The sequence below is a fragment of the Melanaphis sacchari genome, unplaced genomic scaffold, assembly GCF_002803265.2.
Source record: "Melanaphis sacchari strain LSU unplaced genomic scaffold, SCAv2.0 Contig0_pilon_pilon, whole genome shotgun sequence".
NCBI lineage: Eukaryota > Metazoa > Arthropoda > Insecta > Hemiptera > Aphididae > Melanaphis > Melanaphis sacchari.
Window position 1 is genome coordinate 18,470,892 of NW_020270366.1, and position 144,179 is coordinate 18,615,070.

Genomic DNA, 144,179 nt, shown 5'->3' on the forward strand with positions numbered 1-144,179 from the left:
TCAAACAGTACATAATTATTAAGAAACCCTATTCATAATATTATATATATTAATGATATAAAGAAGAATCTAAAAATAATATTTATTACAAATGTAGATTATTTTGTGAAATAAATAAAATTATATTATGCTTTATATTTTCATATCTTTAAGTCATGTTATTTATTTTATTACGAGCCATACATTTGTCATAATACTAGTATACAAATTCAAAAATATTAAATTTTAAATTTTTTAGCCAAAAAAAAAAAAATTAAAGTAACATTTCAAAACTTATACTTTTTAATCATGTGATAATCACTAATCATTATAAAATAAATAAATCGTATAATTACCAAATTATGAACAAATGTTGTATAATACACAAAGAAAATGGTATAATAAAATCATGATTATCATTAGAAATCTAAATTTTCAAATAATGTTACCAAAGAATATGGAATTAATGTTTAAAACGATAGTATTCAAGACATTAACATTTCAGTTAATTGTTGTGAGTTAGATTGAGGTAGGTTAGGTAAAAAAAAAAAATTAAATAATTTTGCTTAAAATGTATTTTTAATAAATATACAATACGTTAATAAAACTGATGTGTACACAATATATGTAGGTAACATAATATTTTAGTATAATGCACCAATAGGTATAATGATATTACGATACGCAGAAAACGATATTTTAGTGCTTGCCGCTTGTGTTATGCTCATGTTCATTATTCTTCAACTAATATTGCGTGACGATTGAATTTTGAATATTGATTATAAATATAATAATTTATTATTTTTTAAATACATTTTACCGTCAATACGATCATAATTTTTATATTAATATATAACTTAATATTATTTGATAAGATTATTCTTACAAACTACAGTCATTGTTATTATTTCCAAGCGATAAATTCAAATTAAAATATTATATAATAATTAAAAACATTTTTATATGAGAAAATGCAACTTATTTTATCATTATTTAATACAAGTGTAATGATATAATGTCTAAATTAAATGAAAACAATCAAATTTTTACGAATGTTTTTTCAAATTTATAAAAAAACAAAACAAATTCAATCTTGGATGTTTAAAATAATAATAAATGTGAAAACGATTTCGATTTATTATCTATCGTTTGAAATAATATAATTGAAAAAATTAATAATTAATGGTTAATAGGTAGGTACATCGTATATCGTTTTATATTTAATATGATTTGGCAAAACCTTAGCGTGATTTCTTTGATTAAAATTAACACTACAATTTATGGAAATAAAATAGTATCATTTGGAGTAACAATATTTTAAACATTTTTTAAATATATTTTATTTTTTTTATTTTAAATAATGACATTAAATCTAATGTAACAATGTACATTTTAGAGACAGTAAGTAATAATTAAACTTTTTACAATAAATGTAGAAAAAAAATAATAATTATCTAAATACATAGCTCAATGATATATAGCGTTTATATATTTTTACATATACTATGATAGATTAAGGTATAACATAAAAAGGGTAAATTTCGTAATAACCATTCAAAAAGGCGATTTTTTTGTGTATATAATTGACAGCATTATCTTATTTTAATAACAAACAATTACCTAGCAAATTTAAGAGATTAAAACAATCGTATTATTTAATGTAATACAAGTAATTTGAAATATCAGTTGATTTAAAAAAAAATTTTCTAATTACTCAATAAGTTTCAATTCAATTACAATATTGTCATTTTGATTGTGACCGTGTATCAAATAGTAATAAATAACTGAAATTATTGAATATTGAAATATTCAATTGTGATTTTCAAAAATAATTCTTCATAAATTATTATTTGTCATTTAGGATGATTTATCTGATAAAATATTATTTAACACGAAATAAATGCATTTTTGTTTTGGAACGATGTAGTAAGTAGCAAGAACAACGTCTGACCAATTTATATGATATATTTAAACTGTAATTTAACGGTTACATCGTTCTTAAATACAAAGAACATTTTCTTTATAATATACTCATATAGTCGTGTGTGTTGTTTACAACGTTATTTCACTTGACTTGACGTTGAAAAATGAAATATGTTTTTAATTGACACGGAGACAATTTTAGAAGCGCTGATCTCATTAAGTTTATAATCTCATTCATTAGGAATTGAAAACTTTGCCTAGTTAGTTTAAGAATATTATTTACAAAATATTATTAATAACAAAAAAACAAATAAATAAATAAACAAAAAGACCGCACCCGTCAACATAATAACTATTATCCATTTACGTGATGGTGACACACGTATGGACGATCGGTTTGAAAACGCTTTAACGATAAATAATATTATCATTTGAATATTGGTATTTAAAATTAATTAAAAAAATAATCTGCTGTAATTCAAACTTTACGTAATACCAATCAGGAAATCGATTCAGCTGATCCAAAATTATCCGTATAAACTATACACACAAACAACCAAATTATGTGATTCCATACACAATGTTAGAACAGTACACTGTTCACGTCCATAGCGGGTCACCACAACGCATTATAACAGTTAAATAATCTTCAAAAGAACGATTCCAAAGGTAACCGCGTGCCCATTTGCATGAATAATTTTAAACAATTTAATATTTATATATTCGTAAAATATATGACTAATAATGTATACTAGGTACTAACTATTTATACATTGAATTGTATATATTATACACAATTGCACGCATACACATGCCGTCGAAATGTTGTTTGAGGACCTGAAACATATATAATTATTATTAAAGCTAGCATTTTAAGAAAGTGTATTTTAATAAATGCCATAGTAAATATTATTCGCTGGTAGTTTTAAATTGTTTCTAAATTCCAATTCGCAAACATAGTAATTAAAAGAGCAATAGCTGCATTTTAGTAAGTACCTAATTTCCTTTAATTTTTTTTTAGTGTTTTAAGTTAAGGCAGTTAACCTCTCTTAATGAAAACAACAATAATAATATAATAATAATAATAATAATAATAAGCTCGTGTATCTATAAAGTTATCGTCATCGGTTTATTTTACAGGTAAACAAAAATGAACCCTTTTTGAACGTATGCATACCGCACCGCCTCGGCTGTTGCCAAGTATCAATAATACATCACGAGTCGTCGTACTCAAAAATGTTTGTACTTAATTATAAATCAAATTACTTCCCTCCCTTAACGTACTCCCTCGAAAAAAGCGAGGTCAGAGTGGAATGCGGCTGTATGTGTTTCATTTATTAAGTATACATTACCTTTGCGCTCAAGTGTACTGTGTCGTCTTTAGATTCAATCATAGGTTCGAGGCTTTTTTGGGAAAATCTATATGCTCATGTTAGAAAAATATGTATATTAATGGTAAAACGTCTCACGGATGCTACAAAGTCGAATATTCCGCACGTATTTTTAAATTTGATCGTCAATAGGTTCGATTGCACATGGAATAATATACACAACGACGTATCCAGGATTATGGATTGGTGAAGTAGAGAGAAGAGGGAAGCACAGCTTAAAAATAATAAACTATAAAAATTACTATTCATCTTTTTATTTTACTTACTGCATTATAGTTATAGATTAATTATCATCAGTCACCAAATATTGTGATATAAATATAAAAAAAGAATTAAGAATTTAAAAGCTTTGTATGCATTTTTAAATTTGATTATACAATATAGACAGTGGAAGGGCACGGCCATTTATTCTTTTTCCCTATCGATACATCAACGAATATACTTATTAACATATTGGATCGCGACATGTAGGTGGCTATAATATATAATATAGATTCGGTAGTTTTACGCACGTCTGAGTTCACGTGTTATTTAGTAAACAAAAGTACGTATATCATATCAGTGTAGTCCGACGGAAGCTGTAGCGTAAATAACATTTGTACGACTGGCTACTACAGCCGTCATTGTCATGGTTTCCGACCTTTAATAATACGTTGTTTTTTTTTTATATAACATGAAAAATATAGTTTCACCAACTTACAACACTAGTTTACAATATTCCTGCAGATAATTTATCGTGGTTTAGGCTGTTGAAATTCATCTGAATTACAAATCACAAGTTTTGAATTAATTACCGTTTTAATGATTATTTTACCGATTTCTGTTTAAAAAATATATTATTGTTAAAAAAAATTCATTGAATAAATCATTCGAGTGCTAATGAATTCATGAAATAAATTTGTATGTTAATACTTTTGTAGTATTATGATAAAAGTTTGACGAGACACTACGTTATTTTTTTGCCATAGTTACGGTAAAAAATATATAAGACCTTAAATTATTATTTTATGGTACTTTAAGTGAACATACGGACTTTTTCGGGCTAGATGTATAAGGAAGCTTGTAATAATAATATTAAAAAAAAAAAAGTTCACGGAAGACGATGGAGAATTGTGGAAGCGATGACAGTTCAGAGCTCAGAGTATGTATATGGGTTGGCAGTTTAATTGTATGATTTCAGCGTCGGTTGCGATCTTTATAATGTATATGTAGGGCTATAGAACCGAACGAGATAGAGGCTGCCTTAATTTCAAGTCAGAAGTTATGGTTATTTTATTTTTCTTCTTCCCGTCGGCGTTTATCCCGTGTGCTGTTTGTGAAATGCCGGACAAGCTCGACGAGAAGAGAAAAAAAGTATATACACACAAAACGACAACTAACATTGTGGCTGAGTAGTAGAAATGTACAGACCTGTCTCGTAAATTACGCTTGGAACGTAGCGGCGACGGCGATGGCAACGGCAGCGGTAGTTGCTGCAACGACGACGATGCTAATAAATTCTTTTCCGCATCCCGCAGTCACGGGCTCAGATTTGGCTGCCACGCTCACTGAAAACAAAACAATTAATGTAACGTGTCGTTCCAAAAGCGCAAGTACATCATACACACACACATACACAAAACACACAGGTATATATTATTATATATGTTCACCTCGGTATAGATTTATATATAGATTTATATGTGGCAGTATTGTGGTTACTATGACGACAAATCGTATCCTATAATGCACACACGACGAACACGAGCACTATTCGCAATCGAAGACGACGACGGGATAAGCTGTTATTATATTTCCCGTGTAGTAAAGTTGTTGTATTATACGGGATGTATGTTTTTTGTCACCTCTTGTTCAGTGTTTTTTTCTGGAGCGATATTATAATGTGCTACTATAGCCATAGTGAACTACGAGTACGCGTAAATATAAGATTCCGCGCCATACATATATTTTAAACGTTATTCCCTACTGCGGACGTCAGTTAAAAAGATAAAAAATAAATAGAAACAGACAAAATGGTGACGAACGGCAAAAACCAATCGACTAAAAACTCATTGAGTATTGTAACTTGAAATTCGTACCGATGGATAATATTTTATCCTATTGTGTAACATTCCCTCACGATTTTTTCGTCCGTATTTGGTATAACGATCTATGGTCGTAACATGCACGGTACGCGAATATCATGAATATAATAACAATATCTCGTACGGGATTACGATTCGTAAATTCGTAATGTTTTGCTTAATATACCAGTGCTCGTCAACCGTTTGAGGGGTGAGGCAGATATTTTCAAAATGTATGGAAAAAAATGCTGTTAAAATATAAAAATGAGTTTCGAGTTAACTTTCAAAATAATTAAATTAATATTTAATTCTAATCTTTAACAACGTATAAATAATTAACCATGAATAAAACATGTATTATTTATATTAAATGTTAAAATAAAGTCAACTATAAAAAATAAAATGAATACTTATTAAATAAATCTCATTTACTATATTAAATTAAAATAAATATCATTTTTTATATTATGTTTTATAAATTAGATCTACCCTATTGTCTTTGAGTAATGCAAACTACACGACGTTATGACAACCTTTCTTTTCCTATTTCTATTAGTGGAAGTTATGTCGCTTCGACAAATGACTAATGGAGAATGTTAACATACTCAGAGGCCCATATTGTTCAGCCTCATTTCATAATGAAATTCCGAATTCCCTCTCTACCATGATATGTTTTATCATATATATGGTCGTCCAGCTCGTCTGAGGCTAAATATTACTAGCCTCTTGGCACTCTTCGGCTTTCATCTAGATTTTTTTATTGTTTCACGAAAATATGATTTTTGATAATAGTTATGAAGTAGGTATTATTATTATCTACCATAGTAGTATGATAATTAATATTATACACGAAAAAATAAATTTGTTTTGTCATTAAAATAATATAAAATAACAAAAAACTTTAGTATTTTAAAATGTTTATTATATTATTGAATATAATATTCTCAAAGTTAACTATAATTATAGTATATACTATATTTTCTATTTAATATTAGATGAGGCTGAGTTTCATTTGTCTCCCTTGATGAGCCGCCACTGTTAAATATACTGATAGTTAAATTCACTTAAAATATATTTAATTTTGGTTACGTGTTCTAGAATGATTTTGTCCACGCGTTATTCTCTGTTATTTTAAGTATAATTTTAAATTTTACACTTGTTAGTCATATTTAATATTATTTAAATTATTTTAGAATACATTATAGATACGTCAAAATAAACCCGTCTGTTATTGTTACATCGTACTATGTATGTACGTCTTATACTATTTGGCTATATTATTAATACTGTGATAGATAAAAAGCGATATTGTATACGGCGTGGGAAAACAGTCAATGTCATTAAAGTATTTACAATACTATATTCATGTTCTCGTTTTGTCAGGTACAACTAAAACGACTTAATGTCTGTATTTACGGACTGTGGAAAAATTAATTAATGGATTTTCAATGTAAAAGGCTATAGATTTCCCGGTCAAATAATAAAAATACATATTTATAATATAAATAGTGATATTTACTATAAACGTATAATTTTCGATTACACACACCACACACTACGTTTGCTATGTTCAAATTATACGTTTATTATAATATATAATATGTCAATCATACATCACGCAAATACGTTATTACGTTCGTCAATGCTTATTTGCATTATAGGTATCGGTATTGATATTATGCGTAGGTGTTTTAAAATTATTATGTGAATCATTTTACTGGAATTTTATATTTCATTCATCTGAGTCTTATTTTATCACTTCATATTATTATTCTTTCTATACGTGTAATTTGTTTAAGCGTTTTTTTAATGTTGCAAACGTGAAATTTTTCATACATTATTCAACTTTATTGTTGAAATTAAATAATATAAGTTTGATATGATTTATATCTAAGAAATATAATTTAATAATATTTTAAATTTCCAATATAATTTCAAGTCATGTATGAAATTTTTTTTTAAATATTTATGTATATATTTTTTTAAAGATAACGAACTCACAAATTCGGAGTTCTATGGTTGAACAATTCATTTTGTCATTAACATTATAGTATCTATTTTTTTTTTTTTAATTTAAATAATTTTTAATTTTTGTTAACATTACATAATGATAAAGTAGTTTTGCACTAAGAATAAAAATATAAATATAACATTATTTATACGTATGTTTAGTAGGTAACAAGTATTTAAAATTTAGTTAAAATTTCATGTTTCCATAATTAATTTAAATTCTTCAGCTTTAGTCAAATAATTATTATTTTATGAAATAATAGTCAATTACTTAATTTTATATCTAATAAGACAGGGAATTATGGTACTCTAAGGTTTTTATTTATGTTGTTTAGTCTTATTTAGTCACATTGGTTTAAAAGGTTAAAGACACATATATAATTCTTATTAAATATTAATGCTATAAAAAATCAATATTTAAATAAAAATTATAACCAAACATCTTATTAGATATTGTTATAAAGAATTACATATTATATTGATTTTAATTTGTTTCATTATAAATAATTACAAACTAAACTTGTGGCTTGGTGTGGCACGTTGGCTGCTACCATTCGCGGAATGTGACTGAGAGTAAGTAACGGCCACGGCTACTAGCTCCCGGATGGGTGACCAACTGGGATTATAGTGGTTAAAAACCTTGCCACATATACACGTGTTTTCTATTAACCGTAACAATAAAAAAAAAAAAAAAACAACCTACTGTACCAACTTTACCTCTACCACAGTTCATTACTCCTACAACAGCTAATGGTCCTAGTCGCCAAAGTTTAAGTTCAATAAAAAAAAAAAAAAAAAAAACTTAACTTCACAGTTTATCAAAAAATAGTAATGTAACTTTTTAAAAATAATAAAACAGAAATATCCAAGTAAAATCAGCATAAATATAAAAGATTAAACAGATCCAGAAATTATCATTGTTTATTTTATAGTATTGGATTAAGAACTTAAAAGTAAATCAAGCAAATGAACAAAAAAATATTTTTATTTAATGAAAAATAGAAACTAATTAATTTAAAATAATTAAGTTTGATACAAGATTAATCAATGATATTTTATCCTTTATTAGGATTACAGGATTTGATTATTTTATAAAATTTAAAGTTGAACATATTATATAATATAAAGGTATATTTTTAATGACAATTCAAAAATAAAGAATTATAGTTAAATAATTTAAATTAAATTAAAAATATTAATTAGCAGAAATAAAGACCCTTTATAAATTAAATTAATTATCAAAAATTAGTTTTTTCTTGTCAAGTTTTGATAATACTAAAAGAAAAAAAAACAGTTTTAAAACTTTGCATTGTATGCTTTTAAAATAAATCCAATTATATTTTCAATTGCTTGCTATTTCATCGTTATAACTATATTGTGTTATATCTGATATCATGTTTTAAATAAACCTTGTTAGACCAATCGATGTTTATTTATTACTGTCTAAGAGGAATGTAAAACGTATTGGTTTTTCAATAAAGTGTTTTAGAAAATGTTTATTTATTTTTGGAACAGTAAAATAAGCTCAAAAAGTTTCATACAGTTTCTATCGAGATTGAATATTGAACACAGATGGTACTTTAAAAGGTAATTTTTCGATTTTTCGAGTAGTTTTCGTAAAAAAAAAAAAAAAAACATTGATGAAATATAAGCAAGCACCTGTTTTAACAAATGTTTGCCATTTTTAGTTATACCAAGCTTTACTCAAAATCGCTTCTCGGATGCAATGATTTATCATTGCTTTTAAATATAAAGACACTCGCTATCGCTATTATGGCCCATCCAAATTTATTACCATCAGTATTCAGTACTTTTTTATTCAGTAATGGTAGGTAAACATTTTTTGTAAATGACATAAAAATATATCCATTGTTCGATCGACACGTATAATTGGATGATTTTATATTATATTTAAATATGTTGTTATTTGATGTATTATTCTTTATTTTTCCACATAATTTCGTAAAAATTGTGAAATATTTGACACAAAATGTTTTCGATGAAAAATATTAACTAATAAAGTTTTGTTCATTTGTGTTATATATTATTATGATTTGAAAATAATTTTATGTCTTATTTCTTTTCTATAAATTTATAACAAATTTTTTAAAAACTCTTCTTTTTCTGTCAGTTATTTATTGTATAAATTATAAATATTGTCTTAATGTATAAAACATAATTTCTTTATTTCCATTATATTTTGTCGAACTTAAAAATAATTGTTTTATAAATATCACAGTGTAGTGTATAGGAAAACTTGATAATACTCGTATACGTTAACCGTGAACACTGTTAATATTACACGATAATTTAAATATGTAGTTCGTGATTCACTGAGCGTTAACCTATATTTTTCTTTAATGGGTTTATTTAAATTTTGATTTTTAAAACTTTTAAATATACTTGAAGATCATATTTTAAAATACTTAGATATTATATAGATATATCAAAAAAGTGATAGTAACTTATTTATTTCAAAAAATAATCACCATATATATTGTAGACAGTTGTTAAATGGTTTTTTAAAAATTATATGTATGTAGATCGTAATTAGAAAGAGTAGTTTTTAAGGTAACTTAAAGTACTAAGAGTTAATATATATATATAATAATGATAATAGTCTTGAGAAATATGGGGAATATGATTATTTAAAAATTATGGTTATCAATATTAATTTATTAACATATTTTTAGAGTTAGTAAAGAATTATCCGAAATAGATGAAATATCTCATCTAATTTATATTTTTATGAAATCATTTTTAATGGCTTTTATAGTTTCTTAGTATGTATGAAGTTATAATTTAGAAACTACTTGAATGAATTTTGATTTATATACAAACAATATTTTAAAGAAATTCTTTATTTGATAAATTTATAGCAAAATATTTGTTTCTCATATCTCATTTTAAAATTAAGTTTACACCACTATGAAACATTTTTTAAATGGTATAAAAAAAAAAAAATAAGTGAAAATTTGGTTCATAAGTAAGCTTATAAATTTCAAAAATCGAAATTCTAATAACGATTTAAAGAAAATAATTGAGTTGAGCAGTTCTATTAAATAATCTGTATATACTCATTTAAAATATATACTTAGTAAATAAAGTACATAAAATACTACCTAAGTAAATATTGAATTATTAACTATTATGATAAGTGCACTCCTTTTATCCGTTATCTATAGCATTTATCATCCGCATATATGGTTCACTACATCTATCCATTTTTTATATATACAAAACACAACTATATATTTTGTTTTTGTATACAAAGGACAATCTGCAGAACAATATTCGTCATGAAACTACTACCATCAAGTAATATTTTCTTTTTTAAATAATAAAATTGTATTTTTAGCTTTTTATTAGTACATCCACAATTTTCGAAATCCAGACATTGTTGGTCTAAACTTTTTCTAAATTATTACCACATTTCTATGTTATTCAATGTGACCGTGTATTTTTTCCAATTAACTATATTTTCCAGCCAAATTACTATGTATGAAAACGTTTTATACTATTTAAGCGGATATTATAATGTACGATAATTATTTGGTAAAATTAGGTACCTACCTCATTTATTATCTTTAACTGATATTGAAAAAACGAGTATGTTTGTACTTCATTAAACAGGAAAAGAATGAAAATAATAAAAATGAACAAATCAAGTTTACCTTAATTCAAAATGTATTATAGTATAATATATAAAAGGACAAAAATATATTTTTTGACATTTCATTTTCGTTAGCAGTCTATTACGTTTTTTGTATTTATATGGGTTATTCAGTATTTCACTTATACTCTGATGACCTGCTGTGTACATTAATAAATGATTTATTTCATTCTCCTGAGCATGAACTTGCGCAACTAAACGACCCAAAATCAAAACAATACCGAAGTACCTAACCTCTCCCCCTCTTATTTAACCATGGTTTTCTGATTATAATTTATTTATGATAACAGCCCGAGTCCACAAGTTAGGGTCGGGATCTATACAATGTGTTTAATAAAAAATGAAGGAGACAAAGATAATATTCTAGTTAATATAAATAACAAAAGAGTCAAAACAGTGGTGTTTCTATGTATAATAATAATGATAATAATAATAATTGTTATTTTTATTATTCTTATCCTTGTGTTAATTGTTTTAAATAGCAAAAAATATGGTTTATATATTCTTAATAGCAAGTTAAACGGTATAATGTGTTCTTAATTAATATTTTTAAATTTAAATTATTTAACTTTAATTTCTAACACAACGTAAGTATATTAATTATTTATATAAATTATAATTTATGGCGTATAGCAGAATTTTTATAAATCGTATACATGAATATATGTTTATTATATTATAATCGGTATCCAGTGAATTGGTCGCGAACAATTGATCGCCGGTGAATTGGTCGCCGGTGAATTAATCGCGGGCGAATTGATCGCGAATACAATTGGTCGCCAAGATAATTGATCGCCAAACGAACTTTTTTTAGTTTTTTAAGTATTTTATTATCCTAGGTATATTACCGAATTTTATGTTTATTATTTTAGAATATTTAAGTATTCTTATTATTTTATTTTTAAATAACGTACAGTTAAATGCTAATTTTAATTAAAAAAAAATAATAAATATATTATGTATATAGTGGATAATAATAATAACAATTTAATCACGGCCATGTTGATATCACCTTAACACTAATACAAGTTAATTTGACAATTATATAATAATAAAATTAGGTGACTTCACGGTATTGATAATTTAACAATGAGAAGACGTTGGCTTTTGACGAACAATTTGAGATTATGCCGCCGTGATTAGAAACGACAGAAATAAACTAATAATGCCCATGTGGGTATATAATATCAATAATAAATACTTTATAACAATATAATAATACGAACTCGATAATGAAAATTTAAAATAAAATACTTAAAAAACTAAAAAAGTTCGTTTGGCGATCAATTATCTTGGCGACCAATTGTATTCGCGATCAATTCACCGGCGATCAATTCGCCCGCGATCAATTCACCGGCGATCAATTGTTCGCGACCAATTCACCGCGAACCATTATAATCAATATAATATAAATAAATAAATCAACAAAAATAATATAATAACATGAGAAATTAAGTTCTATATTTTTATAAAATATTTGGAAATTCAATAAAAACCTAACTTAACTAAAATAATGTTCAACAAAACCACTTGGCAAAAATTAAGTATAACGTAAAATAATGAATTATCAAAACGGCTAAAATTTATAATCATATTTATAATATTATATGAAAATAGAAATAAATTACAAATTGCAATTAAAAATAAATTAATTAAAAACTATATTCTCTAATTTTGAACTTTATTTTAAAATAAAATATGGCAATGTCTAATAAGGCTTTAAAAATGATCAGTTAGTCGGTTCTTCATTAAAAAAATGATTATAGAAAAAATTTAATTTTGAACATTGAAATCATATTTTCCTAGAATTGGTTTATTGACTAATGAATATCTTTTTTTATGAATTCATAATTTTTATTGTTAAATGAGTTTTATGAATTTTTTTTCTTCTTTTAAAATTTTCAAACATTGTTAATTTTAATATACTAGGTTGAGTACTCCGAAAAAACAACAGCTGGAAGAATGGTTAAAACTTTCTTTTTAGACAAAATACACGGAATATTGTATTTGAGAAATATTCAATGATTTATTTCGATATTTATTTAATACAGTTAATGGATTTTTTCAAAGAAAATTATTTTTGGAATATAATATATATACATTAGAAATTCGACAGTCAAAATTCTCAATAAGTTGAAAGAAAATAAATCTTCTTTATTTACTTTATAATATACGCTTAATAAATATAATACATATATCATACAATATTGTATTACGTTATGCCATATGGTACTTTACTATAATAGTTCATAAAATATTTTGTATTTGACATGGATTTTTTTTTTTTTTTTTTACTGATTTTAATGTATTGTGATTATAATATTATACTGCTCTAACTGTTGATTTTATTTTCTGTTTCAAAGCAACTATCGAAATTTATGCCATTTTATAAGTACTTACTGGAAACTTCGATGAATCTTTTAATACATTTTATTCAAATTACGTAAGTGATTAAATTTAAATATTTTATGCAGAAATAATATTTTTAATAACTGTAGTTGTGACAAGTAACGATTATGTCATATGTATTAAAAATCACTAAGTATACATACAAATAGGCTAATTGCGGTTGGTGTGTCATGGGAAGAATTGAGTAGAGGTTTAATATTTAACAGTTGCAATGAAACGTAAATATCGAAGGTATTACTAGAGAACTACGGTTCGTAATTAATCACGTTCAATGATGATGATAATCAGCCGGTTGTTATAGTTATTACGAAACCTTTAACAAGGCTAGTGTAAATTTTAATGTCATCATCTGTGAGTATATACGAGTGGGTGATGGAGGTTGAGATGTGTAGGGTTAAGGTCAGTTTGAATCTCAAGCAGGTTCTATGGGGAGCATGCATCTTCTTACACCCCCTAAAATTATTGCTGGTTTATGGAATGGATCGCTATCATCAAGTCTAACTTCGCAAGAAGCGGTATAAAGTTTATGTAAAATATGTCTATGAAATTTCACGGATTCCATGTTTTAGTTTCACTGTTTCACATTCAATTATTTAAATACATATAAAATATAATAAACACTATATTATATAATATATAATATAAACCTATACGATCGAAGTCAATAAGTCAGACATAATTAGTTTATTTTTGTTTTTTTTTTCACTTTTTCTTTTTACTTATAGTAATTAATAACAAAAATATATTATATTTTCATGCTCTAATTACCTATAACCGAGGATGACCTATAATCGGCGTAATCATGGAAATCAGCTTTATGATTTAGGAACCCGGGTATGGTGGATAGACATGTCAATTGAACCTCGGCACCAAGTTTATCCGACACCGGAAATGTGAGCCTCATAGCGGAGGCGGAGTCCAACAATGCCTTAACTATTGGTTTCATGTAGGTATCCGGTGGCTGAAAAATCATTGAATTATTGAATTATTATGAATGTAAAAATTAGAATAAAAAATGCTCTACCGTATAATAAATACAGAAATTCGTTTTTTAAGTGTACAAATAATTTATTAAATATATATGTATGTATTATTATATTTGTGAGAAATTCCTGTAATCAAAAATCACTAATAAGTTATCAGAAGATAGCTAAAAGCTTAATTTGATATATATTGCTTACATATTATAACTATTAATTTATTTTTTAAATTTATAAAATGTATACATAAATCAATTTTTTTAACTAGAGTTCATATTTTTAAGTTACTGTGAGAAACGACGCTTGTTATGAATATAATTGAAGCCAATAAGTGATATATTTATTTTTTAGTATGTACAAATTAGCATTTTATTACTGTATCTTTTATACATTTAATAAATTTTTAGGCACCACACATTAAAACACTTATGCATATTATGAATTTTACTGTACGAAATAAATAGATTAATTTTAGTATATTATTTATTTAAACTATAAATCCATTCATATTCATAACATAATACGTAAATTAAATATTTTCGAAAAAAATTAAATCAACCTACCATAATTTTTAGTTTTTTTTTTTATTACTGTTTATTCAATGATATACAATCTCTTATTTTAGAAACAATAAGAATAATATATAATGATAAATTATTTTTAAAATCACTCAGTGGTAATACGGCCTTTGCTGGTCGTTTTTATTTATTTTATTTTTTAATCTATATTTCTCTTTATAATAATTAAACATTAAGAAGGTCTCGACACCAATTATTTTTGAGTCTTCTAGAGGGATCCTAAAAGTAAAATCGAAAAAAATTAATACAATAAAATATACTTAATGATATAGGCTGACAGATATTATATATTCTCTACTCAGAATCGTTTCACGTATTTAATGATATTTTATTGAATATAACCCACTCATTGCAACGATATAATCCACTCATCTATTTTTTTTTAGTTCTGATTTTAAGTTTTTAAAGTTTCTTACCACATGAGTTTTTTTTTTATTAAACCGTTTTTTAGAAATGTATATGTAATTCACAATTTATCAAGTTTATTGAATTTTTCGAGTTTATCATAATGCATTGAAAATAAATCATGAAATACTATTCACGAATAACTTAAATATTGATGCATATTTATGAGTAATAATTTAAAAATAAATTCAAACTAGTTTTGTTGTTACATCTTAATTTTTTTTTATAATTATTTTTTATAAATATGCATCAATAGTTAGGTTTTTCTAAATATAATACCTTAAATATAATTTAAGTTCATAGATTAATGTAAGTGTAAATATAAAACAAGTGGTATAGATTCAGTAAGTAATGATAGTTTAAATTAAAATAAATAGTAGAACTACGATAAATGTAAAAAATTTATGGAACAGAGTAATGGTTTCTAAAATAGGTGCAAAGAAATTCATAAAAATCGTATAAGAAATTAGCTTATCTATATATTCTGTGAAAATATGCTTGATTTTATCTGGTGTAGTGCACAAGTAAAAACTCAAAGAGAGGTTGATCTTGTCCAGCTATCATGTGCCCAATTCTAAATCTGTTTATTGTTATTTGCAATCTACGTAAGAACGATTTTTTGTGTTCCCGAGGAAGGGTGATTGGTTTTATTTTTCTAAGTTTGTTGTAATGAAGTAGATCCTATTCTTTCTAGTATAATTGTAGTAAGTTTAGGTTTATTAGGCATTTTATGTCTGGATATAATATTACGTAATATATTATAGTACCATAGCAATGCAAGTTTTTTGGTAATAAATCACCACTAATATTAATTTCCAGTTATCTAGACAAATCCTATGTCCATTTTAGTTTTGATCAGCTTATACCATTATTTTTGTTTTATTTGATTGTTTTTTGTGGGATTGTCTAAGTTTTTGAGAGTACTGAGTGTATTTGTGTGTATGATAATGTATTGTTTCTCTGCAAAAGTAGTGAATTCTGTGGTTTTTAAATAGTGCTGTTACAGTTTAATATTATATTATTTGATTTACTCAAAACCATAGTAAATTAGTAAATAAAATCATGGTAAGAAAACATTTAGCTTGTAAAAACTATATTATTGTTCTAAAAAAAAAATAATAATAATAATAGTATTTTTTTTTTTGTTAATATTATTAGTTTATTATAATCTCTATACAGTTTTTTAAACAATAAAAAAATAATATGTTTTTTTTCCCATCACACTTGATATATGTGTTAAAATCGTTATTATTTTAGGTATTTCTTGTATTTTCTTCATAAAAAAAAACTTCTGTTTTATTTAAAACTGTTAGTTCATATTTTATTGTTATACTACAAAAACTTAAATTAAAAATTGAAAAGATTATAATATTATGTGTTATTTTTATTATGTTATAAAGATAATATTACTTTTTTTTTAACGGCTTATGGTATTCATATATTTGTTTATTTAGGTATCCGACTTAAATTATTTTTCCAAGTATTTATGCATTTAACTGGTATAGTAAATGCATAGTATAAAATTCCAATATGTTAGAGTTAAAATTACAGCTGGGTTATGAATAAAAACTTATTTATTCTGAATTTGTGGAAAATCTGGGTACCTGAGGTAGTTTATTTTGATGGTCTTGTGACCCTGCGGACATTAAATATATGAAGATGTGGAGCTAAAAGCCCACGAAAACGTATCATTTCAATGAATCATGCCAAACTCTGAGCACGCTTACTTGCTACATAATTTACCGTTATTGCTATCTCACGTGTTTTAGTGCTTCTAAAGGCACTAAAAAAATATCCATAAGCTTGTTATTCACTAAATAAAAAATTTAAAAAATAGTATTTTACTAAGTCATTAATATAACTATTACAACTAGTTATTATTTATTGTAATTCAAGTATTTTCAATAAAAATTGTGAATTGTACAATTATGTTTTTATCTTTAAAAGTAAAGTTTTTCGTTTCCGTGTCCCGTTTTAAAAGCTTAAATGCTAAAATGCGTATACCCTTTTAGGAATTATTGGAGTATCTATTGTCATTTTTTGAATAAACATTTTATTGAAGCCATCTTTATTTCAAATTTATATTAACATTTTCCTTATTCCATAAAATAATGTCTAAAAGAAAAAGAAATTTCTATTTAAATTTTTATGAATTTCAAACACTTATTATGTAATTTATATATTAATAATAATGTGATATATTGTTCTTTTCGAGATATAAATATAAATATAATAATGTATGGTTTTCTGATTTTTTTTTTTGTTTCCTAACCCCAATAGTTGACTTTTTATTTGTATTTTATTGTATTGATTAAATGACCTTTAACAATCTATGTTCTTAAAAGTAAAAACTAATATTTGTTTTTAAAGGTCAAATGAGCTTTATGTTTATTTTTTGTGCGCAAATATACATTATAATACATTATAAGAACTTGAATTTTTAGTTAAAAACAATTTTAAATCATTATTTACAAATAAAAAAAAAATAGACGATTGGATACTGTTTTGCTGTTAATTATTATTATAATTTGAGTGGGTCACTGTTATGGGCATATTAAATTGGAGTTCAATGATATTATATCTATTATTGTATAGGTACAAAAACAATTCTGAGTGGAACCAGTTTGACAACTTATTATAATATTAGGTTTAAGAATTTATTTTCATGGTATATATTTTTGAAATAGCTATTATAGTAGTTCATTTTAATTCTAATATTGCGATAGATTGATTCAATTTTTTGCAAAAATATTGCATTTTTTAAATTGTATTATTAGTATTTAGTTATTATAAAAATATCTATTCGTACCATATTATATTAACTTATGTAACTAAATATTTATTAAAATATTTCTGTAAATACCTTGAAACAGTAAAAATAGATTTATCATAGTATAAATAGAGAATAATATTTTAAAATAAATAAAATATATTATCGCGTTTACTAAAACTAATAATAATAATATGTTAAAGTGGCGTGGTGTGGCGCGGTGGTTGGCCACAGTCGTTAGTGTATTCTGAGGTCAAACATCGGCCGGCGTCGCTAACTATAAGATGAGTGACCACCTGAGTTCTTAGTGACAAATCCATAACGCACACACATACACACATATGTTCCAACCGTACAAATCAAACTTTTCAAACAAACCTTAAAAAAAAACCTTACTGTTCCTATCCACAGCTTATGGCCGTAGTTGCGGGCTTAAATAAGATCAAAAAATAAAAATAAAATGATACATTATAGTTTTAAGTTTCCACCGAATATTTTTATTTGTTTAGTTATTTTTGTAATTTTCGTAATTTTGAGAAATTTTAAAAAACATTAAATTTCTTATATACATAAAAAAAAATATTGTACTTATACATTTTATTTTAATAACTTATTGCAAATTTATGTAAAAAAAAAAATGAATGTGAGATATATGTAGTATTACATTTTTAATTATATGAAAAATTTTTTATTAGAAATCAAAAATCAAAAATTTCTTATACCTAAAAATAACTTAAGAAAAGTCAAAATACTATTAAAATTATGCGATGTATAGAAGGTAATAATATAAAATTCAGCAAAATTTTAAAGTATTGAAGTTCATTTGTTTTAAAATTACCACAACAACAAAAATTGATTGAAAAGAAATAGTTATTATACGGGCAAATTTCCAATGTCATTAAAATTTAAACCTTAAACGCTTATAAAAAATTAGTTTTACTATCTAATAGAAATATATTTTTTTTAATATTGGTTGCAAAACATGTAAAGAACCTTATGTTCAATTTTAAAATGTGAAATATATACAATACATTTCTTATGAATATAAAATTATAAAATAATTTGTAATTTATAAGACTTTTTTAAAATTCTAAATTAAAATAATAATAAAAAATATTGTAATTACTAATTTTCGATATTTTTTAATTGAAAAATGAATCATTTATAAGAAAACATGAATCAAATTTGTTAGCATTTTTATTTTTTAATATATTTTTAACCAGCACTTACTACACACAAAAAAAAAAAAAAAAACGCTTATCACTGTAAAATCAATATATTCACCAGTCCACTCAGAATATAAAATGAAAAAAAAAAAATAATACACTTCGAATAATTTTTAAAATATCGGTGAGCTATTAAATACTATTTGTGCATACTAGTGTAATTAGTTAGAACTAAAAGTATTTTACTAGTATAACAAACACAAGTATTATATTTTAAAAACCCATTTTGTGGTAATCTTAACAATTGTATTATTATATCATACTTGTGTTTATTTTTTTAATACAATTAAATTAATAATAAACATTTTTTTATTATTATTTTTTAAATAATAAAACCAACTGTTTTTAAGTTTTATTTATAACAATAATTTCTTAGAAACTGATATATATATATATATATATATATATATAGTGGAAATTAAATCGAAAATTAATTGCGTACTAATGATAATCATTGTAATCTTAAATCACAATTTTTCATTTAGACAAATAAAAGTTGTTCTGATGCCTAGTGTTGTTTGATACACAAGTACTAAATCGTTCTACGAATCGAGGACTATTTATTAGTCGTTTTACAGTCTACAAATAAAGTGTCAACTGATTGATTTTGAACTTGCCGAATAAAACCAAGAACACTAAACGATATATAGATTATATATCCAATATGAGAATGAAAGATAAAAAATAAAACATAATGTGCACGTGGTATGGAATGTGTTTTTCTTGATTGACGCAGTATACTAATAATCTATTAAGGCAATTTTAATCATAAACTTATTTTTCACGCGTCCAACAAATAGTTTAAAATATTTACACATAATATTATAATACATTATTATTTTTTTTCAGAAGTTTGAAAATTTAAATAATTTTATTATAATAATCAAGTATTCGTATGACACGATGACACTGATGTATCAGATTTGCCTATATTGAATGCCGTGTAACTACATTTTTTTTCTTTTCAAGCATAATAATTCTTATTGTTTATTTACATATCTAGTAATCAATGTACAAAGAAATATTATCAAACAGAGTATGATTAGTGTAATTCATGAACAAAGTGCTTATAAATTGTCATGTTTTATAAACAAATTATGGAATGTACAGATATTTATCTAAAATTAACTAGTTTGCTAATAATTACTATAAATATTTTGTTACAAATTACCCTTCGTCCGTTGACCAACCATGTAATTTCAGGAACAGGCTTTGAAGGTCCTGATGTACATGTGGCGTCTAAAATATCACCCACGTTGAACATATCTTTGAAAATTTCAATAGTTGGATCAGTGTTTTGAATTTCTGAAAATAAAAATAATGTGTTTTTTTTAAAACTTAGTAATTCATTAATTTATTTTACAAAAAGTTTGCTTACTTATGACTGTAAGGTCGTGAGATTCTGATGTTTTACTATATATCGGAGATTCTGTAGTTACTGTGCAAGCATATTGGCCAGACGCATCATGTTGTACGTCCATGAGGGCTAACTCTGAAGGTTTAGTTTGGCCCCACTAAAAACATATACATAAATAACAGTGCATCAAATTTAAATAAAACTTTGGTATTTATCATATGTTTTATGTAAGTCATTAAAAAACTTGTATAAAATAAACATGTACAAGTTGCATTTTATTGTATATTATAAGTTAGTGAATATATTATGTTATTAATGGAATAATAATAATCGTTAAATATGTTTTTATAGTTGACCATATTTAAATAATAATATTTAGTTTTTATAATAACAAATAACAATATAATATTGGATAATTTTTACATAAAATAAAAGTTATTAATTTAATATTTGTAACTTTACAAATAGGCAGTAAATGTGTTTATGAATAATTGTAGAAATTGAAATATTTTAAATTAAATTATGATTCATTTACAAATAAATACTATGATATTAATTTTGTACCATGTTTCATTAACTTTAGAGTATAAAAATAAACTATTAAGTGTGACTTTTATCGTAATTCAGATTTTAAATCATATCTTATTAATAGTTATAAAATACATTTTTTGAACTTCTCTTTTATTTGTACGTAAGAACTAATATTTTTTTTCTCAGAATATTAAAAAAAAAAAATGTGCCGTTTTATATTATTATGTAAATCAATTTATTTTATTATGTTTTGTTTATTAATTATCATACATTAAAATATATATATATATATTTCTAGAATATTTTTAAATTAATGAACATACATTTTATGAGAATATTATTGTTTATGAGTTACAGTTTTTTTCAAGATTTAATACTTCTTATATTTCAACTCTTTTATTTATAGACTTATTTAAATATATTTTTAAAGAAAGTTGAGATATGATCAACCTTTTGAAATTTTCATAAGATGAGTGAAAAAAAAACAAAACTTGGTTTTAGTGAAATTCTAAAGATAATTAAACAATTTAAAATATACTCAGTGATACTAAGTCAAATTTTTTGTTGTCATAAATAAAATACTTATAGATTTCGTTGTATAAATTATTATCATAAATCATATTTTATGAATATTCACACAATTAGATTAGGTTAGGTTAGGTTAGGTTACACATGAACAGCGTTGCTGCTGTATGCTGTACTTAAACACATAAGCGTGTACCAATACTTCGACGATAGGTTAAATAGAATTATTTTTATTACATTGTGCATAGTTTATCGTAAGACCCGTTTGATGTAAAATAAAAAAAAAATATTTCTATGATTGGTTAGACTAATTATAATATATTCAATATTCATGTTAAAATATATACAATTCAATAATACGTTAGAGTAATTCGTTTGTTACGTATTATTATTTGATTCTTTGTCTGTACTTAAAAGTTTTTTTCTCTTATTTCAACAAAGTAAATCGTTTTGCTGTACAAAATTATAAACGGTCGAAATGTTCAGCTTCGGAAACTTTTGCACAAGGATGTGATCCATTTATTTAAATAATATAACATGTATAAGACTCCACAAAACACAATTGCATGCTGTAAACTACAGCAGCATAAATCGTTGTTCACAATAGATTCTATATAGCTGGTACATGAATAAAATTACTAACGACACGTAAAGAGCGATGCGTGTAAATTACATTATCTTATCTTTTTATTATTATAAATATCGTTCCACTAGAGATTGACATCATATAATAGCTAATTATTACGTGTAGGTGTGGTGGATTTAATACACGTGCTTTTTTCAATAGATCTCAAAAGTGTTCCATCGCTCTTCTATACCCATTTAGTAACATATTATAATATTAAAATATACCAATATCTGTTAAATAAAATTCAAAATCCATAGTATTAATGTTTAAAATGTTTTTTTGTTTTTTTTTTACGTTAATCGGAGATAAAATTTAAAATTTTATATGAACAATTTTATAATACTGATATAAACTAATTATTATTTAAAGTATCTTCATATTTTAACTTAATAAATATTATATTAAAATTTAAAAGTATTGAATATCATTTTTTTTTTTTTATGATTTTTCCAATAAATTGAAGTTATTACATTTTTACTTAAAAATTATACATACGTATATAAATTATAATATAAGTATCAAACACAATATTATAATATTATTTATAAAAATGCAAGTTAGCAAGATTTTTTTTTACAAAGACGGTAATAAAAATAAAAAAAATAGGAAAGTGGAAACGGTTCTATTGTAAATTAGGTGTCAAGTGTGCACTTTTATGGATGGGATAAATTTGAATTCAATGAATATCATCGAAACAAAAAAAAATTCTGAGTGGGGACGGTCTGTAAACCTATATCACAAATCATATTTCGCGATATAGATATTTTTTGTACACCAACGTAGCTATTAAAATCATTTAGTTTTTACATTACAGTAGATAAATATATTTTTTTTTAAAAATATTGCATTTATTATATTATTAGTATTTAATTTTCATAATAAAAATCTTTACCATATTATAAAAACTTATATAGCGCAGGAATAAATAAAATCTTTTTGTTAATACCTTAAAATAGTAAAAATAGATTCATAGTATGATAAAGATAATAATATCTCAAAATATACAAACATTTCAATGCATTCAATTTCATAATATAATACACCTAATAGTTTTAAATATCCACGGATGTTTCTAAATTATAATAAAACAATTTACACTATTATTTATCGTTTAAATACAAATTTTCATCTAAATTTGAACTTAAAATGTCTTTAAACATAATTGTCTTTGTATATTTTTAAATTCTGAGGCTTGAATATAAAATATTTATGAAGAATTTTATGATACTAGATAGGAAAATAATAGACTTGTAAATTTTTAACTAGAAAATAAATTGCAATTTTTACAAATTTCCTCAAATTTCTAACTTAAAACAGTTATTAAAAAACATTTTGATTATAGATTTTTGATATTTATTTTCATATATTGAGAAATTAACAAAGTAATATGAGAAATAATTGTACGTTGTCTTTAAAAATAAGTACCAGAAATGTATAAGTTTTATCTCTCTGAAGTACAAAAAGATTCAATTTTATATCCAAAACTACTCTCATTTTTAAAACTCGAGCATTTTATACATAAATTATCGTTTTAAGAACATTATTATAGAGTTAATACATTCATCGTTTCGTTCAGAATCTAAAATGATTTAATTCGTATACTTTTATAATACATGTTGTGTTAGTTATTATTCATAATATTTACTTAACTGAATAACAAATTAATTCTATTTAATCTATGTTATTAAATTTGAAATGATTTATTAAAAATTAGAGATACTTAAATATATCTCTTAACTTCAGCTGAACGTGTATTTCAATATTAAAAACCAGAAAAATATTTTGATGCTATATTAAAATTAATAAATGATTTATAGTCTTTTATACATTTTAATAAAACAATACTTTCGGTTTGTATTAATTAATATTGGAGTATTGTACTTGTATTAGTATTGTACTGTACTTGTAATTGTATTTTATATAATGAAAATTATCAATCAAAAATCGAGACCTATAATTATATAAGTACGTTTTTATTTTGTATTGTCTGAATTCGATTAATTTAAATTAGTAAATGTAATTTCTTTAGTATCTATATCGTTTGAAATTATTACTATAAAATTAATTTATCACTAACTTACACAAAAGGTTACAAAAGATTTAGTAGTATGCGTGAAGATTGAAATTCTTAAGTCTTTATTGGATGATTAAGTTTCATTGTTTGTTTTTTAATTTGTTATTAAAATATTTTAATAAGGTATATGTGATATAATACTATTTCGTATTGCTTTTATAAAAAATGTAAATATGTCGTATTATTCCTGATATTTTCGATTTATATTGTATAATACCATATAAGTACACCTACATACCAACTAATGTATTTTACTTTTAGTTATACATATATGTTAAAATAAGTCGAAAAGTGTCTGTAGGTATAAAACTATACAATTAAGTATTTATTTTTAATTATTAAAACCAATTAAATCTAATCATATAGTATTTAATGTCCTATTATTATTCGAGCGTATCTTATAATATTGTTTGATGCTGATGTCCATAATGATGCTTCTTGATTGAGAGTATCACTGGATCAGTCAATGTTCTAGTCAATCGCGTTATTTAGACAACGATAACGCCTAATCATCTATCAAAATGTTGATCCGTATCATTAGCATAAAGTAATATGGCGATACGGGATTATTACAACCATATTTTTTAATTGTATTTATTGTAAATTTTACTATTTTTGTTGTAATTAATACTCGTACCACGTCATGTATCTGACTGTGAATCATTTTATATACATCGCGCCTCTCCTCACACGCTTAACTCACCGTGGCATCAATGACGCCTCGCGCGACGTCTTAGTCTGTTTCTCGAGTTTTATGCATCCGTCTCGCAACATCGACCTCCTTAACACGCAAACGTTTGCGCACCGTTCCTATTCGACTCTCAAACCGACTTCCATACGCACGTCCGCGGTGTACATTATTGTTACGCGCCCGACCACGCGCGTTTATTGACCCCACGACTCTTTTAATATATTTTAATACTTTTTCTATGTACGAATAATTTGTATTTTTCGTAATTATTACACGATATTACGTATCATTATAAAACGCCGACTTGTTATTTATTTTTGAACCTGAAAATGTTTACAATTCGACGAGTCAGATTTTATGTTGGTCAAATTATCAATACCGACATTTGTTAACTCACAGTACTATTACTCTACAATAACTAACCGGCACGGACGTGCCTTTGTGTTATCATACATTTGCGACATTTTCAACGTCAGTACTAACAAATAATTGTATTGTTTTAAGTTGATCATTGATAATTATCTGATTTTTTATATATTCAATAAAACAGTCTACCATCATATTATTTCTTACTTTTATATAAGCTATTAACACCATAGTTTTATAAAAATAAATATTTCGGTTTCCAAAAGTGTGTTACTATTTTTTCCAAAAATGTATTTTCTTCTTTTCACGTAGATTATATCATTATTTTTTTCCGTGGTATCATGAGCAAAATTTTTAAAAGCTCTGTCTCAAAATTAATTAAATACATTCATTTAAAACAATGTTTTGTGTTTGTATACATTAAAATAATTATTGTATAATAATATAAGTTTAATTTTTTGTATATATTAAATTAAATAGTAACCATTATAACACTTTCCTAAAGATTGGAAAAAAAAAAAAAACTTTAGTTAAAAAATGAAGATAAAGTCCAATAAAGAAGAGTCAAGTCGATATAAATTTATAACATATTTGCATTCAACTACAGTCTACACAATCATTTGATTAGTTACCAATTAATAATCGCTTATAAAATATAACATTAATACATTTTTTTTAAACGTTATAATAAATAATTACAAACAGTTACTTTTATTATACATAATAGTTACATTAATTTACATAAATACGATACATTTTTAATGGTAATTGGAATTTACCTTCTTATTGTGTTCCTGAGTTATAACAAATACCTAAATGGCTTTATTTAACTATTTTTGAGATACTACTTCTTAAAACGTGAAATCGTAGGCGAAACATTTTCAAATATGTTTCGATGAAAAAACAAAATTACTTTATCTTATTTGGTCTAAAAGAGAACATGGGAAAAAAAGAGGAAGATAATTTTTGAGTGAAAAAAGTTATATCCTATATAAGAATTAAATTTCACCGTTAAGTATATTATCTATATTAACTTTTATTAACTTTTTATTAACTTTTTTTAACTTTCATCTATTTTAATTACGTAGAATTTACCATCACATTCTCAAAACAAATTGTTATTTTAGATTTTATTTATGTTTACAATTAATTTAGTTAGCAGTTGTTTAAAATAAATATCATGATCATGTTCATCTTAAATTGTAATGACATCGTTGATCACATACATAAGGTTTGCCGATACTTAGAGCAATATCATATTGTATTTCACAGTCAAATTATCACTAATTACTATATTTACTAGAGTAACCTGAAGTAATTATATAACTACGAACCCTTATATTATTTGATTATAGCTTATATTACATAATTTAAACCTACTGAATTGATTTATGATTTTATTCATATTACAGCAATAATTTGCTCATTTAAATTTCTATTTTTCATTTCACAAAATGATTTCAAACCGACTTACAGGCAATTACCAATCATAAAAACCAAATCGATGTCACAAAAATGTATACATAAAAGTAATCAGAAATTGCATTTTAGTTGTTTTATCAATTACTAGAGTATAGTAATACTGAGTAAAATATAATTCAATTATTCAATTTATAGTTTTTTTTTTTTTTTTTAATTTGAAGTTAACTAAAGCTTAATGCCCATATTTATTTTATAATATTATGTATTGATACAAACTTATTTAATGAGATCCATCACTTTTGGCTATAACTATAATTAAAAGCTGATAATTTTTTATAAATTTGTATAAATGTATAATATAAAGTATAAAATAAGTAATAAAAATGATCAATGAATATTTCAGTATACAAGGTAATTAATTTCAATTTTTGAACTAATTATTTCAAAAAGTTTTTATTTTTTTGAAATTATTTTTTATTTTACTTTTTACATCATTTTAAGTTATTGAAAAACTACATTTTTGCGAAAATAATTGCATCTCTTATAATTTTTAATAATACTATTTTTTATTTTTATATAATATATTTCTGAATGAAAACGTGTATTTTTAATTTCACTACATTAATTGATTCTCTTGTGTATAGTATGTGTTCTTCATATTTTTTCCTTTTCCAAATTTAATATTATAGTTTATACCTGCTTTTAATACTAGTAATATTGTGGTAACATATATTTTATTGTTATTTAACACTTTAATTTCAAATTATTATAATGATGAATTCTCATCCTTGAAAATACTTTAAAAAAAAAGAAGTTTTTCATAGTGAAATACAACAGAAAGATTTATGATATTCGAAACTCATCATAAGCCTCTGATTATCGATGTAAACTAAAAATGATATCCTTTCAAACTGTTTTTTTTTTTTTTTATAGATATTGCAAATACATTTATCGATAGTTACACATATGCGCGTTGTTTTGACACGCTGGAATTTAATAATAAAATTATATTATAGTAAAGTGGATTTACACACGGAAATAAAACGGAGTTGACGTTTGATTGACGGTACGCCTTGGGTGCTAGGTGTGTTGTTCATGGTTATCTATGAATATTTTTTTTTGTTTCCCTGTAATTACTGTATGGTTTAATAGTCAAAGTTAAAATTTAATAATTTCTTGTACAATATAACTCGACTTAAGTTTTATAGATATTTAACAGTATTATTATGTAAATAGTAATTTTACTGCCATAGTTACGTCGTTTAATTATATACATATATATACAAAACGTATATATTGAGTTCTTCAGTAATTATAAAATACATTTGTCAGATTAAGTCTCGTATTATCGTTTATAATTACACTAAAGGGAGGGTATTTATTTTAAAATCATAGAGTGTAATTATTTGTTACAGCATTTACGCAGAGTAAAAAATTGTAGCATACTTTTAAGATAATCAACCAAATAATGAATTCCTTACGATTTCATATGTAATCAAATAATAATGGATAAAGAGTTTTTCAATAGAAAAAATAGAAAATAAACCATATAATTAAATTGAAAAATAAAAACTTTTTATAATCGTTTATTACCAAGTCTAATTGCCATTTGATTAGCCAAAAGTGAATTTATTTATATAAATATATAGCACTGTGATTCGTATAATACCAGTGTGGCTTAATTCCTAAAAATACGTAATATTAAATAAAGTACCATTCCAAAATAGTATCGAATTTGATAAATTAAATCACTATTACCTTAGATAATGCACTATTATTTATCGTTGATACGAGTGAAATAAGATACTTGGTCTGATGATATTTATTCTAAGCTCTTGTAAATACATTCATAAATAAATACGTGAATGGACACGGTTAGAACCATCAGTCATATATTTCTGATATAGTAAACAATACACCATACGCGTCACTATTTAAGTATAATCCTAATATATATAATATAAAATATATTTATATTGTACAGTATATGGCAAGGTATTAAACACACACACACACACATATGTATATATATATAGAGACCACGATATCCTTCGCAATTATTTGAGGCAAATCTATAGCCTTTTTGGACCCAAACATACCATATTCTGATGTCGATTGATTCCAATGTGTTTTCTGAGGGAGAAGAGGTGGTGTTGATAACAATAGAAAATACAGATGGTTAAATACACCAGCGATCGTTCACAAACAATGATGGTGAAACTAAACCAAAGCGAAACGACAACACGCATGCTGATGTACGATGTCGTATATTAATCCCGTTCTAGTGTTATTATTATTATTCTCCTCCACTTATAGTAGAATGTAGGTGTGATAGGGAAGAGGAGCGTGAATCGGAAGGGAAAATACATGGTTATATTGATATGAAGTACTTCAACTATAGACCATATGAATTTTACATCAGTTTTGGAGAATCTAGATTATTATAAATTTTAAGTATAATATGTGTGCGTGGGTGGCGTAAACATATCAAAAATAAACTATTTAAAAATGTACAATTCACTGTAAGAAAAAAAATTGAGAATTATATACCACTATTATTATGTAAAGAAGGAAAAAATTAATACAATTAAATTTATCTTAATTTTAATTAAATTTGTAGAAAGATCTAATAACGTTTTATTCTCCATTTTTAGAGGTACTTATCTTTCAAATAATATCTACTCCTAGCATAATTTACACCAGTTTTTTTCCTCTAGATATCCTTACATATCACATGAATTCAAAAAGTACTGAAACAATATAGTTACATCTCGTCTTAAATACTAGATTATTTTCGATTAGTTTCAGCATAATAATAATTTACTACTTATAAGCTATTCTATTACTAAGAAGTTCCCCAACCAAGTCTCTTCATTCTTTCACCTATAAAATATCGAAATTACTAAAATTATAGCATATTCTACACGAGATCTACTCGTAGTGGGCTTTGGTCATCTTGAGAAAATTAGATGTTAGTACGAGGCTTCAGAGACAGCAAACTCTGGCCAGCCAGCAAAATATCTAGTTACGTAAATCAACTCTCGCAGATAAGAATGGGATTGTCCTGTTAAATATCTAACCTTTTAAAATTTACTGACAATAATTGATGCTATATGTATGATTTTTAGTACGAAAATATCTCATGACTAAGGGTAATACTCATACTGTTCTCATCACAGTTACGATAACACAAAGAAAAATGAATGTATAAAATAGTAATACTAATAAACTAAAATAGATATACGAATAACTTACATCAAGTTTTGCTCCGGGTATTGTGTGATTGATATATGGTGGTACACGTCCTCTGATATACTGGAACAATTTGTCACCGCTTTTGGTCCACTGGACCTTATAAAGTTGATTTTCGACCACCGTGTGGTTACATCTGAGCACCACTGTCTCACCCAGTTTGGCGTACCTTGGTACGATGGCTGATAGTTCGAACAGGTCATTACAATCTGAAGATAAAATGTCAAAAATATTTTGTGTCAGTGACCACATTTAAGCATATATTATTATTATGGTACATATTTATATGTAGGTACATAAGTTGTGTGCATGTGTGAACTTGCGCTAGGCACTCCATTTCTGCTCACAGTGCTTCTTTGACGGAAGTTGTGAATTTTAACTTATCCTACAGTTCACGCTATGAATTTATAAACACGACGATGTGTATATATATTTACATTACAGAATTTAGCCTTTCAGCACAAAGACGGCGAAGCTACAAGACTGTGTACCTACAACACACTATAAATAATTTACGTATAAACTAGTTTTTAAATCTTTTTTATTTATTAAAAAAGAAGTGTACCTAATACATTTTAGATGAATATTCAGTTAATAATTATAACTGGTCAATAATACCAAAATTGTTGTTTTCTCTCTTCAAAGTAAAGGAATTTTACGAATTCTTATAAAAAAAAATAATATATATATGTGTATATATTTAACAGTGGTGTGGTATTATACGTAGTTGTGGCGGCCATAAAACTTTTGATATATATTGTACGAACTTCACAATCAGCTTTAACTATAATAATAAAAAGTAATCTGCTGATTATGTTTATTTAGTTTTTATCTATGGGTATATATTATTTTATTTTATTTTTATTTAATCGTCAATAAGATAATGGGTCCTACTGAATATGTATATATACAACGAAGTTTTGTAAATAAAAATAATTTAAAATTGTATATTTGATTATTTCAATACAAATTGGTTATAAGATAATTACAATATATTATTCAAAACGTTTTTTATTATTTATACTTTTCTTTGATGTTGAACTTAAAATGTACCCAACATTTATAAAACTATCAAAGTTATAATATTAGGATAATTTTAATTCTCAGTACCTTACTTTAAAGTTCAGAATTAAATAAATACATATATTTATTAAATTTTGAGTGAAAAGATAAATTGATTTTTTAACAATTAATCAAATATAATATGTTAGCTGTTTAGATATTAATAGTCATTCAAGTATAGTATTCTAGTATAACTATAATAGTAATAAGTACTATAATAGTATAGTATAGTATAACTTGAAATACAAATAGACATATTTCTCTGATACCAACTATTTTTTTGTTGTATATGTTTTGCTACCTTTTAAATGATTTGTGAAATTTTGATTTACACAATCTTAATCATTTAAGAATATTTGCTTAAACGTAAAATCACAATACTAGAATAGTATTCCATTACGCATTCATATTTAACGTTTAAATCAAAATTTGATATAGTCGCATAAGTTTTTTTTTTTTTTTTTTATCAAATAAAGATATATTTAAAATCTGTGTAAAACAATAAGTTAATTTGATAATTTTTTTTTTGTACAAGGTTTGGAAAGGGTGTCCATCGACACTACTTAAAGCTTTGTTGCATAAGTTATAATATAATCTTCATTTGACATCCAATAATAATATTAAAAAAAATATAAACATTTATGTTAACAGTATTATAAATTATAATCTAACAACGAACTAACATCTAACGTATTAATAGTTTATTATTGTATTGAACACGTAAACTAAAGAATAAATGGGAAAAGACATTATTTGGTCGAAAGAAAGATGATATAATAAAAAAGATATATAACATTTAGTATTAAGATAAAAATTTGATATCTAATATAGGTACATATAAAATTTAGTATCTCAATATATCACAAGTTTATTTAATAATTATGACGTTTTTGATTAACTATACAAGTACCTATAATATAAATTGTATTTATGTAATAATGTAGAGAAAGAGTCGATTATTTTACTTAATGTATTAAATACAAATCATGATTATTTCTTAAATATCATAGTTAGTTAAATATTAAATACACTTAAAATACAAGTTTCAAGTCAAAGAAAATCATAAATATTAAAACATGTTTTGTGATACCTAGTTAAACTAGTTAAAATTTTTAACATTATTAAAATTATAGTTATTTTTTAGATAAATATTATCCAATATCATATTATTTTATATAATTATATTTTATTTTAAAGTAGTTCAGAACTATTTAAATTATGAATATTTATAAATAAGAACATTTAATAAATCATTTTGTAATTTTTCAAGTGTTTCAAAATTGAAATTGAAAAAAGATTTCCTTAAAAAATAAAAATGAAACTTTGTAAAATGATACACAATTTAAGTACCTTATAAATATTAATTTTTATTGAATTAAAAACTCTAAACATAAATAAACGAATGCAATATCTACATGTTTTATATTAAATAGCTGTAAGTTTGTTATTGATGTATAAGAAACATATATGAAATAAGTATTTTTACAGCTTATTCATGTATTTATTACATATATTAAGAACTATTTTATATAATAATAGAATTATTAACATAGAAGAGCAGTCAATAATCTTATAATGCAGTTAGTATAAATTACATGTCAGAAATCAGCATATTAATATCAATGTTGGATTACGTACCATATTTATTATTACCTTAAATTCAATTCAATTTTAATAAAATAGCACACAATAAATTATAATATATATGGTTACACATTCATAAACGGTAAAAGATTCATTACCTAATTATTACAATTTGTCTACATCGTAAAATGTAATTAATTATTTCACCATTGGATTAAGTTCGTTATTAAGTTCGTCTTATTCCCTTGGGTTAGTAAAGTGTCAGTAAAAAAGAAACTGTGCCACAATAATTGTTATTAATATTCATTGAACAGTATCATACTTTTGAAATCATAGCAATTAAACTCGTTCTTCAAGTCGTATAAATTATTATAATTGAATTATTTTTAAATGTAAAATTAATTTTAATAATAAAATAATACACTCAATAGATATTTAATAGATTTTTAATTTTAGTAAAGTCTTCATCCAATATTTTTAATGTTGATTAATTTTAAATATGGTTTTAATTTTATTTAAAAATAAAGTAGTATTTAAAATCATTAACGGTTTTTTAATGTATTATTATATCATAAATTATTGTATTGACCTCCATAGTTAGTAAAAAAATACAATTTGTACAACTCTTTATAATATTTTAATATTTCTATGTCAATAATACACGAAATAATATTATTTTACTGTTCAAATTCCTTGTTGAGTAAATAAATATGTTTTGGACATTTTATGATTTAAAATTTAACTTTATAGTGTTAAACACGTGAGAATAGTATAGGTTTTATACCACCATTAATTAAAAGTAAACAAAATAAATTATATTATATTTATTATTAAAGTTTGTTAAAAGTGAGTATAGGTTGTTTGGTTGTTTAGATATATTTAAAATTATTCACAAAAAGTAGGAAGCTTTTCAAATATAAGATTCAAGTAAAAATATAATATTTAAAAAAGTATCTAAGTATTTCTCAAAATTGAGGTTAGGTTAGGTAAATTACTTAAGTTTAATTTATAAATATTATTTATTTATATAATTATAATTATATGATTTTATGAAAAATTATGATTTATGAATTATATATATTGTTAAATTATCAAAAAAAGACCATATTCAAATATTATTATTTTAAAACTGAATTAGAATTTTTCACTAATTAAAATTACATTTTAAATTAGAAATAACGTTTATAATATATATATACACACATAATATACAACGATTATATTTTCCGGTTATAAAATAAACAATACCTAATAATATAATAACTTATTATTAATAAGGTAAAATAAATCTAAAAAACAAAAATGAGCTTAAACGATAACTGTAGTCTTAAATTTGACTTATGTCCATATTCCAGATTTATTAGAAATGTTAATATTTGTGATGAATTATGTTTTGATAGTTTAAATTAATTACATAGTTTTATCGGCTTGCTCAAGTTATTTCGGCATTGTTGTATAAATAAATGTTTAAACAAAAGGAAGCATACAACAAATTATATTTAATTAAAATTTTAGTTCGAGGTCTAATAGTAAACATTAAGATAATAATAGACTTGACTACAAAGGGTACAGATATTTTGTATAAACATATGAACTGTACTGTAGAATTATAAAGCTGTTATGATTTAAGATGTATTTCTTGAACTAATTTTACGAATAAAGTAAAATGAATTATAAAAACATTAAAACATATTATGTACTAATGTGTTCAAGTTTGGTTATAAAAAGTAGGTATCCCTCTATTAGGCACATAATTGTTAGGTGTCAAGTAGGTTACTGTAATGTATGTTCTATATGTAATTAATTTTAATTCAATGATATATAACTATAAATTATATACAAACACAATTCTGAGTGTAGACGGTCTGTTAGTCTATTTCATAATATGTTTTTTTATATAACTTTTAAAATGATTTATTTTACTATTACTAGGAAGGTAGATTTAATATTTCCTGAAATTATAGTATTTGTTGTATTATTAATACTTAATTAGCATAATAATAAAAATGTTTTATATATTATGATATTGTTATTAAATTTTATGTTGATTTAGCTTTGTTGTACAAAACTGTGAATGGATTCATAAATATCTTAAAGTCAATATAAATATTTAAAAATGTCATAAAGTATTATAATAATATTCATAGTATACGTAAAAGTCTTAAGTTCCACGAATAAGTGTTTTTGGATTATGACTAAATAATTAATACCATCATACAACTATAAAATTTGCAATTTTGACCAAAAATATTTATTTTTATACATTACTTAGAATTTTGTAGTTACAGTATCAACCGCGTATAAAGAACTATGTAAACAATTTTAAATTTTAGCTATAAAAATTTAAAAATTTATTAACGTTATACTACAAAACACTACAAGTATTTGTGAGAATTTTCACGGTTTTAACGAATTTTGTAAAACATTAAATTCCAAATACATATAAAAAAAATTTGACAAAATTGTTTTTTTAATATTTTTTTCAGATATAAGATCAAGTTATGTGGGATATTTTATTTCATTTTCAAACTTTTTGATCAAGCAAATACATTTTTATCAACATTCAAAAAAAAAAAATTTCAATTTAAAATTTTAAAAATAGTTTTGTTAAAATACTCTGAAAATTGTATTATATGTAGAAAATACTTATATAAATAATTTGTGATAACTTCAAGCACCTACCTAAACTTATACACTTATTTTTTTTTTTTAAATAATCGTATTTCCGTTCTAAATTTATAATGTATTGTGTAAATAAATATTTATGATATTTGTAAGCAATTAATAAATTACTATCACCATTAATATATATAATAAATATTTTAATAGTTATAAGAAAATTGGTTTCCATATTTATTGTATTACTTGAATAATCAAATTCAGAAGTTATATTTAAGCTAATTTAAATGTATTATTGGTTAACTTAAAAAAAGTATTGATATTTGGAGTTGTATGTAGATGAAAAATATTTATATTTTTATAGACATTTATTAATTTACAATAAAGAAAAAATAATTTAAACAAACAAAAATATTGTGTTATTAAACTTAGTGTAAATATAAAAATTGAAATTAAAATAAATTATTTTTATCATGTATATATATATTATATTTCCGGATTTATAATTTAATTTGAATAAAAATAAAAATGTAATATTATAATATAGTTATGCAAATGTATACAAAAAGGGTTCAAATATATAGGTAATTTTTTATAAATATTGTGATCATGGAACTTTTTGTTTGATTTATTGTTGTTATGACAACTGATATTAATTCTTTAATAAATAATTTAAGGTAATATTTTATTTAGATAAAAATAAGTTTTGTCAGTAATATAATATATAAATATAACCAAATATAACAAATAAACTAATTTGGATTTCTTAATGTAAGCCTAGGTACCTAACATAATAACACGGTATATTTACTTCTAGTGTATTAAAACAAATAGTATTTTTCACCTTTTTTTTCCCTTTTAAAAATCAGAACGAGTGCGAACTGTTTTGTACAATACTGCTATCCGATTCCGTATCGTTTAATCACCACCAAAACAATCAATTCTAACTATACATATTTGAAGGACTCTAATCACCCCGGATATTTGGCCTTTGGCACACAAATCTAGACATACATTTGCCGCGCCTGCCTGACACGCTCTAAATCCTCCTTATGCCCGAGTATCGTCTCCAACATTCTGCCTAACGCCAGTCTTTGATTCTTCACCATCATCTCGATACGTCGCCTCCTGAATGAATCATCTGGGAAGAGTTCCTCTTCCAGCCCAGAATGATATCCGGTACATCATTGGATTGTAGTGGCCAGCCAATGTATTGCTTCATCTCCCAACTACCTTCCGCCCAGAACTAAAAATCGAATAAAGAGTGCTCCAAAGTGTCCTCCGACTCTTCACAGTGTATACAGTGGGGGTCAGTTGTCCTCCTCCTCTTCCACATTTAGTGCTGGTAGTATCCATAATCCATTAATGCTTGGGCCATGTGAAATGTCATTGATCCGAGTTGAAGGCATTCCTCACGTTTATGGCAACTACTGCGCATAAATGCCTCTTCCGTATCGGATCCCTGGCTGCTCTCTCCGCTTGCTCAATGACGCACTTCAACACGTAGCTGGTCGATTTTTCCTGGCAAAAACCAAACTGGTGATTACTGAGGCTATTTTTGGCATCCAGATGGGCAATGGGCGTTCAATCTGCACAATAAAAGTCTCTTGAAAAGCTTGCCGACACCATCCAGAAGCGAAAGAGGCCTTTAGCTTGAATGCTTAGCCTGTGGTTTAGCATTCCCCTTGTATAAATTAATTAGCCCCGTTATCTTTCACCTGGCTGGGAAAATGCCCATCGCAAGGAAATTGTTGAACAAATCCAGTAGTATGGCTAGACTCACCTTAACCAGCTTGGTATTTTTTCATCTAAGATGCTCAATTAGTAAATGTTTAGAACACATCACATTAAAAATATTGATATTAATAAATCACGAAACAAACTATTAGGTAATAAAAAATATATTATATTTTCTTGATATGAGCATATTAATAATAATTGTTGTTTTGAAATCTATAGCTATTAAAATTAATTGTAGTTTTTATACACATTTTATAGCTCTCGATATTATATACACTCAATAAGTATCCATTAAAATAATTATTAATTACTCAAATATATTAAAGTTTATAGTGTAGACAATTTAATATTTATGAATACAGTACTGATTAAATTTAAATTTATTTTTCAATAAAATAATATAAAACATAAATATTAAATATATTATACATTATATTATGCTAATATCCAAAAGTAGTGGATTAGTTTAGCTTTCATTTGATTATATGCATGGATTATATGAAATTATTTGATATTGAGTAAAATTTAGTAAAACTAGTTTCATAACTCTAATCATTTGTTCAACAAAACTCAATGAAACCAATTTCTTAGAAATTGGTATTATTAAAAATTTAGGTTTCCAATTTTTTTTTTTTTTTGATCAGTCTGTTGTAAACTTAATGATTTGTTATTAGTTTTATGTTATCAAAACAACTGTTAAAAAGTGTTTTGTATGTGTAAACCAATATTTTCCATTAAAAACAAAAAAGAAGAACATGAATACTTACTGTGAAAATATTTAGATTATTTTATATACATACACATAGGTATGTGAAATTACGTTATTCTCTAGAGGCGAAACACTACTTTTCTGTATATACAAATTTAATTTTGATGCTGTAGATATTTTATATGTACTTTTCTCGACACCTTAAGAGCTCGTGCCTGCCAATTGTTGTAATGGTTTTTTTTCCTAGGCCATTTATTCATAAATCACTATTGCATGTACCTAAAGTATGTTGTATTTTTTAAAATATATAAAATACTTCTCATGAATATTTAATGCAAACATATTTTTGTTAACTGTCACTGTATAATATCCGTTCTGTACATCAACTGATTCTATATGACCATTTGCTTTAGACGGAAGTAAGAATAGCGCAGATGTTTCATTTTATAACAGATAAACAAACGAAACTTAAACATAGTGATCAAATATAAAAGTAGTGTATCATTACTCAGTTTTTTAATACTCAGTCATACTACCCTTATAATTAATTTAATATTTATATACATATACTGAATAATATGACCCTGTTTAATTATACTTTGTGTCTTTTTAAAACTACTATTATCGAGTACCAACTTATTACTGAATGAAGACGATGAAATTTATTCATTTGAAAAATTTTTATTAATGTTAACATATAATTAACCTATAAATATAACTGTGCCTGTTATTAATGATACAATTGTAAAAATTCTGCAAAAAGAAAAATGTTTTTAAATAAGCTGCCAGTAAAAAAAGTAATTATGTTTTATAAAACTCTAAAGTTATAGTAATTTCTTTGATTTAGTAATTGGTGTAAATTTTCAAATACACTAGTAATACATTTTTTTTTAATTTTTTTTTTTTGTAATTCATGTATTAACATGATATATTAAAAACATCTTAATATATAATCAAATAATCCAAGTACCTATCTGTAAAATGCATTTTATAGAAGTTTTCGTAGAGAAATAAATTAATATTTCAGATTAGTTCTATAAATCTAAAACATGGTAATATTTCTAAATTTTATTTTTTTAAAATTTTTTTAACTTAAATAATACATGCTTAAATATATTTTTATTTAACTTTAATAATACATACTTAAACATATTTTTTTTACTTTAATGATATATACTTTACAAAATACTAAAAGCTATCATCATCAAATATTAGTACTTCAATTCGATTAAATAATTAAATAATAACTATTCGTTTTGGACTTCAAGAAAGTATGATACCTTAGAGGGTATCGGGATCCCCATGTTGATAATATATAGAGGTTTTTATCGTAAAAGGACAAACTGAAACGCAAAGTAGAAGTAATCCCACCAGGAATTTTAAAATCTACATGATGTTTCTACTTCACTTAGTCCCTAACGTATATATGCGTTTGAATTTTGTTTGCCATTTGCCAGATCGACAATGTGTGGACCTTTGTGTTCACTCTTAGTCTTTATTATTGTATTTGTATTGAGAATGTAAATGACAAGAAAAAAAGAATAGAAAGCTTGTGCTCAAAATTATAATATCTAATCTATAGTATTTTCTTCAAAATTATTTTTAAGAGACTAAACAAATCATTTTTTGAGACAAACTGTTTTTTTTTTTTTTGTTATTGTTTAAAATAGATGAAATTTGAACATGAGTTTTAGCAACTTTCAAGGATAAATTTTCAGCACGTTTTCAATAGTTGTTTCAAAATAAACGCGTGGGCATATCATATTAAAACAGTAAACAACACGAACACGTTGTTAGCCAATATTGAAATATACTATATCATTTAATCTTATAAAAATAGAAGCTGATTTTTTTAACAAAATACATATTTATATTGATCGCAAAATTTAAATGCATTGTTTTTTTTTTAAATTGCTTTTCATTTAATCAATCCTTTACGAATTAGTTTAAATTATCTACTTATTAGTACATAGGATAATAATTAATCAAAATTTTAAATATTTAATTGATTTGTATTATATTAAATCTTTAATGGACGTAAAAACTGATAATATTATTTATTTTAGTTGTACAACTGTTAATCAATAAAAGTGTATAAACTAGTATAGGTCTATTACTTTAGTATTATTATATATTTTAAACAATATGCACATTATTCATGTATTATTTATGATTTATAGTTAATATACCTATGTTATGTAATTTTTGTTTTGTATAGAAATTTAATTTTCTATAATAAACTATTACTAGGCAGTGAAACATATATTCGTAATTAGCTATTTTTACTACACGAAAATATATTTACAATATAATTAAATATTATTTATTTGAACATTAATATTTTTAATTTTAATATACTACATTGATTTCTCAAATTAAATACTTTATTAATAGCTATAAAATATTATACATGACAATACACTTTCTTATAAAGTGAAATAAGTACTATAATTTCCAATTGGTCGTTGCCAATTTAAAAGAGTCTTTCTGAGTAAGGAGATAACTGTTAATTAGCAGTTAACCTTTAAAAGTTCTCTTAAGTTTAAATTATCAACAAGAAACAGTTAAATAATCATATGATACTATAAAAAGTAGGTATTTATAAGAATAATTTAATATGCTACTACAGCGTTAGCATTTACGCACGAATAGCTGTATGTTTAAATGTTTAATAATTTAAAATTCATCTTAGTAAGGTTGTGCTACTTCATTTTCTTAATACCTTTTAAGTGTAGTTTATTCAATATCTGAAATTACATATTTAAAATTCTAGTAAAATAAAACTATTTATTTAACTTTTAACTTGTGTTGAAACAATATTTTTTATCTCAATATATATTATACATGCTTAGAAAGTTATAGCAAAATTTGAATTTAAGTATAACATCAATGGTTTTAAAAAAATATATAAATTGTTATAATTTGAATTGTTTATTCTGGTAAATAATGATAAAAAAATTTAAATTAGGAAATGCATTGGATTCAGTATTGTGATATTAGCTTATAGCTGACGGTTATTATAATTTATAATCTTATCCAAACGTAGTTTTTCTTTTGTTGTTTAAGTTTTTTTAAATCAAAAAGTTAAACGTGATCAGAGTTTATTTCGAACTTTTTAGTGAATAGATTTCAGTATTATCAATTATTTATAATACAATTCTCAAAAAAAAATATATTTTTTTTCATAATTGATTAGCATAATATTAAAAACAAATTTAATGCTTGTCTTTATTTTATTTAACATTTTGTAAATACAAATAAAAAAAAAAAAAAAAGATCTAAGTTTAAATATGTGATTAATTAGTAGTATAATTAATAGTATTTAACTAAATATAGCACCGTGTTACACTATTACTAAGCAACAATTATAATAAATAATAATCAATAAAAAACGATTTTACTACCAACTCATATATAATACTATGATTGTAACTAACTGATTATCAGTTGTACATATTATAGAAATTTTTATTTAAGATAATTATCTAAAACTATTTATAGAAAGTGATTGATCTAAACTTTTGCTTACTTATACTTAGCATAGTTTAATGATTATTAAATTAAAATTTCAATCATAAAATTATAAACAAATGTTATATTTTAAATTGGTGCACTTAAAGTCTAATGAAATGTGAAATATTAAATTTTCTTAATAACACTTAAAAATGCTTAAATAGACTCTGAACCAATAAAAAATATTTATTTTTTGATATTTCGTTATATCAATCATGTGAAGAGGAAAAATTTTATTTTAAAATTCAAAATGCAGTATTTAATTTTTTTTTTTCCAATTGGATTTTATTTCATAGAATTAATTTAAGTCTTAAGTTACAAAAACATTATAGAAGTGTTGTTTATGATAATGAAACTTTTGTTAAGAATTTTTAGTTTGAACTGTAAGTAGTTATAGCTTAATGCTTTTTAATACAACACAATAATAATAACATATTTTTCAAGTATATCTAATGTGAAAGTTTTAAACCATTCATGTGATGAAAACTTTAAGCAAAACTTTAAATATCTCCACTGGGCCCGGTAAAAACAACTTAAATCTGTTGTGCGATGTCAATGATGAAGATTTACAATACTTTTTTGGTTTTGGAAATAAGGAATACGTATGAAATAACTATTTTGTTATGATATGCGTAAAGTTTTTTTTAAAGATAAGATTTTATTTCAGAATCATTATAAGTTAATATTATGATTCAATCACCTTTTAGTATTTTGTTATATATATTTTTAAATTGATCATGTTTTGATAACAACATATTTATGTATTACAATTATTGTAATTTATTATTTAGCTCAACAATTAAAAAAAAAAAAATTAAATATTACAAATATTTTTTTTATATTAAAATTAAATTTTTTTTTAAATATGAATTACTATAAAAACCCGTACTTAAATAATAAATTTTATTATTTATGATTTAAATGTATATTGTGTTAAATATTATTTCAATTGTGTATTTTTTTTAAAGTATTCATGATAAACATGTGGAAATGAATGTTATTTTAGTATAATTATGCAAGTCATAACTAAATCTTTGATTGCAATATACGTACTTATATTATTTAATTTAGATTTTAAAATTGACATGGTTCGTTAATAAGTTAAATAAAACAATAAAAGACATAACGTCTTATTTCAGGTACCCTATATGTTGTTATTAATTTGATGAAAAATGCTTTGATTTTATGTGACGTAATATCTAAATTATTAGTTTTTAAAACAAAGACCAATTAAATAATTATTTATTGAATTTCAACTTATTAACTTAGTTTTTTATGCATTCGTATACATTATTCAAGGACAATGATCAGTATTGGGCTGGTTTGATTATTGTATCTGTTATAATCTAAAAACATTAATTTAATTTATTTATATATTATGTGACGATCTTCTTTACATATCAATGTTGTAATATTCTATTTAGTGTAGTATATGGACATATTTTATACTCGATAAACTTAAGTGTTAAATATTAAAAAAATCTTATTACGTTATGAAAGATATAAACAATAAAAAGTTATATATATATTTTTTTAAATTTATATAGGAATAGTTACAAAATTCATGAAGTAACAAGAATACATTTTGTATTTAAGGTACATTTATTAAGACAAGTACTAGAATAGTACAATTTCTGATGCAGTGGCGTAAGAATTATTGATATTTAAATTATTTCTTCATGTATTTTTAAATAAAAACATAACCATTTATATTCAATACGAACAATATTTAATATACGTATGACTTTAATAGTAGTGATATAATAATAATCACTTGCAAAATAAAAATAGTTTTAAAATACATTTGTATATTATTTAATAACGTTTCACTTGGTTTGAATGGCAATGCTATAAAATTAAAGACAGTGATACAAATAGCTACCATTAAAATAATATATTTAATTAAAGTAGTTTATAAATATTATTATTATAATTTTTGATTTTATTTATTATAATATTAATCGATACAATCGAGATAGACGTATTTTTTTATAAATTTTAAACATATATCCTTAACTTAAGTTAATTTAATGATGTTCTGTCTTTGAATTATACAAATTTAATTAATATTGTAATTTAATAGAAAAAAAAACATTTATTTTTTTTTAAATTTTTTTACTGAAAAATATTCAATTGAAGGTTAAATATTTTTACAACGCACATTAGAAATGCTTGCTTTCCGTAATATTGTCTGCAACAATCGATAATTCACCAAAGGTAACATCTACAGTTGGAGGGGAATTATATCTGATAACAGGTAGGTATATAATAGATAGGTAGACAAGGTATTATTTCGTAGCAAAAGTGGTACCATCTCTACCTGTTGTCATTTAATATGCAGTTCGGAAAGCGCTCTATCGATCACTATATGGCCCGCCAACTATAATACGATGTGATAACACAAGCGCACGAATTTTCCCATTTCCCTCCGACTTATGGTGGCCTAAATAAATAATGTATTTTACATTTGTTTCCCTTCATCCCCCACTTCAAAAGTCTACAGTGTGCTTAATAATCGCATACGTAATATGTGTATATAATATTATATAGACACGTGTAATGTATACATACGTATATACTATTTATATAGATACATTAAGTTATGGGTATTATCGATTTTGCATGTGACATCAAAATCGTCTGAACAACGTGGAAAATAAAATTACATATGTAATTTAAAATTACTAATCTATAAATGCTGGCTATATAGCATTTATCAAGTTATTATTTAGATATTATTATTATTGCAAGTTGTTGCTCTGTGTAATGGACTAGGTACTGTAAATTATGTGTATACCTAGGTACTAATAATACGAAGCTATTGAAGTAGGTACATTTTATGATCATGTAGTATAAATATGATACATATAACTACTTTTTACTACATTTTTACAACGATTAAACATATTATTATATGACTTGTAATAAATAAATAATAGTACTTGGGATTGAATAAAAGTAAACTAAAAACCATATTTATTTATAAATAATAATCATGGTTTTCTTTTATGCAATGATAATATTATAATACCAATTTGTGTTTATTGCATTTTCGTTTAATTCTGTATTTTATACATGACCTGATTTATAAATGTTGTACTTAATAAATGCTATTACATTAGTTTATTATTTATTATATAAATAATTGCAAATGTTCAATAATCTATCAAAACATAGTTTTTTATTCATGATACTTAATGCAATATTTTTACATTTTTAATATTTTTATTATAATGTTTTCTTACATTTTAAGCTTAAATTAATCGTTAATGTAATGTTTGAATTTATAATGTGAGCACCAACTCTATTTTTTTCTTATCTATATATTTTATTTTGATATACTATGTCTGAAATTATTGACCTAAGACAATGATGATATTAGTAATTAATATTATATTGTTGATAATGAAATTACTCACAAGTCGTTTATTTATATGTATTCTAATGAAAAAATAACCATTTAAATATATTCGAATTATCATCTAAAATTCTAAATGTTTGTTTATGCATAATGGGAAAATATGTTTTTTATTTAAGTATAAAGTAAATGTCTACGTAGATATACAAGTAAAAGAAATAAACAGTAGTTTGATAAAATTCTGTTAAATGTATATAAAACCGAGCAGATTGAAATTGCTTTACCTTACTACACACTATTTTTTTTTTTAAAGTTAAATAATAATTTTAATAAAGTACATAAGATATAAACAAATTTAAAAGAATAATGTTGTGTTTATAAATAAATATAATGTGTATTATTTATTAAATATACTATACTGAACAATGAACATAAAATAATATGATCTTATAATTGATAAATATCATTTTCATCAAATTATTTAACTATAAAATAATTTTTTGGAAAAAGCAAATACATTTTGACCGTGAATTAATGCGTTACAATAAAATACGATCAAGTTAAGAAAATTATCAATATTAAAACATAAATAATTTATTTACACAAATTAAAAATGTATACCTTATAGTAAATATATATATTTTTTTTTTTTTTTTAATGGAGTAATACTACTCTAAATGTATTTCACAAATTATTTTAAGAGAATTATATGTGATATGTTAAAAACTTACAAAAAATAATAAATTTTCCTTAATTTTTAAACCGTTTATTTTTTAAATAATAACGATGTACATTATTACTAAAATGTATATAGGTACTGTTTATTTTTATTATTATTATTTTTGATAATAAATTTTTTGACAGCTTTACAATAGACTATAAATGTTGAAAAATAGTTTTTTCAAGCAAATTGACAGTAATGACTGAACTTTATTTGTTCAACTAAATATTTTTTTTTTTAATTAATTTTTTTGTTTTAGCACATATCTTACATTTTAATACATTTTATTATCATATTATTACTTAATTAAATCTGATTGAGCTCAAAATATAAAAAAATAATAATTATAATATCATTATGATTTTAATTTTATTTTATTGCTGTGTAAATGTATGCATATACATTCATAGTGCTCGTATTTACTAGAATTTTTATTTTAACACATGTCCTTTGCTTATAATATTTTTAAACTAGTATTACAATAGTTAAGTTTAACTTTTATTCAGTTAGTTTAGTATAATAATACTACACTACTATATCACAGTAAAAGTATTACTTAAAAAAATCAATTTTTATTATATATATATATTTTATTATATATATATATATTTAAGTATGATGTTAATACTGTAATTTCTAAGCATGTTATATCTATCAATCACTCATGACTTGTAATGTGAGTATTGATAATTTATTTAATAATAAGACACATAATATTCAACGCTTAACATCATACTTTTTTATATTTTATTCCTTATATGTAATTTGAATATATTATTATATACTTTAGTTATTAATGGTTTTAGAAGTAAAGAAGTAAGTCATTTATTTATTATTTATGATTATGGTATATTTTATAGATATTATTGATTTTAAATTTATATTAAATACGTTATGTATGGAATACCAGAATTTTAATATTTTGTGTCCATCTGTCACTACTTGCATTGTCCTGGTTACTAACAACATTTTTAAATTTGTTTTTTTTTTTTTTTTGTTAGATATAATATTTTAGAAACTAAATCCTATAAATTAAAAGGTAAATAAATGTATATTCATATATATTGAATGTGATGATTTTAGATTTTGAGCGAAACGATGAATTTACTAATTTTGCAAAGTTGTGTAATTTTTTCATTATTTTATTTTTAGTCGTTTCCTTTTGGAACAGTAAAATTGTTTTAATTTTCAACTTTAGGGAAAGTTTTTGGTAAAAATTAGATCTAGAGTGAAGAAAAAAAATAGATTATATTTAATTACGAATTAAGTTTCCATGTTTATATTTGTTTCTTGTCTATTAAAAATGCTTATACACTCAATTCAAAATTTTTCACGATATATATTTAAGATAAATATATTTATATACTTGTATATTATATTAACATAGAAAACTAAAGAGTAAAATTTAACAAATGTCTTATATGGATTGCACATGTACACAAACAAAAACCACACTAAATAACAGAAAATATTTGCTCCATGATCGATTATCTCAAATCTTCTAACTTATTTACCATACAAAACTAACTAAAATATAAGCAGGTTTCTTTTCCAATAGTTGATATAAATGTGTGACATTCAGATAAAAAATTAATTCAAAAAGTTCACATGAAAAAAATATCAAAAATTCCATTAAAAAACTTTTGATTAATTATTAAGGTCCATTTTTATATGTCATGACACAGTATATATTTCAATCTGCACGTATAAACAGTAGAATTCACCATTATTAGACTATATCATCACACGCACAATTCTTAAATTACCAATAACCACTTGTAAAGGTAAAAAGGTAAATCCTTTTTATACCTGATCGTAGAGACTAAGCCGTAAATTTTTACTCATACATTTTAAATTTGATACAACACATACGATTAATTTGTCACTATTGGATGGTTATCTTTTAAGTATATGTAATTGTATTTAAAATATTTTTATATACTTGTTAATTGTTATGAATTATTAAACTGAAAAATGTATTTTAATTAAAAGTATTTCATTGTGGTAAGCACACTATTATCAAAACTTTCACATGCGAATTATTATTTATGAATCCACTTTAGTCACTTATGAATTTGAAATCATTTCTAACATTTCCTTTCATTTTAGAAATCAATACACACAGAAGTTTCCTTAACTCGTAAAGCTCGTTTTACCACAATTCTAGGGCAAAACTTGGAGCCATATATTATTCAAAGATCGACAACCGTGTGTTTATATGAGCACAAACTTTTTTGCCTCTTTTCTTATACCATCTATAAAAAGGGACAAGTTTCTTGCGACGTCGTTTATACTTAGGAAATGTGGGAGAAAAAGCTCTCTACCTATTCGCTAAATCAACAAGATTGTTCTCCTTTACCATAAACCTTCTTAACCATTCTCAAAAAATATTTTGGTCTAAAAACATAGGATATTCTGATCACGTCGAGGGATTTATTGAATTCAATACATTTATATATTGATAGGTAATGTTAAAATGCTGATGCACATAAAAAAGATCTGAGGTTATGTGAAGTAGCTATTAATATAGTACGACAAGGAATGACCTATATTTTTTCTATTTTAAACTATTTGCATGGATATTATATCTTTATTAGTATTGTTTATGTTGTTATAAATAAATATACCTACTGAAAATTATTTACTATATTATTATTTTTTCTGTAGATATATACTAATTAAATTGTCTATTATTTTCAATATTTTATTTTTTTTTTCAATATTTTAACACCTTAACTATTTGCATATTTGCAAAACTATTTAATATTTTTTTTTTAATCATGTTTACTTTTATACTATTATTAAAAACAATCATAAATGTGTTATAGGAAATATATAAGAACTCTTTAATATTCAACAGTTAATTATGATGAATAATTTGTTGTTATATCAAAATTAAATTCATACAAAAATATTTTATCTCACTTGTATTCATTTCGTATATGGTCTTGAATCAAGCCATACTTACTGTTTTTACTTCGAAAATTCCTTTCGAATTCTCTCGAGAAATAAAAGTTTTGTTGAACAAATTTAACAAATTATCAATAACAGAATCGAGTACAAGGAAACTGTGACGTCATAACGCTTACGCACGTGTCGAGAAATGTTTAAGGAGATAGGGAAAAATAAGTTTTCCACTGAAGTTTAGGTACTGTAATCAAATAATCTAGTCAAAGGAAATGCCAAGCAAGAACGAAATTATTATTTTCTCATCTACTTTAAACTATACAATTAATTTACAACGCTTGTGACTTCATTTACTTTAAAACTTCTATTTTTATTTTTACCCCGAAATGCATCAATGTAATTTACAAAATTTTATAATTCATAAATCACCCATTATTATTCCTTACACAAATTTATCACTATAAAATCAACAATATTTCATCAGTAAATACTGAATATTTATTCACTCATCTCTTCGACCATTAAACCAACGATAGTTTACTTGTTATTGTGTTTTGTACTATATATTTTTAAAATTTAGTTACGCATTATATCAACTTTGAGGAATTATCTTCAAACATTCTTTTGAAATGATTAAAAGTCTTTTTTATCGCATTAAAAATATTTATTTCTATTATAATTTAAAAGAATTAACAAATCTATAACGTTTTAGGTAGCTAGATTTATTTCAAATATAATTTTAAGGGTACTTATTTTAAGTTAGCCATACATTTATTCATTAATAAAATAAAAACGGAATGTATGTGAATATACATATAAATATTTATTTATTATTTATAAATAATTATGTTTTAAATGTTTTGATAGCACACAATAATTTTATTTTTAAATATTCTTAGGTCATTAATATTAAAAAAAACATCTATATTTTTTTATAAATGCTATTAATATTTTATGTAGTGTGAATGAAAGTTCACTTAAGTCTCCGAATTTTGTACAAAAAAAAAAAAAAATTATCAAATTTACTAATTGTTTAAAAAAAAAATGCTATTAAAAATAAATTAGTTCTAAATATTATTTGCTTGATGTTCATATTATAATGCGATATCTATAAAATTAATGGTTTGTTGCTAAGGGAAACGCTGTAATTCTGCGTCTTTGTAGATTTAAACCTATTATAATTTAATGAGTATAGAACGTCTAAATTATTGTATCCCCGAGGGTTTCATAAAAACCCAAAAAGACACATATGAAATGACAGTTTAACCGAAAACATTAATTGAGAGAATTAAAATGTAATGACCTATTCCAATGAAAAATAAAAAAACTTTGTTTTTATCTGTTTGTTCATATGAATACTTAATTCCAATTATTAATAAAAACACATACCTAACATATATTATGTTTAAATGTTTGATGAATATTAATTATACACAATGTTTCAACACTAAATTAATGTAAACATAGAAGTTGTGGTTTATCTATTCCGTTTAAAATTTTATAAATGTTTAGCAACATTAATTGCAGAACATTCGTTTAAAAATTCCGAAATTAACTAATTTTAGTTTAAAACCAACGATTTTATTAACGGCTCTAAGAAATCATAAATCATTGATCATATTGTTAAATGGAATTTCTGATGTGAAGTTGCACATTGGAATATTATTGTGTGTAAATTTCGGAATAATGGTAGATATCGAAGTTTCATAATTAATGATAATTTTCGGTACCCAATAACTACAATATGTACCTGAAAAACTGCAATAACGTATAATTGCTTACAACTATATCTACATAGTACAGGTTCACATATTATACTAAAACATTAAATTATTATTATTATTATTATTATCATCAAGTAGTTTCCATTATTATCGGGTGACCGAGCCTGCTCAAGATTTTTCGTTAGTGTGAAAACTATATTATACCGAGTATTATTTTTGAATTTTCCTGATGGCTGACGCACGATGGTGCGGATAGATGCAACGTCGAGCTAAGAACTTTGCGCGAGAAAGTCTCGTATTGTTTTATCAGGTGTACATGAGTTTCATCGTGTACTTATTAAAGCGTTCGTTCGCTACATAGTGTATCCTTAATTTAAATCCGCCTTCGCTTGTTGCCACCAGGTCGACCGCACCCCGCCATTCATATGATCATATCAAACCGACCGCCGTCGCGTTCAACCCGAAACCCTCCAGCACACTGTCGTACCAGTATCTACCACTATTACAAACTCTCGGGAGTATTGCATAACAGTAATAACAGTAAGAATAACAGTCATAATAACCGTGTAGAATAGAGACAAGCGAAACAATATGAGCAAACGAGATTTTACAATATGAATGAAAGGTATCGTGGTAAGGTGTATGGAGCTGATGCAACCTTATACCGTGCATATTGAACGACTTAATGCACAACATACACTCACGCATTAACAAGCTCATTTATACGGTACTGGCGCAAACATCACGGATGTGCATTCCCTAATTTAGGATACATCGTGCGGCAGGGGTGGATGAATAAAACAACACGCGAAGTGCGCTGATTACGTTTCGGCGACTATGACGGGTTCTCGCTATAGTAAAATAATTGTACATTCAACATGTAAAATGTGGCGCGCGAATTCAGAGCACATTTAATTCGCAACAAGTGAATATTTTAACTGTAACTTGAAAAATAAAAAATAATAAAACAAATTATATTTTATTAATAAGAGTATGAAATAATATAATATAATAGATTATTACATGCAACCATTGTATTATAAAGCTTATTTAATCACTTTTATTACTTAAACACTAAATATTTTCATTTTTGAATGCCATAAATATTATAATATTTGATGCCATCGAGCTGAATTTTGTTTGTGATCAACAACAAAAAAGCTTATTTCATAAACACAATAAAAATATACTATTATATTCATATAAGTACATAAAAAAGTACCATATATTGATTTATTTTTAAACATTATGCCAATATTAATTAACATTATTTATAATCTTGTTTATATAGTTTACATATAATGCATATGTTTAAAAAAATTAAATATGACTAGAACACAAATTAAATAAACCGATGAGTTAATATAATTAACGATGTATAATTTATAAATCTATTTTAGAATAAAACATATGTAGTTATTTAAATAATAATAATGTATTATTATGTTTTCTACCAATAATAAGATTATATCATGTATCTGTAGTCTGTACACACAATGTTGATAAAAAATAAACATAACTGAAATAAAGTTAAAACATCAACTGAACATAATAATATAGTAATTATTAGTGATGAATGATTCTTAATCAATAACGATCAATGATATGGCTTATTATAATATGTCTATTGAGATTATCGTAAAAGGTGTAAAAGTATTGTTGAATAACAGCCATAAATCATTTCATGCAAACAATTGGATATTTTTAAGTACAATTATGACATAAATATAAAATTAACCCAAATACTTAAATTTGGAATTTTTAATACATTATTAACTAAATAAAAACTAATCATTATTTTTATTACTTCTATTATTTTTATAAATAAAAATAAAGAGTATACTATATTTTTTTTTAAATTATATTATTTATGATTGCATTTAATTTAGTTATTAGTTAGTATAGTTATACACTTGTAATGCATTAGATGTGTATTACGTAATATTATATTTTGGAGTTATAATGTGTTACTTATTATGTTTTTAATCCTTAATCTGTCCTCACTTATTATTTTATTTGTATTATGAGTACTTATAATAAATAATTTTATAAAATTATAAAATAAATGATCATTTTATGTCCAATTCACATATTTTCGAAATAATTCATAATACAGCGTACGAAAAAAAAACGTTAATGTTCTTCGAGGTGACTCAAAGGGCAAAATGCCATATATCGATTCAGTACCAACGTAGGTGCTGTTTCTGACTGTTCTTTACAATAGGAAGTTTTTTATTACCATCTCAAATTTCAAACTACAGCTAGAGTATAATATTTCAAAAAATAATCATAGGTATATAAATGTAAATAAGATAATTTAAAACAATAACTTTATTAAAAAAGACAATTTAATAAATCATATAAAAAAATGTCTGGTACAATGTTTTCATTCACTACCTTCAAATTAATAATTTGCTCGTATATATTTTATTAGACTGCTCTTTATCAAATGATCTTTAGTTAAGTATCTAATCTAAATCACAATTTTTAAATTATTTGAGTGATGTAATGTCAACATAAGCTATTAGCATTTCATTTTAATAAGATGAAACACTGTAATACAAAATGCATACTATGTATTGTATATAAGTGGGCCGTTTAAAAAACAAACGCAAGTATTCAATCTGAAATATATAAAATACTATAATTGTTAAAAAAATAACAGTTATTTGAGGAATTTTAACAATCCTAAAAATAGAATATATTCTGATTTCTTGATTGTCAGAATAAAGACCAGTTGTCATCAAATACATCGATATGTATTATATATAAAATATAATATACTATGTCCCTTCCGAAGTAGGATGACCAGCCGGCATTATATGAAAATATACTATAAAGTAATTGAGGAAACACCTAAATATGATCCTATTTCATTTAATTGTTTATAATTGTATAAACATTTTTTTTATCACGCTTGGTTTATTTTTGATAAAGCATTTAAACGAAAAAAAATTACCTAAAAGGTTAAATAACGGTTTTGTATATAAATAAAATATGTGCAGTATATAAGACCAGAGACGTCCAAAAAAAAAAAAAAAACGTATAGAGGTGGTTATATATACTTTCATATGAAGCCAAAGTTTATCTGAGACACATTGTTCAATTAACATAATATAAATATACAAAAAAGTGTGGGTGACCGCCATACTAGACAAACGCTCATCGGGATGAATGTCTTGATTAGATAGTTACTTTATCTTGAAAATATAAATTAAAAATTAAGCTGGTACTATAGGCTGTTTCATGCATAATTAAATTTTTATCAAATAACACGTTAAGATTTCATGGAATTGAAATATACGAATCTCAATTTCATGCAAATTAAGTGAGGCTGATGTTTACATATGGAAACCAAATTCAATGAAACGATGTACATGATTATTTATCATAACAAAACTGAATACATCCCGTATTGTCAGTGTAATAATATTATGCCATAGTTTTATTTTATTTATATTATTTTCGAATTCTCTAATAAAAGCACGTCGGCTATTATAGAACATTGGGGAAAAAGATTTTATTGCGTTTTATTGACTGATATTTACACAAATGCAATAAGTAGTTTAATAATAATATTGACTTTTTAATAAAAAAAATGTAAATCAACAGGGTACGTCAACATTCGTTACAATTTAATACAAAATATTAAATTAAATTGTTTGAATCGCATTTCTAAAGGTATAAGCTATAAATAGTGCGTCTATAATATAATGTAGACAACTAAACAACTAAGTTGTATTACTTATATTAAACAATCATATTTTTTTTTTTGAATAAATAACCACAATTCATTTTTCTATTCGATACCACATGCTTAAATATGTTTATCGAGTGTGAATACTTGAAAATTCCTTAAGTGCTCATTTATTTAGTATTTTAAAAAGTAAATTTAAAAAACACACAAATACACACATATTTATACTATTGAAAAATTAATACAGACAAGTACTTAAACTGAAGTGAAACATGAAACTATGTTTTTGTGAAATATCTTCTTTTTAATTGTGTTATTGTAAAACTAGCTGAAATGAGTGGTAATGTTTCTGTAGTGCTTTCAACATACTCTGCATTCGGTTGTATCGTTTATTGATATGTATTTATCACATCTCTTATTTTATTTTACATATCTTAACACATACTAGATTAAAGTCTAAACATTCAAAATTAAAGTCTTAACTAAAGTTTATTTGATTGATATACACCAATAAAAAGAAAAATATTGTATTGAATTTAACAAAAAGAATAAACTGTTAGATAATATTAAATATATCAAAATCAAAACACGTATACAAATGTAAGATAAATGTGTTTTTAAAGTGTATACATTTTCATGTTACTGTCTATGTAATATGTATAGGTATAAATCATATTCGTATCTACTATAGAATTTAAAATTTATAATAGTTTAAACTCAAATTTGTGGTTTTTTTTTTTATGATTGTGGTTTGAGTTTCAAGAGTTCAAAAATAAAAAATTCTAATGGAAATGGACAAAAGTATATAAAAATAAAAAAATAGTTAAAAATCAATATTATAATTACCCATAATTATCATGAAGCGTATATTTGAATCTTTATATGTGTAACAATGTAACATACACATATATAAAATATATTATTTTATTACACATTGAAATATTGCATAGCCAAAAATGAATATAAATCATCTGTACATTTACAAGAATTATTTTTCTTATATTTTACAGTTTTGATATTTTTATCATATCCTATGGAATAAAAATATTATATGCATAATGATATTTTAAATAATTATAAAATTTAATTAGAAACTATTAAAAAGTATAATTATTTGTTTCCGTAAAAAAAAAAATTTTCATAAATGATGAAATATAATTTATTTTTAATGACACATAATTTCATAGCTATATTATAACTTTGAAATGTAAAATTAAAACAAAAAATTAAACAAAAAACATGTACATTATATTCCTAAAAATATTTATATAAAGACATATTAATATTTCTGTTTTATTTAAATATGAGGATAAATTGTTTAAATTTCAGTTATTTCAAAAGTGTTTTTTAAATATTATTAATTACTAAATTCACCAAGTACTAATACAAATTTGGTTTATTTTTTTACCGATTTGATAAAATTGTATGACTATTTTTTTTAAGTAAAAAAAACTTCATTCAATATTTGATAATTATTGGGATAGTTACATATTATGATACATAAAACATACCAAATAATATTATAATGGTATCTATGAGCATTATTAGTAGAGAGTAAGATGAGTATATAAATAATATATTAAATCTTCAAAACTTTAATTAACCAGAGTAACAATGGTATTGGTATAGCAGTTTACTTGAAAAAAGATAGGACACAGAAATGAAAGTAAATAGGTACATAATTTTCAGAATAAAAATAATAATGATGAAATAAAATATTATCGTATATAAATATTATTGGTGATTCGTTAAATATTTAACTTATGTATAAGTAACAAAATAAATAATAGTCAACATTTACTATTTACCAACTTAAATATTAATATATCGCATAATAATATTGATTGATATATATTATATAAAAAAAATAATGGTCTTAAATTTTTCTGCATATTTAAAATTGTTAAAACAATATAGAATTTTAAGATTTTTGGAAAAAATAGATGAAATTTCATATTTTTTTTTTTTTTTTTTTTTGTTAATCTAAAAATAAAACAAAATATAATAAATCATTTTACATATTTATTAATAAATGAAAATAATTAACTTACAACTTTTTGTCATGATTCATTCATTTTATATTTTTGTTTTATTTTCAGTAAAATTAAGACCTTATAGAGTAAAGTTAACTATATAATATTATTTTCTAGAAATATGGAAAAAAACTTACAACTTAAAAAAACAAATATTTTCACATTTTTGACATTTAAAAAGATAAAGAATATCAGAAAATAATGACATTTGAATGTTTTATTTTCTATTATTTTTTTTTATACATAAATATATTTTTAAATCAATATGATTGTTTGTAAAAAAGTTTCTGAGTAAATAAATATGTTCTAACGTAATATAATGCCGTTTTTAAATGAAATAACGAAAAAAAAAAATTATTTTCAATATAAATTAAAAAAATTTAAAATTAGAGAACTTCATAATTTATTTAAATATAATTAATATTTAAAGTATACTTACGTATAAAGCTATCACATTAATATTTATTTTTATTTTTTTAAATATTGATAATATTTATTATTATGTGAAATTTTTTAATTTTCACTGTTCAATGATTTATTTTATATTTAACTGGTAAAATATTAATTTAATTTAATTAACTATAAGGAAATCATACTACTAAATCAACAATTATGTTAACTTTAAAAGTACTTTTAAATAACTATAAAATAATCTTATTTAAGGTTATTAATATAATATTTTATGTTTCTATAGTGTTTATTAATATACTGCATTGAAGTAAAGTTTTTAAATTATAATTACATTTATTCATGGAAAATATTATATTTACTGTAGTTACTAATACAACCAAATATGTAATAGCTAAATAACTATTTAAATAAACTAAAGTATTTTATATATTGAGTGAAGCGATGGATGAATTGGATTTATAACAATGTGTTTGTTTTTGCGTGTATTTATTGTAACCTCTGGATCAGTAAAAATTCTTTAATCATCAACTTAGTAATTTCTAGTAACAAGTAAGAATATGGCTGTTAATAATGAGGAATTCTGACTTAATAATAACGTAACTTCATCATTTTTATTGTTATTTAGCTTGTATAAATATTTAAATACATTGAATTTAATAATTTCTATTAAAATATGGTGATTCCTAGATTTCTTTTATATTTAAATACAACTATAAGTTTTAAATTACAATATTAAATTGTATTTATTTATGTGGTTAATATTAGTTAATCAATTAATTTTTAGGATTGTTTTCAACCGTTATTTTAAATAATAAGAAATATTTATTTAAGTTAATCAATATTATTAAATAATTAATATTGTTCATATTTCTAAACATAAAAAAAATATACCAAGTGTGTTTTCTGAATTCCATGTATTTTAATATTTCTAAATGGTTTTACAAACTTTTTATTAGTGATAATTATTTATTTTATTTATTTTTTTACCTATTTGTATTCAAATATGATTAGAAGTATTTATTAATTAATTCTAAGTAATTCGTTAAAATAAATGTTACTATTGTTTCTGAAATAGTAACTACCTATATAGATTATAGAAACTCTCAATGATACATCGACTCTAAAATAAATTTAAAATAACACTACATTGAAAAAAAAATCAATCAATACCGTTTATGTTCGATGTCTTAGTAAAAATTATGTTAAATTGACAAATACAAGTTGTTAAACAAGATAAACATATTTACCATAGCATTTTTTTGCCTAAAATAAATATACTCTGGCTATATTTTTAGTTAAGAGTAATCACTAAATTTAATAGAATATTCTAAGTGTCATAGAACTTTTCAATATTAATTGTAAATAGAAAAACATAATTATTGCTTTAAAATTTGATGTTTTTTTTGATATTTATAAGGTTATTTTGAAAAAATAAAATAATAGAATTAGATTTTTCTATATTGTTATGTATAAATTTAGATTCATTGCTAGTATTATCGCCTAAGAGGATTTTAACCTGATTTTGTATTAAATGTATTTATATATTTGTTACATGTGTGTGTCTTCTTAAAGCACCCCTCTGTTTTAAGTCTGTATTTCTGTTTTGAAGATTGTATTACTCTAAAACTGTTTAAGTCAAGTGTATTTATTTTTTAATATTTGTTTGATTCACGTAATCGTAAAATAATTTCAAACAAATAGGATTTATATGATATTCTTTTCATAAATATACCTACATACCTATTATATATTTATAGTGAACTAGAACTAAATTATTTCTATCAACAAAACACAAAATAACATAGTAAATGTTATTCACGTCCAACATTGTAAGTTATTAAATCTAAATTTCTTCGTTTCTTTATATTTTCACGAGTTAAAAACTAATATCCAACGTTACGTACTTATACATTATCAACAATTTGTAACGTTCCAAGTCGCATAAACTTTAGAGTTTAGACGCGTATGGCTTAATGTTTTGGTATACAAGTAACAGAGGTTTAGAACACATTATAATGAGCCATAAAGTTAACCTAGTTGGTGTGCACTGAAACCCAGCCCGTCATAAAGACGCCGTGTTACTTTAGCAATATTTTGTAAAGGTATAAAATAATCAACTACCTCAATTCAATTATACGATTTTTCCATTAAAGGTTTTGCTTTAAACAAAACAAAAAAAATGTTAATCAATAAAAAAAATAAACAAAATAAAATATAAACTAATTTAACATGACACGAGAGTATAATGAAAGTAACTGGTGTTCGTTCTAATGGTTTGCGATATTTTTAAAATGATTGATTATTAAAATAATTTCCACTTAAAATGTGAGTTATAAATATGTATATATATATATATATATATATATATATATGTATACATTGTATGTACGGCTTTAAATATATTTTATGTATAGTATTCTTACATATATGGAAAACACCACATTATTAAATAAACATATATTTACGATTATAATAATATTAACCATGAATATTGCAACTAAACAAAAAAGAATAGTTGATGTTATTAAATGTTTAGTTTTTTTGATACAATTTTTAGTATAATTGTTTTCAATTTCAATTTAATTGTTTTATTTAAATCAACGTAATTTACTTTGTACTTAAATCACATTTTTTTGTAAATTTTCTCAAAATATACAATTTTTAATTTAAGTCTGTAACTATGTATTTATACGAATCAATAAGTTAGATTTAAACTGTCTGTTTCATGTTCCTAAGCTATGAAAAATCTTTGTTTATAAAAGTTAATTAGGTTTATAATTTTATATTTCAAATAGCAAAGGTAGTTTAACATGATATATAATACAATACACATTTTTGTATTTTTTTGAGGTGTTAGTTTGTTTTTAAAATCTACACATGCGATCACTATGTTCAAGTTCAACCCTATTAATATTTGTTTTTTCTTTAAAATAACGATACGTCAATTTTAACATCAGTTCTTCTATTTTGTCCATCTTTTTTTTTAATTTTTCCTACTTTATAAATTATCTAATTAAACATGACAGACCAGCTTAAAATATACGAAGTGAACTCATCAAAGATTGATTAGTTCAAAATTATGTATTTGAACAATTTTAATTTTGAACCTATCATTTAAGTGAGTATAAATAGGAAAGCCATGAATAAAAAAAAAAATATATACATATTTGAAAATCTCATTAAAATTATGAATTTTGCTCTTGCAAAATTTTTAAGTAGATTATAATATGCTGTATACTCAATATTATTTTTTTATTTTTTATTAGAATGGTTGACTGATATTGAACTGATGGTAATAAATCCCACTTTTGTAATACATAATTTTATAATGAGAAAAACAGTTTATAGTTATCATACGAGTATATATACAAATTAATATAATATAAAACTATTTTAATGTAACATCAGAAATAATGATATGAGCCATGTTATCATGAAACGCTACGTAATATACAGAATCTCATCAGCTATATTATAGTATATTAATATATTATGTAATACGATTAATTATATAATATAAATGTAATAATGTAATAAACTTAATTAATTTTTTTTTATGTACAACAAATATTAGGTACTTATGTTACTAATACATTAAAAATAATTCTACAGCAGTGCAGATACATTCAATGAACACAAAAACGGATACCCTATTCATATATTTGCAATCCATAAACATAAGTATGTTTGCATCAACAAATTTTATCTTGTCTTTTACTATTATTGCTTACCAAAAATATAAGTTAACTATAGATATTTATAAAATAAAAGTGGTGCGTTACGATCTAAAGTGAACGACGTGTCGTATCAGTATATTATAAAAAATGTGCACTATATTTCACTAGTAAAATTAAAACTTAGTCTTTATTACAGTGATATTATATTAAAATAAAAGTCTGAAAGACCTAATGACAACATTCGGATTTTTTATGAAGTGTGGTTTGTATAAAATTGGTATGTTGCATTATTTTTATGAATATTTTTATCAAACACCATTTTAAAATTTATTACTATTTATTTATTATTTATAATTTATTTTAAATAAATAAATCAAAAAAATTAAAAAAATTAAATAAAATATTTTATAGGTAATGCAAAAACGATTGTTCGTGACCTAACTCGTATAAACTCTAAATGAATTAAGTATACGACTAGTTATTTTGATAAGAAAAACATCTACAATAATTATTTGCGTGCACAGATATTCAAGTAAAATGTACGTATATTATAGTTAATATGGGTTATGGGTTATGTGAGAAAATAAATAAAATAAACCTTAAAATACTTGTAAGTAGATATGTATAAGACGAATTCGAGTATACGAGTATAAATTCTTTTACTTTTTTTTCAATCATTAAATTAAACAGTGGTAAGAAATGCTTGTTTTTTCAACTATTATATTTATCAACTATTCTAATGTTTGATTTTTTTTCGTCTTCCGTTTAAATCTGAAAAATTCCATATAAACATTTTTGCTAGTGATCAAATAAACAGTTTTAAATGACGTTATTTCAAGGTCCGGAAATTTATGTTGATAGATGATAACAAAAAAATCAATGTTCTCGGCACTACTGTGGTATCTACAGTCATATATTATTATATATATTATCTATGTGACTACATTTTACTAGCGAAAGAGTAAAGTAGGAAAAGGATGACTGACGTGTTTCCGTGTCGAAGAACATGTGTTCAAAACAAAACGCACCGATAGCCATTGACATCGCTGAGTTACACGTACCAACATAATAATTTAAGACACGCGATTCCGGTGCAGTTAATAGTGTTTTTGATACTATTCTATCTCGATTTTGTTACCACCGCTCGTTTCAGTCAGCTTTATTAAAAGACAATGCTAGACGTAGTGATGATTAAAATAGTTTACAGTGACCAAAAGTGAACACAGACAAACTTATACTGGGACACGGTCATATGTTTTTGAACAACATTAGTACGAACAAACTTAAAACTTGCCAACAAAAATTTATTGACGAGTCAACAGTTTAATCTAAATTCATTACCACTCAGCTGCATAAAATATTAACCATACTTCACAAAATTTTTAAAATACATTCTAAAATTTTTTCTTAAGTTCATAATTAATACTCGCTACAAGACATCAAACAGTGTACAATATACACAAACAATCGGTTTTAACAATATCTTGACTATTTTTTAGTTTTCGTTCCGTTTTCAATTGATTTTTTTTAACAATAAATAAATAAGCAACACATATTTTAATGCACTTGCTTTCTAAATTATATTAGTAATAATGTATTTTATACATTTTTACCATACTCATAATCTCGTATCATAAAATATCGTAAATATTTTTCGTTAAGCGTTTTAGTTTTCTATAATATTTGAATGTATAAACAAATGGTCGTTTTATTTTTGTAATTCACTGTTAGAAATAATTTTACTTAATACACCCATGTATTCTTTTTTGTGAAATATATTATATATTATAAGTCTTAAAGAAAAATTATACATTCTACAGTCGAAATTCATTAAAAAGGTTTTTCGAACTGACTCGTTAAAAGATGCACCTATTGGTTAACCTTAACCACGTTCTGTTTCTTTCGTTTTCATCAAACTTTCATGAAATAGTTCTGAATTAACTTTCAAGTTTAGTTTAGATGTGTTGATCAGTTTTCACGTACCAAAAAATACTCCAAAAGTATTGATTTACCTTATTGGTTAGTATTTTGTTTAAAATTATGTATATGTATATTATGTGTTTATATATATTCATTTTATTTTACTTTAATTTTACTGAATTATATTTATGAATTTTAATAACTGTAAACAATAAATAACCGAAACTAATTATATTCAATACATTTAAATTAGGATATTTACTAGTTTTTTAAGTTATTTTAGTTCACTTTACCGTATTTCTTTGTAATAATAGTGATTTCGAATATACCTCAGTGTAAATAGTAAATACTTTATAAGATAAAAAAAAAATCGATAAACTTACAGATTTAATTTTTTTCTTATACAAAATAATCTATTATTTTAAGTTAGTTTTAATTACTAAAAAAAATGTATTATTTCAGAAAATATTTTAATTTTACGTTAAAATACTTGAATTAGAGTACTAAAAATGTGTGTACAAGTTAAATAAGTTTAGCCAGCAGTATTGGCCATATCCCTTAGTTTCTATTACTTCACGGCTTTATTTTGTACATATGATATAAACAACCATAAGATGCAACTATTACAACTGATATAATACGAAAAATCATTAAGTATTTCACAAATCTAATGAAATAATTTATTTTATTTTTACTCCCAAAACTTTTAAATATGCCAATTTATAATATAATCAACACTATTCCATGATTTTTTTTTTTTTTTTTTATTGCACGCTTTTCAACAAAAGGTCATGTGAGTCGCCGTTACCTTCTTTGTGTTTATTAGTACTTTAAGAGTTAACTTATTTCTATAAAAGTATTATCGATTTAGAAAGATAACCTCAAAAATATGTTTATTTCATATAGTCTTGAAAAGAATAAACGTACAATTATTATGTTAATTATTCTATGTTTGTTTTGTATTATAATAATAATTGTAATAATACAAATTTCAATATTATTTTATGAACCCTTTTTTATTATTTGTTATTATTATTTATTACTATCATTAAATTTCGAAAACAATTTATTTATTACTTCCAATTGTTTTCTATAAAATTGTACTTTATAACGTATAAGTACGAAACTACATCAGATTATCAGACATTTAAAATTTCAACAAACATAACGCTACAATAAACGTTGAGCTTGTTTATAGACAATATGTGTAAATAGTATAAAAATATGGTTTCAGAATTTTTACATACGATAAATTATTTATAAAGAATGTGAGTAACAATATTTTAGTAGGTACATATTGGTAATTCCATAGTATGTTGGGTTTCAGCGAAAGGATGACAACAAAATAAGCTGCTTTATTATTGACTACTTATAAAACAAGGTAATGTAATACTCTCAGCATGTAATATGTATTATGATATAACTTAATATTTTTATTTCATGGTTTTTCACTATAATTTTTCAATTTAAATATGTCTAATGGAATTGTAAAATGTTGAAACTTAAAATATATTGAAATATTATTATACTGACTTCTAAAAGAGAATGGTAAAATAAAAATGACAATCAAAAAATATTTGTTAGGTAGGTATATATAACAATCATGATTATAAAATGTTTAATATTGATTTAATAGTGTTTTTCAACAATTTAGTTTAAATCTGAGACCATTATAAAGTGTAATTCTATTCCCACCGAGATACCATAATATTCAATTTGTTTTTTCAATGCATGATACGATATTAAGTACCTAATTAGACATTAAAGAGAGTGTAATTTACTTTTTACAGAATTTTTTAATCCATTTGATATCAAATAAATAATAATAATAATAATTTTAAAAAAACCTTTCATTTTCGTATTTATATCGGCGAATAAAATAAAAATAATAAATAAAAAAAATATCGATCACAAAGGAATTCTCAATGAGACGTGAACATCCAAAACGTAATCACTTATAGATTGAGCAATCTATAGGTAGTCTCAAGAATTTGTCTCCTACTTCCTGATACTTTGTACAGCGGAGCTTCAGTTAACTCTTATATAGGTAGAAATGCACGTTACAACAATAATAATATTATACGACTTCGGTAAATTGGTTTTGATCAATGCGATTAAAACAAACTGTAGCGCGTAACGAATTTTCTACCGACCATAAATCGGTCGAATGGAATCCCGACGTTCGCGCGGAAACCGGGAATATACACCCGCGCACCGGTCTCGCGAGGTTCAACTATTTTTAAAGTGCTTCGATCACCGCGTGCGTCGTACGCCCCAGGCGCACCGCTGCCGCGTAAACGTTTATATGATCTTGTGGGGTGCGTGTGGGTCTGAAGAGAGTTGGACGATGTAAAAGTTTGTTGTGCATTCCAGGTGCGGTATACGTTTAACTCAGATAGAACAAAACAATTCTCTCCGGTCGGTGTAATAAATTTTGTGGGGCTCCTATAGGGCGACGTGTTAATTTTTTTTAATAACGACCGCAAAACAATTCCAAAATAAGATCCCAGCTATAGTGACTGGTGCACCAGTACTTTTCGTATTATACAATTGTGTATTGTATAACGCAACCATGATGTACTCATAACGGGTTTTCCGAGAAAACTTTTGGCCTCTCTATCACGTTGTTTATTTTTTTCTCACGTGTAATTGATTGACGTTCATGTTTTCCAGTGTAAAAATAATCTTTGAACAGCACTAACAGTTAATAATACCAAATTATTTTATATTTTAGTTCACGGCTTATAAGTTCTTTTATATACATATAAATATATATATTTGATTATATAAATGGTTTTTTTTCTTTTTTTTAAGCAATTGTAACTAAAATACATATCTAAGCTACGCCAATTGTAGAACCAATTGCGTAAATTTTCAATAATGCATTAATTCGTTTAGCGTTTACTAGCTAAAATATACATAATTTGTGTTATATATAAAACTTATTGTATAGCCATCATAAACAGACAAACATAAACATTTATTTATAACACTAGTTTATTCATAGTTTAAAATGTCTTTATTTACGAATCTAGGTATACACGTAAAATATATTTAACGATTTAATAATGCAAAATATGATGCTTTGACGTCCTAAACTGCTTTTTTATCATGGCAGAGTGTAAAAGAACCAGCAAAGAACGAAGAAAAGGGAAAAAAGAGAGAGAAATTGGTGAGGAAGAAAGAAAAAGAGTGAGGGAGAAAGCAATACCTTGCCGTTTACACGCGAAGAAATGACCGCGCGAGCCCGATCTTAGAAAAATAAAATTTATGGTTAACCGAAAAGTCGATGCGAACGTGTTAATTGCTCGAATAAATCATGGTTAATCTGCTTTCCACGTATAAATACTACACAAACTCAACACTAAGGCCATGAATGATTAACGATCTACTCACTGTTGCTACAGAAGCTGTAGCGCACGTATTTATAGTGCCCATGTGACGGTTGTATCATAATTATTAGTCGTGGTTATGTATTTATATAAAATAATAATAAAGGTTATTTTTTTTTTATCCTGAGCCACTCATTAGTTTAAAAAAATTTAATATTTTCAGTAATATTGATTTTATTTAAATTACAGTGGAAATAAAACAATATTTTTTTAATATTACTTCTTGATACAATTTTGTAAGTTATTTTAATTTTATTAAATAATAATATACATTTTTACTTACATACTCTGAAGCAGAATATTTTCATAGAAATCGAAATTTAAACGTTCGAAAGTTTAAAAGTTAAAATTGCTTAAAGTTAAAATGGCCCGTAAATTTTTGGTTCAATCTTAAAACGCCAACGAGTATTTTAATCAATTTACAGTTATACGTAGACACGTGTGTTGTAGTAATCTGCGAATCTACTACTATTGAACTTGGTCCCGACAATAAAAATTAATATTGTAATTGAACTTATTATAAATCGATTCAACTGAAATTTTAATCGAATAACGATGACGTGTGGCTATACACACGCACGTAAAATAATGAATATGTGTTCGACGAACTGAAATACCGAAATATTATACCCCTTCTCCTTCAAAACACACATACAGACACACACATAGGCAATCCATCGTATATTAAAAATAGTCAGATTACTTGGATTAATATATACCCACGTATTAACATAGTAGGTATATAAAATTATTATTATGACGTTAATGCAGAATGAATAATGTTCCACAAAATTCGTTTTAAATATTATCCTGCACGTTTTAATATTGTATACAGTATATATATATATATTACCTTTATATTACCGCGATCCGAGTAAAACAATACTAAAAACATAATCTATTATTTATTTTTTTTGTAAGAATACTGTTTTAATATAAAACTATAAAAAGAATTCATTTAATTTTTCAATGAAAAAAATTGCATGGAAAACAATTACACGTACAATAACTATGATTCAATTATTGGTTAATGAATAATTAGTAACATACTCGATATATTTATGATTCTATAAATCTATAATATATCTATAATACGTCTGATCTATTGTCTATTTAAGATAGAAAATATATATAAATATACTTTATAGTAATATGTATTTGTATATTCACATCACATTTAGCAGAGAAATTGAATTAGTTTAAGCCAGTATATTCTCCTCAAGTCCATTTTTATTCCATGTAACACAAAAAAATAATGATTTCCAAAAACCATAATGTATTTTCATACTACTTTTTAGTAGAGAGATTAAAAAAGTTTAAGCAGAAATATACTGCTCAAATCAATTTTTTTCCATTTAACATAAAAATATAGATTTTTATGAAAATTTTCATAAATTTAACGATAATATGATAAAATTTAATAACTAATTAATTATAGTTAACATGTCATTATGTATATTGGTTACATTGTAAATGAAAAATTTATAATAAAGAAGTTTAAAAAAATTAATGAACTGGATAGGTTTATTACTAACTAAACTGTACAAGATTAGGTGATCAATTTTAAAATTTGAAAACTTCAAATTAGAATTTATAGTATAACTTACTAATATACATAATGACATATTAATAATATTTTGTTAGTTATAAAATTTGATCGTGAAATGTAAGTAGATTTTCATGAAAATCACTGTTTTCGTGTTGCACGGAAAAAAATTGGCTTGAGCAGGATATTCCTGCTTAAACTTTTTTAATCTCCCTGCTGAAAAGTGCTGAAACACACAAAATATACATAATATTACTCTTTATAATGATTAGGACAGTGAATATTACAAATATTACTTAGGTGCTTTATATTTTGTAAATTTTATATACAAAACAAAACAGCTTTGTGAAACTATAATCATAATACTAAGACATTATAATTCCAATCTAATTATTTATTTATTAAATTTATTGAAAACTTATAAACTTAAGCCACATCATAAAAAATTCAAGAATTATAAAATATTTTAGATTAAATATATTATGCATTTAAAAATGTGTCTCTAGTAGTAGTTTTATTAATATCTCTACTTCAAAGTTTTTGCGATTTATTATTATGTCGTGTAAACCACATATTATAGTGGCGCGCGCTTTATAGCATTTAGATAGGCATATCACCCATTAAAACCTGTACTACTAACAATATTTTCTTTAACAACCAAATAAAATACAACCAACTTTATAACAATGGAAACGAACCATTTAATTTTAAACAACAGTTTCGAATCCACGAGAAAAAAACAATCTTGGTATTTTCAAAATTACTCCGTATACATTTTATTATTTAAATCACACAACAAATTTTATAAATTATAATTATTAAGTTATTATTGTAGTTGCAATGAAGTACAATATAATTTAATATATTTAAAAAAAGAATCATTGTTACTTAAGTATTTAAAATTATCTAAAATATAATATTGATGAAATAGTTGTTTAATATTCTGAACTTAAAAAAAAACTACTAACGTTATTGCATTGCTTATTTTCTAAGCTATTTTTTTTCTAGTTATTTTCTAGGTTGCAATATTATTTTAAACTACAATAAAATTTAAACATTTTTATTTAAAATTTAATAAATCATTTATTTATTTTAACTTATAATTTTTATAATTCCCTAAATATTTAAGAAGTAATAAAATTATTTAAACCACCCATATATTATTATTTTATAGAGATTAAATCACATTAAATAATCAATTTAAAATAAAAACTATAATTTTATTAATTTTAATTGAAATTATGTGATAAAAATGTATGATTAGATTTTAACGGTATTCAAATAACAAACTTTAAAGTATTTACTTGTTTTTACATCATACGATTTAGTTATTTGAGTGATTATTGAATACTTATAAAAAGTTTTGTTTGTGATTGACCAAGAAAAATATATGTGTAAAATGTAATTTATAGGTGAGACTAAATAATATTTCTGAAGTATATCACAAATAATAAACTATATATAAATATATAAACGTAGAAATTAAAATGTCTTCATCTCTTATATTTAGTACATATATGATATTTAAAAATATATCACCACGTTTTAATGTATTTTTAAATACACATACATTTATAATAATGTTATTAACTCTGCAAAGTTTAAACATATTATCCAGATTTTTAGTATAATTTTAAGCTGAAAGATAAATTGGATTGAAAATACAAATAATCATTATACTGTGAAACAATCCTTATTTTTCATTGATCCGTTAAATGGTAAACAATAGGCATAACTTAGATAATTTATGAGAAAAATTACAGTTATTTATCATAATAAATACATAACATTAACAACATTTGCTACTTTTATATTTTGCAGAATAATAGTGGTGTTCAAATTACAGGACATCTTGTATTTGAATATTTTCAAAAAGATGTAAAAAATAAATATTGTAATGTAAAATAATTCATAAATGAGTTTATAATTAATATATACAGGATGAATATTTTAACAATCAACACTCATTATCATAAAAAGTTTTAAAGTATACAAAAACTTCTTTTTTTTATATATTACTTGAAGCTCGCACATAAAAATATTTTTGAATTAATATTTTTACTGTTATTGTAATTATCATTTTTTAATAGGTTTTTACTTTTTTGAATGACAATATAAATTTTCAATTTTCTGAAATGAAATATTTTCCTGAGAAATTTGAAAAATGGAAATCGAATCTTATATAAGTAGTTAGTTATAATAATACATTTTTTTATAACTTTTAATAATTGATTAAAAAACAAAAAATCGTTAAACGAATAAAATACATTACTTAAAAATGTATAACATGTGTATGATAGATACCTAAAAGGATATAATGTACAATTTACCAAAATACCAAAAAACACTGACACGATTTTTAAAACCAATGTGTGTCAAAAAATATAAAAAACGTGTGCGCTTAACAAACATAATGATTATGCATAAAGTAATAATATAATAACTATAGTTGGTATTTTAGAAAATAATTAAGATACCTATTTGTTGTGTTTTCAAAGTATATTTATAGTTCCTCTTTTATGCTATAGTTGATTTTATAGTTCTAAGTAATCTTAAAAATTATTTATAACATTATTTATTTTTTATTTTTATTCTTTTACTATGATCTTAATTATTATGACTACATTAAATTTTGATATTTTAAAATCACTTAAGTTTTCACATTATTTTTAGAATTTTCAAAATCATTTCCGTGAATCTTTTAAAATTTATTATATCATATAATTATAATGCAATAATTAGTATTTAAACTTTTTGAAGGAAATCTAACTCATCCATAATTATGTACGAGTATAGTAGTTAAATTTGTATGAATATTATATGTTAAATGAATACTCAATAATATAAAGTATTCAAATATTTATACAATTTACATAATTTACGAATCGTAAGATTTAAATCTTCATTAAAGTATTTATTACATGACAGTGAATTTGAAAATTACAAATTCAATAGCCTTGAGTGAAAAAAAATAATAATACATCTTTTTTTCATTAACACCACTAAAGTTCTATTCCCTTGCCTTGTCAGACAACGTATTACAACCGAACAACATAGTAAAATTAAGGTATATCTCTGAAAATTGATGTTAATATCATCCTAACTCTCGTTTTACAAGGACGTCCGTTTTTCCTTTTAAAGCCTATTTAACACGTACATAGTACATTTAAAATATAAACAAAAAGGTTCAAGGGAAATATGAAATATTTATTAGTAATGGAACACCTAGTAAAGATTTTTAGTTTGGAATTATTAGAATAACAACACATCGAGCATACAGCAGTAAGCTTTGTAGTAAACATCTATTTTCAGCTCTTATTGAAACGGTTAAATATATTTTTGACATTAAATTTATTCTAATTGATGATTTAAATATCGGTTTCTGAATAACAATATCGAACTTAGGTTTTTTAGCTATAATTTTTACTCTGTAGGTAATACAATTTATGAAAGTTGTGTAACACATAATCACATAAACAATATTGAAAATGAATATGGTTCTCGATTTTATTTGATCTTCTCTAATGATAGATTAATTAATTATGATTTTAAAAACATTTATTATACTCGTACAATAATGAATAATAAAATAGCAAATATTGATTGGTCAGACATGTATTTAACAAATTATATAAATGTAACTATTGAAACATTTTTACAAAGATTTTCTTATTATAATAAAAAACTTATCAAAGAGAATATATATACTGACCAAATTAAATTCCTGTCTTGATTTTCTTGTGAATTACGATTGTTAGTTATTGAGAAAAAAATGACACAAAGCATTTAATATAAAAGGGGAGAGGACAACAAGTTTTATGCCAAAATTTCATTACTAAGATGTCCATGCAACAAAATATTATCTAAAATATGTTATTCTCAGTATTTAAAACTTATTCAAACTTCATGAATTAATAATCCTAAATTTTTTGGAAGTTAATCAATGACAATAAACAAAGTAATGGTTTTACTAATATTATATAATATTTTTCTAACATCACTAAGAGTCTAAAATCAGTAAATATTTTTATGAGTTACTTTGGCTATGTCTATATATTTAACAAAATATTTGTTCCATATAATACGCACAACTCATTCCCTGTTAAAAATATTATTGATTTCTCAATATATTCATTTTCCATCTCGGAAATAATCGATTTCCTTAATGATATGCTGTTCAAAACTAAAACTGGTCCAAACCAAATTCCTAAAATTATTTTTCGTAATTGTTGCTATACCTTAACCCATTTAATTCATTATTTATTTAACTGGTTTTTATAATATGTACCTAGAAGTTTTCTCTAATACATGGGAAATAACTTGTATTCATCCAATTTTTAAGTTCGATAATTATTCTTCTTCTTAACAGCTTAGCAGACTATGTAGATTCATCGCTGCCACTATTATTTCATTCTATTAGTTCCTATAATTCGAATCCTCTATTTTTATGTTTTCATGGATTATTGTTAGATCTTTTCCTACTACATTCTTACATCTTGTTCGGGGTTTTCTTAAAGGTCTTTCTTCCATAATTCTTCTTTCTGTAATTCGTTTCATAATTTTTCCCTCTGCTCTCCAAACATATCCAGCCCATTCTATCCTCTTGCTTCCACTATACGATAGGTTATCGTACCAACTATAGTTGGTCTTCCATATAAATTTTGTAAGTCATTATTATGTCTTCTTTTGTAGCCCATATCTCACACCCATATGTCAACACTGGACTCAAATAACTTGTGTATAGATTTACTTTCGATTCTCTCGATAGGAACTTCGATTTGAATAGTTTTAGTAAACTGTAATAATAACATCGGTTTACGCTAGATGCTGTTCTTTTATTTCTTGATGTACATTATTTTTGTTGTGAGAGTACATCTAAATTATTTGAAAAACTTCTTGAACAAAATATGTTTAATATTTAAAAAAAAATAGTTTATCAGATAACCATGTTGGTTTTGTTAGAATAAATTAACTTTAAACAATATGATGATTTTCATAATGATTTAGTGCAATCGATAAGTAATGGTGTTCAGATTGATGTAATATAAATTGATATTAGGAAGGTTTTTGATAAAAAAAATATCAATATACTAATAAATAAATTTAATAATATTGGTGTTGGAGATTCTATACTTTCGTGGTTTAAATCAGACTATTATCTGACTGAATTCAATAAGTTAAAATAGTTAATTCAATTTCTTAAAATATCAATGTTATCTCTGAAGTCCTTCAAAGAGTTCATCTTTCGGCTTTGCTATTTATAATTTTTGTCAAATATATAAATAACATATTTTATATGTTGTAAATCTGCATTATTTGCATAATTTAAATCTATTTATGCAAATTTCTTCAATTGATAATTTTAATAAATTACAGTATGATCTCAATCAATTATTCAGTCTATAGTGTGTAATAACAATCTAAATTTAAATACGGATAAATGTATTCAAATTGTATTCACTAACAATAACCAATAGGCAGAATTCTTATTATAATTTTCATATTAAAAACAAAACTTAGTATCGCATCCAAAATCAAAAACCTAGGTATAAATATTTTCAGTGATCTAACTTTCACCGAACAAATCAATGAAATCCATAATAAAACAATACGTATTTTTGGGTTTTTACAATGTAATTTTTTTGGAGTCTTGTGATCCTAATTATTGCTAATGTGTTTTATATTTCTCTCTCATTCTATAAATTTTAGAATATAGTTCAATAATCTGGAGCCCCCATTAAGAGTATCTTATAAAAAAAAATAGAACGAATCCAAAATTGATTTTTACGTATGTAGGCTTACAGAACAAACAATGTAAAGCTACTATTACAATTGTTAGCTTTAAAATTTAATATTGAACAATTGAAATTTAGAAGGCAATTTAATGATTTACATTGGCTTTATAATCTACTAAATTCTGATATAGATTATCCTGATATACTTTCTTCAATTAATACAAATGTTTCAAACAAAACGTTGAGATTCATGTCTACATTTTATATTCTTACCTTCAAGTCTAACTATTGACTTTTTGCACTGGTTTACCGATTATTAATTTAAATTAATAAGTTTAATACTAATGATTTATTTTTTTCTGTCAAAATTAAGACATTGTATGAAAAATAATCTTATCATATTATAGTCTTTATCTCTAAATTCTGTTATAAATTTATTTTTCCTTTTTTCTGTTCTGTTTATTTTATTGTTACTTGTACCCTGTCTTATTATGTTTTTTTAAATAATTAAATATCTAAAAAAAATAAAAATTAGGTATCTAGATCAAAAACTTATATTTGATGACAGTACCCACTTGAAAAAATTTATCAATCCATTTTTCTTTTAACTGATGACAATAACCAAACAAACAATAACTGAATTTAAAAAAAAATATGTTCATGACTTTTTCCATGATGATTAATCATCTAAATCCGCTTTCTAGTTATAAAAGAACTAGTAACAGAAAATTGTATTTTGGTGACTCACACATAAAGAGTGAAGTTCATGCCGTAAAACAATGATAATTAAACTAGATAGTCAAGACTTATAAGGTATTATACCTATAGGTATGTAACTCTTCAAAACAAATAATTAAAAAATAAATAAATTAAGTATATTTTATTCATTTTTAAATAAATTATACATTTTTCTAATTAATGCAAATAATGTATAATAATATATATAATAATTTATATTTATGAAAATATTTATATAATACATGTATTATGTTTACGTATATTTGTATTACAATTTACAATTAATATATTATGTAAGATATTAACTAAATTAGTCAGAAAAATTCATAGAATATATTTTAAGTCACCATCTTAGAACTTTTAAAAACTTTTTTGTCTTTAGAAAAAAATAGTTGGTGAACAGTGAACACGTTTCATAAAGAGTAAAACTTTTATGCATTTTTATTAAAATATATTCTATTACAGATCAAACATAAATTCAAAATGCAAAATAATTATTTTAATCTAATATTGTATTACAGATTTTTATATTATACAACGTGTAGGTGCAATGTACTTATTATTTCGTCATATATATTTACTTTATAGTGCTTTTTCAATAAATATATGTACCACAATGAAACAAAAATTTCCAAAAATATATATCTAGTTTTATTTTATACATTGTATGTATTACCTTTTACATTAAAATAAAATATATTTTCATGTTTTGATACTTAATGTGGTTTTTTTTAAACATAATTTGTAACACGGCGATATGTTTATGCAATATACGTACACAAACAAATAAGTTTAATTTAAGCACTATATATTTTATAAATTACATTTTTATTTTTTCATCGTATATAATTACACATCATGTAGATTGATTCAATCAATAATGTTAAAAAAGCAACAGTCAACAACATAAATACATATATTATCATTAAATTATATAGTTTATGAAAATGTTGACAAACACTTTTTAAATTTATAAAATCATTCAGAAAGGTAACTGGTGCTAATAGTATTGAATAACCATTCTAGATGCGTTAGCTATAAAAAAAAAAAAAACTGTACTAATATTCATAAAAAAACATTTTTTTTTTTTTTTTTTTCATATAACATTTATGTTCATTGGATTCATAATTCTACATATACTTATTTATATAAACTAAATTATGTAATTTGGATTACAAACTAACAAAAATTATTTTTTTAAATCAATGTAAAATATACTAAACACAACTTGAGCGTAACATTTTTTTTTTTTTTTTTATGGCAAATTTATTCAAAATCTTAAATAAGTTTTAAATAGTAAATTATTTGCTTAAATTATAAACAAATATTATATTTTTAAACTATTAAGTATGAAGAATACTATAACAATTTTGGATTTAATAGGGAATAAGGAGCTTCAGCCTCTCCCTTCAAAATCTTTTTAACAATTTTTCTACTTACATAAATACATTAAATTGTGTAATAACTCATTATAATTGATTACATAACGTTTATTTTGGAAAGCATTGAGATAAATGAATAGATTTTGTAATATAGAAGTTATTTTAAAATAAAATAATTTAAATTTATAACAGTAACTATTATTAGGTTACCTAATTAGCATTAGCGATTTCTCATCCAACCATAATAAAATTAATAATGTTTCCTTCATAATTTCTTTCATATTTTCAGGAATACGTAAACTAAGACATTAGCATATATTTATGGCTCAGTAATAATTTTTTTAAGAAGTCCTTCCTCCAAAAACAAAAATTTAATTTTGGATCCGCCACTATCTATAGTTAGCTTTTCGTTACAATATACCCAAAGGTAAACAATTAAAATTTTTATAATTTTATTTTAAATGTTTTTATCAAATCATAATTTATACTCCAAAACGCATTGTGATAAAAAATGTGTTAAAAAAAACGTTAATTATTTATGCACTCTACCTAATAGAAATAAAAACATTACAAACAGTGTTTTTAAGTTTATCTATTTCGTTTATTTCAACATATTTTGTTATATTTTGCAGTATTGAATACAGATAAATATTCTAAATATTGTCAGCTATTAATAATTAATTTTTAATACAAGATAACTTCACATCATAAATTATTTACTATGTCTAATTCTTATACTTAATTGTTTTCGTTTAAGTTATAACTACGCTTTATTTAGAGCGTACTTTTAAGTTATTAAGTTATAGGAATAAAAATAGGTTTGTTTTATATTAAATACGAATATATTATAAACCTTTATGTGTAAAAATATTTATTTATAATAACAAGTAGCATATAAATTACTATTACTAAAAACCATACGTTTTTCCTAAAGTTAAATCGATTATACGAGTCATAATATTATTGTGTACAATATCTTTATAAGATATGGTTAAACTACACGATATTTTTATAGATAGTGTTCACATTTGTAACATGTAAAAGTCACGTCCTCGCAAGTTAAACGGTTGTGATCCCGGTTGAGTGTGTTCAACGAGACAGAAGAAAACCTTGTAAGAAATAAGAAATTATAAAAAAAAATATTATGAATAAACCTCTTATTATTAATATGGGAATGTTTTTTTTCTTTCATCACTATAGTGCTTGCGTCAAAGTTGCCATCCCTCCGCCACAGGACACCGAGCCCAAAACTGTCCGCCCTCGTGCGAATAATTTACAGCTGCGTCGTCATGCCACAATGTACTTAAAATAATAATTATTTTGTTTATATCGTCTTTTTTTCTCTCTCCTTCTCTCACTATCTTTCATTACACTCGTAGGAGCTCTCTTACACATAAAAATACACACACTCACACACATACACTACACACGGCACCTTCTGCAAGTCGCCTGCTGTATAATCACACTAACTGCATTCTACGAGTTATACACAAACATCACACGACCATCGATGGTGGAAAAGTGGGCGGTGGTGTAACGATAATTACACGCAGGCTACATAGTAGTGCGTCATATACCTTTGTGCCGACCCTAACCACTACCATTAACTTATAAAATAAAAAAATGTGCTTCCATATTTTTTTTACCGCCAACACCACTATTGCAGCCACTGCCACTAACACCGCAGCCGCCGTGCTGAGGTCTGAACAATTATATTTTAATTAGCATGCATGCAGTAGATCCATAACGTTAAAACATAATTTTGTTTATCTTTTTTACTATAACTCACTATAATTGGACTTAAAAACAAGTTGTATCGATCGACGTTTGTGTCGTATCACTAGCTCCTCTTTTCAAATCAAAAGATTTTAAATTAACTACCACACTTTAATTTTACCAGAGATGACAGCGTTACGCAATATTACCGTTTTAATATTTTTCTTCTGCCGTCTCTAAGTCAATGATTTTAAATCAACCACCATAATACAAACATGAGCGTCAAGAAGAAAAGAGTAATGAATACCAAATAGTTGCTAAATATTTTGATGAAAACACTCACATTAAAAAACAAAAACACGAAATTAAATTCACTTATCTGGCGTCTGGATCGTCGTTTTCCTCATACAACCACTTCACTCTCAATAAAAAAATACAGCTGAAGGGAGACATTGGTTTGACGAGTGGCTGTAAAATGTTGTGACAATAAATATGTTGTGATCTCAACATATTTGCTTTATCGGTTTGAGGTATATTAATTAATTATTTTCTAAAATATAATTTCTACTATATTACATAAAATATGTTAACTCAATAACACTTAGCTATTAAATAAATGATTGTTGATTACAATTATTACCTACTATAATAATATGTTGTACTATACGACACATTATATTTTTATGATATCACTTCGTATTTAAAATACAGTTCTTTGGATATAATTTCTTTAATATTTATATATTATATTCTTAACTGTTCAGACGTAGATAATAACTACTCGATTCCGAAACGAAATACTCTATTTATAAAAGCTCTTTATATTATCATTACACATTATATGTAATATACATTAACGCGTAAAAATATAATTATGCCACATTTATGCATACATTATGACTAATGGCATTGATTAAGTAAACAATTAAATAAAAACAAAATAGTTAATTCTAACATTAATTTTTTTTATGAAAACTGATTTAAATTTGTATAAAATAATATTAATAATAATACGTATTTACACATGGAATGAAAATCCACGCTATGCTAAAAAGATTATATTTTTAAAGCAAAATTATTGATACATTTCTTCTATTTCTTCTATTTTTCTTCTATATATAATATACTTTATAATGTATCATACTAATAAACATGTTTACCACAAATCTTTATAAATAATATGAACTGAATAAGTTTTAAATACGTGTCAGTTATTAACTAATATTAACTGAAATTAATGTAACACAAAAGAAATATAGTTACTTTCACAAATATCAGTTTTTAAACATTTCAATAAGTCGTGTTTTTTTCATTTTCATATCATCTATGACATTTATTTATACAATAAAATACAACGTTATTGAAAAAAAATATTCAAAAGTTAATAATATTAACGCATAAAACGTTGACTAAATCACCAAAATCAGATCAGTATTTATCAAATATTAAACTCTAAGGTTGGTTAGAGAGATTTACATACATTGCTAAAATAATACTTATTTTTATATTATTTTCGTAAATGTTTATAATAAATAAGAAATCTAATAAACATTTTATTTTTAAATAAAATATTTATTTAAAAATTTCAATGTTTAGCATATCATGTTGGAAATGATACCTATATTAGTATATTTTCGCACATTAAAACATTTTAAATTGATTTATCTATGTTTAACATTTTTGGTCGAAACATGGTATAAGTATTCATATAAAAATGATAAACAAAACTTTATTAGTTTTATTTTATTAAGAAACAAATAAAAGTAAAAAAAAAATTAGCATTACAACACGTGAGCCATAAATGTATGTGAGCACTTGTTTCATTCGTAATGTTTTATGATATTGTATTCATTTATATATATATATATATATATATATATCCATAGATGTTTTTTTTTTCATTAAAAACTACAATGTTTATATTTTTTTATTATTCCAAGTTCTTATAGTATATTTACTACGAGTTGAAATTTTTATACTTGCATCATGTATATTTTAACTCAATTTTGTATACCACATATTTTTAACAAAATGCAATCAATATTTTATAGATTTCCACAAAAATGAAAAATGTGATGCTCTTCCAATAGATTACCAATAAATAATCTTTATAATATAACGTTTATTCTATAAAAAAAAAAATTAAAAAAATATCATTTAAATTTGAATAAAAATTTAATTAGGATATAAGGTATAAACGTGCTGTGTGATAATAAAATAGTGCTACATTTCTTTAGATTTTAAAATAAATAAATGGATAAAATGATAGTTATCATACATTTCAACTTGCATTCATGGTTAATTTACAGAATTAAAAATTAAAAATAGTATATACTGGTAAAGGCATGCCTAATACCTCAAGTATAATATTTCTTAAATATTATTAGTATTTCGCTCTTAATTAGCTTAAACTTATGTGAATTTTAATTTTTGAATTGACAAATTTTAACAGTCAATTTTTATCAGATATGCACTTTGAATATTGGAACACTTAATTATAAAAATAAAAAAATTAAAGATACCTATGAAGTTAAATTACGTTAAGTCACGTCAAATTACGTTTTAATTATGTTCTTAATAATATGAAAAATATTAAAATTCTAAATTCTAAAAATAAATAATACCGTAAATATTTCTGCAAACTCTTCGTCATTAAAATAATAGAATTATAATGTTCTATTACATTATTATAATAATTATAACATAACTAACTGAAGAGTACGAACAATTTATAAAATTGCTTTTTATTATACAATTCTTTAATACAATATTATTGTTACAATCAACTCTGGATTTTTAAATTACCTATATAACCTGTAAATATACCATATCATGTATATATACATATTATAAAATATTTTAAATTATGCAAACAATAAAAAAGATAATATCTTCAATCGATTATATTTTGAAATATGCGTTGACAATTTTTTTTCCATTTTTTACTCTTGTGATAGTTTATAATTTTCTAGTCATTTAAATATCAAAATGTTTGTTTTAAAAGGCATAATAACATACAATTTCATATAGGTAAGTCTTTACTTACACAAATTTCTAAATTTCCTCGGGCACTTACAGATTCTAAAAGTACTTACAGAAGTTATGTAAATATTGTTGGAAAATAAAGGAAACACTGTTGAGCATTTTGTCATTTGAGTGGAATTATACTTAGCACGATTAGTGTTTGTGAAAGATTTATAATCATGATAAGAATTTGAAGTCAATTAGCTTTTTATTCGTCTTAAAGCATATAAATTATCTTTATAGTTGATCATTTTAATTTTAAGCACATAAAAGTCGTATATATTGTTGTGAATTATTTGTCCAAATCAAAATAATATACTTTTTAATGACCTAGTAGAGGAAACGTATAAAAATGCCTATAATAATCGATTATTAATGATTAATAATTGAATAAATACGATTAAATTCAATTTGAAACTTTTGGTAGATACCGGTTATACCAAATAATGAATTTAAATTTTCTGCATAACTTTAGTTTCTATTTATAATCTATTAAAGATGTATATTATTTTATCTTCAAGTTATTACGATTAAAGACAAATCTCTACTCGTTATTATTATCGACCATACGAATTGTTTCCTATTTCATACTAAAATATATTTAAACGATCTAAATAATAATAGTTAAATCATAAACATTTTAAGAAACATTAAACATTAATTTAATTTAGTACTCACTAAATAAAATATAAAAATATAGAATATAAACGTAATCTAAATTCTATAATACACATTAAATAAAGATACTCTTGATAGTGTTATTTTCAGTTATTAAAACTACTATTTATTTGTTTAATACATTTTTAAAACTTATGATTGTTTTTTTAATAAAAAAAATGTTAAAATTATCATTGTAAAATAAAATTTTAGGTACTATATTAAAAAAAAAAACTCACATAAAAACAAAATATACACTTCTTTAAAGTTTTAAAAGAAAATATTTTGCAGAACTTGGCGAAAGAACTATTTTTTCTTGTACTTCTTATCGAAGATAAAAAGCTATTGTATTCTAAACCACGTCAGTTGCTTTTATGGCCGTAAGTAGAAGTATTAATTATATATACATATATACGATATTGTTGAAAAACTTGTGTATACCTATACAATTTTTTAGTTACTTAGAAAACTATATTTTTCATATTGAAGTGATAACATAACATATAACTAACATAAATTATTGTTATTATATTTTTAATGATAATAAATTTAAAAAAAAAAGTGCTTAAACAAATAATTTTTTTTTTTACGAGTGTCAATGGTTATCAGAAATTTTGTGGAAAGAAATCAAAAATAATATAATAATTCGTTTATTTATTAAATAATTTATATTTTAACAACAATTTAATTGTTAAACTTCTTCAAATATTATTTATATTATTTATTATTATTAATGTTATTATTATCATATTTTCGCATTGAATTATTTAATAATTTAATATTCATATACAACTCAACATAGTTTTGTATATATCTCAGAGTATAGTATCAAAAAAATTATTTTAGGAAAATATTATATATTTCAAACGATATGTAACTAACTCTATCAGTTTTTATCACTATACATTTTATAAGTTAACTGCATCAATTTGTTTTCATGACATTTAACAGTAATGAATGCTTTATAATGAATAGGTACTTAAGGTTAATTAATGCATCGTAAAAATGTTTATTATAAACGTTTCATGAAAACTGATTATTATCATGATTTTATGGCTTATATTTTTGTACATATGACATTAAAATTAAATAATTGTGGTTATTACAGTAGTTAAATATTTTTGTACATGAAAAATACAACACAAATATTATGTATAAACTACAGAAAAACGATAAAATTTATAAAATAATTTAAGAAATCTTATAAATGCGCATTATTTAATATAATATGATATAATATGATCTATTATTTATAGTTTCTAGTCTTAGGTGGTTTATTACACGTTATTACGTACAAATAAACGAAATAAAATTATTATATATTTATTTTCAAATTATTTTTTCATTATAATATAAAATATATTGAATCATCAAATATTTATTTTATAAAAAAATAAATTATCAACAAATTTGTTACAATTAATAAGAATAATTATTATTTAAAAACATAATAGGATAGTTCTCATACCTGAGAACTAGTTATGAAGTATTTTATAATAATATGTTTTTTGAAATATTTTCGGAACTTTAATTTTAGATTTTAAGCAAAGCAATGAATGTATTGATTTTACAATTTTGTGTTTTTTTTCTGTCTGACAATCAATTTTTAGGCAATAAAAATTCTTTGATTTTTAAATTTGAGGGAGACATTTGGTAAAAATGTAATCTAGTTTCTACTCCTTAGAGAATTCAAAATTAAAAATCTCCAGTATTTTTCAAAATAACTGGGTACATTAGTTTTCCTCAAAATTCATCGTTTTTTTTTTTTTTTTTAAAGGAATGGGAAGTCATCTCAAAACTAATAATTCTAGATACTTTAAATTTATATTAAATGTTTAAATAAGTGTTTTAAATTTATGACACAGTATAAAAAAAAATTTTTCTAGAGATATTTATAGACATGAGAAAATGTTAAGCTTTTTTAAAAAATCAATAATTATCGATAAAAAAAATGTATTTGGTCTAAAATCTTGAAAATGTGATTCAGTTTTTTTCATAAGTTTATCATTTGTCATTTATATTATTTATTTTTATTATTTATTTAAAATCACAATATTTTTTTTATGAACGATTTTCTTATTACAATTTAGATAAATTTTGTTTGAGTTATAAAAACTTGCTCTTTATTTTGTAGTTTATAAAAATATTTTTTTTATAACATATATTTTAAAATTTAATAAATTAAATTATTTATCATAATTCATATATTTTTAACCCAAAAAAGCTAAAAAGATTAATTACTTATAAATAGCTCATACTGTTACAAAAAAAAAGTATAGGAATATAAAAAAAAAAGTCTTTATAGTTATTTTAAGTTCACATTCGAACGAAATTATATATTTAAACGCAGAGTTACCATTTTATTTTAGAAATTATATTGCAATTTAAAAATATTATACTTTTAACGTATATTACCATATTCTAAACACACAATAACATTTTCAAGTACAATATAGTTAGTAACAATTTATTCAACTTACTTTATCATTAAAAATAGTTAAATTAATTAATTAAATACATAAATAGCAGTATAAATAAACAATTAAATATTATTTTTAACAATAAAAACTGAAAGACCACTTTTATTTGAATCATTTTTCGTATCCAATGATTTATGATTGAACTCAAATGTAACACATAAATCATAGTAGCTTACTTCTCAATAACGAGGTTCATTTCGAATTTACTGAAACAACAAAGTGGTTATATTTTTATCCTTTTTTTTAATTTTTTTTTTCCATAACTTTTTTTGAATATGCTGTTTTTTGCTATGGTTCTAACTAAGTCAAAACAAATGACAGAATTCGACGTGAGAATCTATGATTTAGCTGACATGCTCGGTAAATAACATACTCCAATGCTGAATACTACAGAGAAGACGTCTATCACTGACTACACTTAAAAAACACCACGATTTCTAATAATATAGTGATGACGTTTAAAACCGAAATCAAAATATAATTCACATTGATGATTCAAATGGAGTCACAATACCCTATATTACATACAGCTGTTCACGTTACAAGATGCTAAATTTAATATTAAATAAATCTGAAGCGACGTCTGAAACTGATAATTTTTAACGCTAATTTCTTACTATTATATATAACGAAGACATTTTTCTGGAGTATGCTTTATTACATATTAAAGCCCAAGCTTACTCTGTTGTGCACCTAATCCCTAACCTAACCAATTTACAACCGCGCATGTAATCAATAACAATATAATATGAAAATTTTAAGCTATTGTTGAAGATAGTAAGAGTAATTGGTATAAAAAACGTCTTTATGTCTTTAATATTTAATGTAAATTGTATTGATTATTACGAATAAATATTTTTTTTTTTTTTTTCAGTAATTTAATTGGTCTTCATTTCATTTATTATTTATAAATTCCCAAACACTGTAGTAAAATTAGTTTATGGATTGTTATAATTTAAAAAAACTGTATTGTGTTGTCAAACTTTTTTACTGAGGAACAAAAAATCTTTTTAATATATATTGGATATAAACTAAAATAAAAACAGTTTACTTACTATAAATATATTATAAAATATAATTAGTAACATAAGTTGACTGATCCTCTTAGCTCAGAATCGTTTTTTGTACCTATACAATAATTTATTATTGAATTAAATTTTAACCCATACACACAACATTGACTTACTTATTAATAATTAAGTTTACTCGATCCTTTAACCGTCGTAAACTACTAAAGCTTAATTCTAAAAAATATTTTTTGGAAAGAAAAAAACAGTTTTTTTACACTAAATTAGCCTGTAGTGTAAAAATAAAAATATCTTAAACATTATACGTAAATATGGTATGTTATTTTATTCTTCACTCAGAAATTATTAAAACATAAAAATAGTTTATTTTTTGTTTATAACTTTTTAATGGTTTTAAAATGCTAGCTTAGATATTGAAAATCAATAAATCCCTTTTATTTTAAGTTACTGCCAAATGCTTTCTAATATCATTGGCATTATATGTTGATGTATTATGTTTTAGAAATTTAAATTGTTAAAATAAATTATAATAATATAAGTACACATTTTAATATTAGATGAACTCAGATGTATTTAATATTTTTACAGACAGAATCGGCTAGTTATAGTCTATAAAAGAAAACAATTATAAGCACTTTAAAAATTAACAATTTTAAAACACGGTAATAAACATAATTATACTCTTATTTTTTTTTTTAATTATGACAATATTATTCCTTTTAAAGATTTCAGTAATATAGCATAAATATAAAATCTGTTCTGGAATTAATGTCAAACTTAAATAAAATTAATTAATTTTTTTAAACATACTGCTCTATAAATATAATAATTACTAAGAAGAAAAAGATAACTAAAGATCACATACTGATTTTTATTTTAGTATTTGGAAATACTATAATTTATTTATAAGAATTTCTTAAAAGAAAATCCATAATTCTATCACGGAAATCAATAGGTATAAAATATACTATATAATGCCTCTAATAATAACTGTACAACAAAGTGAGTTAACTAATATCACATTTTTTTTTTTTTTTTTGATTTACGTATACGTATAAATATACTAGTGTAATAGTTTAATTTATAAATTTAAATATAATATTTGTTTGTACATTTTGTTTTCATGATTATTTTGAATATAGAATAATAACTTATTAGAATGGTCAAATATATTAATATTTATTTTAAAAACTGCATTAATAATACGTATACTATGATATTGTAACACTCCCACGTTATATATGACTACCACCTTTGATGTGTTCATTTATTTTATGTCAACACACTCAAACATACGAGTATTATGGTCTGATATTGAGCTCGATGCATATAATATTATAAAGTTATAGACATTTTTTCATATATATATATATGCGTGTTAGTGTACGTATATTAGACATATAATCATACTGTATCGAATGGTATAATGTAATCTATTTAGTGTCAGTCTGTCTCCTATTCTGGTATAAAAATAATGTTTGCGTCAACTACAATCTTTTAAAACAAATCGAAGTGCTCGTGTATAGTTTTATTGCATTTTATATTTCGACGACGTCTCGTTAAAGTCATACTAATATAAATACTAAATATGACACGTTTAAAACATGTTTTTGAAGTTTTACAATATAACTACAGCTGAACGGTTTAAAGCGTATAAAGGTGTTCATTGTTTTTCATATGAAAACAATAAGGAGCGAATAATATTCTATACATATAATATTAACTATGACGTATTTTAATAGATAATGTATTCCGTGATTGTGAAAAGACCGAGTATGAAAACACTATGTGCAATAATGTTATTACGACGATAGATCCTACGGACGCCTGGTGCGGCGGAAACGCGCCTTAATCACCATAATTTGTTAATAAAGGATACCTGGTAGCTGTATACAGTAAACTTATAGTGGGTTATGCTAGGGGTGCAAATAGGGTGTCGAAGGAAACGCGGGTCACCGACATCAACGCCTCCTCCGGCACATAGTATCGTCACCCGGCACAGAGTCAAGGTAGGTTCGTATCTTTAAACATATATACCCACCTACGCTTATTTCTAAATAGGCATAGGAGGAACCTTTTGTTGTAATATTTTCGTATCCAAATACGCTAACTAAAATGTTCAGTGTCATCTCATTTCAAGCGTATATAGCAAAAGTATTAATAGAAATCATACTTGTTAACTATTGAAATGTTTTTTTTTTTTTTTTATAATTATATATTTTAAAATACAAAATAAAAATAGTGAAAAAATACCCAAGTATATTGTGACGGTAAATCTTAATTCGATTAATTAACAATATCTTAAATCAATTAAATGAACTTATTTTATAGCTATAAAATTCAAAATCATATCATTTTTTTAAATTTATTTATTTTATAGTAGGTACAATAGGTACACGCCAAAAAAAAAGAAGAGTTGTTTAACGTTTATTTTTTTGTACTTTTAATTATCGTAGTACAGTATCTATTTTAATAAAATATTTAGAATAGATATTTCAATTTATTTATAATATATATTGTTCTATTCCAATATCATGCTTATTATTTTAGTTTTAATTACAGTAAAAATAATAAAATTTTATTTTTTTCGATAAGTCTCAAATTTCCCATATAATTTTGTAGTGATTCTATAACTAACAAAAACAATAACATTTTAATTTTCCTATTTCTTAATGTTTCGTTGAAATTGTCTTCATCAAACTCTTTAAGAATGCCAGTGAAAGATTCTTTTAACAATAGCTTCTCAAAAAAACATTGACCTAATGTTTTAAATCATTGATTTGCACAATTAACTCTAACTACCATACCTCACAAACAATATAATATTTTATGTATTTCTATTCTATTAGATATATACATAATAATTTTTACCTGAAATTAGAGCCAAACACAGCACGAAACACCATTTTGTTAATAATGAATCCATCATTGTCTTGCTATATTCTTCTTCTCTTCCTATTCTGCTTCTGAAATGCATATATAAATTGAAATCTAATTAATTAACTATACTTTGGCTTATGAATTATTAGTAGTAGCTTAGCATCTCTTCTTTGACTTTCTATGAAGTCACCTTGGATTATTTTAAATAATCACACATATATTTGGAAATGTTTAATACCTTGGTTTATGTATGTGAGCATGACGTGTTTATACGTTTCATTATGTATTGTAGTATCTGTTCATTTAATAGATAAAATAAAATTACTTGCATTATAATATTATTTTTTTTATCATCATAATCAATAATTTCAATAAATATTATTATGAAGATTTTTATTTTTTTAAGATTTCGACAGCTAAGGTTATTAGCCTACACAGTGTTATAATTTTTAAAAAAATGTATGGTTAAAGTTTAATTATTTATATTTTATACGTTACACAATTATTTAGGTACTTTAAAAATTTAACTAGGCTTTAAACAAGCACATATATTATATTAAAATAAATAAAATATTATGCCGTTATGATTATTATAATAGTTCATTCATTTGTCGTTTATATTGAAATATATTTTTGGCATAGAGTTAATTTTATTTTTCTAAATTTGTTTATATTTTAATTAAATACATTTAAAACATTTTTAATATAGACCATTATATTATATTATACTAATATTATTTTATTTTTTTATTTTTTTTTTTTTTTTTAATATAATAGTTAATTTGAATTAAACACTATTATTTTTTTACTAGGCTCACCATAAAACTTATTTGCTACAGTTTCTATAATGCTGTATATAATATTAAGAGTTATTTTAATAGTTTTGCAATATAAGTAACAATATTACATAAGAATATGAATATGCAAAATTGATTTATTATAAAAGTTTTTTGTTTAAAAATAAATATATTTTGAAGGATTTTCTTGAGTATTACAAGCAGTGATTACTAATAATGTTAAAAACAGTGATTTTTCAAGTTGACATAATTTATTCATAGCTACTATAATAGGTTTAAAAATGTATACACGATTACATACCTACCAACCATAATTAAATACATTTAAGTGTAAAACAATAATACTAAATGTGATTTTTGTTATATTTAATCACTAAATATAAAATTCATTGTTCATTGTAGGTATAATGATTAATAAATAGAAAAAATGGGTCTTCATTTTTATTAAATGAAGTTAAGTCTTATGAAGATTCGTGTAATCCACGTACCAAACTGGCTTTGATCAACATAATAAAGTCACATTGAAGTGTACATTGTTTTTTTTTTAAATAACAGTGTAGACACATCATATCTTAAAAGAATTTCGATACTTCGAATTAATAAAATAATAATATATTACATACGGATATGGATGAATATTTCGGTGAATAATTTTTTTATTGAGTAAATTGGTTCTTTATTACGTTTAAATAAAATAAATAATGTATTATTAGCATAATATATTTTACTAAAATTAAATTAAAAGAAGTTATTATTTCGCTAAATTAAAAACAATCATATAAAAAATGTTTAAAAAGTGTATTGATTAAAATCTATCTTATAATATTAAAATAATACACCAGTACTGAAGTAATAATTGATAAAAAATTATATGAAGTATTTTAATGACTGGCAACCAAAACGGTAAGTCATCTTTAATAAACATAATATTATTCGTGTCAATCGTACTCAATTTAGATATGAATCTCGTGTGATTGGGTAAATTTCGTTTTTAGATACAGAAGTGACATTTAATACTAAAATATATGAAACATTAAATCCTTCCGAATTGTGAATACCCAATTATCATTAATTACAGGTAATCATCAAGAATTATTTTAGTATACAACACTTCACGTGTTTCATTATGTCGTCCCGCTTCACGCATTTTGTACATCGTAGATAATTCAACAGCTTTTATTATTACACCTATATATTAAAATCGATATACAAATAAAGGCTACAGGTGAGGTTACAAATGTTTATATTATTTATTTTTATCACAACAATGTAAATTTTTAACGAATATTTTATAAACTGGAATATTTGTTCCCAAAATATTGCAAATTAGCTGATAATATTAAATTCCATGGAGTTTTATACGCAAATATAATAAAACAATTTAGAATATTATAACATATATCTCCTGTTTATGATTTATGTTTCAACGTCACCATATATTATGTATTATTACTTGACTTTTTTCACTATTGTATTGTTTTAAATTAAATTTTTTTTTTTTACAAATTATATATTACTTATATATTATTAAGCATGTAATTTTGATAGAATAAATAATAATAATACATAGATACTTATAAGTATAATATTTTATATATTTATTTTATTACCAATGAGAATGGGTGATAATATTTATTTAACATGGTATTTTTAAATTTAAATTATTCGTGGTCTTATTAAGATTCAGATATTTATTTTTATTTTTTTATTTTAATCAGTACTATTTTATTTTTTTACAAAAAAATTACAACATTTTGATTAAGTTATTAGATCATAAACCAAAGACAAGATTTGAATATTAATAAATAAAGTTATGAGAAAATTCAAATATAATATCATCAGCGTTAATTTGTATTTTTTATTTGCAATTTAAAAATGAAAAATAATAACAAGAGCAGATTTACTGTCTACGTGAAGTTTTTGTTTAAGTATTGCGTAAAAATGATATACAAATTCGTTGAAATCTAAAAAAAAAATAATTTTTATACAATCTTTGTTTAGTCCAATATATTGTTACAAATCATTTTGGAAAAGTGTATTTAATTTTATGTCGTTATCATATTTATAATAGATTAATTCCTTTTTTCTAAGAACAGAAAAAAAATAGTTAAATAATATAAAATATGATACTAAAATTGTTCATTACTCATATCTTTTTTTTTCTTTTAATTTATTCATTTATTCAAAAATCTGATTTTTTAAATTTGTAAATATACTTAATAATTAAAATATACTTACTTTGTTTATTATTTATATGTATACATTGATTGTCAATGTAATTGTGTATTTATATTTAAAAAAAAAAAAAATCACCTACCAAACAATTTAAAGTTAAAAATGGTGATTTTTATTAAAAAAAAAATATTTCACACGAAGTGTTTTCATGTTAAATGATACAAACAATTTAATATTTAAAATTTTTTTTTAGTTGTACATATTAAAATAAAATTTTAAAAATCAGAATTTAATACATATTAAAAGAAAAATTAAGGGAAAGTATGTTCAGTTAATTACTGTAAATATATTGTACCTTGATTATCTGAAAATTTTACATAGGAATTATATTTTAAGATTTTAGTTTGTGATACATTCTATATATATATATAATATATATATAACTTACCTAATAAATAATAATTAATTAGTACATTTTCAAAAATGTCAAGTTTATAATAAACTTCCAAATATTTAGTTTATTATTAGTTAAATTAAGTAAAAATATAAAGTTATGTAAAGTTATAAGTATAATAAATTATTTAAGTTAATAAATTACTGGTGTGTACGCAATATTTTCCTAAAGAAGCGGGGTTCAATTAAAACTAAGGACAATCATACAAGCCGCACACACAACCCCGTCATCATACTTATCTGTTTGTAGATTTAGGTACAAGAACAAAGTAAAAACGATAAAGAGTACCTTTGAAGGTCTGGATGTGAAAATACACTCACTAATTTTTTGATATCTTAATCACTGAAATAATATATAAAATAATAGAGCAAAAATTATTTTAAGTTTTATAAATTTAATTTACACATGATTAAATTATTTTAAACACGTATAATAACATAACATAGCTTTAACTTAATTCAACTATTACAATTATAATAATTTAATTTAATGTATAAATTATAAAATATCATATAGAAATGACAAATAACATATAATTATACAATTTTTATTTTCATTTCCATACACATTATGCATAATATTTAAAAATTATTAATATGAATATATTTCTCTAAAGAATGTGTCTGATTTAATGATTAATAATTAATTTTATGTAATAATAATTTTTAAAATGAATTCCTTAAATCTGACTGTATATTTAAATAAATACATAATATGGAAAAAATGTATGACTATTAATTAATTTTTTCTATACAAAATCATTTATTTTTAAATATTTCTCCTTTTTAATTAAAACACATCTATTTTAATTTTTTAAGCAAATAATAAAATAATATTAAAAAAAAAAAAATACATATTTTTCATAATATTCTATACTAATTTTATATTTCAAAACATAATATTTTTCTGAAAATTAATGTGTTGTATTATAAAAATTTAATTTTGAAAAAAAAATTATTGAAGTTTATATGAGCTTTTCAAAGATGTTATTTTGTGATGACTTCAAATCCAATTAAAATAATATTTCCTAAAACATTCATACTTTTTGAGATAATAAATTTTTGTTTTTGAAAGAATGATTTTGATATATTATGAAGCTAAAAATAAAATTTGAACACCGTGGATTAAAAATATCTTATTATAAGAAAACCATAATTACTCGTGTTAATAATGGACCTTTCTTCCAAACACACAATTTATAGCGTCATTAGAACCAATGTTTGCTGTGTGTTAATTTTTAAGATTTTACTAAGTTATAAATAACTTAAGATATTAATGTTTTACATGCATATTCATGGATTATTACTGGTTTATATAATAAAAAATCATAGAATAAACAACTTTTTTTAGTATACGTTTATAAGATACAAATTAAAAAGTAGGTGAAATTTGTATACTCGATTTCTAATCATAAACATTAAAAGTTAGTTTAATTAAAAATTATTATTTATTTTTCACTTGACTGCCATCACAAACAAACAACATTCTAAAAATTAATATTTATTTTTTCGTCGTTGTTATCAAATTCTCTACATTCATTAGGAAATGGATTTTTGTACTTTTTCCACTTCTAACTAAAATTATATTTCCCAACGGTCCAATAAAGGGTTGTTTGACTTTATCCAGACGCCTATAGTCACTCATATATATATATATAATGGTATTCTAAATTTGATTTGGATTTTCCTAATTTATTATTTTTATCAATAGTTCTATTCACTACAGTTTTCACGTTAAGGCCGCCCAATAAGTGCCAACTTCAATAAACTAATTGTTTGTTTTCCAAATATTTTTAATACAACATTAAGAATACGTTAAGAAATTTTTCCTTGATAGGTCTGGTCTTTTTTCATACAAATGACGTAAACAAAACTTGTCGCTACCAAAATAACAAAAATATAATTACAAAAATTAGTCTTAAGTTAACACATAACATAATATTACATTATATTATTCTCCACTATGCTTATGACTATTAAATGTTAACATGATCATTGATTACATTTTTTATATAGTATTTTAAACTTAAAATTAAATATTTATTTTAAAGAAACCAATGAATAGTTTTACTACATTAAGATTAAAATGCTTGTGAAAATATTTTAGTTTTGAATTATTTTATTTTCAAAATTCTAATGACAAACTCCTAAACAAGAGATTATATTTATTATTAAAATGTATGCATCTTTTATATAACTAATATTTATTTAAAAACATATAAATATATATATATATATCAGATTTGAATAAATTATGATATTTGTAAATAATTCAAGTATTTTTATTTTTATTTTTTTTTTTATATTCATTAACAACCTTTATACTATTATAGTTAATATTATATTTTATGTTTATTAAATATTTATTACATGCTCATAGAATATCGTTATTTTAACAGTCAATAATCACTACTTACTACGTTTGTTTAATAGGATTAAAGGATTCAATAGGTAATAATAATAAACTTTTTGGTGGTCTTTTAATGTTAGTAAACTTTATCGAGATCAGCAAAAGTACAACAAATTATCTAATAAAATACTGTTAAACAGTATTTCGACAAAGTCAACAATAGTCAAAACTAAGTTGTTAAATTGCGTTAAATGCAAGAATAATACATTTTTTTTATCTAACACAATAAAATTGAAAAATTCAATACACTTTACTGTGTATAATCCAATTCCTGATTGTGTTTTTTTAAATATTAAATTCGTATTTATACATATTATTAAATAAGTTTTATTTAATTTATAAATAATAAAAAACTAGGTAGCTTATTAATATGTTATTATATAACATTAATGCCAAATCAAATCATATAATAACCTATGAATAAAAATAACTACTTTATCAATTTTTATTGTTTATTAGTATATTATATTAGTCATTTTGGTAAATTTACTGTAAATTTTTTAAACGTATAACGTTACTTTTAGCATTTTATTGGGATTTCAATTGCTTGATTTAGTCATATTTAGTAATCTGCATTATTTTTCAAATGTCATTTGATTATATGAAATTCAGTTTCACATAACCAAATAGTATTTAAAAATAAGTCTTTTTAAATTTTAGAACTCAAGAACCATAAATTATACTAATATTTTAAAAATAAAATAATAATCAATCATTAGTTACCACTTAATTAAAACTTAAGCTGTTCTTCTATGACGTATAATCAATTTAAATTAAATAACCTTGATTCAATTTCTATCTTAACATCTTAAGTAAATAGTCTTAAATTATTTAAAAATAATATTTGAAAAATTAGAACATTCTTATGTTTGCGTCTTATACTTAGTATAGAGAGTACTTTATTTATCCAAGAAAGTCAAGAAGGAAATTCGTTACATAAAATATCTTAGAACCTTTAGATTTAATTTAAGACAAGTGGTAATTAAATAAATAAAACTATGATATTATTATGGAGCAATAACAAAAATTTGAAGAACACTCCAAGCTTTCAAAATTTCAAACAAACTACAATAATTAGAACAAACACAATATTAATTCAATTTTTATTTTTATAAAAGAATTATCCAATCATTATTAAATCTGATCACTTTTTATACATAGGAAAAAAAATCCATAGCCAGCCGAATAGTTTGTAATCCAATAAATAATAATGTATGAAGCATTCACTATTTAGAATTAATTCCAACCTCTTTTTTATACACATATATAACATTTATATATTTCGTATACTTATTTCCGTTTCACTGATTGGCTGCCAAATAGAATTTGTTTGAAACGTGAGTATTTTTTTAACCAGCGTTCCAAACATATATTCTGTACTATAGTGGAAGAATTTTATAGCCATTTAATAAAAATTAATTTAATATAAGTATACATTCATGTAGTCAAATTTACATCACTCGATATGAATGTACACATACTACAATATTTTAAATTATTTTCTCTTATAAATATTTAATTTGTTTCATAAATTAGTTAGCTACAAATCTAATTGTACTTAAATTTATTTTATATATAATGTGCCCAAACTCAAAAAATGGATTGATATAAAAAATACCGTATCTCATATAACCATTCAGGAATCTTAACCTTTCGTTAAAAATGATAATTTATAATCCGCAGTTTTCATGAATTTTAGAAATAGAAGTACAGCCATTTAAACACGATCAATTGATTTTCAACAGAGACTGGAAAAGGAGCTCATTGTATTGTAAGCACTATAAGATGCATTCTAGGAAAAATAACAATACGAAGGATGTTACAAAACAAAAAAAAAAAAGTATAAGCATTTATTTTCTTCTTTTTATCCGAACTCTGTGTTTATGGCGTATTTCAAGTCTTATAAAAAGACAGAACCAATTTGTCGTCACATTCCACCCACTCTGTGAAATAATGTTTTGACAGTCTACATACCTACCAGGCAATTTTATAATAAAAATGGATCTTTAATGCCTTTTTTGAAACTTAAATTCGCAACTATCACTTTATAAGTCACATTCAATTAAACATTTAATACATTAATTAACTAACTCTGCCATAGAAAATTTTGTTTACTTTTCTTATTAACTGATTTTATTGTACAGCGTTTTTTATTCATATATTTTTGAAAACCAAGAATTAACAATTTATTTTATTTATTGAACTCTTTGAATGTTTCGTCAACAAAATACCCAGTAATTATGTTAACTTATAATAAATAAAAACTTTTTTTTAAAACATATAAATAAATATATATAAATTGATAATTATTACATAATACAAAATTGAAAATTTAATGAAACATGTTATGATAACTTTAAATATTCTTTAGATATTAACCAAAAAAAAATATATATATATGTACAGTATATGTGACATAAATGCAATATACTCAAAATATTACAATATAATTATTACTTAATTTAAATAATCAGTGTATCAAATATTATGGTTTATATATTAGCTGTCAAGAACTTTGTTAGAGTTAATTTAATATATTATTTTAAAGTACTATAAACTATAAATACTTACGGAAATCCAATACTAATAGAACAAAATATATTATTTTTATTGAATAATATTTAAATCTAAGAAATGCATTTTATTATAACCCTCAATATAAATGTATATATAGACATAATATATATATATATTATATTAAGACAGAACTCTTTAAATATAATAATTTACATATATAGCTTAACTTATTTTATTTATCAAATAATAAAAATATTTATTTTTTTTTTTTTTTTTATGTAAAATCTTCTTGACTATAAATATCAAAAACTGGACATAAAATAAAATAATGGTTATCACTTAAATGTTTAAAAAAACAGTCAAAATATACGTTTAAAATAAAACAACTATGTAGGTACGTGTTTAGACACCAAATAAAAAATTTTAAATGCATCAAAACCTCTGCTCTTATTTAAATTTGAAATACCATATGTACATAAATGTATTAAGTTTTTAATTACTATAACAACAACTTTATTGGTCATAAAACATGCTTAATTTTATGTTATTTAATATGTACCTAAAACTATACGTGTCCTAAATAAACATATTTAATATTAAATAATAAATACATTATTATTTTTATGACAAATAATTTTATCGTATCATCTTTAATAATTTTGATACTTAAAATTTGAATAATTATGAAAAAATATACGAAATAAGATACCAATAATCTGATTTAATAGGTATAAATAAAAATACTTATCACACAAATAAATAAAATATAATGTTGTTTATTTAATTAGTAATTACTTTGCGCTAAAATTTTTATTTTAGTTAAAAATGTAGTCACTTATCTTCAATTTAAACCCAAATGCTTACTCCTTTGTTTATTTTATTACTCATTAGTCATTATAGTTACACAATTATGAAAATTAATTTTGTACTGTTATGCTCTTACGTGTTTTAGAAACAAACATAAATAATAATAATATGTTAATTTTTATTTTGTCAAAAGTACCTACCCACATAAAATTTATGTTTTTAATAATGTATGATAAACTATCAATTAATATTTTTAACAATTATATGGTTTAGAAAGTCATGATTAACTGCATTATTTTTTAAATACTTTAAATTTTATCAAATGCGTAATTTTACTGACTTGCGATACACAGATTGAAGAAAAACCTAACAAAACATTTAATTACATTGGGCAAATAAACTAAAGATGGCGAAATAACTTTTAACATTTTATTTTATCGTCCTCACACATAAATAAAATAGTAAATAAAATAATTTAATAAGGACTAAAAATATTGTATTAACCAAACTATTTAATTCCCCATGTCAAATCAAATTATACATACCTATACTTTATGTATATATATAAACTGAGCAAATTTATAGAAAAAAAAACTGCCATCGCCAAAATACATCACAAAGAAAATCATATGATATATTATACAAACAAATTTATTTTAAAATCTTAGCTCATTAAAATAGTATTACAATAAGAATGGTATGGAATTAATGTGTCTTTAGAGTGTGCTTAGATAACTGATGAGTAATGAATCATAAGAGTTTTAATGAATGTTCAAATATTATATTCACCGGAAACATTGTCGGTACCTGAATATTTTAAATGTAAAAACGTATATTGTTTCTGGTATAAGTCAGACTAATACATCTTTATTATATTAAATTACGGTTATTAAATGTAATACAATGCGTTGTGCAATTAACACATTTTTTAATCATAATAAAAATACCCGATTATCAATAATAACAAAAAAAAATTCTCATACTAATTTTTTTTTATATAATAATATAGGTACTTACAAATTTAAAAAAAAAAAATCAGATTAGTATAACACCTAACCTAACCTATGTATACAAATTCTAAAATTGCACTTATTACATCATAAGTAAATGTTAATCGGTACATCAAAATATGTTTCCAAAAAGTATTTTTTGTTTGACTTTATTACAGTGCATTATTATATTATTATTTTTAATATTATAATTGGATTAATTTTCTGTTCATTTAACAAAATATTGTTCACATTATAAAATTTGTTTTTCAGCTAGATTATACGTTGAAATCAAGTTATAACAGTTAAGTTTGGAGCAAAAATGTCGATATGGCCATATGGTAGAGTGACCCCGAAGTAAAACCATAATATACTTGCCACATATTTCTGGCTGTGTTCCTGCATACGACATGATTTCAGTGTTGTGTGATAACGACCATACGACGCATCGACGTGGAAAACGCCATTAGCAGACGTTAACCCTTAAATCGGAAATATCACCAAACACGATTTTCGTGGAAAAAAACAGAAAAAGAAAATAAAACGCAATAAGCACATGTAACACATAATATAATAATATACAACCTCGAATATACACGACATGCTGTTTAAATAGAAAATACGAAATCCAATAGCTTTTTTTTCTTCCCCGTATAGTACCTGCGTATAATGACATAAGGCAATTATTTCAAACAAAATACAACAATTCTATAGTCTCAAAGATCCGATGAAAAATTTCGGGCTCAGACCATTCACACCAAAATTGACATAACCCTATAATAATATTATTATATCCGTATTATACCTCTCTATATATTTGCTATTGATACGTCAAAATCAATTTTTTTCCTTTTCCTTGTGAGTCACGTACATATCATTCCAAAATTCGAGCATCATCAATATTATTGTGTATATACTGTACACGCTTACGACACACAGTCATATTATTATCGTATATAATAGAAATAAACGAGAAATCAATGCAGCCCATAGATTGACGCTTTGTCATGCTCCGACCTCCGGCAATATCATTACGTTTTCTGAAACCACCATTTTTTCTCCACAACCATTCTGCGTAGGTACCACCGTAAACAGTTCCGTTTTCATCCAAATCAATAATAGCGTGAAGATTAATAGCGTTAGTGGGAATTATTACAGTACTTGGATATATTTTTCATTTTCGTGCCAACACCAACACTCACACACACACAAATGTTCCAAACACCCCGGACATCATTGCTAATGTATATAACTCGTTGTTCGCTATGGTTACCTAACCGGCAATAATAAGTGTGCTGTCTCTTTGTTCTTTAATTTAGTAGTTATTATTAACTCGAAGTGTTGTGTTCATACAAGTGAATGGCAAGTGAATGGTTGAACATCTTACCTCGCGTCTAAAACTTAACTATTGCAAAATAAATACGTGTGATGTTCTGCAACCAATGATATGTAATCGTTAAACAATTGCTTTCAAGACTAACTATGCATTAATATATTATAGTACCCACCTATACATGCTCGATGTATTGCATTGGGATTATATGACTTGAAAAATTTTTGTATACAAATATAAAACATACTTATGTAGATACCACACTAACGGTTAATAGATCTTAAAATGAAATAAAAAATTTAAAATTTTTTCAACGTATTTATAATATTGTACCTACTACTAATTTTGCTTTAAAATTCCAAATTAATCGTATAAATTGATAGTCTTAATAAATCAACTGAGTTATTTTATTAGTTCATTGTTAGTAAAATAATAATAATAAAATAATGAATACTATAAAACACTATTTATGCAAGTCATGCAAATAAAAAATAATATTTTAGATTTAAAATAGGTATAAAGTAACTATATTACCTATATAATTATAATACATTGTATATATAAATGCAAATTACAATTATTAAAATGTTTGGTGTTTTTAATCGGATAGTAAAATATTCACACTATCGATCAAAAGCAGGTGAAAGGCCAATGACTCGGGAATTCTATTGATTTGAATAAACTTAGTAATAGTGGTATAAATAGCTAATTACACCCTAATATAAAACAATTAATGGATAATTCATAATGTCAAATTGTCAACGCATCCAAAAATATACATCACGAAAAAAAAAACATTACAATTATTTGTCTCAAAATTGATAATATTTGATTGGCAAAATTACTTGGTAAGTATTGTTTATTTTTATTTTGCCTGTTTGAATAAATAATGCATTGTGTTAGAGAAAAATTAAATTATAATTTTCAATTTTGGATAAAAGTAAACTTGAAATAAACAAAGATGTTACTGTGAAATTTTTAAGGTAATAATGTATAAATAGCTTATAAAATGTAATTAATGTTATGGATTTACTACTTTATGAAGTCCCGTATAATGAATAAACCTTAAAATATTAATTTATAATATTACGTTTTATTTTAAAATATAGTTGGTTCTCGAAAAAATTTCAACTAAATTTTAATTTTAATTTAATATACCAACTAAATTTATATTTCATGAAAAAAAAAAAAAAAATACAAAACTTATTTGGTTTGAATCTATTTATATTCTACAGAATTTATATGAATACAGTTAAATAAAACAGTTCAATTTTTATAGACAAAATTAAAAATTTTTTTATGTATTTCAGAAAAAACTAAAAAGTTTAAATACATTAAATTATGTGTTAAAGCAATATTTTTCAAATTAATATTTTATTACTAATAACTTTATGCTAATATAAAATTAAATATTTGTATAAATAAATATAATTGTATAAATAGATAACATAATATATAGATAGTAATGTACATGTATTACATATAGTATCATTATAACTACGTAGTAATTTTTTGGTTTGCACTATATGCTAGAATTTTGAGTTTATTTACAAAGAAACAAAAATGAAATTTCCCTTGATTTATGAAGTATTTTTCTATTTTTCTTAATTAGATACTTTTTTTAAAGTATAAACAAATATTCAAATATGATTTACAATCCAAATGAGGTGATGAAGAATATATTTTTCATTTAATAACATTTATTATTTAAATATTGTGTATTGAATAGGGTATAATAAAATCAATTAGAGTGTCACTACCAAAAATGTTTGTTCTGTTGCCAAGTTAACAATGTCTTTATTAACACATAAAATGAAAAAAATCTAGCAAAGGGTGGAAGCAAATTAGATTTCACTCTCAGTACTAGCCCGCAAAACATTGGTTGCTTGCCAAAATCCATCTGAATCAATTGACCCGGTGTACTCCATCAATCTTCAAAATCGTATTTATGAAATGTTTTCTAGTTATCCAGTTAAAATCGTCGACAGTATATGAAATTTTTTTTTTCAATTTTTTTTTTCATTTACTCTAGACCATATGGTTTAAGTCATTGTTTTTTACATTTACAGCGTAAACTCGATACTATGTCTCAAAATTATAATTCAAAACTGCCATTAGTAATCTTTAATTAGATGTCATTAAAACAATACTACGAAATGTCATAATTTAGCATAATATTAAATGTTATTGCTCAAATTTAACTCACATTGTGTTTTGTAGTATTATGTCAATAAATTAATATAAATAAAGTGGTGGTGATTGTAGACATGTTTAAGTATCAAAAAAGAGAAGCATTTATCTTTCTTTACACACACTTGACATAAATACACTTAAAAGGAATAAAATATTTAAGTCATGCATTAAACTACAACTTTGTATCTTTGTACTAAAAAAAAAAAAAACAGAGTATAATTTTATACTGGTTAATATTAATAAAGAACAGGATGATTTTCAAAAATTATTTCTATTTAATACAATATTTAAAAATATACGTTTTTATAATATCATCTACTACTATGATATATATTTATTATTATTATTAAATCAGTCAACATGATAATGAATAGATACTATTTACCTTGGAATGCATTTCACATACATACACTGCACTAGGTAAGTTGTACACCAGGTATACGTAAAATTATCCAATTTGTAAAATGAGTATTTCTATATGTTATGTGCATTTTACTATTATTTATAGATCAAGACAGAAATTATATAGTTACTAGTTATATAACTATATAACCAAACGATAAAACTATAATAATTTTAAATTAACATAGAATAGTTAAGAAAAAATTTGTAAACTTTATAAATTATATAAATTAAAATAATACAGTATTAATAGGACGTATGTATAGTCTCATAGTAAAGTTATTCAATACTAAAAAGGACTTACTTTTAGTAGTTTCTTAGATCTTTTTAGTAGTTTTAAAAAACAATTGTTTCCCTTTAATAAATTTAAAAAAAACATATTCACTATAGTCTATTTATCGAAAATTGAATACAATCTATACTTGAATATTCAAAAAATTCACATTTCAATATTTCCAAAAAATGCTTTAATAAATAATTTTTAAAAAACCTACACTCAATTCAGAAAAATCTGGGGTAAACCAAACTTGCTCTGAACTGTTATTTAAATGCATGGAAGTATTATTATTATAAAATTTAAATTTTAATACAACTTAACAGAAAGGCTATAATATTATCATTTATTCATAATACACAACAAAAGATTTTCATAATTCAATTACTAATATATGTCATGTAGATCATTAGATCAATATGGTAAAACAATTTAAATAATTTAAACTTATTATTAATATTTTTTGATAATCTAGTAAATTATACAATTTTGTATTATTTCACACTATTTAAATACATTTTTAATAATTATTGATTTTTTTTTTTTTTGTCAAATGCAATATTTTAATACTATCATAAGTAAATATGAAAATAAATATTGAAATTAAAATATGAGCCATTGCCTATTTTATATGTATGGTGTATATACTATAAAAGATTTATAGTTAAACTCTTTCGTTCTATATTAATTTTTTTGTTTTTTTCTTAACTGAGAAAAATTACTCAAATAAAAAATTTCCCAATTATAATCAGTTTCTGATAATTTAATACGGGGTTCTTTGAATGTATATTACAGTGTGCTTCTATAACATAATACACATCTTGATATCTTGATATATTCATTGTAATAAGCATTGAGTATTAATTTAAATTATAAAACTACATTAAAATGTGCTGTAGGAATGTACTTATTTTATAAATGTATCATTAAAGTATAAATATTATACTGAAACTATTTTTTATGCAACGTGATTAAAATTATAACTAAAGTAATTAGAGTCAAACTAAAATTAATAAAACTGAACTAAATGCCAATAAACACTATGTGGTTTTGTGTATCTAATATAAATGATCGTTTTATTAGTTAAAACCTCAGTACACATTTCAATGTGTATAATTTTGACACGTTATAGACAATAATTAATGCCTTTGTATCATATTTCTAATATGTTTATTTCCAAACAATATTTATCAAAATAATCTAAATAACACAGAAAAACTTATATATTTATGTGACTATAATAGTGGAAAGATAAATGCCTAAGATCTTTAAAAATATTAATATATTTTATCACACTTCATAATTTTCTAAAGACATTAAGATAGAAAGTTTTGTAAGCAGATAACAATTTGAACCATTTATAACCATGAAATAACGTTATAGGATCTACTAATATCACGGAAGTTGATTGGATACCCTCAAAATAAACCGTACAAGCATTTTATATGCATTGCAATGTGCAAGGTGACCGAAAAGGATAAGAGTATACTTATGCTCTACCATATTGTTCACTCATCGATGATTTGTCATAACTTATTTCACTACAAATTAAAATATTTCTCAAGAGTGCACTTACATGAATTTTTAAATACAATGCAATTTAACAGCTTAAATTAAGTAAAATACATATTACTATTATAACTGAATGCCTGTGTAAAGTATGTAAAGTAATTTGTAACTTGTCTATTTTTACGTCACTGATTTCATTTAATTAAATTATAATACATTTAGACTAGTTAAAAAAAAATCATATTAAAAAAAAATCAAAATATTTAGATCAATTAAATTATTCATACGTGAAAATAATCATTCTCTTTTGTAAAATATTAATATTTAGTATTTTATTGTTAATCATTAACTTTTTTTTATCTATATGTATTTAATTTTGAGACCACTATGTTTAAAATAGCTGTTATATCTTTATTAATCTATGATACATAAAAAAAAAAAACATATCAACTAAAACAAAAGAAAATTCTTTATAAAAATAAACCTACAACATTGATTTAATTATCAGTTAGAGAAAATAATCTTATTGTAAAAAAAAAAAAAAAAAATAACGAATTTATAGTTTATTAATTTATTTCTCGTCATCTACGGTATAGGATTATGCTTTTGATTGATTTTTACAACAATATTTATTATTAATTTATTTACAACGATATATTTTTATAGTATAGCATATAATTTTTACTGTATATTATTGTCTTATTAATAATATTTAGTCATTTATATTGTACATTTTATCCAACAATTGAAAATAAATTTTGCCTCACATCATTATTTTGTATCTAAGAATGTATTGATAGGTTAAATATTAAACCTTAATTTCAAGAATGGCATTGCATCTTTGAACTAAGAATGCAGTCTGTACTCAGTAGCAGATCTAAAAAAAGATGGTAAACAGTCAGAATGATGCATGAAATTTAGTTGCGGCAAAACAATCTTATATTATCTCGAAATCAAATATGGATAAGCCTTTATTATTCATAACCATAGCTTTGGACGTTAACGACTTCGCATATTTATACATAGCGTTACAGGTTTAATGATGCTCTAAAGTCTAATGGAAAAGAGGAATTTTCTTTCAAGATATAACCAATAAATAATATAACATTTCACATATTATACATTATGTTATCCATGTATTAACATTTCACACACTTTTTCAAATAATTTTCTAACTTTGATAGCGTGCATACGTCATAAAATTATGCTTATTTATTTTGTGTTATTTTTATTTTAATTAACTTTTTAGTTGTTGTTTTTTGCACAATAATTATTTAGTCGGTTAAAAACATTTAAATTCTAAATTATTACTTAAGGTACCTAGCATGTAAATAAAAAAATAAAGAACAGTTTGTTTACTGTAAAAAAAAACTAGCATAATAGAGTTTGAAACAATTGTGAAAATAAAACACAATTAAAATGTTGAATAGCTTTTTTATTTTTCTATGAATATGGAAAAATGTCTGAACGTAAAATAGTTTTAATAAATAATATGTAATTCATACGACAAAAATTTAAATAAAAATTACATTAAATAATCTTTACAATCTAATATATATATATACAATTAGATAGTTATACATTATGGAATAAATTTAAAGAAAAAATTCAAATTTTCATAATAGTCCTAAACTTTCAATTAATTAGAAATCAATGTTAAAAATATATTGTTAAATTAGGATTAATTATTTAAATTCAAAATTATAGATCTAATTAAATTCATCATAGTTTTAAAATAATATTATATTTTTAAAAAATTTGAATTTGTTGATTATTGAACGACGAACGAAAATACTCAATGTAAATATATCATATTTAATTAAACATTTTAGTTTTATTAATTACAAGAGAAAAGCATATTGTTTTAAAAAGCGGTAAAAAAAATTGAATAGCTTTTAAAGACAGTGAATCCATCACAAACCCTATTTAAAAAACAATTTTATAAACTATACCAGCGTTGGCGTAAAACGCATTTGCCGACAGGCTTTTAAAGAACATTTAAAATAGATATTTTTACACGGTATTTTTTTAAATTAGTTTACACTGTCAAATTTCATTACCGTTCCAAAACGCCAATGAAAAAGAAAGAAAATCCAAAAAAAAATAAACCATACAACGCAAAATAAATACGAATTTTAGTGAAAAAATTTAGAATATTATGAAATAAGTATAAATCGTTGCTTATACACTTATAACATTCACGTTCATTGTTCATAAATTATTATACTACGTTAAGTAAAGAAAACAAAAAACAAATACATTACATTACGACATCAAAAATACCAAGATACAAGATAATGACATTTTTTTTTGTTTTTATGTAACACAGTAGAAAAGGGTATAACATTATTTATTCAGTCAGTATTATATATGACTATAAAGTTATACATATACACGAGTTAACATTTTGAAGAAAACAATGATGCATTTTTTTTCAATTCTAAAAATATAATAAACATTTGAATCACTCAAAAATTTCAAAATAGTAAAACCAAAACATCCTTAAGTCTTAACACAATATTTACATAAATAAAACGTATATTATGTTCGTCTCGTGACATTATATTCGACATGCATTTATAAAAAAGGTAGGTAAGCAAGTACCACTCTGCTGTACATTAAGTATCAAATGAGTCACTACAAATTATTATAAATGTATTAAATTTGAATTCAATGATATATTATCGAATATACAAAAAACGACCATGAGCAGAAACAATTTATCAGTCTGTAATGCCAAGAGATATGATTATTTAATATGGCTATTACATTCATTTATTTTACTTTAAGTATTAAAATAGATGAATAAAATGTTTTCTAAAAAAATTGCATTTATAATATTTTTAATACTTAAATATAATAACAATATATATTATACCATTTATATCAACTTATACAACTCAAGATTTAATAATATTTTTTTTTTTTTTAATGAATCAAAAATATTATTGTATGAAGTAAAATGTATAATAATATATTAATATATAACATTTTAAGTTCCCACAAATAATTTCTTTTAACTTTTAGATCATAGTAAACTAATCAGCATATGGTTATTTATCGTTTAAATAAGTAATTTTATCCAAATTGGAACTTAAAATGTTTATAAAAAAATAATTTTGATTAAACATTTTATTTTTTAATTTTATAATTTTAAAATTAATTAAATAGTTCATGAAGAATTTTGTATAAAATTTTCAAATCTCAAAAAAAAACTTTTACAAAAATAAAAGTTTTTTTTGGATTTTTTGTGATTTTGACGTATTTTGTCAAAATTATAACATCAAATTCTTATAAAAAAAAAACTGAACCCATGGATTTTTAATATTTTTTTATAGATACAAAATTAACTTTCATATATTTTCAAAAATTTTGACCCAATAAATAATTTTTAGTCGAAATGCATGAGAAAAAAAAAAACAAAAAAAATTTCTTATGCCCGTAAATATCTCAAAATAGTTAAGCAATTAAATGAAAAAAAATATATTTTCTTATGATAAAAATTGTTGATATATTTTATTGTTGATTTATTATTTAACGGGTAAATTACGAATTTCGTAAACATTTCAACTTGAAAATCGCATGAAAAATTAATTTAACTTTTCAGAAGTATTATTTTTCATATATAAATTTGAAAACTAATAAAAAAATATGTATTTAATTTTTAAATCTTGGGTAAAAATAAATAAATGTTCATGAATTTCTAAGTATAAAGTAGTATACTCATTTTCACGATTTTTATAAATTTTATCGAAATTCTAACTTTAAACGCTTTTTAAAAAAAATTATAAAAATGGATTTTTGATACTTTTTAATTAAAAAAATTAACAAACTATGATCATATATGTATTAAATTTTCAATTATTTCTATTTATTAAATAATTTTTAATCAACATTTACAAAAAAAAAACCAAAAAAACTATATGTCTATAAATAACTCAAAAACCATATAAATTTTCGTTATAAATTTCAAGTATTTAAAATTATTTATTTCCAAATAAAAAATAAAACGGATTTTTTCAAAAAATGGATTTATGTAAAAATATTGTCAATTCTTAATTATTTAAATTTTTTTTTCTCATTTATAAATTATTATTAATTATATATTATTTATTATATAATTAAAGGGAAAGGATGTTTAAGTTTTATCTATCTAAAATACAAACTAGATACTATTTGATATCCAAAACCATTCCTATTTTTAAAAATTGAAGCATTTTATAGTGTACCTACTCACTACTCATCCACTAGAAAATAAAATAACACATCACTGTAAAATCAATATATTCATCGCTCAGCTCAAAATCTAAAAATATGTGTGATGAATGCAACCGCTAGATTCTAAATGAAATATTAATGTTACATAAGAAAGCATCAATATATAAGAATTTATAGAAACAACTCTTTATGCAATTTAAACAACACGATTAGTGATGTCCACTGTTCACACAGTTAAAATTACAATATTAACTAGCAAAGATTGAGATTTTTTGATGCAACTATTATAAAATATTTCAATTATAATAAATTGTATATATCTTTTAGACATTATCAGCAATTTATAAAAACAAACAAATCATAAATTTGTAATATTATCTTATTTTTTAATTCCACTACCCGAAAAAGTCTAATGAAAATACGTGCCCGTGCAATGTAACTATAATAGTTTTATTTGTGAATCATGACCCATTGTTATTTATTATTTAATAAATGATTTAATTTTTTGGCAATATTTATAATTGTACATAAATACTATTTTGTACAATATAACGTAATACTTAATTAAAAATGTACGAACTATTTTTAATAGTTCTATGTTTTCCCAACCTAGTACCATAAATTATATTAAAATACGTCTAAAAATGGCTTTACCATAGGATGTATGTTACCGTAAAGTCTCTATAAAATAAAATATTAACTGCAAATAAATACTGACTAGGTATAGGTCCAATAAGGATTGGTGGAGTAGTCTTTCATTCTGAAAATAATTCATATTTAAATTAGTAGGTATATTGCAATCGAACATAAATAAAAAGGAATAGATTTTTTAAGATATAAATTAAAAATTTGGACTGAAATATACTGTTTCCGTTATGAGTTATTTACCGATACCAGTAGTATAGGAAATATTAACATACACTTACGCGTATTCATAACATACACTATTTATTTAGACACCGGATAAAAGCAAAATTTAAGCCACTGTTTATTATATTATGTTGTTATGTATGTATTTTTAAATAAATATAGATACCTGCTACGATTAAAATTAAAAACCATTTGAATATATTTGATTACTATTTGATAAAACTAAAATGAACCATACGATGTAAAAATTCAAAATCGAATATTAAATGTTGATTTAGACACACTTAATATGCAAAATCAAATTGACAAGGTAGTAGGTACACGTATTCCTATGGGTGTAGTGTATAAAGTAAGTTATTTGAATTACTTTACATAAAATGTCTCTTAAGCCCTAGACAAATTTAAAAGCGAGTAAAATTACCCAACCTATCGAATTTCTTTCATTATAAATATATTAATATAGATTTGGTGTTTTAGGTATTACTTATATAATTAATAATTATTTGTAAAATCCAGGTTTATATTTAATAATATTAGTTGATTTACTCGTGCTTCTAAATACTGATGAAGATAACTCGTAAAAACACAATTATGATTCTTATTGCAAATAAATTATTTATTTCCTAATCTTTTTCTTATCATCTTTTTTTATCCTTTTAATTACATAGCTAGGTTCTACAGTATCGATATTATGTAATTAGCTCCTACGGTAGTAAAATTCATAATTTTTCAAACTTTGATTATCCAAGTTTAGGTAGTTTAATCAGTGTTTTTAAGTATAATCCACTTGATATGAGTTCTAATGATGAAATATAGTCGATATCGTTTATTTAAGTTTTTATATAATTGTTAATTTTTTTAATTTATGTTATCAAAATATTTTTTAAGTTACAACACAAGTTTTTTCAACACAATGCCATTTATAGTCTATAATATATTATTATGCAAATTATAATAACTTTAAAATAATAATACATTTATTATAAAATATGATTATAGTAAGGGTATACTAAAAGTTTTGTATTTATATTGAAATAATTAATTTTCTTGAAATTATTTAGTTTATAGTCTTTTTGCTTCATTATTTATCAGGTATTTATTTTATGTTGATTAAGAATCGCTTGTTTTATCACTTCCTGAATAATGTTAAATTTAAATAACATCCCTTTATATGGTAAAATTCATAATATATTTATATAAAACTCATCAAGTACAGTGTTTTAATTTTTTTTTTATCCAAGCTTAAGAAGGATAAAGTTTTAAAGGTAAATTTATTAAAAAGATAAGTAATACATTTAATCTCCTTACAACTACAACTACCCAATCAAAAATTACACAGAATCTTGAGTTTAAAAAACCAGTCTTTCTTACAAGTGTATCGATTCATTTTTATTTATTATTATTTTTTTTTTTTTTTGAAGTGTAATGTTTAAAACCATTATGATGCAATATTATAATTAGTTTTTTTTTTAGTTTATTTATAATTTAGTAATTAAGCATGAAATATGACAATTTATGTGCTACTATCAATATTCATATACATTTATAATTTTAACTTCGAGCCAACATAATTATACGTATATTTTATGCTTCTATTTTTTGAGTATTTTTTTATTTGTTTAAATATATTTATTGGTTGTCTTTGTATAGATGTTTAAAAGTTATAAAAGTTTTCGAAATTTATGCAGTAAAAGTGTTTTAATTTAGAACAATAAGATAACTTATAATATATAGAATATACTTTATAAGGTTATTGAAGTTTTAGTTGCAATTATTTTTATTAATAATTTAAAAAATAAGACACCCTTGTAGCAGACAATAAAGCGATAATAGCAATATATGAAAATCATTTAATTGCTTCGACCAATCTCCAAACTCACCTAGACCTTATTGCGCAATTGTACTCCAGATGGCAAATAAAACTAAACCACAACAAGTCGGTACACATGACTTGTACGCTAAAACACGGAACTTGTCCACCTGTATCTGTGGACAGCATTCCTATTCCGTCGTCTGACACCGTCAAATACCTAGGCCTGACCCTCGACAAAAGGCTAACTTGGAAACAGCACATAAGGTCCAAACGACTAACTTTAAATTCTCGTTCTCGCTCCCTCAAACATCTCTTATCAAAAAATAAATTCACTAAATTAGGAACTATACTTCTCATTTACAAGTCATTATTAAAATCCATTTGGACTTATAGATTAAAATTGTGGGGATCAACCAAAATAACTAATGTAAACAAAATCCAGACCTTCCAGAACATCACCCTACGCAAAATAGCAAATGCTCCACCGTATGTATCCAATCTAACCCTCCATAATGACATGCGCATGAAAACAATCGAAGAAGAATCTGTAATTTATTACAAGCGTTTCTTTTCACATCTAGCTAACCACTTAAATCCACTAATCAGGAATCTAAATACAGTAACTTTGCCCGAAACACCTCATCGTCGCCTAAAAGGGAGATGGTGCAGGGATCTATCCAATGATCTATTTCTCGGTGTTCACCTCACTCTTATTCTCCATTAAGTCATAGATTAACATAATCCGTGCTCATGCCAAGTGTTGCTAATGAGTGACTTCTTACCCCCGTACTACCCTGTGTTTTCTTTCTCTCTGTAAATACGCTTATTATGCTTTTAGTATAGATTGTGTAACTCTTATAAAAAAAAAGTAAATAAATAATAATTTAAAAATGGATTTAAAAAATATAAACATTATTTTATTGAATCCAATTATTACAAAGGGTATTAAACTATAATTTATATGTTTACATTATAATATCATATCGTATACTTCTAACATATTAACTCAAGTAAATGATTTCTAATTACTATCAAACGTGTGAAATTATCTAAATGCATACAATACATCTATCTTTAATATGTATTATTTAAGTCAGTTTTCTAAAGATAGATAAATAATTTAATATTGTAAAAAGAAATGCTTATGTAACCATTAATTAAATGTAGTTTTCCAATTTTACAAAAAAGTGCATACTATTATATACTATAAAGATACTTATAATTACATTTTTTCATAAAATATTTTTTAATTATACAAAATTACAAAACTAAGATTGACTTAAAATCAATTTAAACATTTTGAAAAAAAAATAACACACTATTTAAATCGTTTTATTTCAAATTTAAATCTAAGTTGAATTTAACCATTATTCACAATTTATTTCAATGGTGTCAATTATTATTTTCCAAGCAGCTATGGCCATGTATAGATAAAAAAAAAATTCTTCAAATAAACCTAGTTAAAAATAGAAAGTTACATAATATATCAATATATATTACTTCGAAACACTAATTTTTAGTTTTTTTATTTCAAATGAAAAATATTAATATCGGTCGTTTTAGTTCTATCTTTTTTTTTTTTTGCTGATACTAAAAGAAGTAAGAAAGCTCAGTTTTATAATACATTTCTCAAAAATAAAATATTTATGGAACATAATTATTGCCGTGCATATTGTTTAGGCTATAGGGCGTGTTGAACTTTAGGAATTACTACGCTGCTAAAGAAATATATATAAATACATAATCTAATTACTCGATTCACAAAAGAAAAAAAACAAAGAGTAACTATTATTCCAAAAAAATCTTTTTTTTCATAATTTTACTTCAAACAATTTTTATTTAATAAAACATATCATTTTATACATAGCAAGACCATAAAGCTTTTTACTTGTTTCGTCAAGAAACACATTTTTATTTCGTAAAATAAGCATTATTTATTTTCCTTAAGATATGAATTTCGTAAAATATTAACTGCAATCTTTCAAAAAAGTGACATTAAAATTGCATATAAATAATATTAAAAATATAGAAAAAGCTAAATGAATATTTCCGTAAACTAAACGAATAATGATTAGGCCTTACACTTTATTATTGCATCACATTATGTCCCACAAATATTATGGTACTGAATCAAAAAGTTTTAGTTATATGATCATTATTATTAATTAAAAATGTTTGAATTTCTATATTTTAAATCACAGCTATGATATGCTATGATAATACATTATAATAATTTCATTGAAATTTTTTATTTTTTATAAAAATATAGAGTTTTATACTTTTTTATAAATATTTTGTAATATTATGTATACCGAATTTAATAAACTTTATTAATTGAATCCCTAAATAAAAAAGTTAAAAATTAATTACTTTTTTAATAATTAAATCTATAAGGTTATCAATTTTCATATAAATCTCATAGTATAATAATATATTGCTAAGAGTTTTACGTAAAATAATAAATTTAAAAATTTACCTACTGTTACAAATTAAAAATGTATAAAATTAATTAATATTGATAGGCTGATTAAATTTACAGTTACACAGAATTAGTTTACCTACATTATAAAAAAATACTACAGTTTTCCAATATTATATTAGTTATTGCATATTGCAATATGTGCATATAGGTACCTATATTTATTTTCAATCTACAAATATTTGTAGATTTCAATAAATTATAAAAATAATATTTGATTATTTACAACATATTATATTTAATTTATATAATGTAAAGCACTTTATTTTTTTAGCGTTCGTATAGAAAATAAAAATTTATCACGCAGTTAAATAAAATAATCTTTGTCCCAAATGTACAACTTATAAATACACAATTCTCCAAATTTAATACTAAACAAATAGTTATTATGTAAATGCTATAAGAATGCATACAATAAGTTATGCAATGTGGCTAGATACATGAATTACTGTCATTTGCTTCGACTTTTAAGGAGATATAATTTACCTACGTGCTTTTTAAGTTTTTTGCTATCGATTACGTAAGTTACTGTCTCGTTTTCCGTGGGTTCGAAAAATAAACATTTGGAAAACAAAATTCACCGGGTACGATATACGAAGTAGGTAAACGTTTCGCCCACAAATAGCGTATGTAGTTATATTGTTCTACATGCAATTCTGTCCGTCAACAATTCCGCATTTTCAAATTATATCTATGTGTCGACATTCAACGAATGGACCTTTCCTATGTAATATATTATTATTATATGACCGCGGTCGTTCCCTCGTGATCATCATCTGTTTTTATACACTGGCATATCGACGTGGTCAATTGCTATCGCCGTTTTTTATTTATTTCAAACTCCAATATTATTATAAATTCGGTTTATATAGCAATACCATAGCTTATGTATTCGAACGATCTCTTCACGATCTAACTTACTGCACAAGCTCCTGTATACAAATCATATATTTTGCTGCAGATTCTTCAGTAATACAAATACATACGAAAATGAACGTCAAAATTTCTCAAAAATGTCACGAAAGTAATTTTTTTGTAGCATTATATAATAATAATTTATAAATACCTACATCTAAAAAAAAAAAAAATAAATAACTAAATACGTTATATTGTTTATACAGCTAGTAGCTACATATGTAGCTTTTTAATACAGAAACTATTTTTTGTTATATTACAAACCATTATAAAAACATGTAAACACTAGTCTCATTATGCGTAGTCAATATCGTTTCATACAAAGCTGCAACTTCAACGTATAAGAATATTTTACAGATAAACATTTTTTAAGTTATGTAATAGAACAGCTATTGATATTATGTAAGCCGTTATTTTTTACTTAATGTTTGAAATAAAAAGTATAAAATCCATTAATATTTCATTGTATATAATTTTTAAAAAATATTTCAATTCTAAGATCTAATTAATTCAAAAAAAAAAAATAATAATAATAACTAATTAGAATATTATAACTTCACAAATCGGCATTTCTGATACTATTTGCAGGTTAGTTAGCTATTTTAAAATATTTTCCATGAACTTATGAAATAAAATAAAATGTTGGCATTACCACTCTACTTGTCAATGCATTGAACATTCACTAGATATTGGTAATTATGACAGTTTTCAGTAATAAACATTTACGCGTTGGGTTTGGTAAGTCTTTTTACCACTTATAATGAAAATTTAATTTCGATTATGCAATATAGTTTTATCGTATAATTTTAAGTATGATATATTTATAATTATTATAAATTTTTCAATTTATCCATTATTACAATCATTTAAAAACCATTGAATTCATTCTGTCTTACGATAATTTTATAATTATTAAGTTCCAAATTCCATTTTTAATTTTTTTATATATTTTATATAATATAACTTTTGTACATACTATTTCAAATAAATAAAAAATGTATTTATGATTTAAAATATATAATTACTATATTATATTATGTATAAATGTATAACGTTTTTATTTATACTTTGTAAATGTTATACAAAATATTAATAAACAATTAATTAAATTATTAAAGTGAATATTAAAAGTAATTAAAAGCATATACCTAACTAATCTAACCAGTAACTATGTTTCACAACAAAATATTTTTTTAATTTATTTGAACCAAAACATCTATATTATATATTGTATATTTTATATAAATGGTATTAATATTTACGTATATTTGTGTCAAAACAAAACCATGAATTTAATTTATAAGTTTTCATGATTTGTAAAACTATGTTTGTTTGGTAATTACTTTTATAGTATAATAACTCAAAATACATTATCTATATTCGTATACATTTACTTTACACTGAAGTTAAAATTAACTTCAGTAATTTATCATCAATTTTACACGCATTTTATCGTTTACCTACTCTGAAAAATGTATTATTTTGTTATTCATTATTATCTATAATTTGTATTTAAATTATATTATATTAAATATCCTTACTTAATTAATAATTTATAACAAATATTAAGCAGGTTGTACTTACATTGAACGTTTAAATTAAAATATAATATTTTAAAATTAAGAATGTAGTGCATTATAAATTTAATAACTTATGAAATTGTATTCATGTAATTTTTTTTAACTTAACAGGTTCACTTAATTTACAAAATATGCATAAATGAATTTAACAAATAAATTTAAAAAAAAAAAAAAAAACAATAAAAAATACTAAATAAATAAATAAGTACTAAACAGATACTTATTTGTATTTATATAAAAGTTTTGTTTACCAATTATTTTAGAAATAAACCTAGATATAACTTTTAAACCTAACTTGAATTGGTTTTGTGCAAATATATTTACATATATTTATATACATATAATTTATATTGTGTATATTATTAAATATATACTTTTTTTTATTTTTATTTAACCTTGTGCGCTTATTTGTATACCTTACATTGACTTTATTCAATATTTAGTTTAAACTATTAAGTTAAGTTTTTTTTTTATTTTATAAAAAAAATAATTTTTATAATCTGTGTAAAATAAATATACAAAGTAACACGTCATATAAAACGGCATACTCGAAAGAAAGATTGACACTATATCTAAAATTTAAAGTGGTAAAACAAAATGTTTGACTTTTATTTTATCATTTATAATTATTATATATACAAAAGCTTAAATAAATTTAATTTTATTAAAAAACGACGATTTCTGGTATTTATGAAAATGACATATAGATAAATCGATACATATTTTAACTTTAAGTTAATGTTATTTATTTAATATTACAGATAAACAGCAAATGACTGAAATTTAATTTGAACCCCTGGCAATTTAATTATTTATGTTTTTACTTCCTTACACAATATTAACCGAATGAAAATAGCAAATAAGGTTCAATATCCGCAAAAGATATCTAATTAATTGAGCTCTCTGAAATAATTATTTACTTCTACCGTGATTTCCATTGCCTGTGGCACATACATACGTATGTGTGAGCAGTTCAATAACCTATGATGACGATATTTGAAATTATATTAACCATTAAAATAATATAATTTTAGTTCGTTTGATTGGAATTTATGAAACAATCTTTTTTGATTCCAATTTACTTACAGTTTAATATAATTGTTAAAATCAAGATTTATATATAAATATATTTTTTAATCAAATTTTTTTATTAATACAATATTATATTTTTATACAATCTGATTTAATATTATTAGTGTTATTAGTACGAGTACTATCATTGAGTATATATAGTATATATACTATAATATACTCAATGGTACTATATATCAGACGGTACCAACATATTTGAACATTTTACCAATATTACTATGTACGTTTTCTATTGTAAAAAAATCATCCTATAAAATAATTTAATGTTGTTGATTTTTAGAACCAAGATGATTAAAATTTGACATAACACGTAGTGCACAATTGTCTTTTAAAGGTTAATGACATAACCAAAAAACAAAACAACACCCCCCCGCGTTGTCATCATTAGGTCGTAACTAGAAAACGAAATGATTTATCGTAAAAATAATTAATTATCGTCACAGCACGTGTGCAAAATAAATAAAATATAAATAATAATCAACGATCGCCCCACTCGAATCGAAAATGAATCGAGAAGATTAATACGCAATAGAATCGGTTACGTTTATTGCGGACCTCACGTACGACACGCGCCCAACCGAACGCGACACTCTGGTGACGTCGTGTGGCCGCTAATAAACGGTCTATCTAAATGCACCCCGTGCACCGTCCTATTCGTCAGTACCTGTAAACACAAAAAAACGTTATGCGCATCGCGGACCACGGGGACTCGGTCTCGACGGAAACGAGCGATTATCGGCGCTACGCGACAAGATCCCACGTCGTTTCAGACGATCCACGCCGAACAACCATCGACGCGGTTACGAAACCCGAGGTGGAAAAAAAAACCGAATCAAACGGACAAATTAACAAAGCGTGCATACGGCGTAACCGCGGCCGTTAACCGTATAACCTAATGTCGTGATAAGCGTTCCAGACTATTGCGTTTTTATGGCGCGGCGCATACGTGCTCAATATATCAATAATAAAATAATCGTGTGACGAGTGCACCTTACCTCCTAATGGCAACTCTGTATTGTAACTCGGCCGAAAATTCTTTCGAAACGAATAGAATACTACGACGTCGTAGTCGTCGTCACAGAACACGAACGTTCGCGGTCCCAGCGTGGACGCGGTGGTCGCACTCGTACGACCCACGCGCGCGGCGTTCACTGAATTCGGCGGTGGCGGCGGCAGCGGCGGCGGCGGTAGCAATACGCGTCGAGCAACTGGTCGGTTTTACGGCGCCGTCGGCCACACGATCCCTTCGAGCAGCGCCGCGCCGGAGAGGGGCCGCCGACACGACGGCGCGGCGTGGGCGCGTGACGCTTGCGCTTAGCACATACACACACACACACGCGCGCGCGCGCGTGTACACGCATTATATTATATGAATGTGTGTGTGTGTGAATTTTTTTTTAGTCTCTGTTCGCCTCTCACCCCATTCCGACCACCACAACTCACCGCCCGCCCACTTGCTCGACGCGTCCTCTTGTCAACCGCCGCCGCACCGCCACTACTCCTGCACACGCCACCTGACAGCCGCCCGAACGGAGTAAGAATATCCATTTTGTCTCTGGTCGGTCAACCGGCCGCGCATTGTTTTTGCATAATTCTTTGTCCGTCTGTCCGGGTTTTTTTTTTTTTTTGTCGTCGTCGATCCGGCGCGGGTCAGCGCCGCCGTCGGTGCGATTAGTGCAGGACTAGGATCGCCGCTGCCCACGTAAACGTCACGCCGTAAACACCGGTAATCGGCTTTACGATGACACCGCGGTGATAACTCCGTGCCCAAAAAAGGCGCGCGCGCGTTCCCCGCAGTACGCACGGACGGATCACCGTCTCCGCGAATGGTGATTACGACAATACTTGTATTCGCGTTTTCCGGTCGGACGTGAGATTCCGGGGAGCTTCGATAAGTTCGATGACGGAATCGCGGAATCGTATACATTATGCAGAACGCTTCCACTACGTGTAGTCGTTTTGTTTCATTTTCGTTTCTTTGGACCGCATACGTTTCTCCCCTTCAGACCGGATAAATGAATTATGGCCTTTTTTTGATACTACATTATATTCGGGTGGAACGGACGAAAAACCAATATCACAATATTCCTTATTCCTTTTTACCGTAGCTTACAAAGCGCGAGTTTCTGTACGGTATAACATTATATTTTGTGATTTTTTTTTTTTCTTAATCCGCGATTTCGTTAATTATTTAACGACTAAAAGTTTCTGAAATAATCCGTTTTGATTTACAGTGTAACGTGCGAAAAATCTAAATATACATAAACAACACCAATTACGATGTATATATTATTTATCGTTCATTCGTATTGTCTGCCATATTAAGACAGCTCTAGCGTTATACTCGATTATTTCGATCGATTCTATGGTTGCTCATCTTCTTGCAGAATATTCCTAATATTCTGAATATATTTTTAAAACGACAATGATGATATACGACCTCCACAAATAATTTTATGCCGCCACACAGTAACGTTATTATTGTGATTTGAATAAACATCTCATGAAATGAACCACTGTGGTGAAGTTCTCGTTTTTTCCACTCATATGCAAAAAAAAAATATCTGTTTAATATATAACTTCTACTTATTGTGTAGCAGATTGAAAAAGTATTTTATTTTTTTTTTTTATTTTTTTTTTTTTAGTAAAAATGAAATAGTTATGAGATTTAATAACAGTCGGTTTCTTTATTCCCTATACACTTTCATTCACCAGTGTTTTAAAAACGAATTCAATTTTATTTGCAACTTTTGAAATATTAACATTTTATACGATTATGCAATATGACATACAGAATATCTATTGTATATTTCCTAAAATTAAAAAAATAAATAAAATAAAAACAGAATAAGGAAAATGTATTAAATATGAAACTTAATTATTGTCTTTACGCAACTGTTTATACATATAACATTGTTTAGTTTTCATGTTTACCCAAAACTACTAATTGTTGTTGAAAATATAATTAATATCAAAACGTAGGTACTGCATATTCGTTTTATTAACTAACTTGTTACCATAAATGTAAATCAGATAATCGTGTATTTTTATAAGTTTATAACAGGATTATAAAGTGTTACTTGTACATAAAGGTGACCAAATTTCTACTGTGGTCACTACATATTAGTATTAGTTTCTCCTGTGTGTACTTCATGTATATCTCATAAGCATAGTACTTAAATTGGTACAAAATATTTACCTCTCATACTTAAATATTTGTTTTAGTTATAGTGAAATATAATTTATTATTAATGTAAATAATTGTGTAATTTATTTTATCTTTTATTGGTCTACTTTTAATCCTCATTCAACAATTGAAATAAAATAAAAACAATATAAATGCTACCTAGTTATTAATATAAACACGATTTGAATTACAAAATTAAATCATTAAGTAATATTGTCACAACAATTCGATAACATTCAATACAATTCAAACTTTAAACTCAAAAAATAGTTCATGTCAATAGAATTCTAAATTATGTATTATATGCATTATACAATGTGAAATTTTCAAAAATTTAAAATCATTCAAAATTCATATTTGAAACTGTACTATCAACGTAATACATTCTTAGGTCACCTAAGTGTTGTGTTATAACTTTCTGTTATTTTTAATAAATCATTGGACTCGATGGACCACGTTTTTCTATTCAATTTGATAAATTATAATATGACACCGAAAAATTAAAATAATTAAACCTGCCTATATCCATATGTAAATATTAGTTACTATTCCAAAACTTTTCTAATATGTCTTTTTTGATCGCAATATTTTATTCTACGTTAAATATTCCAATTGTCGTTGAAAACAATCTATCTCATTGGACTACCTATGGCACATAATAGTGTAAAATAATATAATTATTAACAATAAATATTGCTTTAATATTTTTGTAATATAAATATTATAATTTTACTCTGATTTCGTTTTTATATTGATTTTAACAGTGGTCATTTATATCTTACAGTGTAATGTGTTTATGTTTCATAACATAGGATTTACGTGTACCTTACGTTATATATATAAATATATATTGTTTTAGACACTAAAGTAAAAATTTAGCCCTTATCCGTGTCGTTAAAATGGTATTCATTTTAAGCTTGTTCATAATGCGTAAAATATAAAGTATAAATTGTCTCCCTTGGGCTGTGTAAGAATATTTACCAGTCACTAATCACTAAATATATTATAATAACATTGTAACTCTGTATTTCTTTTTTCACTTATAAGATTGCATCATTAGCATTACATTATCTTTTCAAATGTTCAATGTATTTTCAATCGACCAATCGAGAATAAAATTAATTATATTTATTTATTTATTTATTTTGATACATTATAATTCCATCAGGATTCAAATAATATACATAGCATAAAGTTACAGTTTTTACTTAAAATGTTAATGCAACCGTTGTTGGTTCTAGATTTTGCTTGGATACCAATTTTTCGATTCTCATTTTTTTTTTTTATTTCCATATTATAATAACATTGTATTTTATTCCTGTCACTTGATAGTTTTCCGGTACAATAGTTTCTATGTTTCGTGATGAAGTACGATCGAACACAGTCGTTATAGTGTTGATACGTTTTGAATAATATGATTGAGGGTGCTCAGCCTTTTTTTTTCATGTTATGTTGCCAAACTTTTTGTTATTTCCATTCCGGTGATTAAATACGATGTATTATATTTTATAGCTAAATTTTCACCTAATGCTTTTGACAATATATTATTAAAAGCATATTTTAATTCAAACTAAAACTGCATTGAAATTAACTTATAAAGTTATTAAAAAAAAAAAACAAACGCTTAAGTTATTTAAATCTGAAATCAAAAAAAATTATGAATTAAAGATAATTATTATTTCATACATTTCTAATGTAAAACTATTTTATTATTAAGAATTTAATTTATTGTTTGAAATGTTATACATGTATAAAATCATTTAAGCATAATAAAACACCGTTATACATAAACTGGTGCTTTTTTACAATTAATTTTTTTTTTTTTTAAGTGATGGGATTAAGTTGTTTAAATTATATAAATGTGTTTTACTACCAATAGTACCCAATATGAAATATTTGATAGTTAATTTTCATTATCTTACAAATAGGATTCAACAACTTAATATGAATGAGCGTCCTAAGTAAGTGGGTACCTATTTTTATCTACAGGTATTTTACGCCAATACATTTAAATTTTAATCGTTTCCTTTGATTTAGTGTTAAGATATTAATAAAGTTTATCCACGTCTAAAGAAGGTAAATTTGTGTTTAATTCTTCCTCTTAGTTAATTATTGTACATAATTTATGATTGGTGGTACTCAAAAATTAAAGACAATTTAATAAATACCTACTTAGAACTTTTAAGATTTTCATAAATTATATTTAAATTTAAACCTATTTAATTATTTTATAGATCTTTTTGTACCTATAATTGTTAGGAGAAAATATAGTTGATTTGTATAAAAGTAAATATCACTGTATGTGTCTATGTAACAGTTATGTATTTAGTTTTCAATCTGCACGTATCTTCGGATATTCTGTACTAACCACTCCATAAAAAATATGTAAAATTGGTAAACAGTAAAACTAAGCTGAATTTACGTTACTAACTGAGATTTTAATCGTTTATTTTACAAAAATTTTAACTGGAGAGGGCAATTATTTTTAGTTACAAATAATAATTATTTTTATTTTTAACAATTGACCAGCATTACATTACCAGTTATAGTATATCTTTAAATTATATCATAATAAATTTAATAAAAAAATAGTAAAATATTTTTAGACTTTTTTTTAATATTATTAATAAATTATACAGAAATATACATAAAAAATGAAATAATAAAAATAATACATAAAATATTTTACCTATTTTACCAATTGGTTGTATAAATAAGTAAATAATATACATGTAGCACTTTCCATGAATAAAACAGTAAGTATAAAGGCTGTTTAAGATAAGCAACAATAATTTATATTTTAGCTAAAAAAACAAAGACAAATTATTTAAATCAAGAAAAATATAAATTTTAATTAATTACTAATTAGTAATTAGTAATAGTATGTATATTAGGACAGATTATGATTCTGTACAAATATTTCTACTATTTTTGTCACAGTTATAAATTTAATTTCAAACAAATTTAAAATCATATTAAATGCAACATTTCAACTAATTTAAGATAAACATTTAAAATATAAATTTTTTCTTCAAAGTTTTAACACTGCATACACATTTTAAAATTGTATATAATTTAATACTTGATTAAATAACTTTTAAATATTCTAATAAACATTTTTTTTAATTGTATTTCTATTATGTATATACACAATACAAGTATGCAGGTAAATATTTTAAAATATCGAAAGTCAATGTTTTAAATATATTATAGTATCATTTATATGATTTAATACGACTATGCAATTGTAACAAGACAAATATTAATAAAATCATTTTAATATTTTGATGATGGTAAAAAATATTAGTTAGTAGATAATTTCATTCGAACAATTTAAATGGATATTCCGTGGCTAAATATTTTATAATTTCTCCAGAAAATACCTAAATACGGTTTGCCAATTCAAAGAGGTAAACGACTGCCGCGATCACGTACAGTTAAAATAAACGACCGAATATAAATTCAAACCTTGTTTTGGCAAGACGTGAGGATGGCAAGAAAAAATATGTGCATGTGAGTAGGTAGTACATTCTGAAACAATTCTAATCTCTACCAAAACCTTCATGGTATAAGCCCAATACAATTGCTTAAAGTTGAATTTTTCTTTTAAATCCAAACGTTTTTATAATTATAATTTATTGATCTTATCTACTTTAGACTTTTTTACGTGCAATTTATATAAATTACCTTTTTATTATATTTTATCAAAAGATGTAATAATGAAAAACAGAATCATATAAAACATGGATATAAGGCAATTAAGTGATTGGACTGCATAGGACAAAACTGTTTTAATATAATAAAATTATCTAAAACAAAATATTTTGATATTGCTCTTCGGGGACTATTAATAATTTCAGAAAATATTGAGCTATAAATATTTGTTTAATATTTACCACAGATTTTAAATGTTATTGCTTTTGAGTAAGCAAATATAATTAAATATATTTAGTAATTATTTATTATTTTCCTATTCCAAACCAAACTCAATGTTAATAAATTGCATTTCACAGCTTTGGAGATAATAAGGGTATCTTTTAAGCCGGTTAATGCAATTGTTATTAAAGGATGTAAAGACTTTATGTATATAAATAATAATGTTAAATAGTACATTTTACCAAGTTTTATTGTAAAGATTAATTTTTTTTTTTTTTTTGTTTGTTTAAATCAACCCATGAAAATGTCTTTGATGAATGATAACTATTTAAAACGTATAATACAAGGTGGTTCACAAATTAAATTAACAATTTTAAGTCAAGTTTTTTTGTAACCTATAAATATTAACATATTATATCAGTATACAACATTTAAATAAAAACTTTTTTTTTTCTAATATCTGAACTAATCAATTTTAGTATTGCATTAATGGTATTTACGATTAGCATAAATTATAGTTTATCTTAACAATTTGTTTATTTATTTTATTTTAACTATGTAAAATTATAAAAGGAAAAACTTTAAATAAATAAAATTAAATTAATCTAATATTTTAATATATATTTTATTGAAATAGAACTGATTTTTTTATTTTTCAGTAAGCCATTGACTTGAACACTAAACATTAGCTTAGATTTACATAATTTAATCATAAAATCAAAAAGTATCAAAATTCATAATTGAGTCCATTATACTAATCAAAAATAATGTATACTCTTATATCCCACGCATAATTGTATCCTTAAATACAAATTTAATATATACAAAAAAAAAAAAAAAATAAAAAAAAAATGATGTATAACATAGTGTTTACTAAGTTTTGGGCTTTAGAAAATTTTAAACATTAATATTATAAGAAATTACAACCTAACCTGAAAAATCAATTTATTATTATTTATTAACTTTTGATATATTTAATTGCTAAATGCTAATAATTAATGAATATTTTAATTTAGTTTTCTAATTTTCGTATTTTTAAAATATTATATTTTTCATTAAATCAATTTAATATAAATTTAAGATAAATTACCAGTTTTTTATATATAATATATATTTATATATAACGAAAAATATTTATAGGTATTGATATTTAATAATAAAAACTTTGAACTACGTGTGAATTCTCTGAAGTAGTTATAATATATAGGTACTTTACAAATTATATGGAATACTTTAATGTATTATGTTTAATGTTTATTATAGAAAAAAGGTATCATATCTTTTAACAAACAACTTTTATACCTATCAAACACAAACACAATTATCAAAGTAGATATTTTAAAGCAATGTGCACAAAGAAAAGTTGTTCATCCTCTTGTGTAAAGTAATTTTGCAAATATATTTTAAAAAACAAAATAATAGTAAAAACAATGAATATAAATTTAATAAGTAATGAATATATTTAATTTAAATAATAACAATCAATATTAAAGACGGATAATCATTTAGGTGTATGAGAACAATAATTGGACAATATCTATAAAAATATTTACATGACATATAATGGATAACATAATTATCATATTCATCGTGTGAACATCTGTTTATTTTCATTATAATATCTAAGTGATAGAAAAAAACGTGAAGTTTATCTGTCATAATATCTATAATACTATATATCTAGATCCCTTAGGTATAATTATTGTTACTATGCGATGTCAGTGCATCCACTTCGTTGGAAACTGCCACGGAAGATGTAATAATCATTATAAAAGCATTAAGCATATGGATACAACGAATAATCACAATCACAGATGATTTACCTGCACGTTGTTTAATATTTGCAAGTGACGGGAAAATTCAATGGTTTTTATTGTTGTTTCTCTATATTGTGAAGTCACGTCAAAAATAATAATATGAACTGATTTCATGTCCAGTGTCCACTTATCCTGCCAAAAGACAGTATGTACTGACTCACATGTGGGCAGTTGTAGTGGCACGAAAGTATGTTCGAACATAACTGGAATCAACAAAATATAATATCAGGACACAAAAATATTTCACTTAATTATTATCATTATATATTGAATCTATTAGATAGAAATATACGTAGGTGATTACGATTTTACATGCTTAAATGTTTATCAAACTAACTGAAACGTATTATAATAACCATTTTCGATACGTGATCAATGATTGCAGCATATAGCTGTTGTCTGATTATCCATTCTCTAATGAGCATTGATGATAATCTCCTTAAAAAAAATTAAAATAAATAATTTCCAAATAAACTCTAATGCCGCAGAAACTGTAAATTCTAAAGGACTAAAATCTATACCTATCTCTTGCGGCTTCGAAAAAACCTACAGATCCTACACTAGTATATCGAGTTCTACAAAACCGGTAATCTCTGTACAATTATCCCAGACAAATAACAGATATTCTATAAACTGTAAGACATACGACACGAAATTATTATTTGTGAGGCTGAGAAGTTCATGATACTATTTGTGTTAACCATGTATATTTATTGATCATTTTAAACAAATTTAATTTGATTCATTTAAATAATATAACTTAAAATATTTTTTTTTAAAACGATTAAATTTGTTAATTATAAATTTAAAATTCATTTTAATTTAACCGTTTTTGACTAATTAAGATAATAATAAAATAATGTACTTATAAGCTGTTTGGATTTTGTGGAGATTTTTTAAATAAAACCTAACTGATGAATCTCGCCAAATCTTCAACTGAAAGCAATGATGTGACAAAAGTTTCCATCTACAACTCTCGAGTAGCATCGTATCAAGCAGCATTACATACTCATGTATACAGTACACACAAACTCACACAAAATTACATACTCGCATATACTTGTCAAGACCTCGATGTGAATATGTGATGACTATGATGTACGTCAGCCAAGTATGTATAGCAATACATTTGTAGGATACAATTTGTTTCTATGCTAAGTACAAAAAGATGTAAAAAATGTTAAACGAATACCTACTTGAATACAGTTGAAAAATTATAAAACTCATAGAAACATGTGTATTCTCATTTGTACAGTAAAAAAATTCAAATTTATTTTACCACAAGTTCGAAATAATTTCTAAACATTTAGTAATAACAAGATGTTTGTTTACTATCTATATTATTAAAATAATTTACGAGCCTATTTTTTTTCTTTTATTATTATTTAACTAAATATTAACTTGTTTTTAATAAAATTTAAAAACATTATATTTAATATAAATTTGTTTTCTACAAATTTAAAAAATTAATTTATCAGCTTCAAACATAAAAGAAAACGTTCTTATAAAATAAAACTTTTTGAATTAAATTAAAAGTTAAAAATTACATAAATATTGAATAATATGATTTATATTTTACTTTAAGGAATTATTAATTCTTTTATACATTATTATAATATAATTTAAATATTTTTTGTTAAACAGTTCTTTGCTTATATTTCAGCTATAAAATATACACACCTACAAATTTTACATAAATATTTGGTTTACCCGAATCATGCTAACATTAAATTTATAAATAAAATACCTATCTATCATTTTAATTATCAGTCATGATTAGATTTACTCTCATTTTCATTTTAAATCAAAAATTATAATTGAAGATAAAAAGTCTTAGTTAATTTTTCGAACTATTTTACATTTTTATATTTCCACTATATCACTAATTATACTTAATAATAATTAAATTGTGGGAGTAATATAAAAGTAAGAATTTTTACTTAAATTAAGTTATAAACTATATAAATATGATATTTAAGACTAGTTTATTATTATGTGTTATTATGTGATATATAATAGTCCTTAATGTAACTATGTTAACGTTTAAACTGTATGGAAGTATATATTTTTAGTTAAATTAATAAAATATATACTAAACTAAAATATAGAATATATTTTTTTTATTATCAGCTTATACGTTAAAATGATTCTTAAATCATAACATTTCAGTATACAAAAAATCAAATAAAAAGATTTAAAATCAAAATCAAATATAAATCAATAACTAAATAAATATAATAATTCTAAATTTTCTCATACGATCATACTCCAAAGAACTTTTTGTTTTTTATTTCATACTCAGCTTCAAAAAAAAAAAAAAAAAAAAAAAAAACATAAAACCAATCTTAAATTAATTTATAAATTTGATCAATAATAGGTATTTGTATTCAAAAGTAAAGAACTAGTAAGATACAAATATTATAAGCGTGAATATTAGTATATGAAAATAAAGTTTGATTTGAATGATTTTTTAACAATTTATTCATTTATCTAAATAAAGTATAAAATGTTGATATTATATATTAATATATTATTATAGAATCGATTTAAGTATAGAAAGAATAGATATAATTTAAACTGCCATCATTGTATATTAAATTTCATTATAAATACATAATTAAAATAAATATAATATCATATGGAAGCCAAATATTTAAAATTTAAATTTCTCTCAAAGGGGTAATAATAAATCTATTAAAATTTTAAAGTTTTAATTTCTTAGACACTGTGTTTATCTATCATTTCTTTCTTTCTGGGTTTGGTTATATAAGCCTCTTGATAAAAAAATTTTCAACTTAATTCTTCACTGTTTCTCTATGATAAGTTTAATTCAAGTTCGAGGAATGGTAATTTTATCGGTTATAAAGTTTCACTGTAATAATAGACACCGTATCAAAATTTAAATTACATAAACTTCATTCCAGTTTGTTATCTGTGTCTTTAGATATATATGTATATATCTTATTCAAAAAACTTTAAATATTTAGATCAAATATACAATATATTATTAAAATATATAATACATTATACTATACTTTGTCTTAAAATATATAAATAAAGATGCGTAATAAGAATCATCAATAATATACAACACGTCATATTTTAATAATTTTTTTTGTTAAGTTTAATTAAAATTTAGGTATGATTGGAACTAATATAGTCATACTAAAGAAAACCAAAAAAAAATGATAAAAGATCAACGAGCATATTATATTTTAAAATCCCTATCGACCTTTATTTTGTTAAACTTGATATTTAAAAATAGAATTATTTAGATATAACAAAGTATATTTCAAGACAATTTTAATTTAAAAAATATAAAGAACCCTCATCACTGAATAAATCACTGTAATATATGTGTAAATTTGTATTCAACGATGTATTGATATATCAATGTATATAAAAGACAACTCTGATCGAAGACGATCTGTCAGCTTATTACCATATAAATAATATACATTCAAGTAATAATTATTAATTTACTAATTTATTTTAATGTTAATATTATAATATGAATTATAAATAGTTAAAATCATAATATTAATCTAAATATTTTATGTTATTATGTAAACTATGAAATATAATAAAGTAAGTAACTACGTATAACTTCCTAAACCCACCAAAAATATTTTTGAATAACAACAAAATAACCGAAACTTTTTTTATTATTATTTAAATATTGAATTCGTCCAAGTTCAAACTTAACATATCTATAAGAAAAATTATGTCTGTATATCTTAAATACTTTTAAATCAAACGAAAAAATGTTTATCAAAATGTATAGAATCAAAACTTTAAAATAATAAAATATATGAAATGTTTATACCTAATCTTAATGTACTTCTTAAAACATTAAAATATTTTTAAATGTTATAATGTGTATAAAAAAATAATAAATTAGAAATATTAGAAAATAATGTCATAAATTGGAATTTTTTTCGACTAACAAATTTAGAATAAAATGGAAATTTTTAATTTTAATCTTATGGAATGATACACATATGCTTACACAAAATACATTATTGTTAAATAAACACATTTATTGCTTTACTCAAGTAAAAATATTGGAAAAATAAAATGTTTTTAAATGAAGTATACACATGGCTTTTAAAAATTTATCATTAACGGTGGATATCAATACTAAACGGTCGTAGAAAATAATATGATTTAATTAACCCAGTATCAATACAATAATACAAGATATTACAGACAATATTATTATATCTGTAGGAGAGCCACACTTAAATTATCATTAAATAATTAATTCTTTATCTCACAAAATCAATACATATTTTTTTAACCCAATTACAAGGCAGTTTTAAAAACAGACAGACGTAGCATTATAAACGTGTTTTAAAATTTTTCATTATACCAATTGCAATTATATCATTTAATAGATTCAGAAAGAAAAAAAATGTTTCAATACTTTGTAATGATTAAACTTAATATTTATAAACGAATTTTCTACAAAATCGCTCGTTAGATTCCAAGCACAAACAAACAAACTAGTGGAAGGGGAGTCGGCGTCTGCTATTTGGCACCTGTTGGGTCACAGTATCGATCCATAACCTGAAGGTCCCTTACCACTCGTCCGGAAATAGCTCTCCCTTAAGACTAGATTTTACCTTCGAATAGCATAGTTGGATGAGATAAATTTGAAAAACTAATACTTTAATATTACAGTGAATAAACTTTATTTTTTAAATCACAAGTGTTTATAGTGCTTAAAATATATATTAATTTATATTTTAAAGAAGAATATAATGAATATGAATTATATATTAATATATGCTCTATGTGTTTATGTATTTTTAAATAATTCATACTTAAAATATTGAACATGAATCATAGTTGTATAACTATAGACATTTATAGTTAATTATTAATTTTATTTTATATTATTATTATTATTATTTTTATTATTACTAAGAAAATTATTCCAATAAAAATATTACTTGTTTAACCACAACAAAATTTAAATTTAAAAATATGATGAATAATAAATAATTTTGAAATACGAATAAATTAATTAACAAAACAAATATTTGTTGCTATAATTATCTAATTACAAATTTATTAATACATTACAAAGTTATGTAGAAAATGTATTTATATAAAATCAGTTCATTACATACTATTTAATACGTAAAAGGACTTAGTACTTTAGTAAGCCAAACCAAAAAGAAATTATAAATTATAGTTAATTTTTTAAAATTTATTTAAATCATGTTACAAGATTGATTACAATTTTATATAATTAAATAATATTCATAATTTCACAGGAATGACAAATTATTCCTGTATAAATATTATCTAAAATTCAGAACCTTAAAAAAATTGAATAATTTTATGTAGATAAAAATAATTTAATTTTGGTCAAAATACTTTATTTTCTTACAGATCAGGTTAATTGAATATTTTATTGTGGCGAAAGTCTGGTTAATATTTTCGTATTATCACTAATGTATAAACATCCTAATAAGAGCAGAATTAATAATTCAGTTATACACTGTTATATACCCATATCAACAACACTAATTATTATAATGATAATTATACCTATGCTCTTAAATATTATCTAAAATATACAGTAAAGTATCATGGGTAAAAAACAGTGTTTACAAATCCTTGCCAAAATTTATCTTCAACATTGAAAATTTTCATGAATTACTTATGTCATATTCAGTGACTAGAACTTTTCTATCAAGATAGACTAGAATAGAATTTTTGTAGGAATCTGAAACTCTGGAATATTTACCAATACCATAAAATTATTATTTATTCAACTATAATATAAATTATAATCTAGATAAAACTTAACTTATCTTGTAATTGTAATAATTTAATATTATTGAACACTACGATAACTAATAATTACACAACTATTGATGTGTAAACAGGCTAATACTATTCCAAATTAGATAATCTCGGACGATCTACACAACACAACTTACCTCAAAACTCAAATTATCGATTAATCCGTTCAATAAATCCCCTATTACTTTTTCAAACTGTATCATTAATAATCTAACTTTATAACATAGATAAAATTATACAAACAGGAAAATATAAGTCTCTTAATATTTCATCGACACAAGCCCTATAGTAACCATTCCGTATTATGCACTAGTTACACTGCTATTTGACTTAACCCAACCTCATAGATCTGCTAGAGTCAATGACAATTTATGCGATAAACAAGACCGTACCATTAGTAGATCAATTGACTAGTTTTGTCTCAAACGTGCATACTACATGAGTTTCATGGTTTACCGTTGCACATTACACCGTCAACTTTGTCTTCCTTTTCTGTTTTTTTCGAAAATTTGTTAACGAGGAACACTAATTGCCTCATCGTTGACAACGAAAATGTTGCAAATCTTTTTTGCATCTATAATATTATTATTATTATTATTATTATTATACAATAAAACCTGTAGTATTTTATGTCACCGTTTCGATAGTGTTTATTACCTTTTAAATAAACCACAAATTATAACAACCAACCCGCATCTGAATATTTTCTAAGAACTTTCTACCGCCTATATAATTCATGCATTCATAAAATATAATTGATGAGATATTTTATAATACGCTTAAATAATGTTACTCAATTTATTTATAATTATTCAAAAAATATTAATAGTGTATTTCCAAGCTATAATTTATTTAACATAATAATATATAACATTTTACATATTGTAAGTATATTATTTTGTTAGGTACGTACAATAGTCTGGACTTACCGTGATATTATAAATGAAACTGCAAAAGATAGGCCAGTAATCATAAACTCAACTAAGACATATACTTAACGCACTATCAATTATCAAAACAAGCAACACACGTCTTCATCGCATTAAAAAAATATATATTAGTTTCTAAAAGTTTCCACCCAACAATGTTCAATTGTCAATTAAATATTTTTGTCTTCCGTTAATTCAATATTTAAGCTGCTTGGTTTGTGTTATTAGAACTATGGCAAATAATATACACAAAGTGAAAAGTACAATGTGTAATAAGTTAGTATAAAAAATTATTTATAAAAAAAAACTACAAGATCGAACACACATTTTGGCTTTTGCAGTATTACATGGCATGCAATTGGTTTTAACCATCTAACTGTAGCTATATCGATATCATACTCTAACAACTTGTAGAACCATTTGAGGGGAAAAGCAAAAACAAAACGTGTGAAATCGTATTTCGCATATTATCAACACGATCATTCTACATGTACAAAAGCAAAAGACGTACGAAAACTCGCAAGACTTAAAAATGAGTGACGTCAAATAGGATACGATAATGCGGACGGTGACTATCTCAACGGCGCAATTCATGATCACCACCCGAAAACTGTCAGTGAAATAAATCTAAAACAACAATACACGTCCACAGATCCTCACCCGCTTAATATGTTGGACCACCCTTTTTATTTCGTTTTTTTACGAGCCACCGGCGGCTAGTAATCTACACGCATCCGTATGCGACGCAGCGATGTGAGGTTTCACAAAGGTTTTTCGTTTGAACGCCCCACTCCTCGTCACATCGGTCATTGAACGCAAAAAATTCATATTTTACGAAATAATATATGACCCAATAAACTAAACAAAATTCGGATTGCAATTTCTAGGGAAACCATTAGTATGACTGTGCACTTTAGAAATCTGTGTATAACTTGCGGTTTTTATTTTTCACTCCACGTAATTTTGTACTATCCGGTATTGCAATATTATAATATCTGTATCCCGTTGTTTTTAGCCTTATTAGAAGAAAATGTTTTCAAATTTTTTTATTAACCATAAAAAGCTTATATTTGATTTCACAGAAAATTATTATTACAAATGAAACGATAATCGATAAAAAAAAGAAATTCAATACCAAATTAGTGACCCTAAAAAAAAAAAAAAAAAAAATAATAATGAAATAAAATATTTTAAACAGAATCTAAATTATTTAATTTTTAAAGAAAAAATTACCACTACTTAAACATTAGAAAATACTACTCGTTTGCTATAAAACGATAGTTACACGGGTGGGTAATTGACACGTTATTATCGTCGCCAAAAAGTATAATAAAATTACCACGTTATTCGCGGACGACGCCCCGCAAGATACTGTTCTAAAATCAACAGCACAATAAGACACCGAAGTTGCCTAAACACCACGCTGATCAACAGATATATTATGTTAAAATAATCTTTTAAAACAATTTTTTTTTTATTATTATTATTTATATAAACTTATTATATATGTTGATTTTTTATAAGTAAAAAAAAATATACTAAACAACATTTATTTGCAAATTAAATATTTTATAACCAAATAACAACATTTTTTTTATATTTTGTAAAACTTTAAATGTCAGTTCTAAAAGCTACTATTTTATACGTGATATAAAAATGCTTAAGATTAGAATGATACACACTAATCAAATAAAAACGATGAAATAATTAAATTCCTTTAATTATTAACTTTAGTTTTCCCTAGTGAATTAAAAAATATACATAGAGAGAAAGATATTATGAATAGATACATACACTTTTTGCATCCTCTTCAAAACTTTGTTTCTCAATTACAAAATTATATAGTGTAGGTAATGGAAAAAGCAATTTTTATCTCAAAATAAAACACCTACCTGAAGTTAAAAATAAACAACCAGTTGATTCTCAGTTTTTTTTTCCTATTGCTATAAAATAATATAAATAATATAAATTATGACATTTAAGGCATAGCATTGTTAAAATATTAACGATAAACAATCAAAAAATTACTCACATTTTCTAACGTATTGAGTAATTATTGATTAAATTAAACATATTAGAATAATACAATATAAACATAAAATATTAAAATATTAAAATATCAAAATAAAATATAATTAATTTTATATATAAAAAAAAAACAAAATATTTAGCAAAGCTTAAACAAAACTTAATTAATAAACTTTAAAATAAATAGAAATTAAAATAATTTTTATTACACATTTGATACTGTTAGATAAGTAATATGCTTACAAACAAAACAATAAAATAAAAAAATTTATTGAACATTAATTAAAAGCACCTAAACGACATTTTTTATACATTAGATAAGTATTTGCTTCATTGTTGTTTGAAAAATTCTGCCCATGGGCCACCAAACACAAATAGTTCATTATAAAAAGATTCAAAATATGTGCTGTACATTTGAATCACCATTTCAAGTAACGTCTTTCTTGATTAAAAATCCACTTTTTATGATATTTTGAAAAATACATTTTTGATTACTTTTTCAATAATGTCTCTGTAAATATAAGAAAAACTACATAGTTGAAAAATGTTGAAAAATTAATGTCAACATTCAGGATATACATTTTTTTGATTTTTTTTTTTACTATCTTGATCTTATCTGTTAGATACAACAAATCTTAATATTTTTTCTATTAGATATTTAAGCTTATAAATGTATTGTTTAGACTTTTTAGTTATAATATTTTGACATATAACCAACTATATACATTTAATACAAAATAATATTTACTAATGTTTTGTTAATTTATTGTTATGAGGATTCCATGTGTATTAAAATAGTAATAAATTATTATTTCGTTTTCAGTAATTTATTGATCATCGACTATTAAACTAATTAGGAATGTTTGATTTGACTCATGTTAAAAATAAATACAATTCTTTGAAATGAATTAATAATTAAATAATTTATCTAGAAATTAATTCTTACTTTTTTTCATTATATAAGGGTAAAATATCTTTGACCTTGTTTGATTATCATATCATATTCTCTTAAATGTATTAAACAATAAAACGATTTATAGCACTAGAACTTTGGAAAATTTCTTCATTCGGAAGTTAATGATCTTATTTTCATGACTCATTAATTGTTTTAATATATTAAAATAATCCAACTGTTCAAATAATAATTATCAAATAATTTGCATTAACTATACAAAAGTGATTTGAGTTTAAACTTTCTTTAAGCTTTCTCATATTATTATATTATTTAAGTTATAACCTATTTACATGATAAGGTATAACTAAATAATATTAATAATTACTTTATATTAAACAATAACATTTAGATACACAACTAGTTTACTAATAATCAACCAATATTTAATATATTTCTAAGAAATATAAATATGAAATACAATAATATCTTTTGTTACTCCAAGATATTAAAATTTTAAATTAATTATTAATTACAAATTTAAAGTATATAAAATTATCAATGCTTATAAATTGGAACCATTCATATTTGTATCATGCGATGTATATAGGTTTTATTATTGTGTACAACATAATAAAAAAAAATGTTGTTACTGAAAAGTTACAAAAATAAAAAAATCCTTTTGGGAAATTATAAACCTCGAAATTATGTTTTTCTGTCTGTATATCTATTTTAAGCGGAGCATGGAACCTATTAGTTTATTTATGTGTTTGTTTCGGTTAAAGCTAGTTAGGACCGTAAATCATAAAATATTAAGTTTTGTTTATATTATTCATTATAACATTAATTTTATGGAGTAAGGTAATTAAATATATAATAAAACATAATTATTAACACGTTTTAAGGATCACATAACAAGTTTAGAGTTTTATAGAGATTAATAAAATAATATCTAGCGGAAAGAGAACCTTAGAAAATTTAATAAAATTAGAAATTTATAAAAGCCAAAAAATACATGATGGAACTTATACCAGATATAACCTCATTCAAGCTTGTATGTTGAATAAAATATTATCTGGGATAAAAAAAAAAAATAAGAAGAAGGAATTATTACCAACATATAGGCCAAGAGGAAAATGTTCCGGCTATTTGGATCATAAGAGTTAGATTTTTCATCTTACAAAATGCTTTGGAAAACTGGATATAAATTCTTTCCCTGACATAAAGTATATTACATAATATTTTATCGAAAAATAACGTATTGAGTTCAAAATAATTATATAAGAGTATAATATGTATAATAAGCTTACATATTATATTGTATCAATGAATATTGATAGTTTTACAACTAATTATCATTTAATTTATTTATTAATAAAGTATAATATTTAATAGTTTTACTTGAAAGTTAACAAAATTAATTAGAAGATATTATGTATAAAGAACATATATTTATTGTATAATAATTATTGTCATTTTTATAAAATTTTAATATCTTAATTATTTTGTTGTATGATTATTATTAATAACTTATTAATTTACAAGCATCTTAAGTTCAGATTAAAAGCTAAATTTTAGAACCAATAATTATTCAAATTAACAAAATTACAATGAACATATTTATTTAGCATTTAATCATGGTATAGTTTTATAAATTTTAAGTAATTTGACGAATTGAAAAACATAATATAAATAATAATAACACATTTTTTAGAAAAATTCTCGTATAGTTAAAATTAATTTTTATAAAATCATTAGATATAATAGCTTTGACATTAAAAAAATAAATAAATGCTTATATTATTATTAAATATATTAATGCAGGTATTAGCAATGTTTCAAATAAAATTCGAAATAACATGATATAGTAATGCATTTATGACCTTAATGTATATTGTTTTAAGTTATAATCATTCTCAATGAATATAAGTAGCTACTTATAATCTGAAAAGAAAATTTACATGACACTTACCATGGCTAAATATACTAGTATGTATCAACTTTGACGAAATATCGTACAATTGGCGCAGATAAATTTTATTATTACTATATCTGCATTTTTAGAAGAAAAACACTGACAAGCAAACAGCGTTAAGAAGCACACGTGCATAGAACCAAATTGAGAGCATATTTCAATATATTTAGCCATGATAGTTATATTTTTGAGATTACCCCATTTAATGTTGAAAATTATAATTTCATACAGAGAAAACAAAAAGATAAAAAAATGAGTAAAATAAAAATTAACATTAATTCAAAAACTAACTTAATTTCCGTATGTAATTTAGTAAATAAAAAAAAATTTAATTAATTTCATTATTGTCTACTATTATTGCAAAATCTATTATTATTACGTGGTCAGGAATGTAAATCTTAGAACTTTAAATATTTTTTTTTGAAAAATTTAACTACGTAAATTGTATGTTAATGCGTTATAAGGAATTTACGATAAAGTTAGGGAAATTGACATCAACACGAATATGCGTGATACTATGCTATATATATATATTATATTTATATGACTAATAACATTGTCTGGATTGCTACTTTGGCAGTTACATTTGCACTAAAGTGTAGATCTATATAATTTGAGTATGTATCGTTCATATTTAAAATATATAAGAAAAATGATCTCAAGTTAAAACACTTTGTTTTAATGGTCATATTTTATCATATTTTTTTTTTTATGGAATACTGAATATCTGTTTGTTATTTAAATGTCGGTAATAACTAATATTCACAGCTATTTAGTATAATACAATCATAAAAACTATAATAATGATATTGTAAATTACAGACTTTGACCTTTTATAACATTAAATTTATAAAAAACCATAAACCCTAATGTTCAAACGATGTAGGTACTCGATAAAATTGACTGTGCTGAAAATAATGAAATATTTAAAAGCAAAAATTGACATACACTAAAATATCTATGATCAATGGACGTTACACTAAAATATCCAAAAATAGATTTTTTGTAATTAAATTGTACAATATTTTAAACAAAATATTATTTATCTCTATTATATACTCGTAATATGTACTTTAAGTATAATTCATATAAGCAATTTTTTTTATTTTTATATTTTGAATCATCAATAATAAATTACAATATTTAACTCAATTTTTATTTTATAAAATCTATCAACTACATATTACTATGTTTAATATAACACATATATTTTTGTAGCCCTTACATTAACTATGTTGTAGTATAAAATAAGTGTATTATTTTATACACAAAGCAAAAGAAAAAAATGGTTTTTTTAACCTAGGTTTTTTTTAGAGGCTAGAGTCTGGAGTTTCATAATTTCATTTATAAATTTCAAAGTAATCACTTTTGAATCATGATAATATTTTCTACCTTTCTTCAATGCTATAAAATAAAATTAGGTTATAAGATTCTTTGTCAAATATTTTCAATTAATCAAAGACAAATATTATATTAATCTAAAAAACGTATGCGTAACTCAAAAGAAAGAGAGAACCTTAATTCTGATTAGAATACTTCGTATAAATGTATGTTTTTAACCAATTTTATCATGTTGTAGGTGTTTGGAAGTTCGTTTTTGAGAAATTCAGTAAAGTTATTTGGAATTTTGTATCTTGATCTATCTTCAATCAATTATAGACATTCTAATAATAAATGTTTAATGGAGGTTTCAGTTCCACGAGTGATGTATGATTCAAGCTCTGTTTTTTCCATAAGATGTTAATGGGTATTTTAAGAATGTCCCAATCTTAAGCGCGTCAGTATTACATCTTGTTCTCCATTAAAATTTAATGAGTCAACACATATATCGGTGGTAGTTATATTTCTCTTTATTTATTTCTCAAACAATTATTGTTTATTTTATAAAAACCTTGGAAAATTTAAATAAACTTATTATTTTTTTCAACAGAAAAATAATTTTAATTTATAGTTTTTTACTGTCAATATAAATAGCTTGCAAAATATGGTTCATAGTCATTTACCTTATAAAAATGTAAACTATTTTCTGAGTATGTTTAATATTTATTTTAATAATATAATAATATTTATAAACTTACACCTAATGTATGCCTGTTAACTCTTTTTTTTTAACAATTTCTTCTTGAACATATACACATAAAAATTAAATTAATTAAAAATAATATATATATATATATATATATACTTTTTTAGAAAGCATAAAATTATACAATTGTGTAATAAACAAATTTCTAACTATTAAAAAAATTCCTTGTGCAAAAATACAATATTATTAATATAAATGTATTTACAACTTTTTATTTATATTTATATAAAAAAAATGTAACTTTAAATTGATTATAGTTTAAATTTAATTAAATAGACCAGATAAATATTTTTTATTAACATTAATTTAAAAGTTATATTCTTGCAGATAAATATTAATGTTGGTTTTAAATAACAGTTCATAATTTAAGCATGCCAATAGTCCTAAATAGCATTTTTGACTTATAATATTATAATTATCATACTTTGAACACCATAAAGTTAATAACGAACCACAGAATTATTTACGATTTTCTGAAATATAATTAAAATTAAGTTATTCCCTCCAATGGCCGCACACAGTATACCTAATAGTTTGGTCGTTTTCTACGATGAGTCAAGTATGGTCGCGTCGTAAGCAATTACTCTACTGATAATTGCGCGAAGACTATACAAAATTATAATATATATTTAAATATAATACCATTATGATCAAACCACTCAAATACGTGCGAAATTATATAAGCGACTTCAAGGGGTGTCCAATTTATTAAGAGCTATTCAACAATAAACGTAACGAGTTGAGACGGAATTTTTTTTGAGTCATCATAATACATTTATGCATGTAGATCAATATTACATCAACGACATTACTTGTACATAGTTTAAACTCATAAAGTATATAATATGAAAACAAAATGTTATTAAAATCTTTATACTGATAACATTAACAATATGTAGGTAGTTATTAATTACATTATACAATTATTATTATAACTTTTCACCTAAAATTGGATATAAAATCAATATGACTTTGAAATTGAAGACAGTTATGAAGTGTGGTCTCGTTCATAGATTACTTTAATGGATTATCATGAAAATGATTATCTGTTCAATAAACCATTTAATGGTAAAATTTATACCTATATCAAAAACAGCGAAAAAAAAATAGTGTTTATTTTTATTTTAATAATTTAAAGCTTGTTTAAAATAATTATTTTTGTATTTATCTATATGTATATTGTTATTTTTTATATTATATTACACAACTTAAAACAAAATTGGTATTTGATAGCTAATAATTAAATTGTAATTTAGGCTTTAAGCTATTATAGTTTTATGTAAAATCAAAACGTTTAAAATCGTATCTTCGCCTTTAAGGCACGCTAAAAATATTTTTAAATTTTAATACGAAAATACAATAGAACAATAATACTAATTGAAACATGTTTTTACCACAATTCAGTCAATGCAATAACCTAGTACTTTTCATCTTTATTCTATACATATATTGTTTAAACTTACAATAAACTTTCAAAATACCGTGTAAAGAAAAATATTTGATTAACCTTTCCAAAACGTGGCACCATCGTTGAAATTTTATTTATTTATTAAATGATACGGGTCGAATTCAATAAATGGGATAACAACAAATAATTTATTTATGAATATAAACTAGAAAAAACTGTTTTTAATTTTAATAATCAAACACAGTTATTCCAAGAGTATTTTTCTATTTCAAATATTTAAATCTATTTTTTAAACAAACTTTGGTTTGTTTGTTTTTTTTATTTAATACGATACTTTATCATTTTTTGCTATAGATACAAGTACAACGCAAATAATCATTTCTGCTACCACCAATAAATAATATAGAAGATTGAGTTATAGTTTTTTTTAAGTTATAATTCCTATTAAGAAAAAAACAATATGTATACAAACAATTAATATCCACTTGAAAAATAAGAAAGAATTATCGTTGGAAATACTCATTAACCAGTACAACAGTTTATTTCTAGTATAACTTGAAGTGCATAATGGAAAAAAGAAGGGCGTGGAAACCAACAAACCTATATTTTATGAAAATAAACATAATTATACAATATTAAGCGCGTCAAATATTCAAGTTTTCCATCACCGCCCTTCACCACCATCACAACTATAATGTATTTGGCGGTGATCCGACAAAGTGCAAATATTTATTTAAAAAAAACAATATTATTATTACAATTAATCAACATTACTTACACTAGTATTTAAAAAATATTGTACTCATACGAGTATTTTGTGTATAGATAATTGATAAAAATATATAAAGTGAAACCAATTAAATACCATAAGAGATAAAACTACTAACTAAATAAAAGTGGCCACTGATTGCCGTTCTTTGATGTTGTGATCGGGTCTTTGTGTTTCTGTATGGAAATTGTGTCTACTTAATGTCAAAGCTCGCCAATTCGTCGTGTCAATTAGAACGGGAAATTTCAGGTGAATGTGTGCACGAAATTCGTTTGTTTCTGGTCATTGTAACTCCGGCGTAATATCAAAGAGCCAAAAATTAATTTTCGTGATGATTTTCAAATTAATATGGAAATTATATTTAAATAGAGTATTTTTTCTAACGTGCGAAATAATCAGCTAAAATAAATTAAAAATGAGTGGCAAGAGAATGGTTAACAATTGTTGAAACGTGAAACGTGTAAATTTCAGGAATAATTATCGTTACAAATAAACGGTTTGTACTCACTCATGTTACATAATAACTAACATAGTAACTAATATTATATACCTCAACCATATGTCTTAGCTAAAATCATTTATATTTTTAAAATTTAAATTCAAAAACATTTTGATTATTATAATTGCATTGGATTTAATCTTGATAAATAAAAATTAAAAACTACAATTACATGATTGAATATACTCGTAATACTTATTTACATAATTAAATTTTTAAATTAAATTTTAATGTTTCTTCTATAGAGATAAAACATTTCTTGACGTATTATGTTTTCAATATTATGGTAAAATATTTTAAGAAAAAATAACAAAATTTTAAATTGTAAAAAATTATTTTTTATAACTGTTTGTTCTATGTTAGATTATTATCAGTACATCAAAATATTTTGTAAAAATCATTATGTAATTTTAACACTATAGCAAATAGTTTTTATTCAAGAATTCGATTTTGATCAATGTAAAGCACGTGATGTTTTAGAACTTCTTACTGGTGCAAGGTATAGTAAGGTCAATCGATAATAATTATTGTTACAATGTTACCTGCTGGCTATTGGCAAATGCACAACTGCAACTTTTGGTAACTGCAAGTATAGCAATATATATTTAATAGTTTGACTCGTATTATAAGCCTTATGGTACCAATTATTGTGCGACAACTAGTGGTCGGATTTCAAGATTTCAGAATTGTCGATTGTCTATGGATAAACACTGACTGAACATACAACTCAAAAATACAAAGAAGATTACACAATAAATTATATCTACGATAATATTTTAATAAAATACTTAAAAAATATTCTTTGTATAAATTATGGTTTAATTTTGATAAAACAAAATAATTTAACTCACTTTTTGGTTTTTAATTTTTTTTTTTTTTATGTGTATTAGGTGTTATTTAATATAATTAACAATATAAGTTATTATTTTATCAATAAATATATAATTATTTAAATCGCAAATTATTATATTATATAGCATTCGTGTTTTTATTATAGTCGTCCGAATAGATATTTTATTGATCAAATCAGCTTAACATAATTTATTTTTTTTCTAATACTTATTTTAACTCTGACTTTAGGTGAAAAAGTCAAGTAAGAAATTTTATTCAGAGAATGCATTATATAGTAGGTATACGTTTGAACCTACCGACACCATTTAAAATAGCAACCATAAGCTACTGACACTATAACTGCAATAACAATAATAATATCAAGTGAGGTGATTTTATCACCGCGGCATATATATATATATATATATAAAACGCCTACACTGCACTGTGGCTGTATTGGTACGTACACTAAAGGTGACTTATAAGGGTGTAGGAAATCTCATTGCAAACTATCGACATTAATGACGCTTTTTGGCCACCTCAATTCACCAGCATCGTTAAGAGTTGAAAATAATAAAAATAAAAACGATTATTTCACGCTCATTCCAATGACAACAATAAGGGCGTGAATAGATAGATCGTTTTTAATTAATCGTTACCCATCTGGGTAGGTACGAAATCCGTCCAAAAGAAAAATGAAAATTAGTAGCTATATACAAACTGAATAGAAAACCGACACATCCACCACTGGTCACACAATTACCATTTACACGCTAGACAGACGTTTGTGTCTCATCTAATATTTATGAATCTGTTAAACAATATAATATACTTATGATTTACACATTATTTTATGGACTAAATATAAATAGACATTCCTACTAGATATATATTTTGTATAATTTAAAGTTGTTATGTTATGTAATACGTATGTAACAAATAAATAAACAAATATCATGATTGAAATTAAGAAGATGTATAAAAAAGTAATAATTACTTAAATTTAAATTAACACTAACAAATTTCTGATTTTCATAATGTTGTATTTTTTTTTTTTTTTTTTTTAGGTAATAATAATAACCAACAAGTCTATTATTAAATTACAATGAACTGTTTAAAAATAAAACGTATTTATGGATACAATATAATAATATCCAATTCATTCAACTTTTAAAACATTTATAACCCTGGTATAATATTATAAAATTATAATTTTTTTTTTTTTTTTTTAATACAAACAATTAAAATAATGTTGTAATAAATTTTCAAACATTTTAACTTAATAAATAATTTTTATCACCATTTATAAAAAAAAAAAAAATATAAATTTCAAATGTATATAAATAGCTTAAAACCAGACTAAATATTTGGTCTAAATTTCAAGTATCTACAGTTATTTATATTTGAATCATAGCTAAACCCTAAAATCAATTTGGTTAATAACTGGTTATGTGTAAAAATTCCAATTTCATTATTATCAGTTGCAAAAAATGACAGAAAAAACACATATTATCAGAAATATGCATTAATTGCTCTTTACAGAATCTAAAATAATAATGAGCTATCTTAAAATTACTTTTACCAAATATTATTAGTGTAAATTTAAAAATATGGTTCATAAGACATTTGTATTACTGTACTTTTTAGTAATCAATATTATGAATCGTCATGATTAATGTTTCGTTAAATCTTGTCAATGCGATACTAACAATTTCATAATAACATAAAATACAAAATGTTAGAAAAACTAAAATGACATTTTAAATTCTATATTGTTGAAATGTTGCGACAACTTTTTCAAACTAAGACATTTCTTAACTGCCTAATTGTACGATTCGTCAACAGCTGTGGTATAAATGTTTTCTTTTAACACACAATGCCACCCATGTAGCCTCGTCTTACACAAAAACATTATTTACCTACCTCTTTTTCTACTCAAAAAATGTTTGATAAATACGACATACTCAAACACAAACAACAAATCATTTTTATAAACCAGTACAATAATGCATTGTGGGTCGGGTGTGTTTTGTTCCATCATAATTTTTCATATCTTGATTCTAAGCGGAACAAGAAATAAAGTGATTTTTTAAAATAGTGTTTTTTTTCTGTTCAGATTAATGATTATTATATAGTTACTTTTGTTTTTTTTTTTTAGAACGACTGATCTAAATGTTTTTAAAAGGTGCTTCTATCAGTCAATTGTAAACTGTAAAAATAAACAAAAATAATATTCAAGTGAAGTTTAGTTTTTAAACCGTTCTGTTATTTTACAGAAATTTTGCTTTATCGAAAAAAAAAACAATGACATTTTCAACACACACAGTTTTTATATATTAAATTAATTTTAATTTTCATAGAATACTTATTTATTCTAATATCATATTAATGTAGTAAAAAAATTACAACTAATTTTATTTCCCAACTATTGGAGTATAATTTTAATTTTTGAGATAAAAAAAAAAACATAAATGTATACACGTTTTTAATTATTTTTTAAAACAATATAACACTAATAATATAATATTATCAATATTTAAAATACATTATAGGTATATATACTTATTACTTATTATTTATTTTATTAATATAATAAAATTTATATTCAATAAATTGTATAATTTCCGGATTTTTAATGATGTTTTTTAAAAATTTAAGCCCAAAGATAATAACTTTTTTTTGAATATTAAAACCTTTTCTTTCTTCACAAAAATTCTTAATTTTTTCTTTTAT

At 23.4% G+C, this 144,179-nt stretch overlaps 1 protein-coding gene across 2 annotated transcripts; it reads right to left on the reverse strand.

Annotated features, from left to right (window-relative positions):
* Window positions 1-1,823: 1,823 nt before the first annotated feature.
* On the reverse strand, window positions 1,824-116,535 carry LOC112598783. 2 transcript variants are annotated; one of them, XM_025345407.1, is made up of 9 exons: window positions 116,328-116,535; window positions 107,302-107,343; window positions 86,498-86,592; window positions 30,257-30,462; window positions 20,786-20,921; window positions 20,579-20,712; window positions 14,217-14,409; window positions 4,704-4,840; window positions 1,824-2,739 (listed from the first exon to the last, which is right to left on the reverse strand). In XM_025345407.1, the coding sequence occupies exons 3-8, from the start codon at window positions 86,553-86,555 to the stop codon at window positions 4,716-4,718; spliced, it is 852 nt and encodes a 283-aa protein (XP_025201192.1). In that variant the 5' UTR covers window positions 86,556-86,592; window positions 107,302-107,343; window positions 116,328-116,535; the 3' UTR covers window positions 1,824-2,739; window positions 4,704-4,715. The 2 variants fall into 2 exon arrangements, with proteins under 2 accessions (XP_025201192.1, XP_025201184.1); XM_025345399.1 differs by lacking the exon at window positions 107,302-107,343.
* Between the last annotated feature and the right edge of the window lie 27,644 nt (window positions 116,536-144,179).

Coding starts and splice junctions, on each gene's coding strand:
- LOC112598783 (XM_025345399.1), bottom strand. CDS start 86,555: ATGATGGATTCATTATTAACAAAATGGTGTTTCGTGCTGTGTTTGGCT. Junction 20,922..30,256: donor TACCCGGAGCAAAACTTGAT/GTAAGTTATTCG, acceptor ATATGTTTTTAG/TGGGGCCAAACTAAACCTTC. Junction 4,841..14,216: donor TAGGTCATCCTCGGTTATAG/GTAATTAGAGCA, acceptor TTTTGTTTTCAG/TGAGCGTGGCAGCCAAATCT.